The 144,179-nt window shown below is 41.8% G+C and overlaps 4 protein-coding genes and 2 long non-coding RNA genes across 22 annotated transcripts in view; 3 read left to right on the top strand and 3 right to left on the bottom strand.

Annotated features, from left to right (window-relative positions):
• Positions 1-572: 572 nt before the first annotated feature.
• EFHC2 (EF-hand domain containing 2) lies at positions 573-59,673 on the bottom strand. Its single transcript, XM_064646922.1, has 15 exons — positions 59,586-59,673; positions 49,911-50,096; positions 45,474-45,624; positions 37,587-37,810; positions 34,322-34,576; positions 32,667-32,777; positions 32,201-32,339; positions 25,016-25,181; positions 23,864-24,006; positions 19,657-19,853; positions 15,428-15,561; positions 10,885-11,082; positions 10,230-10,322; positions 3,275-3,380; positions 573-891 (listed from the first exon to the last, which is right to left on the bottom strand). Exons 1-15 carry the CDS (start codon positions 59,625-59,627, stop codon positions 796-798), a joined length of 2,241 nt encoding a protein of 746 aa, XP_064502992.1. The 5' UTR covers positions 59,628-59,673; the 3' UTR covers positions 573-795.
• LOC135409719 (collagen alpha-1(I) chain-like) lies at positions 58,931-68,180 on the top strand. The gene is made up of 5 exons (XM_064645617.1): positions 58,931-58,947; positions 59,079-59,154; positions 59,427-59,862; positions 61,482-61,574; positions 68,034-68,180. The coding sequence occupies exons 1-5, from the start codon at positions 58,931-58,933 to the stop codon at positions 68,072-68,074; spliced, it is 663 nt and encodes a 220-aa protein (XP_064501687.1). The 3' UTR covers positions 68,075-68,180.
• Positions 68,181-87,256: 19,076 nt separating this feature from the next.
• Positions 87,257-100,000, bottom strand: FUNDC1 (FUN14 domain containing 1). Its single transcript, XM_064646923.1, has 5 exons — positions 99,910-100,000; positions 97,714-97,870; positions 95,837-95,912; positions 89,485-89,613; positions 87,257-87,896 (listed from the first exon to the last, which is right to left on the bottom strand). Exons 1-5 carry the CDS (start codon positions 99,938-99,940, stop codon positions 87,819-87,821), a joined length of 471 nt encoding a protein of 156 aa, XP_064502993.1. The 5' UTR covers positions 99,941-100,000; the 3' UTR covers positions 87,257-87,818.
• An 11,977-nt stretch (positions 100,001-111,977) lies between these two features.
• On the bottom strand, positions 111,978-135,217 carry LOC135410322 (uncharacterized). 2 transcript variants are annotated; one of them, XR_010428624.1, is made up of 3 exons: positions 129,337-135,211; positions 113,850-122,949; positions 111,978-113,739 (listed from the first exon to the last, which is right to left on the bottom strand). It is a non-coding gene; the product is annotated as an uncharacterized LOC135410322 (long non-coding RNA). The 2 variants fall into 2 exon arrangements; XR_010428625.1 differs by lacking the exon at positions 111,978-113,739 and having other exon boundaries at positions 118,638-122,949; positions 129,337-135,217.
• LOC135410323 (uncharacterized) lies at positions 122,767-125,650 on the top strand. Its single transcript, XR_010428626.1, has 3 exons — positions 122,767-122,862; positions 123,522-123,847; positions 125,204-125,650. It is a non-coding gene; the product is annotated as an uncharacterized LOC135410323 (long non-coding RNA).
• A 410-nt stretch (positions 135,218-135,627) lies between the features above and the next one.
• The window catches only part of KDM6A (lysine demethylase 6A), a 154,344-nt gene continuing 145,792 nt past the window's right edge, over positions 135,628-144,179 (top strand). For 8 of the 16 annotated variants that reach the window (XM_064646926.1, XM_064646927.1, XM_064646924.1 and 5 more), the window contains exons 1-2: positions 135,628-136,284; positions 136,508-136,571. In XM_064646926.1, the coding sequence (XP_064502996.1) occupies positions 136,127-136,284; positions 136,508-136,571 (222 nt within the window). In that variant the 5' untranslated portion in view covers positions 135,628-136,126. The remainder of the gene's footprint in view (positions 136,285-136,507; positions 136,572-144,179) is intronic. The other 8 variants (XM_064646928.1, XM_064646939.1, XM_064646932.1 and 5 more) reach the window with 2 other exon arrangements.

The raw sequence follows: 144,179 nt of genomic DNA on the forward strand, positions 1-144,179 counted from the left end.
ACAAAAATGCTAACAGGAACCAATGTAGTCATGGAGCAAAAAGAAAGGCATCAATTAGTTTTCAAAGGGCAAGTACAGTTCTGCTGCAAGAAGCTGCACCCTAAAAGTGTACTGGAACACCTTCTCTTCGTACATGTCCCACCCAAGTAAGTTTGGGGGGCTACTAACCTGAGTCACATTGAAAACAAAAAGCAAGAACTGGCAGCTTCCTTGTCGTGCCTACAAAACATTTGCTTCCACTTTGGAAGGCTATAATTATCCCTGATACCAGAGCAACTTTATACTGTGCGAAAACCTTGCTGGCATTTCCTCCACAAAATAACAAAGTTTGACACAAACAGCACTCGAGCATCACCACGGGGATACAGCAAAAACACAGATATGAGCTGAAGGGCAAGGGAGGAAATTTGAATGCAATTGCATTATTGTGCTAATGCAGTTCGACCTAACATTTGAAGAGGTCATCCAACAGCATTTGTTTGCAGAACAAAGCAGGGTCAGTCAGATTGTGCACTATTTGACTCAAAGATTTCTCAATACTTGCAAATTCTCCATATAACTAGACACGAAGATCAGAGGATATAGTTTTAATTATGCTTGTATAAGTATGACAGAGTACTGCTGATTTAAAAGAGGTTCCAAAAACACACAAGTATGCATCAATGTTGGAACAAGAAATTAAATGTAATAAAACCTATATATTTTCTTGTTTTACAAGAAATGTTTTCAGTATCTGTCTACAAAATCTTTGGAGCTGAAGCACTAATCTAAAAGCAGCGCCTTGCACAGATGAGATTATTCTTCCTTGCCAAACAGATCATCCAGAAGAGGTAAGTATTTGACCACTTTCACAGGAGGGCATGTTGGTATTTGGCTCCAGTCACTTTGCTTCTGAAATAAATAATGCAGAGAATATCTTACTATATCATAATGAAAACAAGAATAATTAAAAGTTGGTCAACATAAGATTGAATGAGCTGCTTCAATTCCACAGACAAATCTGTGAAAAATTGTGTCTTCATATAGAACACCCTCTTATAAGATTACTACATGCAAATATTTATCAATCTTGCAGAATATTTTATTAAAAATATTTTCTGTTGTTAGCCCTTTTGCAGACATTTTCAAATTAAATAATGCTACATTTTCTTTATTAAGATGCTTATACTTGAAATTCTAAAGTCATCCATGTCTCAACACCAAAAATCATACAAAATAACAAGACAAAGAAGAAAAAAAGTCAGCTAAACAATCACAACTTTGCTGCAGAAATCTAGCTGTCAAATACAGGTACTGTAGCCCCAAAATACTGCTATTAATTCACAGGAAGTCATGTACAGAATGACAACCGAATTCTAAAGTTGAACAAGATTTAAATTCCTTCCTTTCTCTGATTTTTTCCATTTTGCATTTACCTCTTTGTTAAAATATTCTTGTACTGTACCAAAGACAGCCTAGGCATTGCAGCTAACTAACAAAATAACAAAATCAATAACACTCAGTAAACTACACTGGCATCCATCAAAAACAGTGTGGGATGTCAGTATGACAGTGACAGCAAAGCTTTGGAGCTGATGGGAATTGATTATCTCAGCACGATGATGACCCATTATAACTTCTATTGATGCTCTTCCTTCCGTTTTGATTTCAGCTGTAAACTTCCTGCACCATAACTCCATGTACCACTCTCAATTGGGATCTCAGGCATCAGCCACAACCCTAAAGTGCATCCACTGGCTGCCCTCCAGGAAAAGACAACACTTCTTGCATACCCAAGCAAACCCTCACCTTGTACTCTGATCAGAACATGTTTCACCACCAATGTCCACTTCAACTCCCTGCTTGTTTCACAAGCACCTTTCCCTCCCCACCTTCAGTGTGAAGGCTGCCTCCTGGTTCCACCACCACTTGCACCCCAACTTCATCATATAGGAGCCACCTCCTTCTCTCACCTACCAGAGATGCTCAGTGGCTATGAAAGCCACTCTGTGAGGGGATAAAAATGGTCAAAAACATTCAACAGAAAGAATATCTGTGCCTTCTCTTCTTTCACCCTTGCTTTTGGGTAAAGAGCTTAGCACCACCTTGAAGGCAAAAATCCTCTGGGCTCTGAGTTTCTTTCTGAGTCTGTGGTGCTGAGGCCCACAAGAGTCCTTACCCTGACATAATTCACTGAGAGCAGTCACTGTTTAAATACTGAGTTATAACCTAAGCACAGAATTCTTCTGTAAAAACAAAGAATACCCCCTGAACAAAAACTAATGCACATGTTGAACCACAGGACTGCTGCATAAAACATGTGGAAGGGCTTTTATTTTATCTGTACAAGATGGAAAAATTCTTCTCAACGACAAAGTGAAAAATAAACCACCATGGAAAGCAGAGCAAACCCCCAGAGAACTGGGTCCTCAGACATCACTGACAGTTTGAGATGCTACAGAAGAAAGAGCTGGTAAGTCAGGTAAGAGTGAGAAGTCAGGTTAGTAGCTTGAGGAATACTGGTTTAAAATATGTCACAATTGAACTTGAATTCAAAAGAATGCTATGTTTCTAAATGGTCTGAATACAATCAAACATGTCCTGTACAACACATTGCTAGGCCAGAACAGCAAAATGATGTGTTGGCAGAAGGGCTTACAACAAAACTCTTACAAAGTTTTTTTTTAAATTCAGCATAATTGCCTTATGGACAATCTATTTTAAAATGTTCCACTCAGCACAAGATGGCAAGATCAGATTAATCTCTGCAGTTTGTTGATACCACATCTTTATTTACCCTAAGTAGCAGGCTGGTGCACATATACAAAGTGGATCCATCAGTACTTCTCTCAGTGTACAACTACCAGTGCTGTGGTGTGTTGTGTACAATTTTCTATGAAGTTATACAAAATTCATAGTTAATTGCTTCAGTGTCAGTGGAGCTTAAAGTATTTCAGCAAGAAAACAGATCATTTGACATGTGACAATGATATTTGTGGGGGAAACAGCATTCATGCCCATTGTCCATGGACAAATGTTTCTCATTCTCTTCTTGTTTTCTTCTGTAAAGATGTTCCAGAGATGTGATAGCTATTAGGCATCTCCTCAGACTTGTTTGACTGCTCTGTTTCATCCTAAACCTCTCAGAAAAAGTTAATTACTTGAAGAAAACAGGCATAAATACACAGATATGAAAAAATATTGTAGTGTCCACTGGATAAAACACTCTTGTTAAAGCTGGAAAAATTATATCAGTGTGCTGTACTATTCCCTTGATCAGATACACTGGTTTTACCTTGATACGACCCTTTACTGTCGGGACAGGACGGATTTGATTCTCTCTCCAGTTCAGCCCATGCACAAACATGTGATAGTTCACCTGCTTATGGTCATCTTCATACCTAAGCAGAATATCCATAAGAGACTCAAGGTTAAACGGAATTTTTAACAAAGTTATATAATGTTATCTACAGCACAGGAACACATTACCTTTTGGATAATAATTTTTTTAACTCCTTTATTTCCAAACACTGGCAGGAGTGAAAACACATTACAAGCTGTCAGGAACTTCTATATTACACATTCTTTTCCATATTCTTACACCTTATTATTGTCTCTTATAGTAGAATTCAACTTCTTTATTTTTATTTCATTTCAACCAATTTCACTTTAATGTTGAAGCATTGCCCAACCATTTCCAACATTGGGATCTCACAACTTGTGACAAACAGGGTTGGGATGATCAGTGTATGAATCTTTCGTGCAGAAAAGAAACAGGATGATAGGAAAGACGTGTTGGAACACAATTGACCTGCTTTATTATGACTTCTACAATCATTTCCTGAAAATAAGCAATCCTTCAGAAATGCTGCTTGCATATGCCTTGGATTAAGTTTACAATTGACAAACACACAGCTCTCTAACCTACCAAACAATAGCCAGATTTTAAAATCACAAGCCTTGTCATTTGGAAGTTGGTTTATGGCACCATTCTTTATTTCCATGGAATAAATACATCTTTGTGTCTGTTATGACTGTCCCCTAAATGCATGAAGATATATATGCTGGGGACAGATTTGTAAGCCACATCATCCTTCTGCCATTGATTTGGATGAAGCAGCTTCAGAAATAGAAGTCCTCAATTCAGCAAAACACTGAGGTGATTCAGACACTCTTCTTTCAGCAGCACCAGTCAAATGTTGAAAGATACCTTCAAGCTGAAGCTTAAATCATTCTTGAAATGAACAGCTCAACTGCTCTGCTATAAATACAGCACTGGCAGCTTCTGTGAATGACACCTGTCTCACCTAACACCACCTGCCTGTGAAAGGGACACAGTTTGGGCACAAAAGCACACCCTGGAAGTGTGTGTGCTTCACTGAGGTCCATGGGGAGACATAAACACCTAGCAAGGCTCAATACCTCTTATTTTTGTGCAAAACATCAGGTTAAACAACTCTGCCCTGAGACAAATACTATTGCACGGGAGCAAGATCATCTCCAGGAAACGAGTCTTTTAGGAAATCATTTTCCCTTGCTCTTAAAGAAATAGCAGTGCACAAAACATGGGCTTCAAATCCCTTCAAATAACTGCAGAGGGTTCTGACAAAAATTAAGCATGAAGGCACTTTAAGGGAGAATTTATAGCACAAACTTGGAAAACCATACCGGAGGAGAAATAGATCCGGTGACAAAAATAAACTGCAATAAACTGCAGCTCATCCTCTCCCTCTCCTCCCCCCACACCTTTCATTTAATAGTCAGCAGGAGAGATAATAATAAAATATACTTAGAGCCATAAACTGAGATGCTAGTGATAAACTGGAATGTTAAGTACAGTGAGTTATGCTGAACATGAAAGCAAAGTCAGAAAAGAATGCTACTGCTACCAGCACTAAATGGAGCCTGAAACACTGCCATGAGAAACCCTCCAACGACAGCTTGCTTCTTTATCATAGTTCACATGCAAGTTAACACTTCCATAAAGCTTTATTTTTGGGGAATATATCCAATATTTGAGAAAATTATCATTCCCACTTCCGGGATGTGCTTGTTAGTTGCAGGGGGTTTTTTTTGAAGGTGACAATAGAGAAAAGAAAGGAGTTTTGCATTAGAAGTAATAAGACAATCAAAAAGTTTATATGTCTTGGAAAAAAGAAAAACAATGGCACATAGGTTGGAATTTCAGAACTATCACAACAAATTATTTTTCCTTTTACTATGATGTAGTTATCACAATATTTGCTCATTGTGAAAAGTCAAAAGATTAATTCTCCTGTCAGGGTTCAGAGCTGTATAAGCAGGATTTTTAAACAAAGAACAAGGCATGTAACCACTTGATTTTTATGTCAAGGCAATGAAGTTGAGGAAAGCATTGCTTCTGCTTTTAACAAACATTAACAAGGCGAAAAGTCCTTTGATGTCCCAGCACTGAGATGACAACATGGGCATGAAATTAACTATATATCAAAGATTTTAACATGGGCGGAGGAAATGGGATTCCTAAACCCCATATTTAAATAGCTACAGAAAGCAGCTTAAAATATTACTCTAGATAATCCAGAAAGAAAAAAAAAATCCACTCTTTAGATCTCCTTACTGCTGTGACTTATTGTATCAATCTACTAAAAGCACACATCAGTGATTTGGCACAGAGCATCCAGATGGACTGAGGAGATGTTATCAATTTGTGCATTATTAGGACAGAGATGTCATACATTTCAGTGGCTGGAGTTAATAAGACTGAGACTGACAGTGCTCTTCAAGAAAGGAAATTAGATTTGTCTTATCAAGAAGATGCAACAAAGATAGCTTGAAACCATGCTCCTCTTCAGTTTTGCCCTATGATTCATCAATGCATGTGACTTTAGGATATGAAAGTCACTCCCCCATCCCTATCATAGTTTGCAGGGCTTTTTATTTTTCTTTGACGTTACGAATATAATGTCATATTTCTGCTTCTAAAAACACATTTGTAATTAAATAATCCAGATATGTGAAAAATCTGGTTAAATCACATTATGACCATTCCTGTGGATGTTTTGGCAAGTAAAGGTTACTTCCTAATATTTTTTTTTCTTTCCCATCAAGAAATCTGCAACCCAAACATTTATGTGAAAATTTAAATGTACCTGCAGAGTTTTTTTAATTCCTTTGTTTTGCATAAGGTGTATTGAGAAGTTAATCTGATAATAACAGAGCAGAAGCATCATGCTACTTTAACCTTGGAGAAAATGTTAGGATTCCTCAGCCTGTTTGATAGTCTCTGTGCAACACAGGTGTACAGAGACTAAATTGTCACAGGTCTACACCTAAAGTGTCATAAACTGCTCATATGGAAAATTTAAACCAGCAAGCACAACAAGTCCAGGCAGCCTATCAGCATGAATTAATTCATGGCTACCATCTTGTGTATACATTTATTCATGTCTGGAACAACCACAAATTGAACCATCAATTCCTCAAAATACTGAATAATAGAAATAATTTGTTTTTAAGAGATCCAAATACAAATGCTAGAGAGTCTTTTCATCACAAATGGCATAGGGAGTGTCAGGCATTGAAGGTAACAAGCACAAGACAGAGTGCAGGAAAAAGATTTTGGGACCATTTCCACTCTTGCTCCTGCTACTGGGACACTTGATGTAGCAGGAAAAGGGGGTTTCCTTCCTGAGAGAAAAAAGTCAGCCCTAAAAAAACATTACAGGTAGGCAACTAGGTAAAAAATTATTAACCAACTACAATCCAGGGAAAAACTGAGCAGGCAGGAGTGGCCTGGCCTGACTTATTAGTGACTTGAGAACTGGGATGACCATGTAGGAAGCCCATTGCTGTCAGGCACTGCTATTTGAGGCACCAGAGATTCACCTTTTCAAAACCACAAGACCCCTTCAGAGCCAAACAGACTCACCTTGGTAGTGTAGACAGGTGAAAAATTACAGAGCTGCTTTTAAAAAAAATTAAAATACATATTTATAAAAAAAAAGGGGGCGTATAATTAACATGTAAATTAATGCAGAATAATCAACATGTAATACTTGTAAACTTGTCATCCACTCTTTCTTCTCTCCATTTGTTCTTTTCTGCTCTGACAGCTGTTTATATATCCTCTGGCATAGAACTGCCTCTTTTTAAGTCCTTGTTAGCATACATTTAGCATTGCAGTCAATAAAAATAACAGAAAAAAAACCCCACCTAAATTCATTACCTAAGCACTTTGGCAAAATTTATTTATTAAACAAACTATAATTGTTCATTATGCCTGCATAAATTTAAAGAAATGCTTATAATGACTACTGTAGTTTTCTGGCAGAAACAATTGTGTACCATCTGCGTCTCTTAATACATTGTGATTAAAAGTTCTGTATTGTTTTGTGACGAAAACAAAGTGAGGAAATGCTGATGACAAAAGGAAATACTTTTTAATGTGCCAGTTCAGGTAAACTGGAAAAATGGATACATTGTTGGGTACCTAAATCCTACAATTTCACCATCCCACAATTAAAAGTATAAATTAACACTAGACAGACAATATGAAAATGTCTCATGAAACCCCAGTCTTTGTGATAATTCTCCCTGCACTATGTGGCAACTGAGTGGTCTTTGGGTACAATAAACAAAGTCTTGGGTCATTTGGAGGTGACCACAAAATTAGACAGCAATTTCTAGTCCCATCCCACGCCTTTAATAAGTGACACATCATTGCAGTATAATTTACAAATGTAAATAATAAATACTTTATTGCCTTTCAAAATGGAAAAATAGAGTCATTACGTCCTGCAGAAAGTCTTTGCCACCTAATCTCAGATAGTAAAGCTGAATAAACACACAGCTGCAGTCTTCAGCTATTATCTGATCACATTGTCCAGCATCACTTTATGGCTGAATAGGGTCCAGCTAGTGCATTAGCTATATATACTGATTCTGTGGGAACCCAACAACTTTCATTGTACCACTTTCTTCCTTCACAGATACAAATACACAGGGTAGGACCACAACTACCCCTTACTTCAGACACAAAATTACATGTTTCCTCATTAAACAAAAAGAAACAGGGAAAGAATACTGTTGACAAACTTCACCCACACTGAATGGCACACTCCCCAGGAGTAAGACTGTTCTTTATGAACAATAAATCCACCTGTTTCATGATTCTTCAGTGTTGAAGAAAACCACATGAAGCAGGAGGAAAGCAAGAGCAAAGTCTAAATCTCATTGAGCCAATAAAACTCTTTGATTTCCAGATTACTGGAAATTAACTCCTATTGAATAGACTTCAAAAAAATCTTTCCCTGATAAAGCAATAAACTTCCTGAGCTATGCCAAGTGCACATATTATTAAGTATGTGACAATGTTCCTTATCACCTGCAGTGCTGTGACACTGTGTAAATTGCTACCTTGGAGGCAGCTGATGGTGTAACTTAGAACTGGCATTACACAAGGCTCAACATCAGAGGAAGCACTTCTCACACTGATTTCCAAGGCCCAGCTTCACACTATTCACCTTTCTCACACAGAAATCTGTAAGACAGGCTGGCCACAGCCCCTTTAGAAGCCAAGGAAAATGGATGGTAACTTAGAAATCCAGCTCTTATACCAACTGAGGAGATAACTCTCTCCTTCTCCATCACCTACAGAAAGAACCTACGGCAGCTGAAACCTCCTCCAATTGTCAGGGCTATCTGGCTAAAGCTGGGTGAAATCCAGCCCTTCATCTCCTCCTTCTAAGCTTATCTCTAATTTTTATTATAGTGTACTGGGCTTTTCCTTGTTACTGACTACACTCAGACTCTTCAGGAGAGAAATGGTTCAGGGCACAAAAGCTTTCCCTAGTACAAATTCACAAATAATAAACATGTCCCTGGAGCCCAAGATGTGTCAGGCTTGCCTGTTTCTCATCAGAACTGAGTTAGTACACAAATAAAAACTTTCGGTCCCTTGTGCATCTATTCAACTTCAGCCCTTGAGAAGTGGAAACTATAAGAACCCCTTGTCTAATACAAGATTGTCCTCCAACAATTGTGTTGGGCAGCTTGGTGGGAGTTCTAAAAAATAAGTTTTAGATTACTGTTGAAATTCAGACATGTTTCTGATGACTAATGCTTATAACTCACTATCAGAACTGATGAACAGCAAACAAATTGCCCAAGTTGTGTTATCTGGCTATTGCAAGACACTATTCCAAACATTTTTGGTATAGAAATGGAGGCTTTGTGGAAAATATCCCCTTAGGCTTCTTAAAGTAGACTTGTTGGTTTTGATTTCAAGGGAAATTCTTGCTTGCAGTACAAAGAAGCTTTATTAAAATGGATTCCACACTTCTACCTGACAAGGGTCTTTACATTATTTGATAAACCCAGATACTTAGTTTGCAACTTCTCCTGAAATCAAGAAGCATATCTACCTGAAAGCATCTAAACATGACAAAAGACAAGATCTGCTCCTGTTTTTAACGTAGTATGGAAGGCACAGACAAAACATTTAAGGGTTTCCTACAAGGGAAAGAAGAAACCAACGAGTATGCATTTACACCTACTACCAGAAAACCTGGCCATGAAAACCAAACTCAACAAGACATCAGTGTTCCAAGCACCACAGCTTATTTTGAACTCTAGTCTTCAATACAAGTGTACTGAATACTAGTTCTTTTCACTTCTATTCCCATTAACAGAACTAGCCAAGCAGTTTGTCTTAAAACAGTTAAATATGGTGGGAAAAAGCACCAAAACCATGCCAACACTCCTTTTCCTTTTCAAAAATTACAATAAAATGGGTTTCAGGTGAGGCTAATAGGAGCAACAAATCAATTTTATTGACTACTGATGCTGTCTACTTGATTCAAGGACATTTCATTGGATTCATCTTGATGTGTTTCTTAAAACTCACATAATGTGCTTTCATAAGATTACCGTTTTTACCTTACACACATGAAAAACTAAAGCAAAAAAAGTGAATCTCATTGAAAATGGTATCAGTACCTGATTGCTAAAAGACTAATTCCATAGAATTGTGCCAAACCTCAGATGATTTACCACGCCAGACAAAATGAGGAGAAGTTGCTAAGATGGATGCACCTCGATTATAAATATTCTATAAACAGTAAAGTCTGCATGTGTACCGGGACAAAATCTTCATCATGAAGTGATTCATATTAAATAAATGACAAATTCTTGAGATTTTTGTGGGCAGTAGATATTTAGCATTGATTTGCACCCATGCATGCAGCTCACACTATCTGCCCTTAACTTACCCAGTCAGTAAAGCTTCTAGAACTTCATCAGACAGTGGCAACCTAAAGGACTTGCAAATAGTCCTGCATGTCTCATAGGGCAGCACTCCACATCTGCACATCAAAAAGAGAGGGGTAGAAGTATACATTAGGTATTTTCCAGGTTTGCTTCAAGTGAATGTTTCTGTGAATAGGAAAACACATAAGGAATATGGGGATAGAGGTAAAGAAAGCAAGGTTTTATGAAATTTCACTATTACAAAGTAATGAAACTTGAAGGTCTTTCTCTCCCATACTGAGGGAGAGATGATTCCTTAATGATTCCTGTGATTCTTTACAAAACAAAAAGGGCAAATGAGGGGCATAAAGAATCCAAATCCTTTCTTTTATCCCTAAAATCACTATTTTTCCTCTTTGATTTAAACTTCTGTGTTTTGCCTGTGATGTCACAGAATGTTCAGTGCACCACCTACAATAAAGAGTCCACACACAAAATGAAAAAGAGGCAAAACGTCTGTCCATTTCTTGTCTACTCTCAAGTGTTGAGAGAGGCTTAACATTACTCATAATATTCTTTAGCCACAACATATCATTTGCTCAGCAACAAACAGCAGGTTAGTCGGTTCACAAGCAGAGCTTCCAAAATAACAGCTTAGGATAAATAAAGGAAACTTACTTTTCACGGTCGTAGTACACAAACACTGCAGACAGTTGATCAAAATTTTCGAAGCTATTTTTCTTCAGTTTTTCATGAGCCCCTGCAAGGAGGAAGGTGAGGTCTGTTTGACAGTCATCTCTCACACCGTAGTGACGTCCAAGAGTCATAATTTCGTGTTCTGAGAAGGCTCCGTCAGTGACGCTGACTATCCAATTTCTGCTCACAAAAACAACAGCCTATGTTAGTTTTAAATAAATGAGTTAAAACCAATCACTAAATCTGTGGGAGGAAGAATGTCCATATTTCCTCAGCAGCTGGCTATAATGCAAAAATACATACTAATCATGACTGAAGAGTTTTACAAGAGATGCCATCCTGGTATGGAATATTAGCAGAGCGAATTTTGTCATTGCATTTATACAACAAGACAGTGAAATAACAAGGTACTGCTCTGTTTTGTTCCTAATTGTATTTTGCATTCTGCAGCACATGGTTAATTCTCTGCAAACACAAAGCACGCACAACAACAGCAGCATAAAGCACAGAGAGAGAAATAACAATGGCAGAGGAAGTTCACAAAGCATTGTGAAAGCTGGGCCTGATGGGCAGCTTTCAGGGAAAAGCAGAAACTGGTCACAGAGAGAGGAAGAAAATTACATTCAAATTGTAATCACAAACCCTCTTGAAAAGAATGTAAGACTGAAGGCAGCAGCAAGACCAGTTTAAGCTTGGACAGTGAAAGCAGAGAATCCTACCCCATGCAGGGATGAGCCTGAGATGTGCTCTCCCGAGACTGCATGTGCTGCTCAGATGAATCAGCCCAGTCCAAGGCAGAAGAAATGTTCCTGAGATCCATCTGATAGGCCAGAGCTGGCACTCAGTCCCCTCAGCTGTACAAGTTCTCTTGTCAAACCTGGCTTAGTGTAACTACATTGGCTCTATGATCCCAAACATTTGCCCCTGGTCCGCTCACGTTCAACAAGATTGTTTTATCAGCAAGCATCAACGTAGGCCTATGTGTCTCAATTAAAATTAGATTAACTACATATAATATTTCTGGATAAACTGCATTATGAATAAACTTCAACATAATTGCTGATGCAACTAGTGCTGTAACTTGTGGTACCCTTGAGGATACTGAATCACTGTGATTACACACTGATCCTTGAAAACAATCGAAGAAATTAGTAGTGATTCACAAAGTTCTGACACAAGACTCAAACTGCTGGCTGGAGAATATTTAAATTGTTGAATAAATCTGGTGATGGGTCTCTTCACATCCACATGCGACCTGAAAGCACAGAAACTTAGGACCCTTCCAAATTTGCAAAATTTTAACAAGGAACATAATTTTTCACTTGCATCCTCTCAGAGGCTCGTGTAGTCCTGTTCAAATGAAGGTATCCCTCTATATAATATGATTGCAGTTACACAGCTATTAAAAAAAGAATGCTAAACACTGTAGAGTGTCTACTTTGATTCAACTGCTGCTTTTTTCATATTAAATAAATCAGAACAATCCTTTACTTGCAGTGGCAGGAAATAAATACAAGAAAAAGACAAGTTGTTGACAGAAGCAAACCCCACTTGAGATCATGCAAACTTAATGACCAAAACTTAGTCCATCTACTGATACTATCATTATCTTGTCAGTATTGTTATGCCACTTACTGAATATTATTATTTATACTGCAGCAGCATTCAGAGATCCAGTCAAAACTGGAGTCTCTTTCTTGCATCCTGCAGTAATACTACTGCAAACACAAAGAGGAGGACAATGCTGCCTGATAAGCCTGGCACTCCCAATCCGTGGGCTGGCAGAGCTGGAAGTATGGAGATAACATCAGCCACCAGAATATTTCCACATACTGGATTTCCATACATGGCACAGATTTTTTCCAGTGTCTTTTATTTTCTCAATCCAGTCAGTGACAATCAAATCACCAGAACCCACAGATAAAATTATTGTCTCATTTGGGAACTAGGGAATATTTTAGTGATTGCCAGGGACTAATGAGTGGGACTCAAAACTTACAAACAGAATTAAACTCTAAACATCCAAACTCTTCCTGACAAAAAGAAACAAGCTGCAATAATTTTTCCCACAGCTTTGCTATCTTTTGTTTTACTTTTTTTTTTTTTGTTCTAGAAGAATAAGACAGATTGCAATCTGAATTTATTACAGGAAGAACAAATAATAGTTAACTGCTTAAGGGAGCTGCTTCTCAAGCTGAATTGAAGACAGGCATCCTTGTTAGACCCACATGGCTCTTTGTCTACAAAAGCAAACAGTCTTGCCAGTAGCTTATGGGAAAAAATAGACTGGAGAGGGCTGTGTGATGCACAAGCATCTAAGTTTTAGTTATTCTTTGTTCTCCTTTTAACAAAGCTTTCAATAGTTTTAATGATAGTTTAAGGGGTAGCTTCAGTGTACATCATATATTTATTTTCTGGATGAAGTACCATAGATTTGGATTCACAAAGCAGTTGAAGTAAATTGTGTAATTATAATTCTGCTTCGCTACATCATAATTCTAGGTGTATTTTTAAATGCAGCTCATAAAAAATTACATAGGTAGAAAGGAAGAAATCTGAACAGCCAAATTCAGAGCACAGTGAAGCTTTAGCTGTATTTAAGATAAGAGGATTATCATTGAAGCTGTCACAAAGATAACTGCCTGTACTAAAAATAATCATTTGTAGCTATTTACAATCATCAAATGCCATGGCAGATTAAAAATAAACAGTGATGTACACAATAAAAGAAATGAAAGAAAAATACATACTCTATTCACAGAAAAATATCTTTGACTTTTCATAGATGCAAAGAAGTGCTCTTGTCTTTGTCATCTTTGTCATTAAAAATACTTCTTTCATTCTAAAATAAGATACATGTTTCCTGTTAGACCCCCTGTCTTCTCTCTGCAGGAGGGATGTAGGCCATTAGTGGGTGTTCAGACTGGCCCAGGTGAGTATTGAGGCCAAGAAAACCTTTGTCACGTGGGTTCTCCAGCTCTATTGCTATGGAGAGGGCTACTGCATTTTTTGTTGCTGAAGCAAAGTCCCTCAATACCACATAATTAGACACATCTCTCTCCATGCCACAGAATTCCACCACCCTAAATTAAACAGCTGGGCTGTTCACAGCTGCACAGAGTACGGCCATGATTAAATTTACACCCAACTGACCCTCTTCTTGGTAAAACAAAAATCTTTCCCTGATATTTAAAAGCAGAGTCCTCCCTTCCAAAAGTGTGCTTTCCTCATGCAAATGTTCCAAACCTTTGACCTGCTCTTCATGCATGGACAAAGTTTTGCAGATGATTATTTCATAACTTAAATTAAAGCCATAATTATTTGATTTTAAATAGCTACTGTTTACATAAATTAAAACCTTTCTCCAAGTGCCAAAAACTTTCTCCAGATAGAGATCACCTTTCAATTTTCTCCCCTTCTTACTCTAGTAATAACATTTTCCCTCTTAGTGCAATTAACAATTCAGACTCTTGCTTCTGTTGAGTAAAATATCTGAGTTCAGAAATATTTTGACCAGAAGCTGCCAATAACTGTGGCCTTAGTTTAAATCTTACCTGTTAAACACTTATTTTTCATTTCTAAATAGCAGTTTGTTTTAATTTCTCACTACTTTCACTTTGAGTTGCTGGAAGAATCTTCAGCTGATCTATTGTTTTTCTAAGATAATTCTGAAGCAGTTTCTGCCTTAACATTCCTATGGGGATGACATTCCAAGCAATACACATCTACTTGTATGCTTTAGTTATTATGACACTTCCTAAATACACAGTATATTACTTCTGTGAAAACCAAATTCTTTTAAGTAAAATTTTCTCCTCTGTTCCACATAATTAACTTTACCCAAAACAGTTCATATGCTCAAGTATTCTGGCTGTGGGATAAGCTGAAATCAGCTTGTATCCGAGCATGATTTCCTTTTTCAAGTATCTATATATTTGCCCATTGCCATATCTGGATCACTGCCAGAATTCAGATTCCCGCTCCCTCTATCTATGCTGAAATCACTATCCAAGTATTAATTATTGCTCTCACTACTGCTTTCCAGTCTTTTTTAAACATGCTTACCACTGCCTCCTGTAATTTCAATACACCCTGGTTCTATCAAGACTTTTTTCTTCATCAGTGATTCAAAACTCAAATAACATCATTTTTGGGAGGCAACACAGACATTCCTCCTTTAATTTCAAAACTACTAATTAATTTGTTTGACTCTTAGAATGGACTTTTCTTTATATTTCAGTGTATATATTACTGCTGACTTGTGCCCTCTTCACAACACCTCGTGCCAGCTCCATAAAAAGTAGACAGATTTCAGTTGTGCTTTTCAGCTTACTCAAAACTATCACATTTCTCTTTTTTTTTTTTTATTTTTCATTTTCTTTTTCACAATCTCCAAGTAAATGCAAAACAAATCCGTGCCATTTGTCAGCTAAAAAACGGAAAGCATGAAAAACCAGCCATGCTCTAGACATTTTGGGGGAATGTGCCTTCACTAAGTATTAGAACCTGAAATCCACTGTCTTACCTGAAAGTGCCATAGTCAATGACATTGGTCTGCTCAGGGTCAGTAGTAGCAAACGTCTTTCTGATTTCTTTGGAACGAGATTCCGTCTTGTCCTTCAGTCTCATGAGGAGGACACCAACATCAGCCACAGGGAACTTAGGAGAGGAAAGCAAGACAGAGATTATAAACACCTGAAGGATGGGATGGCATCCAGAGGGACCTGGCCAAGCTCGAGAAGTGGGCCATGGGAATCTCAGGAGGTTTAACAAGACCAAGTGCAAGGTGCTGCACCTGGGTTGGGGCAATTCCTGGTATCAATCCAGGCTGGGAGATGAGCAGATGGAGAACAGTGCTGGGGACAAAAAGAAAGATGGAGCCTAGAAAAAAGATGGAGAGGGACTTTTTACAAGAGCATGTAGTGACAGGATAAGGGGGAATGGCTTCAAACTGAAAGAGAACAGATTTAGATTAGATATTAGGAAAAAATTCTTTACTGTGAGGGCAGTCAGGCCCTGGCACAGGTTGCCCAGAGAGGTTATGGCTGCCCCATCCCTGGAAGTGTTTCAGGCCAGGTTGGATGGAGGTCTGAGCAACCTGGTCTAGTGGAAGGTGCCCCCACCCATGGCAAGGGTGTTGGAATGAGATGATCTTTAAGGTCCCTTCCAACCCAAGCCATTCTATGACAAGCATTCTGCAACCAACCAGGCATGTTGTCAAGATGTAGGGCAATACTGAACTGCTGAGTATTATTAGCTTCTTCCTTTTCTCACTTCAAATGCATAAATCAGCACTGAGTTAAGTTTGGAGGGAAGCTTGCTACGGAAAAAAAAATTGCTTCCTACCAAGAACGTAAACAATCAAACAAAAATCATCAGATCATGCACTCTCAGAAAGTTTATCCCAGCTACATAAAAGGACATCCACTTTTGCTTCAAACATTGCATTGTTAAAGCAGAAGTCGAAACATTTAAAGTACAGTTCTAATAACTTGGTCCTCATTTTATGTTAGTGCACCTCACTGGATTCTCAAATAATAAATCTCATTATTAAAAGATTAATTAATCTTTTCACCATTGGCTCCAACGAAATTTTCCAACAGCTAGTCTCATTCATATGGGACCACATTGTCTTAAATACTCATAATTAGCAGATTGGAAATTTCTTAGGAACCAATTTTTCCTGTTGTGTATAAGAATGCTTGAATGCTTATTTCTTCCTAAATAGGCCATTAAAATAAATTTGAACTCAGATTAAACAGAACTGGAGCACTATGGCTTTCAAGCTATATTCAGATTGTTGCATTAGTGCTCTAACAAGGGTTTATTTGCTAAACTCATTTCTAACATAAAACCTATAAGTATTTAGTCATTAAATTGGGGTTGAGTTCAAGTATGATTATCTGAGATGTCCTTATATCTGTCATGCTCTACTTACCTTAAAGGCAGAATGAATTGTCTGAGAATAGTTTTCTCCCATTTATTCCAGAAAGCAATGTTGTTTTAACTAGCAATTATTTGAAATTTGGTATGAGTCACACTAAGGGCCAGGACACAGGAATTGTGCCTCGCTCCCAATTATGCTGAAGTGTGTCTACAGCTTTGTGTCAGTCCAAAGCAATCTAGAAAAGAGTATTTAAAGTCCCTATGACACTGCCAGAGCAGTACAAATTGATCCAAGGTTAATCAATACATCAGTGGTTGCAGGTTTTTCTCAGGTTTAGAGAAGACAATTTCTGCCTATGCCAAAACTCAAGGTGCAGCCTTGGCAGGCGCTGTGCAAGGCAGCGGTGTGGAACAGCTGGACCAGTTTTAGAGACAGCAACATTTCCAGTCCCCTCCTAAACAAAGCAAGGAACAGGCACTGAGAAAAGACTGAGCAGAAGGACTCAGTGAGCAGAGTATTTAAACCATTCTGTCTTCTCCACATTATCAAAACAGCTGGTTTTACATCTTTTTTTCTAAACCACATATTCCAAACACCTACATAGATACTGAGTATCTGAGTAGCATGGCAATAACTTTACCCACTTTCCCTCTTCTCATGTAGTTGCTGACACATCAGCATGTAGGCACACTCCAGTTTTGTTTGATTGTCTTGCCCAAGTCAGAGGTCATCATGCTGGATTCAATGGAAGTAAAATCCAGTTCCATGTTTGTGCTGCAGTAGGCAGCAAAGCTAGAACAATGAGACAGTTTCAGAGATGTTGAATTCCCTGCCAAGGAGGCACAGTGATTCCTTAATTCAAACAGTCCTTCAAAGACCTGGATAATACCAGTAGGACTGTGCACAACACACATGGTCTGTTTTGCAAGCAAATCGGCACTTTCCAAATAAATATTTTGTCCCTCAAATCGGGAAAGAAGTGCTGAAAAGTTTTGAGTTAGACCTTTAAAGTTACTTCCAGTACAGGTAGTAGTCAAAATGATACGACTCGGTGATTTTTCTCTACTTATAACTTAAAAACAATACAACAAGTACAATTTTGAAACAGAAAATTGAAACTTTCAGAATATGGTGTCAAACAAATTTTCCATATCCACCTGCACTATGATTACCAATCAAAATTTCATCTAAATTACCATTTGCCTATGGAACTGTGGTCAAAATGGCAATTTCTAGAAGAAAAACATTCTGTATGGATTTCTTTCACCAGTTTTCAAAATCATACTGATGTGTCCTGCTGAAAGAAAACCCCTGTCTGTTCAGAAGGAAAGTTATTTATTTTCAAATTTTAGAAACAACTGAAAAATAGTGATCTTTAAATTGTTCCCCCTTCTTTAAACTATCTTCCAGCTCTGTTCTTCTCTTATAACTGCTGAAGTTGCTGTGATTTGAGCATGTGACCCCTTGATGAACTGAGGCAAACAAGGTGTGTCCTTACTTCTGGAGCTCTAGTCAAAGGATGTGAATGAAGAAGCTGTCATTGGGAGAATCAACCTTTTTTTTCCTACCAGTTGCTTTAAAATCTTAATTGTGAAAAGAATGTTTCAAAATTCACTTTAATGAAGTATTTCCAATGTTGCCTCTTCCTATTTTTCAGGTTTTATTTTGTTAATGTCCAATCATTCAGTTTGGAAAACTAAGACCTTATCTGTTGGATCCAAGATACTCAACACAAACAAAGGTTCCAAGGAACATTTACTAATCTAATGATGTGCTGTGTTTTGGAGGTTATCTTTGGTTTTGATTCTACTAGAAGGAGAAACTGTCCAGCAGTAAGGACACATAATGTATAGAGCTTTCTATTTTACTGCTTAAAGCATTTAGCAGCCTTAGTATTTTACATCCACAAGCACTTTGCAGATATTCCTCGTTATTCCAGGGAAGGCAGGTGGTGCTAATCCCCATTAATTTACAAAGAAATTGCACCATTCTCATAAAGTATACATCAGCAGAAGCACCCCAGCTCTCAATTTATTGTTGCTCTCTCCTCTGAAGGCAACACCAAACTCAGTACATGCTGTAAGTCTGAATTCCTGTGATAAGAATTTCTAATATTACAAGGGAAATGCTTCAGCAGAAAAATAATATGAACCCAAAAAATCAAATCAAGAAATAAAACAGCCTCATCAGTAAGACTAAACTGGATGTGCTCACATCTTGAGTACTGTGTACTGCTCCAGTCTCCACATCTCAGAGTTACTTTGCAAGCACAGACTAAAAAGGGTGAGAATCTTCAAGTGGACAGGATCAGGCTGAGTGGGAAGGATGTCCTAGATTTACAAAATTATGAAGGTGGTGCATAAGGTGAATAGGGTTCTTCACCACACTCCAGAACTGGCATTGAAACTAGTGGGAGGTTGTTTTAAAACAGATAAAAAAATACTTCTTTTATCAGATATTTCTTTTTCATAGCAGGCAGTGAACTGTTCAACTTGCTACCACAGCAAGTTGTGGAAGCTACACAGTATCTGTGGGTTCAACCAGGGTTACATCAACTCAGGGACAAGAGGTCCATGAACACTCTCAAGAAGGAATAGGCAGGGATATACCTTCTAACAACCCCTCATAGAGCATGAGTGGATTCTGAGAAAGGAAGGGGAATGGACAGTAAAGAGTGGCCAGACTTGCATGCACTCCTTGGCTGGCATCTCCTAAAACCATTGCTAGGCAGAGAGCACTGGGCTGTGAATTTTGGGTGAGGAAACTGGGTACAAGTAATTCAGAAAATGTATAGCTAAACCACAGTCCTTGTGGACTAAAACCAGGACTAAAACTAAAATGTATAGCTAAACCAGAGCCTGCTTCACCTCATTTGCATTCTTCTCCATGTAGCTGAACGTGTACTCATCAGCATCCACCAAAAGAAAGTTGTGGCCATGGAAACAAACTCTGGCTCCAACAAAGAGATCATGAGCCTTGTAGTATTCAGATAGCTCACTCTTAAAGAGTTCCTGCCCAGGCTTCTTAATGCGACCTCTGTCCAAGAACCTCCCACCAGGTATCCCTGTGGGAAGAGAATTTAAAATAATTAATTGTGGATTTACTTACAAAAAACAAACAAACAAAAAACACACAAGAAAAGTACCAAAGCACCAACCAAAAGACACCCCAAAACAGATGATTTGTATTTAAACACCAGTTTTTGTTCTTCAGTTTCTTGTCTCATAACACTCTCTCTCTTCCCCTCCCTCTCCCTGCTAAAAGGACTGTCTCTGCCAGTGTCCACAGCAACAGTTACATTGTGCATATTCTGTGACATGTCTCATTTGAATGCCTGCCAAACACCTTCCCTGTTTTTGTTTTCTTTAAAATGGGACAGAAATGTGCCTCTCCAAATCTTTCCCACAACCCTGTTGACAGCCTTGGAACTGACCCTTGAGAAACACAAGATGCAAAAAGTGAGATGCAGGAAATTATCCCTAAAGTGTTAAAACCAAGAAAAGGAAAAAACACCCACAACTTCAGAGAGCACTGTCCGAAGACTGTGGATTTCAACTTTTTTTTAAGGGCTTTTGAATTTTTTAAAAACATAGGAGTGACATGTCTTTGTCTTCCACACACTGTTCTGCCAATGCAATTTAATTGTGATCTGCTCTTTCCTTTGTGAGGTGGGTATGTCACATGATTTCTTTAAACACTATGATGATTTTATTTGTGTCACTAGAAACCGCATGTGGCACTCAAGAGTAGGTAAGATACTAAAAGCAACATTTCACTTTCCAGTATTATCTTCTGGTGCACCACAAGATTGCTCTGCATGTACCAAGATTTCTAGAAAACATTCTGTCACACATTTGGTTTCACTGGGATATGTGCCCTACAACAACTCTGAGGTTTGTTTCCTGTTGATATTTGAGCTTCCAAGCCAACAGCCAAAAGCACACTTCAGTAACATTTAATGACACCTTACTATCAAGTAGTCCAATAAAAGGCTGATGAACAGTGTAATAAAGTGCCTTTTATAGGCACAAATGAATGTGAAACCCAAACTACTTTTCAAACCAGAGTTTGGAGCAAATGTCTGTCTTAATTGCTTTATTAGCACCACAAAAGCAAAAGAGAAAAAAATACACTATGGTAGTGGTCAGATCTAGCTTGAACCAAAAAACAATTCTAATCACTAAAGCGACTCTAATCTTAACACATTCCTTTTCATCCAGCGATTATAACAAACACAAAATTTTAGGTTATATAATCCTGGCAATTGTTTTTAATATTTAACATTTCTCTGTAAGACTGGAACTTCACTCTCACCTTTCTATTTCCTTGCAATTGTGCACTTTAATTGGAAACTTATCTTAATACTTCTGTCCCATAATTGTTTTCTAAATGTTATAGGTTAGTACACTACAAGTGGTATAAAGAAAAATGACTGAAAATATCTCATTAAGTTAGAGATTTTGCACTGAAACCTGATAAGGAGTTCTGATGGAAATCTATAAGAGCCAGGCTCAAAGCACAAAATAAACACCACAACGAAAGACTCTCTTCCATTAAGATCAGATCAGAGTTTGCAGGTGTTTGTACAGCTGTTGGCTGGGTCTTACACTGAGCAAAAAAAGGGGATGTGATCCTCTGCATGGGGAGCCAGAGTTCTCATGCTTTGACCCCCATCTCAAGAAGCGCTTCAAGATGTCCAGCCCTGTGGATTTCGTAGAGTTTCACAGTGTTACTAATAGTGTGAAGTACTTCTCTGCAACCTTCAGGTTGCTGAACTTGGATAACTAAGAGCAACTTATTACTTCCATTTTAGGATTGAGATCTGAAGCATTATTTGCCAATTTGTACCAGTTTGTGTAAATAAAAAGGCAAAACCTCTGAACCTGTGCACAGAAGGGATGGTCAGGTTATTTTCCATGCCTTACTCCTTTTCCTTAGTCACTCTTATCTCACTTCTGCAAACCCTTGTCATTCTTAACATTGAAGAAACTCATTCACTTTTCTTTCAGACATGACTAAAATGAAGGAGGGATAGTGAGAGAAGAGAAAGGAAGAAGAAAGAAAAGAAAAAAGGTGAGAACAAAGAAACTTCTGCAGTCCCAGGCCTCTTTCCAACTGCTGCTGTACCTTCTCTACCCCATCCCTACTCCTTGTCCTGTCTCTTCAATGCAGCATTGCACAATATTTAAATATATAATATATAAATAAGTGTATGTGTATTTAGCTGCAACAAAAGAAGTTGCATAAATTACAGGCCACTTGATGGCAGGAAACAAGTAAAATAATGATGACAGGACACTGCTGCCATAAGGAGTGCTAAATCTTGATGTTGTAGTGAAGCAGGAAACACTGGAAATGCTCAATGAAGCCCCAGGCAGGTTCTCTACACATTTTCAAAACACTTCTTAGAGAACTGCTTGTAATTTAGTTGGAGGTGATGCTCCTATGTATGCATTCATAATATAGTTGGATACAAGCAGAGATGCAATCAGAGGTTTTTTGGATTGAAAAGACCCAGACATTCCCAAAAATCCCACTCTTATGAGAGTACTCAAAATTACTTAGTAGGGCCACTGGCACAGGAAATGTTCTCTAGGAATACAAAAGGCTCTAGATATTCATCACACCTTCATTTTTTATGGATGTGATGTTCATAGCTCTGAAAAGTATTAACATCAGAAGTCATTTTCAGCAAAGGCTGAAGTGTAGGGTCTCAGGAATACTCAGTCCTTAACTGCAAGCAGGATAAGGGGACCTCAGAAAGTCAACTGCTGGCACCAGAGCCTGAAGCAAAGGGGAGGGGACAGTCCTCCCTGGGCCAGTCCTTGCTGTGACAGTGAGAACAGGGCAGTACTGAGCACAGAGATGTGGTCACCGTTGCAGCAGTGCCTGAAGTACCACACAGGTGCTCCGTGCCAAGAAGCTGATATAGGGCAATTCAGGCAGTTCCACAAGAGTGTAACATGGTAACTGAGGAAACCTTCTATCACTCTTTTTCCCTTGTCTTTGAGAGAATGTGATTTTCTGATTTTTTTTTCTCTCTGTGGGTTTATCAGAGGACAACAGTAACTTTTAACAGTCACTCCTCTGATACCACATGTTAAGAAATGCCAAGAGCCCTTCTGGATGTTAACTGCTCTGAAACTGCTGCTGCACAAGTTTTGTGGGCTCCTCAGGAACACGCCAATCTCTCCAACATGGTCATGCTTAGCCAAAGCTTCCCTCTCTCTCTGAGTTACAGAATGACTTCCATGTGCTGTGTCCTTCCATCTGTGCACAAGACACTTCAAGGAAATAAAAAGATGCTTGAAAATCACAAAACCTTTCATATTCTCAGTTGGAGGCAGCCTACAACAGACCACAGTGGTCTAAAGAATTAAACCATGACAACATTTGGCAACCATGCTCCAGCAACAGAATCAAGCAACTGAGAAGTAACAAAGCATTTGTCACTTAAACACTGGCAGTCTGGCTCTTGGGATTCAGTTCAGTATTGTACACACACACACATACAGACTAGCACAGGGCAATCCTCACTCTTTACATGCTCAACGCTCCATGATTAACGATAAAGTATATTAAAAAGTATCACAGCTGTTTGGCTTTCATGAGCTTCTTCTATACAATGGATGCTGTAGAAGTTTCATAACATGATTTTGCAAAACAAAGGATTTAGTCTTTCATTCTTGATGTCTTATATTTCCTGTCCCTATTTATCATCCGTTACAATACAATTCCTGTATGTTATCCACAACAAAAGCAAGTGTTTAAAGGCCAGATTTTCAAATTAAAAAGTAATAAAAGTTCTAATGCATTAAACTTGCAGTTCCCAAGGGCTACTGTGAAGTACTGTCATGCAATGAACAGTGTAGTTCTGAGTGAGGAAGAACATGAATTACTATGACATACAGCCATGCAAGATAATGCAGTAGACCTGCTGATGTAATTCCCATTGCTTTTGAAAATCCACATCCCTGCTTCTGCTAGTGCTGAGTCTGGCCACAGTGTTTACTGGAAGCTCTAACCAAATGAGCAGGGAAGCTGGGACTGATTGGAGGCACTACTACATCTTACCTGTGTTTCGCTCTGTATATTCAAAAACTGAGATGGTGTCGTCACTCAGGAAGTAGGAAATAACGAATTTCCGATCCTTGTCAATAGGATCTTCTGTGATGAATTTTGCACCGAAGCGCAGCGTGTTACTTTCCATGCCGTATCTGAAACAGGCAAAGGAAGAGCTAAGAAGTCAAAAACAGAGCATGTGAAAAGTTTTCACCCCCAAGAGATGCCTTCTCCCGAGTTTTGTAACATACATTAATTGTGTTATTCCTGGACCTAGAAGGGAAATGGCATAAGATTCACTACTTCGTCAAAAACCATTTTCAGCTTAAATTAACAGAACCAGCTGGAGTCAGCCAGATAGAAAGGAATAGTTTTCAGGGGAAAATTATTTCTCTGCCACAAGTCTGGAATGAATTTGCATTCAAGTTCAGTTGCAAATCAAGCTCCAAGTTTCTTTCCAGAAAATTTAGAAAACATTTAGAACGCTTTTAGGTATGTATATTTTCAAATCAAATTCTGAATAGCACGTCATACCAGGATTATCTCCACAAATTCAGGTCCACCAGACGATCTTACCGGTTGGATATTTGTTAAGTGACTGGGTTTTAAATAATTCGCAGTACCTGTATAAATATATTCCCAAGCCTTTTCTAACAGCTTTCCTCTTTTACAGGGGTTATACAGGTGAATCTTTAGCACAAGACTTTGCTCTTTTTGTTAGGCTTCAACAAGGGCTGCCTGACAAACCATTTCATAATGAAAAGTAAAGGGTTACAGCATTAAAAGTGTTACCGTAAATTCAGCAGCCAAAAAAAGTATCAGAAACTCAATCACAAAACCAAATCTGTGTTGGACTGCTGGATCACACAAAATTCCTGATTAATACCTGGACTAAGACCTCCATCAAACCCCCTCTGAAGACAGCAGAGTAAAGAAGGTAGGGGATAAGAAGGTCAGAATATTTGCCTTCTCCAAAGAGAAATTTTGCAGAGTTTGCAGCAAATTGAAGTACCACATCGCTAACCCAGTCCTCATGCACTTGTCCCTTAAAAGCCTGATGAGTTGCATATTTTGCTGAAAAAAAATTACATCCCTACATAGCATTTATCTCCTTTACAAAAATACACAATTTAAAAAGTTGAAATTATTTTTCACACAAAATACCTGTCTTTAAGCAGGAATTTCCTGTAATCTTTTAGGGGAGCCTGGGGAAGCAGCTTCTTACAGGAGTTCAGAGAATCCTCTTCGGAACCAAATCCATTATAAGGGGGAACAGGTTTTTCTGGTTCTGGAGGTGGTGGAGTCTTAAACTGAACTGGGGTGAAATCCACTACAACAAAGACAGCAAGACTTATTTATTCCTGATGTGATGAAGCCATTCTACTAAGCATTTAAACTTCCAATCTAAATACTTATTAGCCTATTTGTGTAACAGAGCACTGATCAAAGTCAAACCAGGATCCCTCCTACTGTTACAGGGTAGAAAAAGACTCCATTGAGCTGACAGCAAAATTACTGTTTCTTCAAGGGTTTCAGGATTTCATCTATAATCTTAAAATGTTTGAAAAATATCATTAAGATACACAGACAAAAAGAAAGACAAATATAGTTTCAAAATGGGATAAAATAGTAAATTAAAAATTCTAAATTAATTCTTCAGTTTTATCCTTTGAGACAACATGATTAAGTAAATAATTGGCTTATGAGTTTCCTGCCCTGTGCTTTCAGCCAGAGGAAAATAAATACATGAATAAATGAAATTTTATTCATTATTTAAAGCATACATATATAAGAAGTCTTTGGTACATTGAAGCCAATAGCTTCAGTGCACATCTCATTATATCCAGAGTTTTGGAAGCTTTGTTTTTCCTCATTTTCCCAGTCTCAAATCTTTCCCTGCAGTGATCAATGACAATCCCAGATACACAGCAGGAGCTCTCCTGACTCAGCAGAGGTGTGTCTGGTCAGGAACCTGCACTCAATTCCCATAAAAGTTGCTCCTAAAAGCACTGCTTTCTTGACCCTCCTTATTCCTCTGTTGGTGAAAATCTTGTTGTACCATTTGGCCCCTTGTTGCACCCTGGCACTGCCCTTCCAAGGCAGGACAGCTCCCAGCTTCCAGTGCGGTTCACATAAAACTGAACAGCAACACAGTCTGCTGCTTAAATGAGGTTAATGAAAAATGGAAAAAAAGTAACTTGTATATGGGAAAAAGTAAATGGGCAGACCTGAGGAAAATGAAGACCTCAGCCATGGGAACACAGGGTCAGTCATGTTGGGAGGTCTCTAGTGTGGTCACCTGCTCAGCACAGGGTCAGCCCCAGGTCAGACCAGGCTGCCCAGGGCTGTGTCCAGTTGGGGCTCAAAACCTCCCAGGGCAGAGCCTGCACAGCCTGCCCCAGTGAATAAAGTTTTTCCTGATATCCAGCTCTGACACTCTTGTTTCCACTTACTCCTGTTGTCTGGTGCCTCCTGCCATGTACCCCTGAGAAGGGCCAGGCTGCTTGGTCTCAGCACCTCCACAGGGGCGGGCACAAGTGGCCACTCAGGGCCCTTCCTGGGCAACTCCCCAAGTGTTGCTCAGCCCTGACTGTCCTGGGGCCTGCCTTGAACTTACCCTGGCTGATCTCTGTCTTTCCTGGCATGGCAGACCCAAAATGGGACACAGTACCTTGATTAGGTCTCACGAGCATGGAGCAGACAGGAATAAGCACTTTCCTCGATTTCTGGGCAGCCCAGGTTCCAGCTGGCCCTCTTTGCTGTGGCCTCAAGCCCAGCCTGCTGCCCCCCACAACCATCAGAGCCCTTTCTGCACCAGCACAGGTGCAATAAGAGGGTCAGAGCCAACTGGCACGGAACTGTCCACGTGGAACAGCATCAGCTCACACCGGGGTGGGCTGGAGAGAGAGAGCTGGTTGGGCTAGTAAGTAAAAGACAAACACATGAGACAAACTGGAAGAAGATGGATCACAAACCACAGCCCAGGAGGCAAAGAGTGATTTAAGTGACCAGTGCATAATAGCAGATCCCATGAAATAAAGGCTTTTTTTCTTTAAAACTTAACTTTTCTATCCAGAACAGAGGAGAGATGAATAACCTAAACTTGTAACATGGGTTTTAGTGTAAATAGAGGAGGATGACAAAATCACTGTCACTTGGAACACTGGTTTGTGATTAAAATGTTTTAAACATTGCTATATTAGAAGATCAAAGCACAACACTTAAGATCTGACTTGCAGCAGTGTGAGTTGAAAAATAAAGCAAGTGTTCAGATGTCGGAGTTTTTCTTTAACTTGAAAATACGAGATCTCCATTGGCCTTTGGCTCTTAGAAGAACATGGTCTGACTCATAAGGTTGATACTTTCACCTAAATCAGTCAAAAAGGGGTTCTGCAGAATCACGCTAGGATTTTTCTCCATAAAAACACAAGCCCACGTGCAAAAAAAAGTCCATTCCATCGCCGGGAAAAGCGGCACCGGGAAGGGCGGCGGCTCCCGCGCTCCCGCAGCACCATCAAGTGGCAGCGCGGCAGGACGGCGGCGTGACGAGCGCCTTTGATGCCGCTGATCAACGCGAGCGTTAATTTTTTAATTACGCAACAAGTAGCAGCGTATTTTACCAGACACGAGCCCCTTCTCTTTCCTCGGTTGCCGCAGGTCCTGCCAGAAGTGCTCGGAGCACCCTGGACGCAGAGGACAAGAAGCTCCTGTGTTTCCGTGCCCGTCACAGTGTCTGCACATTCACACTCGTGCATAAGGCATTCATTAAGGAACGCTAAAGCATTTCCCTTTTTATGTACTTTAGCACATGTGGATGAAAATTAGATTTATAAACTAGAAAGAAACTACAAATTAGGAGGAATAGTGTGTTGCCCCCCGAGGGTATGTTAAATCCCTCGCAACGAAAGCGTGCAGGACACGAAGTCCAAAGAGAAGTTCAGCCCTTTGGTTCCCATCCTGTCCCTTTACATGAAGTAAAATGACTTGGCTTCATTCATAGAATCATTACTTTGGAAAAGACCTCTGAGATCATCAAGTCCAACTGTTAAGGTCCACCACAAAACCATGTCCCTAAGTGCCACATGTTTTTTGAACACTTCAGAGATGGTGACTCCATCACTTCCCTGGGCACTGTTCCAGTGCTTGACAAACCTTTCAGTCAAGAAGTTTTTCCTAATGTCCAGTGTAAACTCCCTTGGTGTAACTCGAGGTCGTTTCATCTTGTCCTGTTGCTTGTTACCTGGGAGAAGAGACCAATCCCCATCTGTCTAGATTCACTAAGGAGAACAGTGCAAATATCCAGCCTTGTGCCACCTATATTTTCCAGGATTTTAGAGGATTATGTATTCAGATTCTCTCCTGTGAGTGAAGAAATTCAGAAAGAAAGTGCCATGGAGAAATACAGTTCACAAAACCAGACAAAACCTCATTTCTGCAACTTGTGAACAGCCACCTACCTGAGCTCAAAACTCATTTCATCTTTGCTCTGCCACACAGGATTAGGGCAGAATGAGACAGGCGCTTACACACAAAATGCATTCCTCTCAAAGGCAATCACTGCTGCTTAAGAAAATTACCTATGTCCAATCTGGAAAAGGAATCAATGCTCTCTTCTTCCAGGTTGCAACATTTTCAGTGTGAATTTACAGTGGGGAGAGAGAGAGTAAATTGAAAGTCCAGAATTACAAATTTCTACTTCCAGGAAGAACAGCACAGGTATTTTTCCCATGGACAGTTTCACTCTTTCTTACTGCAGTACACAGGGGTTTATTTCACCTCATATATCAAACATGTACCACATACTTGTAGCTTTCTCACGACATCAAAACCTGAGTGAGATTTGAACAAGCACTGGGAGCTGCAAGAAACAAAACAACTTCAGCCACATCTTTAGCATATAAAAAATTTGCAGATAGCAAAGCCTTCTTAGTTAGAAAAACTAAATTCCTCAAGAAGAATTTGTTGCTGAAGAGGCAGCATTAAACCAGCTCAAATGAGCTTGTCAGTTTTCAGTTTCAATATACACTGTAAGATTTTGGTATACATTGCAAGATTACCTTCTGCCCTCATCAAAGAACTGGAGGAAAACCCTCATGTGCTAGATAAGACCATATTTCAAGGAAGAGTCAAGTGCTACATACTTTGGATTACAGTGATAACCATACTGAATATCAGTATACAGCAAGCAGGCAAGAAATTCTCCTTTCAGAGAAGAGTAGACACCTCTGAGCCAAGAAGAGGAGAGAGAAATCCCACTAGACTTGGACAATATAAGAGGTGGTGATAACATGGATTGATGGCATTGCTACCATGCTGTTCATTATACATAGGAGGACGTGTATAATAAACAGTTGAAACCTGTTTTTATTGAAAGTCTGTTTCACAACTGAGGTAAGAAGTAAAATAAGAAGGCAATAAAACCATCTTCACAACTTTTATGTGCAGGATTAAAGAAAATTTACTGCTCACAGAACTCCATGCAGCTGAAACATGACAGTGTTTATCCTGATTCAAAGTAAATCTCCATTTACAGAGTCTTACTTCACGACTATTACAGTTACCTGAGGGAAAAAAGGCATCCAAAGGCACACAAGAAAATTAAGAAGCTGCTGCTCAGTCTCCACCACATGTAGTGGAGGGGTTGGACAGCAGAGACACTGACCTCTGACGAGTCTAGTGAAAACTGGCAGCAGGCTTTAATGCCCCCGCTGAGGGGAAAGAAGGAGTCAGCTGTTATCCAGCAGCAGCTGCCGGGCCAACAGCACACATGGACTGTCCAGCCCATCACCCCACACACTGCTCTGCCCAGGCAGCGGGTCAGAGAGGAGCCTGAGAAATGAGGGGGTGGGAGGGCGAGGAGAGCTGGGACAGGAGAGGGATTGCAAGGGTGCCGTGGAAAGGCAGAACACAAAGGCTTGGGAGGTGCCAGCACAGCAAAGAAAAATCAGTAGGAAACCAGATTTTACTGGTTTTGTTCCTTCAGGAGTAATCTGTTATTTAAGAAAGAACACTTTATACTCAACTCTGTGCTAAGATACTGTATTAAGTGAGAAGGACAAGTATCAACTTCCTCCCACTGCACATCAGTCTCTTTCCCATTTCAGCAGGGTGACCACAACACCTACATGGCTATAGAATATTTTTCTCCTCCTCTGAGGCTGCACTAGCAAGTCTGGACAGGTAATATTGCTCATTAATGCATTTCTCTTGCATTCATAGCACTTCTAAGTTACAGTGATGTCATTAGCTTGCTATTGAAGGGCATTAGCTATGTTTATCCATGGAAAAACTCTGCTTTTCACAAGTATATTAAAACAGACAAGAAATTCTACTTTCAGAGGAAGAGGAGAGACACCTCTGAGCATTACAGCCAAGAACAGATGAGAGAAACGCCACCAGACTTGAACAATATAAGAGGTGGCAGAAACATGGAGGGATGGCATTGTTACCATGATGGGCTCCATACATAAGAGGACATGTATAGCAAACAGTTGAAACCTGTTTTTATTGAAAGTCTGTTTCACAACTGAGGTAAGAAGTTCACACTGGAGATATTATAGGATATCATAATCATGATCTTTAAGAGAAAATCTAAACTACTCTTAATTCTCCTAAAGGGCAAATTCCATGGGCAAGCAACTTACGCTGAAACTGCAGACTCAAAAATAAACGTCGGCCTCTTTAATGGCTTTGGCAGAAGAGTGTGAATTGAAGGGGAGTGAAAACACAATAACAAAACATCTGGATTGATGCCATGAGGTGCTGAGTACTGTGCCTTGATGTAAGAACTAATTTATCCGCTTGCTTACTCAAGTAAATGGTCTCCCTGGACTTGAACTGCAATTAAGTACGTTTCAGGGTTTAATTGGATCGGGGCGGAATGTCGAGCACTTTGTGGGACTGAGCCCACTGAGAGTACCTTGCATGTCCACCAGACACAAACAAAATGAGTTGCTCACCAAGAGTAAAAGGTGAACACTCACTCATTCTCTCTCAAAACCTTCTTCTAAGCTAAAACCTTCCCTGATTCTACTTTTGGTCCATTTTAACATCCAGAGACATCACCAGTAATTACTGAGCCAGCATTAGATGAGGGGAAGGGACTTTGCATTTGTTTAACACTTGGTTGCACTGCATATTTGGTGCAGGATGGTCAGCTGCATTTCAGTTATTGCCTGCCCTGAGAAATAAATCCCCATTCACTGTTCCAGGATATTTTGCTAAGATAGAGGATATTGCTTCTCAGGGAAGAAGCCCCTATTTTGCATCTCTGGAGTTAAGACTCCTATTATTACAGATTCTTATAGATAATACTGTGGTTATTGAACACGGCTTCCTCACACACTGGCTAGTGCAAGAACAGGTTTATTTTGGTACAAACACGCAAAGGTATTATTAAAAAATCCTAATGAGATGTTTTCCCAAATAAAAAATTTAGTATTTGAATGGCAGTGCTATATCATTTAATTCTCCCAGTACAGCAGACAGGCTCTGATCCACACACTCTCTCCAATCACAAGTTAAGGTAAAAGAAATAGCCTGCTCAGATATTTTGTTTCACAATATCAGAGAAAGGCCATAGAATTCTTCCAATCATCTCTGAACAGTTAGATGCTTAGTTACATTTATTGAATGAATAAACTGCCAGAAAATAATGAAGTCATTTTTGCAGGAAGATGTCCATGATGGAACCATTAGCAAGTCTGACTGAGGACATTCAAAAACAGATAAATGAAAACCACTATTCATTTCCAAAATGCTTTTCCATTATGGACATAGTTGCTAAATGTTTCCAGAATTTAGTGCTGAAACTTCACAGGATACATACCCTAATGGTCCAGAATACACAAAACTGCATTGTAAAAAAAACCAATAATGTGATAGACTAGTACTGTCATGTCAGAAAATCTTATTATGTGAGGATTCTGACATCCATATAAAATGAAACATAGTAAGATGGGTAATAATTGAGCTCATTCTACTTACCCCCTCACTACATGCTCTTTATTATTTTCTGACTGCAAATACAGCTATGGGAATGGGAGGGGGAAGGAGAGAAGAAGAAATGGCAGTCTATCCATATGACTATTTTGTCGTTGTCCTTTTAAGACAGAGGCAGTTAGGAAAAGAACATGTGCACTATGTGTTAGTTTTCAATGGAGTAACATATAAGAAAGCTCTTCTGGATCACCTGCAAAATTACTGCTTTGCTGCAAATGGCCTACAACAGATTGTTATTGCAAAAGGTTTTAATGAGCATGTTTTGTCAGTAATAAAATTTGAAGACAGCTCTGTCAAACTCAGGAGTATAAAAATGCTCATAAGGAAAGGATAATTATCACTGCTTACCAGTTCCGTACTTTTTCCTGTAATATTCTTTAGTGAACTCATCACAATCACAGATTACCATCTTCCTTCCCCAAACATTAATTACTGCCCCTATTTTCAAGTCGCAGTCTTTGTAAAATTCCTGACGCACCGCTCCTGTCTAATAAAAGAGGGAACGTTCATACAGCAGCTCCATAAATCCCAGAATCCCATAACCTTCCTTAAAACCCAGGTCATTTAGTGAGTGTGATTTAACACATAACCTGCAAAGTCCATTTGCAAGTATATTTCACCCCATGTTAAGCTACTTCATTTTTACAAACGGGTGATTTACACACAGTAAACCTGAGTAGGTCTCGTTTCAGCTATTCTCCAGTGGCAGCACAATTCTATAAATAACCCTCTGTTGCAGAGGATAACAATCACAGAAATTACAAAAACTACTATGAAGATATTCAACAGCTGGAGGCATTCAATGATATCTGACCTGCAGAGTGTCCCGAATGTAGTAGCCTTTGTTTCTTTCTGACTTTCCCAACACATTGAGAAGAGTGTAATTGGTGATTGTGCCCGGCTGTAACATCTCAGTGGGAGCATCCTGCAAGAGAAGGGACCAACTCTTCAGAAATTCAGTTAAGAGTGAAGAAAGAGAATTCTGGTACCTTAGAATTAGCAAGTTTGTTACAGACTGGCTGTTATTGTAGTATTTTCCTGGGAGAATTTTTAGTAAATTCTAAGGTAAGATTACACCACCAAACCTAAAAGCCAGTGTGTATGTCAAAAGCCAGTACATATTTCAGAAGCAGCATCCAGAATCTTACTGTGCATCAAAGGGTAAAGTCTCCTTATTTTTTCTTGAAAGCAAACAGAAAGCAAAGGTCAACACACCTGAAGCACCACATCATTGTCAACATCTGGTCTAAAGGCTATTTTTTTGATTGGTAATAATTACAAAAACATGCAAAGAACCATTCAGGGTTGGTCTGAACCACTGCACACACATAGGATCTTCAAGTCAGCTTGATTCTGCTGGCAAAATTGTTAGTATATTTGTTTCTGTTGTGAGTTTCAAAATTACAATAGTAATTTATCCCAGTAATATCAAACTTAATATGTTACAATTTTTTAATTATGAATTAACTGCTGGTTCAGGGGAATCAAAATGAGTTATTTTGTCTTACCACCTTCCCTGACACCCCAACTTTTGACTGATGTCCTCTGCTGCCTTTCTCAAAGTTTCCAGAGGAAGAAGTCAGCCTTTAAAATTGCAACATGCACTTCAATGGTAGAAGGGGTCTGATAACATAGAGCCACTGATAAATCAGCTTATCAGAATACAGGATGCACAAGGGTGAGAAAAGTGTAATATTTTGCTTTTAGGTTTTTACTGTAAAATCTCATGTACATCTCTGGCATCACAACTAGATTATCAGTGCTAGAAGGAAAGGAGGAAAAGATTCCCAGTATTTTACTCCATCAGTTGGCTGATGTTATTCTGTCATCAGGGTCTGTCTGAAGTGACACAGAACCGTATCCAGCTCATTAATTTTATAATCATAACAGGTTAGAGAAGACTCAAACCCTTTGAAGATTTCTCATATAAGCACCTGCTTAATGCCCGACAAAGCTTATTGATGGATTCCTATTGATTTTAACTAGCTTTGCTTAAGGTCCCAAATCTAGAAATTCAATTTTAAGAAATTGCATTACATTTCCTACAAAGTAGTATTCCTATGGAATACTAAAACTGACTTTTCCAAAGGTTGCAAATATAAGTCATGGATCAAATTTGAATTCCCCTTAGTTTCACACGAGCTTATCAATATTAATTATTTTTCTGGACTTCCATTACTGCAGAGCTTTATTAATAGATTTACCTCAATACACTAATATAGGAGAAAGAAAATCATAGGTCATCTCTGTCTTAGTTTAAACATGACAAGCCTTGAGCCATTTTTCCATCACTTACAAAGTTACTACATGAATACATGTGCAAAACCTAAATCATGCAATTAAGATTAATACTCTGCAAACACTTTCTATATATCATTGCAATTCTAGTACAGGATTTTCAAAACAAGGCATTCAATATTTCTTAACTAGTGGAAGAACTTGAATGACGCTGAAATTTTCATTCCTCACCTTTGGAAGCTTATCTCTTTTGAGGAAATATGGAACTACATCCCGGCCTGAGTTTACTGGTAAAACTTCTCTTATATCAATTGTATCATCAGCCAAATAATAACGAAGAACAAGTTCTCGTGGGCCATAATTCAGACATTCTGGGTCATTCCAGGCACAGGTAAAACCTAAAACTTTTCCATCATACTCCAGAAATTGTTTCAAAGTGTCAAAGCGCTCGTAAGGGCGCACTGGATTTGTACTCTCCAGAATCCTCTGAGAAAGGAGAAATTAAGAGAAACATATTTTTAATTATTTGCTCTTAAAAACAGGATCACAACTGCATGGTACTGCCCAACCTTAAAACAGGGGTTTAGGGTTTTCAAATGACACCACACAATTACAGTACATGAAACACTGTTTATGCCATTACCAAAGAAGTATTTTCAGGGTCACTGTGCCCTCTGAAAATATATGAAAACAATTCTAGATTGGTTTTAATCCTTGTTTTTCTTGCAATAAGGTCCTTCAGATCAGAGAACTGTCAAATTATTTATAGTACATTTCAGATTTTCAGCAAATTGCCCATGGTAATCAGATGACTACAACTCCAAATAGCATCACCCTTCCTGATTTACTTCCTTAAAAATTATTTCTCACAGATAATGTGGCATAAAGAATTGATTCTTTCTTTTCCCTTTGGTATTTTTTTGTCTTTCAACTTCAAAACATGGCTTATTAACTTTTGATTCCTGTTCTATAGCTGGTAGGTACTGGGTGTGTATGTTCTCCTCTCAATACACATCCATTGGTCTGAAAGGGAACAGCAAGTCCCCCAAAAAAGTAACATTCCAGCTGATGTGACCTATGACAAGGTGCTACCTACAGTCATGGTTGCTGCAAAACCAGCATCACTGCATTAAACTGGATCCCAGGATGATGAACCAATCCAAGGACTGCATTTATATACTGTTGGTTCACACATATAAATGATGACCTGAACATGGTGTTTTTCCTAAGTCAAAATCCATCCTGTCCAAAAGGCATTAAAAGGGGCAATACAACCCTTCTAATCTAAAAAAAAATCTACAAAATTGCTTCCAAAGAAGAATAGTGACAGACACTGATGGGACACTGTAAGCTGAACTGTTTGAACCATTGAATCATAGAATCACAGAAAGAACTGTTGACTTGGCAATTTATGTCATTGTCTAAATTTCTGTTTATCCACTAATACATCTTCTGGCCTTAAAAATCTGAGAGGGAGAAAGTCCATTCTTTCAGAGCATCAAATCTTAAAATAAGGAGAGCAGAACCAAGTTTTGCCTCCCAATATCCCTGGTGATCTGCAGCACTCTCCATTTCAGCCATATATGCTACAGCTCAGTTATTACCTTTTTATTGTTCTTTTTTGAACCTTGAAGATGCAATGAGCAACCAAACACGGCCACAGAGACAGATAACATCATCATCTATGGGATACCATCTCCAAAAATATGGAAGGAATTTCTTCACAGAAAGGGTTGTCAGGCATTGGAAGGGGCTGCCCAGGGAGGCGGTGGAGTCGCCATCCCTGGAGATGTTCAAGAAACTACTGGAGGTGGTACTTAGTGCTCTGGCCTAGTTGACAAGGTGGTGATTGTTCAAAGGTTGGACTAGCTGATCTTAGAGGTCTTTTCCAACCTAAATGATTCTGTGATTCTGTGCAATATGAATCTAAGTACTTTGCTACTCTTTTCATTGGTGTCATTTTCTACCCCATCGCGTTCCTTACTTTCCTTCGTACATTTGTTTTCTGGCCACCTATCAGGAGTTTGGTGCAAACCAATTTAATTTTACTCAAAGCAGTCCAGGGCAATCAAAAAAAATTTGCCTTCCACAGATTAGGCACAGGAAAGTGAGAGCATAAGGCAGCCAGAATTCGCTAGATAACTTTTCTGTAATTCCTCAACAACTGAGAACATGAAGACATAGATTTTAGTAACTTTTTGTCTTCTGATGCTCTTATTTCTCAAATCTTATTCCCCTCTCCATTCTTTTTAGGCACAAATATCCACAATACTTGACTGGTTTGCTTGTTGCTTAAAAAAAATTAAATCTAAGCAAGTTATGCAGTATCATATATAATGTTGACACAGTCTGACAATACCAAGACAACTCAGCACATGTCAATATTCACAGCTGTTACCTACAATGCCTGAGCAAGAGAAAAGTAACCCATGGCCAGTTTGAGTCACCACAACCAGGAGATGTATTACAAATGCTGCAAAAAGGCTGGCAGCATGAATAAAGATAAACCAATGTGTTGGCCTGAAAAGCCTCAGAGACATGGAAATTGTCCTACACATCTCAGCCATAGTTACCTTATATTTTTGCTGCTGAGACCTGCAGCAGTTTCCTCAATATGAGCATTAAGTTGAATGCAACAGACACAGGAGTATTTGCTGTTTTCAGAGGGCCAGGCTGGATCTGTCACAACAGGCTGTATATCATGGGCCAACTGTCCTAACAGAGTCGGGTCAAGTGCCATCTGCACTCATATTAATCAACAAAAACAGAACTGAAAGAAACTGTCACTATTACCTGCAGAAAACAACACTCCCACTACTATTCACAGGGAAAAAAAGGGACCCCAAATCCTGCAAAGGAGAATCCACAAAGCATGTAGGAGCTGTGAGTGCGATTTTTGGAGCAGGTGTGTATGTGTGTGTATGTGTTCCCATATACTTATAAAAGAGGGAACTACCTTCAAGTAAAACCTCACAAGTCTTAAAACTGCAGGGCTCTGGGTTCTGTATGGCAGAAAAATTTGCCCTAAACATGCAAAGAGCTGTTAAAAACGTGTGGGGTAGAGATGAAAGGTGACATATGAATAGAACAAAGGAGTCTGCAGGAAGCCATGGGGGTGCTTGAACCACAATTCCAATTATGTCTTCCTTTAAACACTTTAAAAGTGTTTATTATCATTAAATTAACTCAAGCAAATCCGTAAGTAGAACATGGAATAGATACACTTTTTTTCTTCTTTTCCTTCCAATACTGAAAGGTTTATTTTATTTTTCCCTATTAATTTTGTTCTGTTTTAAAAGGTGTGTGAACACATCAGGAGAAAACTGGTTATATTTAATTATACAGTACAATGAGCCATATACCAGAATTTTTAAAAGCAAGTTTTGTCTTGGGATTTATTATTTTGAAATAACTACTTCCTATATGTTTTTAAAGAAAGAATTTATATAATGCATATTAATAATATCAAGTTTTCACTGCTACTGCCTCATCTGACCTGTTGTCGCTGTGTGATGTATGGATCATGTGGTCGAGTTCCAGGAGGATTTACTCTCACTCCCATCTTCTTCAGGAAATTTTTGGTATACAGGTCACAATCTACAATCTTAAATATTCTGGAATAAAAGTTTACTTCTATGTTGATATTGAAATGAAGTATAGTATAGAACTGATCTTCATGAGGAGGTGGAAGTGGAATTCGATGCCGTCGAAGAATAGTTCCTGTGAAACAATTAGGATAAATTCATACAGTAAATATTATTTGCTCTAAGGATCCCTCCCCACACTTGTTAATTTTCTATGCTGATAGGGCCTAAACAGATAAAGCCATGAGGGACAAACAAAATTGTCCTTCATTTAGCAAAAGAATTATTAGGTAAGAGGATCCTTTTATTAACAACGATACACTGATTGTCTTCTGGAACCTCAAGTTCCAGTATTTGACTGAAGGTAATACAGAAAATTGCCACCTTCTGAGACAAGCAGGAAACCACTGAAGTAAATTTCCATTTGTTGATGCAAAGTTAACAGGTTTGTAATTTTAAAAGTATTTTTCTTCATTATGAAAAGAAATGTCTTCTTCATGTTTTCAGAAAAGCAAGAGCAGTCTCCAGTACTTGTTAGTCTCGTTAATTTTTCTTTAAAAAAAGAACACATAAAAAATTGTGCATAAAATGTGGTGAGGGTGTCTGGGAGGGACAAGATTTGTCTGTACACTCTGCAGGATGAGGAGAGCCACACAGAGCTAAGGTTAGAGGAAAAACTGCCCTAGCAAGGAAAAAGTGTGACCTATCAAGCATGGAGAACATTCAACTGAGCTTCCCCAAGGAGCACATGGGAAGTGGAGACAACAGGGCTAAGTTGGGCTGATTATTGGTCTGCAGCAAAGAATCCATCTCAAAAATACAAAGCCAGGAACTCACAACCCACAGTCTACCAGGAACACGACGCAACAGAAAAGGAAAGGCGGGGAAGGGGAGAGGAGAGAAAAGAAGGATATTATAATTTCGCTTAAAGTACACACTTGAATTTTCTTGTTCATAGTCTGTAAATGAAAGAACTGTTATTCTGAGAGCATTGAATTTTGTTATATTTAACACATTAAAAGAGAAGGAAACTGCTACTGGCTATTTATCAGCTGAAAACTCTCAAATACATTGAGGAATTGGGTGATGCTTCAAAAGTATTCACTGTTGATGAGTAAGAGACTGGAACATCTCTCATGTGAGCAAAGGTTGAGAGAACTGGGTCTGTTCAGTGTGGAACAGAGATGACTCAAGGGGGGGAACACTTATCAATATTTTTAAATACCTGGTGGGAGGGAAGGCAGAAGATGGAGCCAGGTTCTTCTCCATGGTGCCCATTGACAGGATGAGAGCCAATTAAAAGACACAGAATTCCATCTGAACCCACAAACCCACCTTTTTACAGTGAGGATGATCAAATACCAGAACAGGCTGCCAAAAAAGGTTGCAAAGTCTCCATTCTTGAAACCCAACAGGACATGGCCCTGGGCACCTGGCTCTAGCTGATTCTGCTTGGAGCAGGGGGGTGGACTAAACAATCTTAAGATATCCCTTTCAACTTCGAGAATTTTGTGATAGTACAAGTATTTTACAAATAACTTACGAGTACTTTAGAATCAACTTAGAAGCTCCAGCCTTAGTAGGTTAAACTAATTTGTAAGACATACATTAAAGACAGGTGTGCAGCTGCAGGATTTAGCATGACCAGCTATGATTTATTCCATGTTCACAAAGAACAGCAGCTTGGCACAGCTGGGACTAAATTCTTATTTTTAACACTACAACAGAACAAAGAGGACAACAGTCGAAGTTTTACCATATCAATACCTCAACACACTTCCGTGAAAATACCCTACAGAGAATAAAAAGATGGTCCAGTGTTCAACCTCAGGCTCTTTGTTGTGCTTCTCAACCCAGACACCTCTCTTAACACCACCTTTACAATGTGTCCACCCACTGGCTAAGACCAGACAGGAACCACCAACCTATAATATTAAAATAATTACTTGCCACATAGATTCCCAACAACTTTGAAATTACAAGAATTCTAAAAGGTGCTGTGATTTAAATACAGTAAACGTGAAAAATTACAAAGCTAAAAATAGTTCCAATACCAACCTGCTACTACAATAATAGATTATTAGACACAATTAGCTGAAAGGTCCATCTCATTATCACTCACTACAGAGCTGGATCTCTTTCCAGTGCCCTTTAGACGTGTATCTGGTATGGTTTCCCACTGAGTCCTGTTTAATGCTTTTCCAGCACTGTTGTTTTGTTTTGGAGGTAGATGAGAGTGAAGGGGGGCTTGGGGAGAGAAGGGATAAAGGCAGAGCAGGAGGGAGAAAGGTATCACTGTGTGCCTTGTTTGGTGTTTGAAGGGCATTATTCTTAAGTTAGTCCACGGAAATTTTTTATTGTTCACTTTATTTCCCTGTAGACTAATTTCTATGAAATACCTTTCACTACTACCATTATCAGAGTTGTTTGCTAAATTTTAATTCCTACAATGAAAACAAGTCCTTAATTTTTCAGGGGAATAAAGCAACAAAGCAGATTTCGTTTTTGTTCCCATTAAAATAATTATTTAGGACCCACTCAGCATCCTGATGTTTCACATGTACCAAATCCAACATCCTGGTTACTGACCTTTGACTGTAGAACTATTTTGTCCTCTATCTGCTTGAACATACTATACACCTATTTAAGATGCACCCTCACTAAAATATGTTAGAAAAGGTGGTCATTAGCACATTTTGACATGATGCAAAAGTGCATTGCATTAGCATTAACAAAACTACAAACTTTAGAATATTTTACCTAATTTTGGCCAATCCTTGCCTCACTCCTACAAAAATCAACAGATAATGTGCTAAGTCAGAACATGCAAATCCTTTTGAATGATAACTTTAGTGAAAATGTAACAGTTGACAATTTTCTAATATGAGGGGTTTTCTGAGGGTTTACTCACCTCAGATTTGGTGAATAAGCCTTCAGCTAGTTTTTCATATCACTTTTCAGGGTAAAATACACAAGCCCATTTTATTCTGAGGGATAAGAATTTCTTTCCAAATGGAAAATGTCTTGCAAAGATAATATCTGTAGCAATCCTTTGCTTTCATTAGGTATCACTGTGCCTGACACACACACGTACAGGATACATTTTATATTGTTGAATTTGAAATTTAATAATGTTTTCCTTTACTGTGCTCTTGGAAAGGGAGCTGCTGATGGCATTGAGCTCCCACACCATAATTTGTAGCATATCTTCTTGTCTCTTGGGGCTTCTGATTATTTGGCAACCACAGCAGCTGCTTAAGGAGACCTCCCTAGTAGTGAAGGCCTTCTGACAACGAAGCTGGGCAGCAAATTATTTGGTCTCTGCTGTTCCCCTGCCCTGCAGAAGAAATTAAGTGGTATCCAGAGCTTCCTCTCTCTCTCTGCACAACTCAAGAGTGCATTAGAGGGAGGAGTAGAATGACTAACATCTGGAGTTTGTACAGAAAGGAGGAAAAGCCACCACTACTATCCCTGCAACACAAAGAGTTCACCCCAATAAACAAGGAGACTTCTTACATTCCCTTATTCATCTGTCTCAGAACACAGCAAGGTCCTGATTTGGCCACCATCAAGTATGGCAAAATCACAATTATTTCAAGGCCTGGGGGGAGGCTTAAACTCTAAGATAATTGGTTATATTGGAGGAGCTGACTGTAACTTTGTTTTCCTGCTTGCACTTTTCCTCTCCATCCAGCCGGCCTTGGGAACCCGGCCAGCAGGCAGCTCCACTCTCCTCCTCAGCTGGCTGACCTTGGGGAAACCAGCCAGCTGCTCCTCTCTGCTCTGGCTTGCAGGGTCTGGAGTGCACTGGAAGCTACAGTCAACCCCATGGGAGCATAAATGACCTTTTGATAAGACAGTATCAGCCAGCCACAGTCCCGTTAACCGGGAATGAGATGTACAAAACACTTGCACTGCCATATCCAGCCTGGCTCTCTATGGGAGAATTTCTCTTTATATTGAAAGAATAATTATCATTCTGGCTGTGGAAGAAGCATTTGGAGTTTGTTATATGGTTGAGTTTACTGTCCTTCTCTTCACTCTGTACTCCCTTATCTTTACTTGGGTTTTGTGCACTGTGTTTGCCCTGGTGGTTTTTTCCTTTGATTCTGGTTTCTCAAGTTCAAGTCAGCCTCTGCATTCCTTCCTCTGTTTGTATAGATTTCTCCTAATGTTTCTAAAATTTTCCAGTTTCCAAAATTAAACTAAGTTTAAATTTCAGTTATTTAGTAGCAACCTTATATGTCCAAATTCATGTCCAAGTACAGCAGCCAATTTCACAAAGCAGTTTTTAAAGACACTGAAACACAATTCTCACAGATCATTTATTTTGTCACACTGAGATTTTGATCAATGGTAAAAGCACGTCTTTGGGCACTTTCTTTCTCTGAAGCAAATTTGTTTTAGTTTTGTGAATTCATAATTGAATTTAGAAATTCTTCTAACTTTTTTTGACAGCTATTCCTTCACCAGATCTTCCTGCAGTGTGTAAGCCTCTCCAAGTTTCTTTCTGCACAGCCACAACCAGAACAAGAGTACAGTGGGAAATTACTGCATTTCTCCACCTCCACCATGCCCAGGGACACCCACTCAGACCATCAAACTCTCATTTGTGTGGTTACAAGCACAGGTAATCCCCTGGCCTCAAGGCATTAACCAGCCAGCTAAGATCTACCTTTGATCTACCCCAGCCCTCCCTATCTGCTCTCCAAAAAGGCTCCTGAGAACAGCCATTTCAGCTGTCTTTAACATCTTTTCTGCCAGGGCAAACATCCAAGTTAAGGTCACCACCACCTTCTGCCTTCAACAGTTCAATGGCACTTTATCCATCACTGTTTTTTGCTGTTCCTCCTTTACACAACCTCTTTCCTTCCACAGCAACTCTCCAACTGTTCATGTAGACTGAGCCTATCCTGCTCCTGATGTCCCCACACTTCTTTTTTCACCTACATCCCCACACCTGTGCTCTTTTGTTCAGTGCTGTTTGCCTTTCAATAACCCAAGTTCTCCTACAGATGAACTCTCTACAAATCCCTGGAATTTTAATTAACTCCAAAGTTGTATTTCAGCAGATGTGCATTATGGTTAAGATCCTGAACTTCAGCTCAGTTCAGTTCCTCATCCTGTTACAACCTTTTCTGTATGATCATGGGTAAGATTTTCATTCCTTTGTGCTTCAGTTTACCAGCTTCACAATGCAGGCAGTTACATCTCTTGTTCTTGGGCTTACAGAGTCCCAGTCAGGATAAGAAATTTGAATAATATAAGAGAGAGAGAGAGAGAGAGAAATAGAGAAATAGAGACATAGATAATTATAATAAAAGAGGAAATAGGACAATTTTTGATCAAAAATGCAATAAGATTAACAGTTAGTGATTTGGGAATTTTTTTTAAAGAAACACTGCTTTTGCATATATTCAACAACAAATATTTATTGCCTTTAATATAACAACTTTGTCATTAGTCTTCAGTTATGGAGCATGAAGTCAATGCCCTAGTGCATGTGAGTGGAGAATTCTCTGATAAGCATCACCATCACCTTTTTCACTCTACATCATATTAATCTTTAGATTAATAAGAATATTTATGTAGATGATTATGATAAAGTATAGGCCCCAGATCTATTAATCACCTGTGAATCCTAAACACACCCCAAACAGTCTTTGGGCCTTTCAATCTACAGTATCTTTTCCTTTCTAAACACAGTCAATACACAGAGCTTCCTTACCAGCTCAGGCACCAGCAATAAATAAATTAAGTGTACTTTGGAGATCCTGAAGCATTTCTTTTTAATCCATCAGTTAAATATGTTGTGTATGTATATTCATCCCACATAAAGTACTCTGACAAAGTCGTAGAGGCCTTCAAAACATCCTTGCATGGAAGACTGAGAGAATTCTTGTTCCTCTCTAATACCATTCAGTTAATTTTAGATCCAGTACCAAAGGTGACTCCAACAACAACTAACACAAGATACAACCAAGGGAAGAGGGGGAAATTGTAGCCTCCCTGTCACCACAGGAACAGGACTAGACTTCCAGGAACATCAGGGCTGAAGAGGCAGCCTGCACAACCCACACCACAAAGACAATGAAAATTTACTCATTCAAAGGAATCACCTTTGGATTTGCTTTATCCTGCTCTAATGAATCTGGCTTCCACCTTCCCTTTCAAAGGTGTCACCTCTGCCTCTCAAGTTAACTCTGCTTCCTTTGTCAACGGACATTCATTCCAAACCACAAAATCCAGAAACAGCCGCTCCCACTCCTGTGACGCACAAGTCAAGGAAAACCCAAATCCAGTGATGTCTCCCACCTCATGCATTCAGGTGCAGGGAAGGGATAAGTAACTGTAACTTCCCAAGGAAAGAGCTCCAACATGCTTTTCCTCACGTCTTGGAAAAGTACTTGCCCAGGAAGGAGTAAGACAAGGTTCCTCTCAATTCAAAATCAGTCCCTGTTGACAAGCCTACAAGAATTCTGGTAAGAACTACTCAACACAGGGAAAGCAGGACCTGAAGCATTGGCTTAAGAAGAGATTCACAGGCAATTTTATCCCAGGTCTAACAGTGATGATGCATGTAACACCTTTAAATATCACAGAATCACAGAATATGCTGAGTTGGAGGGGACCCATCAGGATCATCGAGTCCAACTCCTGGCCCTGCACAGCACACCCCAAGAATCACACCATGTGCCTCAGAGTGTTGTCCAAAAGCTTCTTGAACTCTGTCAGGTTTGGTGCTGTGACCACTTCCCTGGGGAGCCTGTTCCAGTGCTCAACTACCCTCTGAGTGAAGAACCTTTTCCTGATATCCAACCTAAACCTCCCCTGACTCAGCTTCAGGCCATTCTCTCGGGTCCTGTCACTGGTGACGAGACTGATCTTGCTCTGCAGATAGATAAATTGGTAGCATCTGCTGATCTGGGAAAAGAATGGGGTAGTGAAATGGTTAACTTATTTTTGAAAATTGCTGTGCTAAGATCCACCAGAACGTACAAAATATCTTTGGGGACTGGGAGGCGCAGTCATCCCAAGACATCCTGCTTCTTTGGATAATATCCCTTGAAAACTTTTCATTTTGGCAGTGACCCATAAACACCAAGAAGCAGCAGCTGTGTTCCCCTTCTGCAACAGGATGTTGACCGCTAGGTCACATTTTTTTTACGCAAACCAAGTCCATTAATAACCCAGTAAATCAGCTCAGGAAAAACCCTCCTCCAAAAGCCCTCAGGCTGGTCCAAGTGCAGTGATGTGACACACTGAGGCAAGGCAGCTTCTTAGCTTAGAGGCATCCAGGAAAAATTACTGTGCCAAGGACACTTTAATCACAAAAGAACTGAGAGTCAGAGGCACAAAAGATGCTCTTCTTCAACAATGGCAGAGACACTGTTGTAGCTAATGAACAATTACAGAGCTGCTGCTACAGAACTCACTGTCAGTGCCAAGATGGGAGGAGCCAGGCTCGGGAATGGAGACCTAGAACACAAATTGCTTCCGCAGAAGTGACACAACACTGACAAAGACCTACCATCCTATGATTTCAAACAACTGTATTAGAGAAAAAATTGTATGTTTGAGTATGGGAGGGGATTCAGCCTTACAAAGCCTGCCTGATGAGAAACTAAGACAATAAAATCCTCACATCATGATCTGTAACAAGAAAAGACAATTATAGCTGTGCACTTACATCCCATTTCAGCTATGAGAACTCACATTATGTATCCTTTGGAATGGCCCAAGACTGTACTGAAGAAAAATATAAAGGAAAAAAAAAAACTGCTATTAAAAATAGATACCTTGATCTATGCCACTATTTAGCACATGGGGTTCAGTCACTTGAATCGTATCATCTTCAGGGTAGAAGTATATTTTACAGTGTCTGATTCTGTAAAGCTCTTGATTTTTGTCAGGCACTTCTTCTTCAAAATAGGCATGAAAACACAACACCTATTAAAAAAAATAAATATAAAGCAGCAAAATCTCCAACACTTTTGCAAAATACATCAAGTAAACTTGTATAGATTATAAGCAACTAAAATGTTTACATTTCAGAAGGTAGATTTATTTCTCTGAAATGTAAGAACAGAAATCCACATTAAATCACATAAATTTAAAATTCTTTGCTTGGCATTTTTATTATCACAACATCTAAGCAGAGATGGAACTCTAAAGTAAAGAAATAAATCAAATATAAAACTAGCAGCAGGCTGCTTGGAAAAAATCTCTCCAACAAAGCATTTTTGATAACACAATGAGCTACCCAAGTACTGAAGCAAATTTTGAGACTGCTATTGTATGAATTACTGAAAAATAAAGTGCATCATGACAGCAATGGCTTTACCATTGAGGTAAGTGGAAAGAGTTCTTTTTAAGCAGATCCTGAAAGCTTTCAAATGAATGGCATTGAAGATGATCAGAGAGAAATGACATTTTTCAGGAGCTATTTACAGCTGTGCAATATTGACATTTCAAAACTTACCTGGTTCTGCAATTCAGTGAGTGGGGAAATCTCAGAGAGCACAGCAACTGCTCTTCATGGACTCTTGCAATAGCAATAATGCCAAAAATCCCACCTTCACAGGGGAGGTGCTCAGTGGTTTATACAGTGGCCTTTATTGTCTGAAAGTCTCGGCTCAAACTTGGCAAACCATGACACAACTTTTGCATTTCTTGGTATCATTTATGGTCTTTAATCAACAAGACCAATTCTGAGGGAACATGCAAGACACATCTACTGGGTAGTGCATTATCTACCAGGATGCTTGCTGTGCTAAGTATGTGCAGAAAGGCATTCCTTAAAACAGGTTTCCATCCTGCCCCCTCCAACACATTTGGGTCAAATCAGTGCTAATTTATACCTCATTTTTCATACTGGTTATATTTAATAAATTCAATTACCTTTACTCTTGATTTATCAGACAAACTGAAGCATTGAAAAAAAGACAACTTAGCTGTTCCCTATGTTTCAACAAACATCTATCAGACCTTTACTTGAAATGTCTGAAATCCAGTAAGGTGGTTGAGCTCCCTACACGACAGAACACACTGGTTAATAATCTGCACTCATTTAGTACGTACCTTTGGGAATCTCAACGTACTTCCACAAATACTGGTGACAGACATTTTAAAACACCTAACAGACAAAAGCAACCTCCTTTCCCACATCTGCAGAGAGAGAGAGCCAGCAGCTTGCCCAGGAGCACAAGAACACCACCCTGTGTCCTACTCAGAACTCTCAACAGGCCACATTCCCTTCTCTTAGGCAGATTAGGTGCAAGATTAGAAAATTGTTTCAAAGGCTCAGATCCCACTGACTTTCATCGTTCATCGAACAGTATGACAGACACATTTTTGGCATCAGCTCTCCTGCACTATGACCTTCCACCATTAGAGAAATAAAATTCAAATTACAATCAAATGACATAACTGTTATCTGTTAAACCTGATGGCATTATATCTTCGCACAGAAGAATCTATACACCATCAGTTGTGGCTTGTTTAATTAGCACAACATGAAAGCTTCTGAACAACCTACAGACTAAATAGTTGAAAATAAATAAAAAATTCATTCTGTCCACATTTTTCAACTGTGGATTTCACTGTTTTATGTATCAAACACAGAAACATCTGACATACGACAAAGCCAACACAAACTCTATCAACCTATAATATCTCCTCTTCCTTCCATTTGTCTAAACATTGGTGTAGAGTGCCATTTTAAGTGACCAAGTTACCCTTCCTGGCCCCCAGGTACTATTCTGGAATGACTAGGAGCTCTGTATAAATCTCTTGAATACTCCAGGGGACTTAAGAGGTACTATGGTGGAATTGTACTGACCATCCTGGCGTTCAGCTGACAAGGATCAGAACTTGATTCCTTACCCAGCTGCTGTTAAGCCATGCAAACATTGGAAACATGGAAAATTATGTACCCTCTTCTCCCTGTTCTGCCAATCCCACTAGAACATAGACTTTCAAACAAACACACTGTTCAAAAGCCCCCTTTCATTACTAACTGTTCTTAATTTTGTCAGTGATCTTTCCTGAGAATGGTTGTCTCAAGAGACACCAGCCAGGCACAATGGGCTGTCTGCACAGAATTCCAAGCACAATCACACCCTTACTACACTGGATTTATTTCTTTCTCTGAGCATTCATCTATGTCCTGGTTTATTCCAGCTGAGGAGTTTGTGCAGGTTTGCATTTAAATTTTATTCTCTTCATACCCTTATCAACATGCTACTGTATGACTGAAATATATGCAGCAACCAACTGCAATTTTGTAGATCAAAGCAGATGATTCAGGGAGGGTGGGGAGGGGAAGGAACAGAAAAGAAGATGACTTACTTTTCATTTTGAAGCAAAGTTAGTGTTAAAAATACTCAAAATGCAACACTTCCTAACTCATGTCTCATCTGCAGTACATTGTTGTGTGCAAAGTTCCCATCCCATGCTTTAAGAAACTGAATGTTACCTCTTGAAAATCAACAGTAACAAATATTGAATAAATTCTGTGGCACTTTGTAATGTTGGCATAAGGCTTTTCTGGCAACTGTGGTAGCCAAATTACAAACATCATTTCAAGCCCAGGAGGCCTTGTGTGTGTATTTAATTGTAGAAGAAATTAAATTTACACCTGCTTCCTATTAGGCATGTGGAATTGCAAAAACTATTTCTCAGCCTACTTAATAATGAAGTTTTGTGTCTCTCCTTCCTCCAGTTACTCTGGTACTGCTGAAAGTTAGAAGCCAAAGAAAAATGGTAAGAAAACAGATTACATTTCGAAAGATAAACACCTGCTCAACCCATTTCTCACTCAGTCCATTCTGCTGAGCTACGAACTGCAGCACCAGAGGACAGAGCTGCATTAATGGGGCAGCTAAATTAGTTGGGTAGTCAGTACCCTTTAACGGTCTGCAATTAATGCAAACACATGAGCCCTCCAGAGGCCAATTCCAAACTTGCAAACTCCTGATCTGTACTGCCCTGTGGAGGCACAAACTGATTGGATAAGGAATGTCAAAAGGCCAGCGAGCTCCCCTCACCAGCCAAGGCCAAGGGCCTGATGCTCAGTGGCAGGTCCCTCTGCCCCCTACCTAACCTTTTTATTCCATAAACCTGGATCCAAGGCCTGCTAACTTACACATGGCCCTGAGAACCCAATACACTCCTTCTTGTTTCAAGAAGGGTGAAGTTAAGGCAAGTGCAGGAATAGCTGAAACCTTCACACCTCAACACATTGGACCAGTTCATACCTGAGCATGTTGCTGAAACCCCTGTGAGCAATACAGGGATTTCAGAGGCAATGCCAACCAAAGGCATGTGTAGCTGCTCAGGCCTTACACCTTCTTATTGTAGTTCTGGTCTGCCAAAGATTAATGTGTAATTGTACTGCAATTACCTGCATGGCTTCTCTTTTAAAGCAAAAATTACAAGGCTAGCCATTCTTTCCAAAACTTAAAGGCAGTAATCATTTAGTAATGCAACATTTCTGTGATCTGCTGAATGATTTCTTTTTTCTGGATCATTTTCCTTCTCTGATAGTAGGCTTTTTGCTTTAAGAAATAAAATATCACTAAGTAGAACTCAATGTAAATTTAAAGACGGAAAGTACCAAGTATGCTACAGAATTCCTGTCATCACAGATTACAGTTATTTGATAAGTCTCTAACTTTAAAGGTGTCACTATATTCTTGCAAAATAAAATGCAAAAATACTCATTTTAAATTGCTGGGTCTATAATGGCCATAATCTATTACACATGAACAGCTCACACAAAAGTTAACAGGACTTTGAGCATGCAAATACAATGGCATAAGTGAATCTCGAGCACATTGCATTTCACTGAGTTTAAGGGTTCCCAAGTGCCCATGCACCTCTTCTCCTGGACTGGAGTCTACCTTACATTCACTCTTACCAGGTTGCCAAATAACTCCTTTACTGTCACCATTCTCACTAAAAAGAAATATGATGACCACTCCCTTAGTTTTGTTACATCCTGTATAAGATACACCCCAATAGAGAAATATTTTTATATGTTGCTGGATATATGTTTACATTAATTGTCCAATATGTGAATATAATGAAAAAATACCTGCTACCCTTCTCATTGTGTATCTAGGAGCTTTTTTTGCACACACAAAATAATCTTCTGCAATATCTGAATTTCACTTTATACTCTGTCATATTGTAGCTATTCATAAAAAAAAACACAGATATGGATTTCTACATACCTGCTTGTCAAATGCTATCCAAGCTGGAGGATTACTTCCCATCCCGTCAGGAAATTCAGTGTATTTAGGTTTCAGCCTCTGATCAAGTAATGGTTGACCTCCTATTCCAGGTTTTTCTTCAAACAGCATGGGAACATTATTGCAGTAACCCCAGCGCTGTGACTTGTGGAAATTTTCTCCCCCTATCTGTCAAAAGTTTGGAAGAAAGAGAGAAAAATTTGCCTGTGTGTTTGTCTTTAAATCCATGACAGTTAACTGTCTAGGCAAGGAGGATTAATCACGCGAAAGTTTCTCTATAATTATTTTTAACACAGAACCTAAAAACTTGTAACAACTGGAATGCTGCAAGTGAAGTGACATTTTTCAGTGGTCAATTTGCCAGTCTTACAGACAAAAATGGAATAATATTCCAGTAATTTACCCAGGCTGAGAGACTGGACGATACTGTTTCCCACACACATTCCTTCCCTGGGACAAGGATTGAGGTGTGTGGTAGAAAGAAGCAAGTCACTCCCAAGAACTGTTGTAAAAGGTAGAGGGGAAGAGCCTTTTCTTCAGCTCACCAGAGGGCAAATGGAAACAGTTCAGCAGCACTCAGAGAACAGCCTGCTCTCGTTACTCACGTCAAAGATCTTATTTGCACTTGTGTCCCCGAGTGCAAAATAAATTCCTCTGCAGTAGTGCATACACTTGAATTTTGGGAGGTTGGACCTGAATCAAACGACAGAATATATATTCCATCTGGGCTTATTTCAAAACAAGGTCTCTGTAGTGATTTCTCTATATTATTACTAATTTTTCAGGCAATTAAGGATGGAGTGCTTAAAAATACAGGAACAACCAGCTGCAAAGAAACCCATCCTGCCCACTCGAATTTCTTGGCTGGGGCTGGAGCCAGTCTTCAAATAACACAGAAATGCCTCTGGGCTCACATGAATATCACTCCTGTCTGTGAGAACGTCCTTCCTAAAGAGCTGCCTGCTTTGCTGGCCAGTTCCCTCCAACAGAGGCAGCTGTGCTGTGCTTGGGCAGCAATTCCCTAACGACCCCAAGTATCAGTCTCATAGGACAGGACAGGGAAATAGGAAAAGCCAACAGAAAGCTCCACTTCCTTCCACGAGCAGCAATCCTGCCTTGTTAGCTCCTCTCACTCTGCTATTCTTCCCTTCCTTGCCCTCTTGAATCCTCAAAATACTTTATCTGGGAAGGCAGAGAGGAGACATTGGGTAACTGCACCCCGGCACACCTATTAAGGGGAAACAGAGGGGACCACAGCTGTGCCCTCCCTCAGCCTGGGACTGGGTGAACATGAGAGAAGATGAGGCTAAAGGGGAAAGAACTCATGTCATGAGTGAGCACAGCAAAGGCCCTGGTAGAGGAAAAGGCTGGACAGCAACATTTTTCACAGCAGCACCAGAGCAGGTGTGTTGGTAAAGTAGCAGAGGGACAAAACTGCCCCCCCACTACACTTGGCATCACTGATTATCACAGGTTTATATGCAAACCACTGCTCCCCAGAAAGGGGTAGACAGCTCCAAGTTACTATCATAAATCAAAAAATGGTACAAATAATCATTTTGCATTGTGGCAACACTCAATTCTCCAAGATAACGTAACACACGCTCAGCACAGCAGTTCTGGGAACGAGTGCAAGCAGTGAAGCAGCAAAACATGAAAGTACCTGAGTAGTTATTTCATTCTGCCAATATGAAAGAGAGTCAGGAATCTGAAAGGCAGTGAACCAGCCTCATGGCACACAACATTCAATGCTGGTCCACACAAACTACTGCACACTGGAGGTCACAATCTGAACTGTTCCCCTGCCTCAAGGTGCTCCAAACCCAATGACACAGGATGGAGAGATGCTGACACAAACTGCTCAATCACTGCTTTAGCTTAACCTTTGCTTAAAATACTTCTGCAAGGACAGTGGTATGAAAAAGAATACTTGCTATTTTTACAAATTAGTATTTTTAATACCATAATAATCAATGGCCATACTTTGCTTAGGTTAAAAGAAGCTGAGCTAGCCTTTGAAATAGTCACTGCAAAATGAGATAAGGTTCACATTCTGAGGACAGAAACAATCAGTGGTATGGAAGCACGTCCCCAGAAAAGATGCTTAAAAGGTAAGCAATGTTTTGAACAAAGGTGAATAAAAGGGCACATGACAAGTATCATAGTTTAAAGAATAATACAAAGGGAAAAAACAAGTACTCCTGCACCATATAACTCAAGAACAAGGGTTCTGAATAAAAGAGAAAAATGAACAAAAGGAAATGCTTGTGTACTGACTAGCAGCCCATGGTTCCCCTCAACACAGATCATTGCTCAAGCCAGGAATTTAACCAGACTGAAAAAAGAATTGCCCATTTGCAGGAATAATGCCAAAAATAAAATATTTCACATTGGCACAGTTTTTTGCGCTCTGATATATAAAATGTCATGTCTCAGTGTGCAGTGTCAGCACTGACACTCAGACATCATTCATGTGGTCATTCCACCCTTCCTCAAGATGTGAGTACAGGTGCTCTCCTGGTACCTGAATCTGGAACAGATAGGCACTGACAGGGGCTGGCACCTGCTTTGTCACACATCCACACCTGGGATGGTTTCCTCCCTCTCCTTTGGGTGCTTCTCAACTGCTCTTGCTTCTTCTATCTCTCTTTTCAACAATTTTGTTCCTCAGTAAGCTGATGAAGAGTTGGGGAGAAGTCAGAAAGGAAGGGAGATTCCTGCTTTTATCATTCAAATGTAGAATAACTATAGCCAAGCTGAGTTTTTAAAGGGAAGTTTCTAGGCAAGAACACCTGATTTATACTGAAGGTGCTATAGAACAGATTCACTCTCTGGCACAGCAAGTATTTAATCATTTTCCCCCTCTTACCAAAGCATGAGTTAGGGAGAAAGGCACAGTTAGAAAAGCACGGTGAGGGTGAGTTTTCCTCAGCAAAGGGAAGCTTTTCATGTCCTCAAAGCTTCTTCTAGAAGCATTTGCTGTTCACGTGTGTCTGGGTTTCAGCGAGCTACAGTATGGTAAAGCATTCATCAAAGTTATCCAGGTTTGGTCCTGCTGCTGCTTTCCAGAATTTAGGGCTAAAATCACAACATCCTTCACAATTAGATATGAAAAACCATGGCCAAACAGCTTCAGTCCTGTTAAGAATCTTTTGTGGCTTTTTTGTGGCTTTTTAGGGTTTGACGGAAAGATTATTTTAGAATCCTAATCAAAGAATTACTTATAATCCCCTGCTCCAGAAAAACACCCAAATCCATAGGCAAAACAATCTCTTCTAAAAGTCTGTACAGTTATGTCTTTAAAAAAATCCCAAAACAACAAAAATAGAAAGTTTAAGAAAGAGAGTAATTATAATTGAAGATCACAAAAGAGAAAAATGACATTTGGGAAACTTCAGCTAATGAACTCAGACCACATCCAGCCTAAAATAGTGACAGAACATGATGTTACCTCCACAGTAATATTAAATTACTTCTAAAAGAAATCTTTTAGAGAGCAGGGAAAGAGCTTGACTATGTCTACTGTGCTAATGCAGCTAAACTGAGCAGGCTGTAGATCTGCTGAACAAAGCTGGACATTTTCTGTGCAGTGAGCCTGAAAAATATTGAGGATACATTCAATAGTGACTAATGCAAAGGTCAGGGTTCTCTAACTGCAGTTACTGGCTTTGCAAACTCAGCCACTGCAGTCCTTGGGGAACACTGCCTTGTGCTCGCTCCATCCTGCTCTGCAAACTCATCAGGGAGCTGCACATTTCAGCTGAACCAAATACACCTGGAAATGTCTGGAGTGATGGGGGAGCCCTCAGTGGCACACCCTGTCCCAAGAGCCACATGTCTTCAACCCAGTCCCATGAGGAGTTATGGCAGAAGTCACTGGTAGCAGCCCAGTTCTCTACCCCATATCTATTTTTAATTCCCACTGTGGATGCCCTGCCCAAATCCTGTATCAGGATGAACTGTGGCACTTCTGAATTGTTCTAGACTGCTGATACAGTCTCCTGGTTGCTTCAGCTAAGCAATGGAAATAAATGCAAATGCTGACTGTGCTGGTCAAATTCAGATTTTAAACTCTTCTATCATCCCTGCCTTGTTGCAGAGCCCTCAGGACGTTCAGAGGTTAAGTGGCACTGTCAAAGAAGGAACACCTTAAGACCCAGCAACTCTGGTGCCCCTCTAACACATTGCAGAACAAGGGGCATCAACACTAACAGCTGGATGAGCACAGGAAAGACATGGATCTGTTGGAGGAGGTCCAGAAGAAAGCCACAAAAATGATCAGAGGCATGGAGCACCTCTCCTATAAGGACAGGCTGAGACAGTTGGGGTTGTTCAACCTGGAGAACAGAAGGCTCTAGAGAGACCTTATTTTGGCCTTTCAGTACTTAAAGGGGGATCCTAAGAAAGATGGGGACAGACTTTTTAGCAGGACCTGCTGCAACAGGACAAGGGGTTATAGTTTTAAAATAAAAGAGGGCTAATTTAGGTCAGATATGAGAAAGAAACTTTTTACAATGAGGGTGGGGAAACACTGGAACAGGTTGCCCAGAAAGGTGGTGGATTCCCCATTCCTGGAAACATTCAAGCTCAGACTGGACAAGACTGAGCAACCTGATCTTGTTGAAGATCACCCTGCTCATGGGAGGGGGTTGGACTGGATGATCTTCAAAAGTCTCTTCCAACACAAACCAATCTGTGATTCTATGGGCTTGCTCTTACTGCCTGAACTGGTACAGCCTAAGAGAAGACAACAGATGAATAAAGTAAAGGATCCAAAATGAAGCCATGAGGAGCAGCTACAGGAAGATTTGGGTCTGGGAGGTGTGAACAGATAGAGACCTGGGGGAGCAGGGCTGAGGGGCAGGAAGTAGTGGAAGGAGTTCAGGAAAAGACAAAGGGACAGCAGGCAGGATTACTTATAAAGAAGCTGGCAAATGTTCTGTCAAGAAAAAGAAATGTCCCTTTTTGGTGCCAGTGGTAACAGAGCAGCACAAAATAAACCAGGAAACAGAGAGACAGCAACAGTAGCACAGTTGAGGACAATTCCAAGCTCCTGCAATAAACAAGGAAGAAGCGGAATCTCTGCTGCGTCACTGAAGTTTGCAACAGAAATACCCAAAACTGGTATTTTCAAGGATGTATTTTCCCCTGAGATCTACAAACTTATTGGCTTATTCTCTAAGAAATGCCATGCAGAATTGTTGCCCGAAATTCTCTCTCTGAGAGGGATTTCAGACCTCAGGCAAGAAAATACCCTGGTCCAATCTGCCCCATGTGAATATGTGGTCCTGTCCACTGGCTGCAGACATAAGGCAAGGACATCAGTCTGGAATCAGAAGGAGCAGCTGCCTTTGAGAATGGGAGGCAGACCAGGAACACTAACAAAGTTAGTAGTTGTGTTGTAACCAGTGTCATCCCTAACATGGTCCAGGCTCCAAACGCACAAACTTTTTCTCACAGTAACAGAGGAAACCTATTATATGCTGCATTTCCACTGAATGCAGAATTAAACACAATTACCAAAATCTATCCTGACAAACAGGCAACACACATAGACCTTGTATGCACAAAGCTGAAAACGTCATCATTGCACAATTTCAATACCAGTTGGGCTCTGCAGGCAGAAGTCACAGTACCAAGGTCTCCCCAAGACTTTTAAACATTGGCTTCAAAACCAGGTACAAAAGAAAATAACTGAGGAATTTCCCTTTTCAAGGGGATGCAACAGGTAGAAATTCCCAAACGAGTAACCCACATGCTTGTGAAAATAAAGAAATTAATAAACTCTTGAATGCAACAGGGTGGTAAATGTTGTGTAAGTACCACACCCTGCCACTACCAGGCCAACAAGGGCATTTGTCTAAGGCATTTGTCAGGACAGAGGAGCACTAGACAGGGGCACTCCCAACACTGACTCTGACCTCCCCAGCCTCAGCAAAGGGGAAAGGAACAGGAGTTTTAAAAGAGCTGAAGGGTGTTTATTTGATGGATGGACTTAAGTGTACACAAAATACTGTAATTTTGATTTTAAAGATATTTGAAAAAATAGAGGTGCTTCCTTTGCCTCTCTTTGCAGACATTAAATATTTTATGCTCCTGACACCTTCTCCAGTTGCACCAGCTGTGATGCCCGAGCAGCAAGATTTTGTCCCAGCTATGTGGGAATGCAGGGACAGCATCGCTCTCTGGGATGCTGCTGAATTGGGCAGCTGTCACTTGCAGCTGAGGGAGGGGAAAATGGGAAACACCGGGCAGAAGATGCTGCCTTTCACTGTGCCAGCACCACAGGCAGCTGAGAGCTGCCCAGCCTCACTGCCCTCACTCCTGATTGGAGAGGAAGCCTCTCTGCTCCTGAGTGGAGAAGGAGTCAGCATTCCTGGTAAAGCAAGCTAGAAGTAACAATGATCATAGTGGAGGGTAATACAAAGGCCAGAGGCTCTTAGATCCAGAGAACTAAGTGCTGTGAAAGGATTTCTCACTCCCCATTTGTCACTGTCATCCTGATGCCTCGGAGTCAGACTGTGGCCCTCACCGCCTTAAAGCTCCACAGATAAGGCAGGTGGAAGCATTAGGTGCAGGGACAAGAGGGTTGTACAAGTAACTTGAATTCCACCAGTGATGGGTGGAATTAATACCCAGAATTATAACCCAAGGGCTGACAGGAACAGCAATCCCCTGTCCTCTATGAATCCTTCTTCAAGGAATGCTCTGCCACTGTTTTTTCTGCCCAATAAGAGACAGTGATGGTGATGCTCAAGAGTCCTAACAGGTGAAAACACTTTCTTCCTTTTCAATTTATCTATAGCAGTGACACTTTTCTCCCCTTTATATGCTGTTCTCAGCATCTCATTTGTGGAGCTATATAAAGTAAAATTAAATCTAATAGCCAACAACAACTAAGTGGAGATCAAGAGATGCTTTTCAATAAATTATTAACTCCACTATCTCAAGGACTGATGAAAAGAGCAATCTGGAGCCCTAACAAGGGTATAACCATGGTTTTACAATGCTGTCTTGTGGCAATTGTGACAGCTTTCACACCTTCAGTTCTCATAACATAGTCACTGTATGCACTTCAACATGGGGTGTCCAACATTCTCTATAAGTAACTCTTCCCAAGCAAGTAAAGTTAAATTAAATCAATTAAGTTAAATTGAAATTTGGAGACCAATAAGGTCATGGATAACACTGAGCTGCTTCCACCCAGCAGGCACCAGTGGCACACACCTATTTCAGTGTTCCTGACAGGTGTACTCAGCAACCACCTCGAGTGCTTTACACACAACCAACCCTTTACAATACAAATTCCAATTCAACAAGAGAGACTTGAGTATTCACCACCAGGTCTGGGTTTTTTTGTTGTTTCTAAAACAACAGCACCCAGTCTGCTTTTTTCAGGGGGAAGGAGTTTCCTGAAAAATCCCCACTGGGCTCCTCTTGCAAGAGGTCCTGTGTTTGCACACACCTGTGCAGTGCTGACACACCGAGTGAGGCTGGGAGTCCACAAATTCCTAAGGAATTTCATGCCTCATATTGAAGGGGTACTGATGTTTGTGGTACCACTGGCGTTAAAACCTGTCTTGACAAATCATTTGCAAATTGTTCCTGAACTACATTATCACCTTCCATATACTCCCTCATAGGGTGGTCAGACTCAGGAGCTGGCAAAACACCCCAGCATTCAGGATACAGAAATGAGGGCTCTATCATAGAGTCATGTAATGGTCTGGGTTGGAAGAGACCTTAAAGATCTCCCAGTTCCATGGGGAGGGACACCTTCCACTAGACCAGGTTGCTCAGAGCCACATCCAACTCGGCCTTGAACAATTCCAGGGATGAGGCATCCACAAGTTATCTGGGCAACCTTAGCCACAACATGTTCACAGTGTGAAAACAACAGATTTCCTTCCAGATATTTTAGCATTATTACGAAAGTCTGCAGTTTAGTTTGCCTCCTGAAAGCACCAACTACAGTGCTGTGCATGAATCCTCCCTTTACTCCCTGCACTGCTTCACAGTACAGATTGTGTTCAGCAAATTTCTAGCTATTCTCAATGAACAAGTTTGAAGTAGTGATGGCAGCCTTCTCTTTTGTTTGCTAGGCTAAAAATACCCTCTTATCTATTCAGCCTGCCATTGGTATTAATAGCATTGGCAACTCTGAAACACCGTGTTTGCATCCATGGCATTCCCCTGCTCTGCAAAGACTTTGGTTTATGCAGAGGATACCTGTCTCTCCCTGGTTTGCTCTGTTAGAAATGCAAAAAGTGCTCAAACTGCCCCACAGCAGCTGCCAGATCACAGAATGGCACAATCAATTAGGTTGGAGAAGACCTCTGAGGTCAAGAAGTCCAACCTTTGACCAATCACCACCTTGTCAATCAGACCATGGCACTGAGTGACACGTCCAGTCCTTCCTTAAACACCTCCAGGAACGGTGACGCCACCACTTCCCCGGGCAGCCCATTCCAATGTTTAATCACCTGTTCTATGAAGAAATTCTTCCTAATGTCCAACCTAAGCCTTCCCTGGCCTAGCTTAAGACTGTGTCCTCTCGTCCTGTTGCTGGCTGACTAGGAGAAGAGGCCGAGTCCACCTGGCTACAACCTCCTTTCACTGAGTAGTGGAGAGTGATAAGGTCACCCTTGAGCATCCTCTTCTCCAGGTTAAACACCCCCAGCTCCCTCAGCTACTCCTCATAGGACACAGCATTTTGTTTGCTATGATGAAAACACCATCTTATCTATTCAGCCTGCCATTGGCACTAACAGTGTTGGCAGTTCTGAAACACCACATCAGCATCCCTGGCATCACCACACTCTGCAAAGACTTTTTCCTTTGTAGAGGAAGTATGTGTCTCTCTGTTTTGCTCTGTTAGAGATCCAACAAGAGATCCAAGTGCCCCACAGCAGCTGCCAGATCATAGAATCTATTAGGTTGGAAAAGACCCCTGAGATCATCAAGTCCAACCCATGACTGTTCACCACCAACTCAACTAGACCATGTCACTGAGTGCCAGGTACAGTCTTCCCTTGAACACTCCAGGGACGGTGACTCCACCACCTCCATGGGCAGCCCCTTCCAATATCTAATCACCTTTTCTGTGAGGAAATTCTTCTTGATGTCCAATCTAAATTTTCCCTGGCCCAGCTTAAGACTACGTCCTCCTGTCCTGTCGCTGGCTGACTGGGAGAAGAGGCTCCACCTGGCTACAACCTCCTTTCAGGTAGTTGTAGAGAGTGATAAGGTCATCCCTGAGCCTCCTCTTCTCCAGGCTGAACACCCTCAGCTCCCTCAGCCGCTCCTCAACCAGCCCATGTCACTGAGTGCCACATCCAGCCTTCCCTTAAACACCTCCAAGGACGGCAACTCCACCACCTCCCTGGGCAGTCACTTCCACCGTCTAATCACCCTTTCTGTGAAGAGATTCTTCCTGATGCCCAACCTAAACCCCTCCGGCGCTGCTGAACACCGAGACCCTTCCGTGCTGCTGCACAGCACCCGCGCCGAGCCCGGCGGCGCTCAGCGCACCCACCGGCACCTGCCGGGCCGGGACACGGGCAAAGGCCTCGCCATGGCCGGGCCGCCTCCGGCAGCGCCCCTGTGCCGTGTCCGGGCGGGGAGGCGGGGAAGGGGCCTGCCCGGGCCGTCACTCACGTTGCGGCGGAAGGAGAAGCCGGGCAGCAGCGGCAGCGCCATGGCCGCCCCGACCCGCGAGGGCGCCGTTGCCTGGATACGGCCCGTGACGTCATGAGGGGTGTGACGTCACGGGGCGGGGAGCGGAGCGCGGGGGTCGTCCAGGTCCGATCCAGCAGGGTTGGAGGGATGGAGGGATGGAGCGGGGCAGTGCCCGGCCGTCCTCCTCCTCAGGAACCGCGGCAGTGCGGGGGGAGCGGCAGGGATGGGCCCAGAACGGGAGGGGGGCAGAGTCAGGGTTAGCGACCATTCGGGGCGAAGGAGAACTAAATACATTCTATAATATATAAAATATATTTTTATATATAATATAAAAATATATAAAATATATACACATATATAAAATATATATTATAGATCTATCGTATCTAAAATATATGTAATATACAATATACAATATATAATATATATAATATATATTGTATGTTACATATATTTTATATTACATATATTAATATATTACATATATTACATATAAAATATATATATTATATATTATATATTGTATATTATATATAATATTATAGTTCTATATTATATATTAAATATATTAATATATAATATCTAATATTAATTGATTAGATAGTGAATACATATTATTAAATCTATATTATATATTATATATGATACGTTTTTCATATATATACATATATGTATATGCATGTATATATATACATATATATGCATATATATGCATATATACAAATGTATGAAATATGTATTACATATTATGTATTATATATTATAACGAATATAAAATATATATTTCATATATGCATATATTATATATTATATATTTTATATATACATATAGAATATATAAATTATATATCTATAATATTTAAAATGTATATTATGCATAGCGTATATGATATATTATCTTTATATATAAATATTTTATAATTTATTATCTATGTTACACAATAATATATAATATATATTGCTATTTTTATGTTATATACAATAATATATACTATTTATATATTATACATGTTATCATAAAAGATATATATAATACATTATATATAATGTATTATTTATTATACATTGTTATATGTAGCATATTTTTTCATATATATTGGTTTTTATACATTATTATTTACTGAATGCTAAATACATACTAAATCCAACACTAATGCATGCTAAATCCATTTATTTAATTTTTCACAATTCATGGCCATTTTCATCAGGAATCTCTGAAAATTTGGATAAAAGGGGGCTCTGTGGTGACCTTATTGCTCTCTACAACTGCCTGAAATGAGGTGGGGGTCAGGTGGGGGCTGGTCTCTTCTCCCAGGTAATCAGCGACAGCACAAGAGGAAATGGCCTAAAACTGTGCCAAGGGAAGTTTAGATTGGACATCAGGAGGAATTTCTTCACTGGAAGGGTTGTCAAACATTGGAAGGGGCTGCCCAGGGAGGTGGTGGATTCACCATCCCTGGGGATGTTCGGGGAATCCCTGGATGTGGCACTTAGTGCTGTGGTTTAGTTGACGAGGTGGTGATGGGTCAAAGGTTGGACTGGATGATCTCAGAGGTCTTTTCCGACCTAAGTGATTCTGCGATTTTGTGAAAATGTGCCTCAGTCCCAAAACCTTGTCTTGTCCCATCGCTCTCTCCCACCTGGTAAAGTGCAGTGACCTGGCTGGACGTGGTCCCCCCCCAGTACCTCTGGAGCTGGGGTCACGGATGGGGCAAATCCCACCTCATTTGCCGTTTTCTGCACCAATTAATTTTTGATGTTTTTCGTTTTGTGACTGTTATACAGCACATTTTGCTCTGAGGCCCTGGTGGGCTTGGGGGAGGGGGGTGTGGGATGCTTTTACAGCTTTTCCTTTGGTTTTTTTTGCATTTTTAGTCCACCGGGACGGTGAAACTGGGTCAGTGGGTTTCCACCTTCTGGTTTCCCAGTGCTGCGTTGAGCATCTGCATTTGCATTTAGTGCAGAAAGGTAAACATTTAAAATGTATTTTAATTGAAAATAAGAGGAACCGTCATTTTAATCACATTCATTTCGTGAAGTGGGTGGTATTATGCTCAAATTTAAATTTCAAACAGAAAATACACTGAGAGTTTCTCACGGATGGCTTGTGGGGGGAAGGTTTGTTTCTTTCTTTAATGGAAGTAACATTTTCCTTGGTAATAAGGGAGGGTGCATTCCAGATCATTTCCAAAGCCAGTTCCAGAGAACAGCAACCTATAACCCTATGTTATGTTCCTCCATTTTACATAAAGCTGTTCATTAATATTTTTTTTTTTTTTAGTTAGAACTGCTTTTTACAGAAAAATGAGTTTATGGATAAAGCAGCTTAAACCCAAATATTCCAGTTCTGATCTACTGTCTCAGAGGAGCTGTACTTCAGTTGCCTAATGTCCTTATTCTCATAGATGGAGTGGATCTCCCATGCCATATTTCATACTCTTTGATGCATCAGACCATGAAATTCCCATAACATATCATCCCTCCTCCCTGAAACAGAGGCTCATGGAACAGCATGGGTGATGTGTTCAGTCTGAATGAGCCTGGGAGGAACTCCCTGTACAGTTCCCAGTTCCCTGAATTGGTATTTAGCCAAAAATATTCTGATTTCAAAACCTGTGATTTCAGGGGAAATTCTTTGGATTTTTTTGTTTGATTGGTTTTTGATTTTATTTTTTTTTTTTTTGGCCAGAAATTTGAAATGGGGAAGGGAGAGAGGGAGGGAGGAAGGAAGGAAAGGAAGAAGGAAGGAAGGAATGAAGGAAGGAAGGATCTATCTCTCTGAGATGAATGAACTAGCCTTGCTGCAGCTTCATGCAGAATCCCCACAGGCCTCTTAGAACTAATGGCACAGCTTCTCATTTGGGTCAGTAACTAACCATCATGAAAACACAGTAGTGAGGAGTTGGTGTCCCTTTTCACTTCATTTATCCTCCAGAATTGGTATGTTAAGTTTTTGTGGCTCGTTGCATAGCGGGGTGGTTGAAATGTCTTAATACCCTCGTGATATCAAAAATAAAGTGGTGCTCCAAGGTAGTGCGGGCAGAGGCTCTGTGTGAAAAACATGCAAAGCGAAGAGCATCGCTCCTGGAGGAAGGTCAGTGAAGTGCAGAGCACCAGCAAAGAGTCCAGTGCATTTCCAGCAGAAATCCTGTGAACTGTCCCTAACTTTCAGGTCAAACCTTTCTGCACAGTATTACCTCTGCCTCACCCAGTAAAGGAGCCACAGGGAGCTGTGGAGAAGGGGAGCATCTCCCTTGTGCACCAAAGCACTGCTACAATTCACTGTTTTCTACCAGTCTTCAATCATATTTTTTGCTTTCAAAAGCAGAGGAGGGGGGAAAAAGGAGTATAATCTACTTTAGAACAGAATTGCTTCTTTCTACATTACCTTCTCTTTGGGGTTTCTCTCACATGTTTATCTTTTTTGTTCCTTGCTGTATTCGCTCAATAGTACAGACCGAGTGAAAACAAATTAATTTTAATGCCTTTTCTGGGAAAAATAAAAGTACTCCAGGAAAACCAATTTTGATAAAAGCTTTTTATTAAATGGAGATTGTTAATGACAACAACAGCAAGCAGCTGGCAGCAGTAAATTAACTGTGTCTTCTGACTACTCTGCAGATGATAGTGGTGGATGTACATAGGACTGCGTTAGTTGTGCAGTTCAAAGGAGGGAGAAAGCAGGGGGGGAAACTAAAGCTGGGAAAAATATGGAAAACACTGTTTTTTTGATAAAAAGACAGAGATTCTAGTCTCTTTGTATTGGGATTGAGTTTTACTAGCAAACTTGAAATGAGTAGGGGGTTCAAATTGTAAATGAGCAACGCAAAACTTTCCAAAGAGGCTTAATTTTTTTAAAAATACTGTTTTTTACTCTGACCAAATTCTGTCGGCTCCAGGCTTGTTAGTCCATTAGTGTGAGTGGAAGACCAGATCTTCCGCTTCCAACTTGTGTCTGTTTAGAATAGGAAAATTTAGAAAGATGAGGAGACCAGGAAAGTTTGACTAAAATCAGCATAATTTAGTGTCACTTGTCTGTGAAGACATGTCTCTGTTTCTATCATACCTGTGACTTCATCCTTTTCCTGGAACTGATTTTACAGACCGTGTTAAGGCTGGGCTGTACAAAGTCAGAACAGTCCTTAAAAATATTGATTCCTTATGTTTTCCCATGTCTTTTATTACCTCATTCATTTTGATTTCGCCGGTCAATGAACACACAACCTGCGAAGATACTTAATCAGCGGCCAGAAAACAATGCTGAGACCACAGTATTTGGCTGCAGCTATGGAGTGCTCCAGAAAACTCATATGGGGGAAACTGGGCACTTCTGCAGCTGTAGATCTGTACTGTGTGTAGATCTGCCGTGTACCACACAGTGCTTGGTGCAGTATTCCTGCAGCCCCCACTGCCCCAGGAAGGCAAAATGTGAATTTCTATGGCTCATGGCCCGTCACATTTTTCTCCTGGTGATGCCATGGGGGACAGGAGAACAGAAAAGTAGTTAAATCCAGTCAGGTCTCACTGGAGGGTTTCCTTAGCTGGAATGACCTTTCCATGGCCAATTACTCCGATTCATCCTGTCCTAATGAGGCATGTTTGCACATCAGTCACCTTGCTCAGACCTGCCATGGCCCTTGAGGAGGCGAGGGATGAGGGTGGGAGCTGTAGTACCCCTGTTGGTGCACCCTCCCTGGCACAGCCTGGGTGCTGGGGGCCGTGCAGAAGGCTGAGTTTCCTCCCCTTCTGTCCCCATCCCATCACACCATCACAAACTCATCTGGAAACTTGACGGGAGACGTTTGCTGTCTCACAGAACGAGCCTGGTGGGCTTGTTTCACTTTGCTGTGCCTGTTTAAAGCGTTTTGAAGTTCCTACTCATCTGATACCCAGCTCTTATTTACATAAGGTGTGAGCTTCTCAGGGATATTTGCAGTCAGCCTGACTTCCCCGTCATTGAAATCAGGAAGAATATGAGGGGCCACTTTCCTAAGTGCCCCACACTTTGGAAAGTACACGGAAAAAGAAATATTCTGGGCCTGGTAGATACCTCTGAGTTGCCTCCCTCTGCATATATTCAGTGAGATCTGCAGTACAGAGTAGCTGCTCTGTTCCTCTTCACCCTCTTTATGTGGGCTGATTTGAGATGCAGGCACGCTGGTAAAATGAACCTGACAGAAGAGCCTCTAATTTAATTCAGAAGCAGAATGCAGATTTTTTTTTTCTTTTTTTTTTTTTGCAATTAAACTGTAGACACACGTTTAATACAGCATGCAGTGGTTGCTGGGAAGAGTGGGGAAAACTCATGGTGTGTAACACAGCTCACACACCAACGGGAGGAAAGTACGAGCGTGGCGCTCGCAGCAGCGTAACCACGTCAAAGTGCAGCTGAGGCCTCGAGCTCGGTCGTCATCTGCGCCTTCCTCCCTCCCTCCCTCCAGATAACACCTATTCCAGGGTGAAGACAAATCCCTTGGGAACACAAAGCCCCTGTGGCAGGGAGGCACAGTGACTCTCTCACAGCCTGACAGGGCAGCCACCTCTGGACAGCCCCATGAAAGTCAGGACAGTGCTGCTGTCGTTTCAGCCGCAGTATCTGGGCCCCTGATGACAATGTCAGGCACTGCAGGATGGGGAGTTGCACTTCTTTACTCCTGACCTTTTTGGGAGGTCAATGAGAGTGAATCCATCCATGTCATGAACATTTCCTGACTTTCCCCTCACACTGCCTTTCTGACAAAACTGAAGGGTTTGGTTCAACAGAAATGTCAATACACCTTCCCTCCCTTCCTGCAGCGGTGTCATTTGCCAGTAGCCTGTCTCTCCATGCCCATTGTCAAAGGTCTCTCATCCAGCCAACGAGGCACCTCAAGACACTAAAAAACCCCAGCTCTGGCTCTGTTCAGCCAGCCTTACCAGTCTTCTTCCTTGTGCCTAGGAAAATTCTGTCGGCGTTTCTCCAAGTCTTGTAAGTTGCCTTGAGGATACGCCATGAGGCTGCATGACTGATCAATTCCTCCCTCTTTTCCCATCCTCCATTTTCAAGCTTAATCTTTTCGGCTGATGGATAACACAACAACAAAAAAAAACCTAACAATTTTTAAAATTCCTGTGGCAATAAATAGATAGAGAGATTACAGTCAATTACCAGAAACTGCTATTGATCAAGGCTGGTTTAGAAGTATACTTGCTTTCCACGATCAAGCTTACAATATAATTTCCCCTGCGTTCAGCATCTATTTCAATTAAAATGAGAGGGGAGAAAATACCACTTACTTTAAATAAAAAGCTTTCAAGCTATTCTTGCAGGCTGCTTTGAGGATCTAGGACAGATCAAAGCTGCTTTGAGAATTTCATCCATTCTGCTTCAATATATGATAGCCCATTGTCCATAGGAAAATATTAAGGCACTATTAGATATCAAAGCAGCAAGTGCATTTTGGGTTTTCTAAGCAGTGGTCTCAAAACTGGTGATGCCTGCCAGAATAATAACAGAACAGTAATCCCCTTCCAGCACAGAGAACACTGCAATTGCAGGCACCACATCAGAAATTGTTTCTTAATCAAGCTCTGTCTTAATGGTAGTTAGGTCATCTGTGTGGATCAAAAGTCTTGGTCAAAACCAGCTTCTCAAAACTGACTGAAATCAGTCAATTATGAATAAGTTAGGAATTGAGGTTTACCCCAAACCTAATCCCTTTGCTGATTAGGACTTTATTCAAACTTCCAGCCTAAAGGCATTCATGGGAAACAGATCCTTTTGATCCTTGTTTTGGCACTGTCCTTTGAATAACGTGTCTTTTTTGCTGTTCGAAGCCTCCTCCTTACGTAACTGCAGATAGCAATCACATCTCCTTTCAGCTTTGGGCCAAGTTTAGTGAGCCAGACTTTTTGGCACACTGCTTATGTGATAGTTCATCTTTCTTCTGAACTCCCAGCTCTGCTTTTCTCTCTGCCTGCTCCAGCCCGAGCGTGTCTTCCTTGAATAAAGGTATCTATGCACAATAACCTAAAAGAACTCTCTCTCACCGAGGTGCTGCACTGTTCCTGTCACTCTCATCTCTGCTGTTGCTCTGCTGTGTCTTCTCAATATTTCTTTCTCGTGTCTTTCTGCTTTCCTGGGTTTGTGCTTCCTCCTGCCCCCCACTTGTACCGCTTTAGTTCTGCTTCTTTTCTCCACTGATGCTTTTCTCATCGAAGGCCAAAATAAGTGAGAAAAGTGTCGGGTCCTCCTCTCCAAACCTGTTGATTGAACGTGCTGAAGAATAAGTGATCTGTGGGGAATAGGATTTATCGGGCTGTTAACTGGAATGGAGTCATCTGGTTCAGCCTGTTGAGTTTCTGAGCACAATTTCTCTCTGCAAGGCTCCACTGCTGCTCTCCCTCTCTTTAAATGTACTTTGAAGGGCTTTTGTATCAGTGTATGAGGAGTATGGGTAAGACCTAATTTAGGGGATGGGAGAAGCAGACTTCACCATCTATCAGAGGTTTTTTCATGCCCTTAAAATGTATTTTTCAAGGCAACTGCTCCTGATGCTTCATGGCTATATTGCCTTCCATCCTTTGGAATTAGAGATGCTGTCCTGATGGGGTTTTGTCTCTCTTTGGAGGCAACCTGTGTTAGCAAAGAAAGAAATGTCTTCACCTGAAGTTCATTTTGAACTTGTGATTAAAATCAATCCTTTTTATGAAGGAAGTACCTATTTTTCTATGTTTCTACCTTAAAGATGGGGCAAACTCCAGATCTTGTCAATTAAAGGATAAAGAAGGTTTAAGTGAGAGATGAAACCCTTCTGCCATGCCAGGGCACAACATTAGCTGGTCACTAGCACATTCCACTCCATATTTGGTTTTGTGTGCTAAATGCTGTAGCAAGGTTAGTTGACAAATAAATAAATGAGTTGAGGTCAAATACTTAAGGGAATAGTTAAGGGAACTGATACAAAAACTACCGTGACAGTTGAGACTGTAACAACCTCGACAGCGTCCCTTTAAGTTACGTTTAATAAATACCAGGCAGCTGAAGTGTTCTGTGGTTGTGCATATATTTGTAACAAACCGTTGCACAAATATTTGGCTCCTAACGATGAACTAAATGGTATGACATTTGCCAGGGAAAATTAATTACTTTAACGTGTGTTGTATAAAATATGAGATAATCATGTAACCTATGTGTGTGCTGTAGAGTGTTGCTGAGTGACTAAGTTATTACCAAAGGAAATTTATGAGAAATAAACAAGAAATAGTCAGAGATGCTGTAAATGTCATGTTACGCTCAAGGGCCTTTTGCGGCTGAATAATTTTTATGTGGATGAGGAGGACGGGATCATGTTGTGAAAAATCAAGTTAGAATGAGTTAATCTTTGTATTTGCACATAATTTTATTGGTATTTAATGTAGCTATGATGTTTCTGTTTCAAATTGTAGGGACAGTTCATAGAGAAGATGACAAGATCAAATCAGACTGAGCTGAGTGATCCAGCGTGGTCTCGGCATCAAATTTTAAGCTGCCTGTGTTCAAGAAGAAAAGCTGCCTATTAAAGAAATGAGAAATAAAGTGGTCCTGATAGTCAAGTCATGGCTGCTGGTTTGGGCAAAATCGTATTGCCTAATTTATGTGACTTTTTGGAAAGGTGAAGTCATCCCCCTTGGAGGTCTTGCCTTCTCTGTGCAACTCTCATGTCTCACAGGCAGGGAAGGCTCAGCAACTGCCAGAGCTCTGCCCTTCCCCTCCCACCAGGATGCTCTGCAGAGTCTGCATGAGGCTGTGTACAGGAGGAAGGAATGGAAAGCAGTGAACTGGAGAAATATGAACTGGCGAGGGAAAAGCAGATACACACATTTCTTCTCAGACAAAGAGTGTAGAGCGTGATAAACCCGGTCTCTAAATAGCAGCAGGAAATAATGCGGTAAAAAAATCGCGTCCATTACATTCTTCTTCTTTCCCCTAACTAAGAGACTCAGACAGATGATGGTCTTTCTTGAGCAGATAGCAGAATAATTTAAATAAAAACAGGGTTGATTGGTTTGGGGGGGTCTTTAATTACTGTCATAGTTCTAAAGAACATGATAAACTAGGGCACAGCCCGCTCAGCAAGTGTCACTGGCATTTTGTCATACAGCACTACAGAAAGCAACTTCCCAGGTGGTGATCCTGGAATCCTGGAGTTCCTACCACGGGAGAGAAACAGCTGGGGAGTGTGAAGGTGGAGAACAATGTTGGTAAGAGATTTACAGGATTTGTAAGCCTCAGACAATGAAGGAAGAACAACATCAATCTGAAGGCAGCAGACTTTAATGAACACGGAGGATATTGGCAGGTAAATTCCCCTGGCAATCAAATCCATGGGAGAAAAGAGCTCCAGAAAGAGTTGATGGTTCATAAAATTTTTAAAAAAAACCAACCAACCAACCAAACAAACAAACAAAAAAAACCAAAAACCAAAAACAAAAACAAAAGACAGTAGCCACAGAATTACAAAATCTCCCAGTATGTAGAGAGGATAGAAAATGCATAGGAGATATTTGTGAAATCACAAGCTCTTCAATGAGTTCAAGTGCAAGAAGGGAGTGTACAGAACATAGAAACTAGGTCAAATATCTAAAAATGAACATTAGAAAAACCCTCAGCATGAGTGTACAGAGACAAAATCAGAAAGTCTAAAGCACAAAATAAAATACTTCTATTCTTTGCTTATACTAATAAGGCATTTTAAGGACATTTTTCATTGTAACAAAAAGGGAAAGCGAGGGAAGAATTACTCTATGGGTAGGAAAATTGGTAGGTGATGCTGAGAAGCTGAGAAAGCTTAGTACCTTTTTTAAAGAAGACAAGAAGAGGACAAACACAAAGATTCTGTTAAAAGTAGGGGCAGGGAATTGTGGATCCGGGGAGTTAGAAGCAGTCACCATCCCTGTGATTCGTAAGAAAAGACTAAAGCAACCAATCAGGTGCTTTATATTTCCGTGAAGTTTAAAAATTAGATGAGGCTCGATATGATTTGTCTTTTTGCAAATCCACCAGATTTCCTTCTATGACAAGGAAACAGGTGGTGCAGGTACAAGAGAAACCATATGGGCCACACAGCAGTGTGTGTGTGTGTGTGTGTGTGTGCTGGGGGTCAAGAAGGGACTGGGCAGACCTATCCCAAATACACTTGGAGGGAGTTTTCAAACAGGCAAAATGTGAGATCCCCTCTGATTTCCACTGCCAGTGCTGATGCAGGTGCCTACCCTGAAGACTGTGGGGTCTGTACTAGCTGTAAAATACAGGGAACACCTCAGCTGAAGGGAGCTGGGAGGGAGAGGTGAGTGGTAGGTGTGCTTTTGCAGCTGGGACCAGTTGTGGCCCTTTTAAAAGAGGATGTGCAGTGAGAAGAGAAGGATGTAGGGAGCAGGATGTGGGCTGGTGGGGCTGTTTGCTGAGTAGCTCTGAGCATCCCATGCTTCTTGAGCCAAACTGCAGGAAAAGGTGTAGCCAAGAAGATCCCAAAAGCCTCTCAGATAAGAGGGAGACAACCTTCACAGTACTGATGGTGTGGTCACATCTTGATGTGGTTCTGCATCCCAGATATTTGGGCCAATGCCTTAAGGAGAGCAGTAAATGGGGGGAAATTCTTTATCTAGATTTGTTGGCCATAGTAGATAAGACATGACAAAAAGTAATCGAGTTACACCAGAGAAATTCTCTAGCAGTGAGGATGGTGAGGAAGAGCATCACACTCCTGAGCATCCTCATCTCCCAGTGCATGTAACAACAGGTTATACAGATTTCTGCCAAGTACAGCTCAGGTGCAGCTGACGCACCCCAGGGTCAGCAGGATGTTGTAAATGAGTGTGTGCACTGTTTTGTTTCAGCACTGTTTTTCACCCAGGATATTATGGTGTGTCTCTGCAGTAATGGCCTGGCAGGGACCCCACTGGAAAGGGAGAGGATGGGTGGCCTTTCACTCACAACAATCTGGCTCATCGTTTGCTCCAAGGTGCACACTCAGACTTGTCCCTGTTGTCTCCTTTCCTCCTGCACAGCTGGCAACTGTATTCCCACCTAGAAATGGCTGAGGAGATCACAAGGACCCATCCAGCAGGTGGGATATTTTGCCTCTGGAGGAAGCCAGGACCAGACACCTCAGAGAGAAACACAGAAGGTGTGTGAGTGGGTAACCAGTGAATAAGCTGCTCATTGGTGGAGGAAGAATGGCAAATAAGAGAATCCAGCTTCTATATGAAGAAATTTAAGCCATAATCTGAAGCACAGCTACCCAAGCCCTGAGGCTGCTCATGTTTAAACCCTTCTATCCTAACTGCTGGTAGTCTCATCAGCTGTGCAGTGGATGACATTTTCTTTAATTCTGCAAGACTGTCAAGGTAGTGAAGCTTCATCTCCTCATTCCGTGGAACAGCCTTCCTCTCCTCTCATCCCCTGCCTTTCTGTGTCACTGGTGGGTTTTGCTGTCTTACTATGAAAAAGTCAGGAGAGGTGCCTGGTCTACCTGGTCTTGGCTTCTTTAGCTTGTATAGTTCTGTTTGTTCCCTGTGTAAATCAAACAGCTTCCTCAGTCTTCATTTGTTTGGGTTTTTTCCCAACTTCCCTAACAATTTTCATTAATCAAACCTTACATTTCTGTGTCTTGATAAAGGGCTAACATTAGCCTCTGTTTTACTGGAGAAAACCAGGTTATTCTGAAGGATGGTGGAGAACAGTAATCTATTGTGAGATCCTTGAAATATCTCCTAGGAGAGAGCCAGAGCTCACTCTTGTCTGAAGAGAGATCTGAGTAAGCTCCTTAAGCTAAATCAGCTCCTCTGAGGAGGTCTCTGCAGAGCATTAGGCTGACCAGGACCAGATCCAGTATTCCAGGGGAATCCCTAAACCTCAATGGCACTAAATGTCATAATATTGAGTCTATTTTCCATCCCATTCTGAAGCCTGTTTGTGATTTGACCACTGTTTACACTGAGCTTCCAGGTGAATGTCCCAGTCTTCCCCTGACTTTGCTGTCTGTGACTTAGGACCAAGCACTGTGCAGAGGGCTTCAGGTCAGTCCATCCCCTGGACATGATTTTGCACCAGCTCAGCCTTATTGTCCCACTGCCCACATGCTCAGACTGGACAGAACTTCTGGGAATTCTTTTCTCTCCGTTGGCTCAGCCTAACCTGGATAACTTGGTGTCACCTTCAAATGTTGCTCCCCCACCTCTTTTCTAGATCACAAAGAGATACTGCAACTGCCACTCTTTGTGTTACACAATTCATTGGCATATTAATATTAATACAGGATCTAAAAAAAAACTATTGAAAAAACATTCCCGTTACAAAGACAGGAGATGCCAGGATTAAGGGTTCTCATGTAGTTGTGATCTAAATCCCTCTGTACAGCACTGTAGGTTTTAGTCATGGGTACATAGACTATTATTTAGAGGATCCCTTCTAGCTTAGGAGGCAGTGTAGGTTCCAGACTAGATGGATCATTTTTCTGACCAAGGGTGCATCCTCTGGGTAAAGGGACTGTCACTCCCTGGGCACAGAGGAATCACAGCCCCATTTCTGATCTGTGCTGGCTGGACAGACAATATAAAAGGGACTTTGAGGTGCAGAAGAAGATTCTCTCCTAAATTTTCTTTTTTCTGTTTTATGAAAAAGAAGGGAGAGAAGATGTTACTTTATTTCAATACAACAGGAAAACGATCGCTTAGTTAATAATGGATTTATTTATATCCATGGGATAGGAATTTCACTGACTCCTGTTCGAATAAAATAGAAAGTGGCAATGGCTTCTTGAGATTTACCTGTCCCACTTAAGACAGCTGATGAAAAGAGAAGGCTTTAGAGGGATCTAGCACCCACCTTCCCACACCTACAGGGAGCTCACTGAGGTAAAGGAGATGGGCTCCTCAGGGGTGCATGGCAAGGTGAAGAGGGAAAACAGGCATAGATTGAAACAAGAGGTTAACACCAGACATAAAGGGAACTTGTTCCCCACCAGAAGAAGCCTGAAGTGGAGCAGGTTGCCCAGAGAGGTTGTGCAGGCTCCATCTCAGAGGTTTCCAAATCCTGTCTTTCTCAAGCTGTGAGCAACAAGGGTTGATCTCAGAGCTCATCTTTATTTGAGGCCCCCAAGGTCCCTTTCATTCCAAGTTATCCTGTGTTCCAGGGTTGCTCTAACACTCGTTGTTGGCAGCACCTGATCTCCTACAGGTGGGATCAGTTTGACTGGAGCTCTGCCCCTCAACACCCCTCTCTGCAGCTCTTTCTTCCCGCAGAGAAGACTAATTATGCTCTGGCCAAGGGAAGCTGGTGTTGTGTCACCTGTTGCAAGGTTGCCTGTAGGTTCCAGGTGAGCAGTAACTCACCCAGAACAAGGTATGGGAGAAGCTGTGGAAGGGGGAAAACGTATGCCAGGCTAAATTTGAGCTTTGTAACTTCAACACTGTCATTTCCTCCTTTGGTATGACACACAAATGTGCTTCTTTTGTATTATGTGCCACATTGTGGAGGTGGTTCCCTGATATCAGTGAAGCTGCACTACTGAGTGTATAGTGGAACTGGTTTTGCAAAAATAACCGAACTGACTATTGAAAAAAAATGCCTTTGATTAGGGATATTACTCATTTACTTCACAGGTACAATGACACCATTTAGGAATACAAAACATTAATCTAAAATGGACTGTGTTATCACACCTTGTTTTCCTCGACCAGATGACCAAACAACCAAAAATCCATTCCTAAGAAATCGTGCATTTATGAGGTATTTTGCTTCACACAGAAAACATTCATTGCTCGGGTGATTGCTCATCTCACACATTTCCCCTGTGCTGTGAGTCTCCTAACAAGAAGTATGAAAATGGAGCAAAAGTGGCCTGGGCTGGTTTGCGCTGCCCAGCTGCGGTGATGGGTTGACATCTGTACACAGATCACATAGGAGATCCCAGCCACAATCCCCTTTTACCTCCTGTCCTCCCCCACCAGTATTCCTTCCCCCAGCACCCTCTCAGAACTGGAAAAAGGAGAAAATGGTTTCTCTGTAATTTCTGTAATCAGGAAAGTAAGCAACCCAGCTTTTTTCTTCCCTGTGGAGAGATCAACAAGCCTAAATTCATTTCTGCATTTTGCAAACAGCTGGGAAAGGCTGAGCCTTAAGCTGTGTCCATACCACTTCTTTTCTGGATTCCACACCCAGAAGTTTGGCAGATTCAATGAATTTTGCTTTGGGAAAGCACTGACGTGGTTAGAAACGTTATTACATGTTAAACATGCAGCTGTGTTAAAGAAATTAATTTAATTATAAATAAGAGCCAAAATTCAGTATAATCAGATTAATACCATGAACTATAACAATATCCATTGGAACAGAATGATGCAATGTCAACTGCATTTGCAGATTGTGCTAATCTGGAGAGGGAAAAAAATGTACCTGACAAGACTGTCAGAGTGTTACTGGGAGGTTTTTCTGTCGTGCAATTTTTTTAAGAACAAGATCTATTTACTTGTCAATCAGAAATTAAACCAGTGAGACTCAATTAATGCATGACACTGTTCCCTTTGAGCACAAACATGACTCAGAAGCAGATCACAAAGAAGACAAGCTCTTCCTTAGTTTAGCAACGTGACCTGCTTAGTTCTCAAAGGGACTCATCATACTGAAATTAGGCAGTTAAAAAAAAAAATTCTAAATAAATTCAGGAACTAACAGATCCTGGGATCCCTCTGCTAATTTATATAGCTTTGAAATCACTTTTTTTTTTCTTTTTTGCTCAAGTTTCTCTCTTAGGTGAGAATGCAAAGGTGAGAGGAAGTTGTATAGTCACAACTTTGCAGTCTGCACATCAAGTGACAAGTCACACACAGCGTGATGTCAGCCCAGTGCCAAGAGAAAGGGGCTGTGCTTTGTCCTGTGATGTGTCTGACCACAGTTTTCCATGGTTTAGGTGCTTGGTCAGCCGTGGTGAGGATTGCTATGGTGGCACTGGTTCATTTGAAGCACAAAGGTTTGTGCAGGGCCAAGCTGCCAGCAAGAGCTGAGCACAGAAAGCGTCTGCCTTTCCTATCATATCTAATGGAGCTGCTGGGAAAGGGAAAAGACATCATTCTGCGTGGAGTGTGGTCATTCTGGCCACAACTCCCCTCTCAGCTGAGAGACTCCTCAGGGTGAAACGTCTGCTGTGCTTTGCTGCAGGCAATTGACAGGAGGTTTGAGTAACTGTGATGATATTTGGAAAAATAATCCAGTCCAGCTTTTAAAAACATTTCAGAGTAAGCAGTTTCACATACCTGAGAAGAAGATAAGTTGGGAATTGTTTGTCTGTTTTCAAAGATGAGCTATACTGAGATTGGAGTGAGACTCTCTGCTGTAGAGACGAGCTGGATCTCAGGGCTATGATTTGATTGTTTATACAGAGACATCCTGCCCCGAGTGAAACACTCTCCAGTGTCCAAATCATCCATATAGAGCTGGTAGAGATGACACAAACCCCCATATGGATGGCTCACATATCCTGAGGTGTCCAAAGGCTGCTGGACCCGTCGGTTCAGGCACCTGAGTCCTGCCCCTTCTGTTGCCCCACTCGAGATGAGGTGGCACCCAGAGCTACAACATCTTGGGCAAACAATTCTTTGCATGCAGGGATGGCAGTTGTGCTAAAGAGGTCCATCAGGTGAACTTCTGGATGCTTAAGAGGGCAAAATGCCTGAAGGACTTCACTGTGCCTCTGTGAATCCCTCAGCAGCACCAGGCTGCCTGAAAAGCCTCTCACTGCACCAGATTAGTGCATCCCAAAGTCACAGGAATTCTCAGCTGGAAGGGACACCCTCCCAATCCTTACTGCCTCATGCAGTGATGCAGGGCTGAGCACTTCTGAACCATCAGTGCTGGATGGTTCCAAAATGTTCTCCTTGAAAAGTTGAACAGAACATCTCTGGGTTATGTCTTCCAGTGCTGCGTGGTTCCCATCATTAGGAAGTTTTCTCTATTCCCCAACCTAAATCTTCTTTACTTCAGTTTAAGCTGATTTCTTCTTGTCATTCTTTTGATGGACATGATGAACAGTTGATGATAATCCTCTTTATAACAACCTCGTACCTGCTGGAAGACTGGGAGACAGATTTTCTGAGAACCTGATTTTGGCCTTAAAATAACTCTTCCAAATTATTTTACTTTTGTGCCACTTGGCCACAAAATAGGCAGTTTTGATAAAAGAAAGAGATGGGAGTGATCATTTGATAACCATCTCTATCCCTCTGCAAACACAGGCTTTAGTTCTCTGAGAGGAGACCTGACAGACATTAAATTGATACTCTTATTTAACAGTGTCATGTGCAATCTGTAAATTCGTTTAGTGAGATAAAGGTTTGCAATTTCGCTCCAGCAAAAATGTTTGGAGACTTTAACTGACTGGTGCCTCTGATCCCCCATGGAACTTGCAGTGGCCTAAGTCCCCAGCTGCTGAGCCAAGGAAAGGTACCTTAGGTAATCTGGGTGGTTACACAATAGAATTCCTACTTCTTACAAAGCTGGAGATCAGGAAAAGCAGTGCAGATAATCAACAAAACCAAAATACAGTGATTTTAGAAATCACTCAGGAGCATTTTCTCATCCGTGTAGGACCAATGAGGCCACTTCAGCTGCACGTGTGGCTCTGGGTGTGAACCTCGTTGTCCAACCTCTCATCTCTTCAGAAAGAAACTTCTTGCACAAAACTCAATTTGCTTTCTCTGAAAAATGGAAAGGAACAGGAACCCTCTCTGAAATCCACAATCAGTTGGCATTGCTGCTGCTCACCCACGAAAAGTGCTGGCAGCCTTTGAAAAGCAATGCAAAACCTGTGGGTGCCTCACACCACCATTGCAGTTTAGGTCATGGGGCTGGGGAGATCAAGTCCATCACCTGAAGGGGATTGGTGTGAGGAAGAAGCAAAGAGCAAACAGGACTGTGTGTCTCCCAATGCTGAGTAGGCTGGAAGAAAACTGAAACCCAAAATTGAGAATAATACATATTGCACAGGAATGGTTTCGCTTTTAGCAATACTCGTGCTCAGATTTCATGCAGCAAACACCAGTTTTGCATGTTACGTGGCTCCTTGGTGGTGTCACATGTTAGCAAGAGGAACAAAAATAATGGGTGACAGAGGTGGGCACTGCCTTGTTACTACCCCCAGGTCAACAGGAGTTGGAGCAATGCCCATCCATTATGTGACCTGAGGAGCACAGCACAGTTGTGTGTGTAGGCTTGCTTATCTTTCCCAAAATACCCACCCCAGCAGTGCAGTGCTGTGCCCCCCGTCTCTGTAGCCTCCCCCAAGGAGCTGGGCTGCCTGTGTATGTAGGACCCAAGGCCCAGCTCTGACACAGCACAGCTCTGTAACCTTGAGTCAGGCTGCTGAGAAAGCCCTAAGAAAGTCAGCACACAGATAAGAGAGGTACAATTACAGTCAGAGGTAGGGATGCTCAGACAGGCTTGTTGTAGAGATCAAGAACTCAAGTGGGAAAACACCTGCAGGGAAACATATTGAATCCTTTAAAACAACAACAACAACAACAACAACAACAAGGTGAGGCTGTTCGAGAGCTGGTCAGAAAATAGGGGAGTGTCAGGTCATGTCCTTGGTATTACCTCCCACTGCACAGGAATAACCAGCTTTTTTGGGATGCCTGTCATCCCTTGAGGTAAAGGTGCTTTGAGGCCCTGATGTCCCTGCCAGCCTCAGGGGTTCTGTTCCACACAGGGAGAGATGCTGCTGCAAAATACCAGGGGTATGGCTGTGTCCCGTCCGTGTTCCACAGCGTGGAAAAGCAGGAATTGACACCTTGAGGTGAAGCAAGGCCTCAGGTGGGTCATGCTTGCTGGACCAGTGCACAAACCCCAGGAGGGTGGTGTGTGCCTGGACACAGACACGTGCTCACACACAGCCACGCACTGGGTCACTCCCAGATTTTCTGGCCCTCAGTGGGATAATTCCAGCTGGACTCAGATGTGCCTTTTTTTCTTTTTTTCCCAAGTGCTGAAAATCAGCCAAAGATGAGTTTGGACGTCCAAAACAGCACAGCAGCTGCCAAGCAGAGCAGAGGCCGTGTTGGAAGATGAGCTGGTGTCCATGGGAAGCTGAGGAGGAGGGGGGTTTCTCCTCAGATGGGAGCTGCCCAAGGTCCCAGCTCTGGGTGGCCACATCTCCAGGCATCCTGTCAGGGTTGGCCTTGGCAGCTCTCTTGCCTCTGCAGTGCAGCTGCAAGGTGGTCCTGTCAAGTCTCCCAGCCTTGGGAACCACACAAGAACTGCAGGATCTATGAGGGTCTGCCGGCCACCCTGCAGGGATGATCATGTCCCACTGACTCTGTTCAGAATTTGGGCCTGCACAAGTCCTGGGGAAGAAGCCCCCCATGGCAGGTGCTGTGTAAGTGTACTGGGCAGGGTGGCTGCTGTGGATAGAGAGGACCTGAAGGATGCCTTTGTGTCCCTGAACGCTCCTCTCAGTTCCCCAGTGGTGACTATTCCCACACAGGCTGGTGCTCCCACAGCTCTTGCTTCACTGGTTTTCTCCAGCCAGCCCAGTCAGAGCTGTGCTGCTGGTGCTGGGCACTGTGGAAGCACTCTGGAAAGCATCTTTTCTATCCTTCAGCTGGTGTCTTCTGGCAGATGATTCCTCCTGCCAGCTGGAGCTGGACTGGTTTACTCAACCTCCCTCTGCAGAGGCTGCTCCCCTCGAGAGGTACAGATTTTTCCATTCCATTTCCTTATCTCCTTTTTTCCTCTCAAGCAGAGGTCCCCATAGAAATGAAACACCCTCTGCAGCTTGTGCCCTCCCTCCTGCCTGGTCTCACTCCTTCAGCCCCTCTTCATCTCCAGCTGCTCCAGTGCCTCCAGCTGCTCCAGGCTGGGGGTGGGATAAGTCTGGGCTGCCAGGCCATACCCTGTCCCCCCTGCCATGGGCATCCCCCACAGCCCCATTCCCTGGGGATGGATGGGGGTAATGGGACCTTACATAGTTCACATATTTACAGAGCTTTGCAAAAGGTTAACAGTTGCCTCCTCTATAATGTATATTAATGTAGGGAAAAATAACATCTGAAATTGTAAAAATGTCAGAAACCCTTTGGAAAACTAATTCATGAGTGTAACAGTGCCAAAACCTCTTCTCCTATCAACAAGAAAGGATTTGCAATGAGAAATTCTATTAATAGAGGTTATTTGTAGAAATCTTTTGTGCAGCAGAATCCAAATTGCTTGTATTATATATACTTCTCTTGTGGCACATACGTTAGAATAATGTATTTTTAATAGTATGTTCATGTTGACACTTATAAATCCACAAAGCCATGACTCACCAGTGTCTAGTTTCTCCTGAAGTCAAGTGCAGTCAAGCTTACAAATCTGTAAATGCCAAAACTTTGTTAAACACTCACCAGTTCTCAGTAATTCCCTTTCCAGTAAGTTATCACAATTATCCCACAAAAGCTTTCACGCATCTCCCTCTCTCTTTACAACCTTAGGATGTGATTTATTACTCCAGTCTGGGTGCTCTGAGAACTTTTAATAGTACTAATTGCCTTATTACCCACTGCCGTGCAAGAGTAAAACCTTTTGACATTTTCCTTCCTTCCCTCGGGAAAACAAATCCCAGTTCCCGGGATATTGCCTTCTGCTGCCTCTGTGATTACTGGGGCAAGGAATTCCTTTAGGCCCTTTGCCTTATCAGCCTCATCTGTCACCAACTTTCCATTCCCATCTCTCTCGGTGCTCCCTCATCACTTTGCATCTTCTGTTATTCTGTGTTATTTTTTTTCATCTTCCTTTTCACTTGTGGTGTCAATCTTCATCACATATTCTATTCCTTATTTTCTATCAATGTACTTTTTCACATCAGGCTCTGTGATACTTACCTTGCCCCAGTTTGCTATTTTTAAATTAGTGTGGGAGTGCCTATTGGAAAAAAAAAAAGCAATAAATGCATTTTTCTGGCTGTTCCATATTTAAGAATTTGCTGCAACAGCTCCAAGCAAACCACACGCATACACAAATTCCTGTATGTCACCTGCCAGAGGATCTTATTTCTGAAAGCAAACCTAATACCACAAAAAAAAAATTGGCAGATCTCTAACCTTTCCTATGCTGACACAATAAATATTTTTTTTAAGATATTTTATTATTTTTTTTTTAGTGAAAACCGAGAATTAATCACAGTATCACAAACACTCAGCATTTTTTTTCCTGCTCAGTGTGAACAGTATGAAGAGATCAGGCATAGAAAGCATTTATGTCATATGTTCAGATGTGAGGGAACACAAGGCTAAACCCAGAAGGACGGAGGGGCTGAGTGGGATAACATCTGACTTTCACAGTCCTGTTGATGTGATGTCTGGAGGGGACCACTGGAGTCTTCTGCTCACAGGAGGAGGGTTGGTCACCAACCAGGTTGGGACAAGTCAGCTGTGGGTTTGTTCAGCCAAATCCTGTAAAATCCCTGAGGGGGGAGAATCCACACCTGCCCTGGGTGACCTGTCCCATTGCTGCACCACCCTCCTGGTGGAAAACCTTTCCCTAATGTCCAGTGTGACCCTCCCAAACCACAACTTGTGGCTGCTGCCACTTGTTTAGGAGGGAATGGCTCCATCATCCCTGTGATTCCCCCTCAGATAGCTGTAGGCTGCCTTAGATTGACCCTCAGCCTCCTCTTCCCCAGGCTGGAAAAATCTCAGCTCCCCCCGTAGCTCCGATGCTTTAGACTCCTCATCAGCTTAGGTGTTTTTCCCTGGAACCTTTCTTATTTCTCCACATCCCCCTGCAACTGGAGGATGCAGGACTGCCCTAAAGCAATCATGGTATTCCATATGTGGCCCCATGGGGGCCAAATACAGACAGGCAGGTCACAAATTTCCGTAATTGCTGACCATGCTCCTCCTAAGGCACGTCAGCCTGTGGTTTCCATCATGGGCAGCAAGAGTTCACTGAAATTTAGTTTGAGGTCCGCTATAGTCTCCATACCCTCCCCAGCAGAGCTGCTGCTCCTGCAGTGGCTGCCTATGGGGTTCAAAAGACTGAGAGAATTGGGATTGAGTCTGGAAAAGAGAAGGCTCTGGGGAGACCTGATTGTGGCCTTCCAGCACATGAAGAGAGCCTACAGGAAAGATGGAGAGGGACTTTTTGCAAGAGCATGGAGTGACAGAACAAGGGGGAATGGCTTCAAACTGAAAGACAGCAGGTTTAGCTCAGATACACAGAATAAATTCTTCACTGAGAGTGGTAAGGCACTGGAACAGGTTGCCTAGAGAGGCTGTGGGGGCCTGCCCCATCCCTGGAAGTGTTTCGGGCCAGGTTGCATGGGGCTTGAGAAACCTGGTCTAGTGGAAGGTGTCCTACCCATGGCAGGAGGTTGGAACTGGATAATCTTTAAGGTCCCTTCCAACCTAAGCCATTCTGTTATTCCATTACTTTCCTCCTTGCTGGACTCTGTGAGATTGCTCTTTGTGCAATGCTCAACTTCCCAGCTTTGCCTTTGACTGAAGCTCCACAGTTTACCCTGCCAAACGCCTCTCCTAATTTGGTGTCATCCACAATCTGCCAAGGGGCTGTATTCTGGCCCATCACACATGTCTTTGAGGAAGATACTGAAGGATATTTGTGTGGCAGCAGTCCCTGATGTACTGTGCCTGCCACCACTTCCAGCTGGACACCAAGGCAGTGATCACTGCCCTCGGGGCCTGGCAGCGCCCGCCTAAGACCTCCCTCTCTGTAGAGCCAGACATTTCATCAGGGAACAGCCTGGCTAAGCATGACTTGCTCCTGGTAAATCACCTTGTCATCCTTCATGCCCACGGCAGTTCAACACACTTCACGGAATTCATCTCACCCAACCCTCAGCACCTGCGGGTGAGCAACTCCTGGACGAGGCTGCCTTTAAAAACAACGGGGAAAAACGTGTTCTTCTAGGTCAGATCCACCTGAGCCACTGGAAATGTCTGTGAGGGTGATAAGACAAAGGAACAGGCTGCCCAGAGAAGTTGTGGATACCCCATCCCTGGAAGCACTCAAGGCCAGGTTGGATGGGACTCTGAGCAACCTGGTCTAGTGGAAGGTGCCCTTGCCCACAGCCAGGGGTTGGAACTGGGCGACCTTTAAGTTCCCTTCCAACACCAGCCATTCCATGATTCTGTGATTCTATGGTTTATAGCGAGGTAAATTTGCCACAGAACATCAACATGAGCAGGCTATGAGGTACCCAGCTCAACATCTGTGTTCAGACAAATTCCACTTCTTGTGCCTTACTCTTAACTCCCACACAGTGAGCAGTCTCTGGTTTTATGATTCTGTGCAGATGACCTGAGGGTCTCAAAGCCAATCTAGAGACTCCTTGAACAACATGAAAAGAGGAAAAATGTGTCTACCCCTTCGAGTGTTCTTTCTACCTTCGCTTTCATAGACAAAGCTGAAGCACGTGCACGGCTTTACTTGCACAATCCGCCTCAAAACAAAGCTCCTACGGAAGCCAGCATGCAAGTTAGCTTTTGAGTTTGGAAACTAAATATCATATTTAATGCCATATAAATAGAAAACCATATAATTAATGTCGTAGAAAGGCAATTCTCAATGTTTTTTAACTTTAACCATCACACTCTGTTATAAGAGCATTAAGAATATAGGCTGTCTGATTGCTGATAATTTACATTCCTCCTCTTTATTGTCCCAAGTGGATTTTGAAACAATATTTGAAAACACTTGATTTTCAAACATTCCTTTCATGCATCTGTAGGGTTTTTTTATATTTACAGATTTATTCAGATGTATTTTGGCTTAGATTTCTGTCTCAGCAACATCCAGGCTATCAAGGCATTTCAATTGTCTCATCAGAGAGGATTTGAAATCTGTAAATAAAAATCTGCAGTTTGGCTGCAGTATGAGATGAGGGTCTGTTAAACACATGAGAAAACAGGATAACCTTTACTTCACTATTAATACTTGAAGAAAGTAAGACATTTAATTACAAATCATACCATATATATTGGTTCTTAATTCTCCAAGCCCCATGAGTGTGTATGGCAAGTGTATGTAGACAGCCTCTTGTTGCAATCAAAGTTCAAATTATCCATATTAAATGGGAATCATATGGTTCAATACTCAATTCCCTTTGTGGATTAACATTTTCTGTTAAGTAATTTTTTTTTTAAATATGCAGTCCACATATGCAGAAATGGGGGTTTTTTACAGCTTAGGCCTGTGAGGAATTATTTTGTGGGGGTTTGATGGTGAATCCAAAAACCCCTTGAATCAAGGACTGGATGTATAACAATATATTCCAGTTCTCAGGTAAGCATCCTACCAAACAAACAGCAAAATATCCTGGCTGTAACCTGCCTTTCTTGCTTCCTGTTACAGCACTTCCACCTCGAGCAGCATATTCTAACTATTCAGCAGTGAGTTCAGGTAAACTTTGAGGAGATGAGACTCAAGTTCTTGTCCAGGCTCCCATGAACACTGAGACACATCCATGCAACAAAATGTGCCAGCAGGAGAGACCAAGAACATCTCATGCCAAAAATACCTTATGGTTTGAAAGGCAGGATACTGGTCTAGGAAGCAGGAAAAGTTTCCCAGGAAGACACAATTGAATGTGGTCTCCAGTTTCCCTGAGCTCTCTAACCCAGAAGAATTAGCTGGCAGGAAGTCCCAAAGCTGAGCTGACTTGTTGGATTTATTCCCCAGTTTCATCCCATTTTGGAGCACTGCATTTCCTCTTTTTCACAGCTCATCGTGTGCTGTGCTGCTCTGTTCCAGGGAGCTGGGACAAAAGGAGGCAGGCAAACCTAAAGCAGGGAGGTAGGAACACGGAGTGCACTGAGGAAGCAGGGACATGAGCAGAGGGTGAGGGAGGCAGAGGAGCTCTGGGTGTGGAATCCACGAACTGGGCAAATTTGTACCACTGCATTGGTTTACCCAAGCTATAAATTGGAGGCAGCTTGGGGCCAGCAAGATTTCCTAGTTAAAGCCTGGCACCAGTTGTGCTGGAGTTACCTGTGCTGTGTCCAGCCCATATTACAGCTCTGCTCCATGTCCCTCAGCACTCCAAGATTTAGAAGTCTCTGAGGTTCAATGTGGGACTAAACACAACCAAGTTTTCAGCCTGTGCTGCATCAGCATTGGATGTTTTGTGCACATTTACCCCACAATTATCTTAATTAAAATTGACTTGCAGTCTTACAGGTCCTGATGAATGTCAGCTGTCTCGCTTCCCATACTGCCCCAAAATAACAAAGGCCAGCTCTTCTATGTGTCCCAGTACTGGGACATCACCACACTGCACCAGATCTGCTTCCCAATCTGACAAGGGAAAAAATAGCTCTCTAAGCTCATCATTCCTGTCTAATTACTGAAATCTAATACAAAAGATAAGGGAGGCTGGCACCTCCTCCCCATGGCAGATCTGACTCTCCTTCTCCCTCACCACTGTCCTGCCCCATGCAGAGCCCTGAGTGACCAAAACTCACTTTTTTTTTTTTTTTTAATGCTCAATTTCCCAAAATGTCACATCATTCTAGTTGTGCTGAGTTTAGGTGAACATTATCGTTTTCTGCTATCATCTACAGACCCTACAACAGACACCTCCATGCTATAAAAGGTTGATTTTTAAAGCAATTCTTTGCGATTTCCAGTAGTTTTCAAAAGGTTAGGGGGATGTATTACTGATGCTTCTTCACATTACTGTATGCTCTGTAATTTATGAAATCTGCACAGGCAGAATTATTCAATTACAGTCCTGACTCCTGCATTTTTCTCTGTTTGTATCCCCCCTTCTTAAAGCCCTCATGACAAATGCACTTGAATCTGGGAGGCAGCTCTAATTTTAACTTCAAAATTTTAATTTTTCAATCTGGCTGCTAAAGCAGAAACAGCCTTCAAAGTTTTAGCAAAATTCTGGCCTCTTAAAATTCAGTAATAACATCACACTGGTTTTGATCCACCAGACATCTCACTTTAAATTAAAACTCACTGCCCAATGCTGCTTTAACTAAAACAAAATAATTACAGAAGATGGATTATCCCATTAAGATAATTGAAAAAAATAGATGGTTTGTTATCAACCTCTCCCAAAACTCACTATTTAATAAGCTTTCAGGAGCTGTTCACTACAGAGGGATATATGCCATGCTTTCCTCAATTATTTAGCACAGCACTGGACTTTTCAAAGTGACTTGCTCCCAACTATTTGAGGGGGAAAAAATTACACAATCCTGTGGAAGGCAAAGGTAGGATCATCAGCACACTGGAATAATTTTATCATGAACTTCACCAAGCACTATTAGCTATGGCCAGAGAAATCCAAAGTAGTTTTCCTTCCATCTTTAGGTATAACAGATTCCTGCAATGTTGCCCCACCTCTCCCTGGGGGGAGCCTGGCCCTTGGTCTCAGTAACACACAGTGGAGAGAAGTTCCACAGACCCAGTGGATATTATGGAAAGCTCTTTCCCTATGCTAGGTCCACATTTTCCACCTTTCAGTCAAGTCCTTCAGCTATACAATAAAAACCATAGGAATGATGGCTCAGCCTTTCATTGATTTACTGACATATTTCTAACACTTTCCTTCTTAATCATCTCCTTTCTAAAATTGATATTGGTGGGGTTTGGTTGGGTTTTTTTCCCCACAAAATATGTTCTTCAAAGAAGTTTTATTCAATGTTTTTTAGAATCATGGAATGGTTTAAGTTGGAAGGGGCCTTAAAGGTCATCTGGTTCCAACCTTGTGCCACGGGCAGGGACACCTTCCACTAGATCAGGTTGCTCAGAGCCCCATCCAACATGGCCTTGAACACTTCCAGGGATGGGGCATTCACAGTTTCCCCGGGTAACCTGTGCCAGGGCCTCACCACCCTTTGCCCTTCTCTGAAACTTGTTAGTCTGCATTAGTTTTTGTCCCAGAGGGCAACAGTAACTTTGAAATCATTCCAGAGAAGACTTCACCAGAAACCAGGTACTCCTTTATGCTCCATTCCATTCCAGTAACCCTGCCAACATCCATTTGTCCACTGTACCTTCACAGAACATGCCCTCGTGTCCAGCAGTGGGTGACACTCTGGCTGAGCTGACACACACGAAATCCCAGCTATTCGCAAGAAAAACTGCGTTTATTTGTCTTGGTGCTTTCCCCTCCATCCTCTCCTCACCCTGCCAGCTCCACCTGAAGCTCCTGGCAGCGTCTCCTCTGCCTCACCAGCCTCAGGAACTGCATCAGCAAGTGCTGCTGTGCCAGCAGCCGTCCTGCTTCTCCAGTCACGAGTGCAGGATGTAAAGCCAATCCCAATATAAACCACCACTGCTCACCTTTTCAATAACACCATTTCTCCAACCCTTTTTTGGGTCCTTTGGAGGGTTTTATATGTACAATGTTATGTCAGTTATTCCAAAGGCTTAAAAAAAAAATAAATTCTCAAATAAATCTAATTAAAAAAATAAAATAAAACCCTCAAATGTGTTTCAATCAGTTCTTGATTCATTGCCCTGAGAGTCTCAGATAATGGCATCAGTATAGCAGAACCACCTTCCTCTGCAAAGATCAGTCTTGCATATATACTACTCTATATTTCTGGTTTTAATTCTACCTTTAAAGATGAAGTAGCTTGGTCACAAGAGCAGCCTTTTTAGCAAGCACATCGAGATGCTCCTCTGGAATCCTGTGGAATCACAGAGAAGATAAAAATGCACATTTACAGGTTCATACCACTGAGGTGGTCACTTCACTTCCAAAGCCCTCCAGGATGACCAAGTTCATTCCAGTCAGGGTGAGTGACTCCTGTCAATTGGGTTCAGTAACTATTTGGTCATGACAAATATCCACGAGCTTCATCAGCAGAAAAAAGCTGACTTGTTTCCCATTATCCCTTGGGCTGCACACTAAGGCAAAGACTTTCACATTTTAACATTTTCATCTTTCTTAGTTTTTCTCTGAATCCCAGATAACCCAGCAGGCACATTCCTCCTCGGGCTTCCCATTTCCAATAAACTGCAACAACTGGGTTGACACAGCTTTAGATATTTATCTTGATACAAAATATTCAGGATGCTAATGTGTTATTTATGGTCGTTTATCTACCTTGGTTTTGGGGGTTGGTTTGGGGGGTGTGTGTTAGGATATATTTTCAAAAGCCTTAAACAGGATTAATTAAAGCCTTAAACCTCAGAGATGTGCATGACACGCTTCGTATCTTACTCACCTTGGTCACAAGCACACATAGATGAGGTGGACATGCAACACAGGCCTCTGAAGCCCAGAGATGCACAAATCTAACTATTTAGTAGGTTATTATGTCAAACATCCCATGTCCTGTGCATCCCAAGTTCCCACCCATCCATCCACCCGGTGCTAATGAATCACTGTTGTTCAGACACATGAACAGGAACCCAACAGAACCTGTGTAGGAGAGACTCCAGTTCACATTAACCTGCTGGTACAGCACAAACCAGAGAAATCAGGGCAGAGCAAACTCCTCCTTGGTAGAAATTCTGAAAGGTTCACGAGTTTGAAATGCAGAAAAATTAGAATAACTTAGTAACAAATTACTAAATCCACCTTAGAAACCTGTCTCTGCAAACACTGGCACCAGGTGCCTGCAGGATATAAACTGAGAGACTTTACTCTCTGTGTACACAAAGGCCAGAGTCAAAGTTAATTTTCACCTTTAATAAGCTCATGATTCTTTGTTATTTAATACTCTGTAAAAAGGTATTACAGATTGATAATTATTGCAGTGACTTCTAAAGAAGACGGGCAGCCATGAGGCTGAAACTACAACATCATATACAGTATGTAGTCATTGATACTACCTACTACAGCATGAAGAAAAATACTCTTTAAATAAACAATATTCAACCGAAAACATAGAAATGGAGCTTTCATTCTTACAGTATGGCTACACAGCTATATTCCAAGAGTAACATTTTAAAAAATGCTAGATCTTGAAAGGCCATAGATAAAAAGAGTCATGATGAAGATGAACCAGTTTTGCCCAGAAACTGCTATAATGAGCACACTGCAGAGTTTTTCAGCAAATCCTAGTTTTGCCAAGCTTCAAGAGGCAAAAGCCTGAAATGTGAAAGCTTCCAAGTTGTCTAGCTAGTCCACTTGTCTTGCTCTGCAGGCCCAGTGACCCACACTGCTCTCACACAGCGTGTCACCACAACTGTTCTCTGCCGGCACGGATCCCATCGGGAAGAGACGGTTCAGGTCCTTACGACGCCAGGCCCAACAAAAAGCCTCCAACAAACCCACTGGACACGACGATGTTCTGTTTGATAAACTCTGTGGACTGAGAAGAAAAGTAATATTTGTAAAGGACAGAGTTAGTCGTGGCTGACTGCAGGATTTAACACTTATCACAACTGCCTGGAAACAGGAACACTAAAGTTATGGAGGGGGGGAAGCGACCTGTTTAAAACCATATAAAACAAGGTGGCACCTGCTGGCACCAGTGGAGTGCAAACTGACTCTCAGCTGTTTTTAACAACATATTTAAAATGGAGTGAGCCTTTAAAAAGTCAAAATACAGAGGAACTGTTGTATCAATTTCATGCCAATACCACTCCTGCTTTGATAAAAACGAGACAGATGTTCTCCAATCTCCCTTGGCAAAAAAGCATGAGAACTGCCATGACTTCCATTGCAATCACATGAAAAATGTTCAAAAAAAATACTGATTTTTGGAAGGCTAGATCATTGGAAAAGAAATACACTTCACTCCATTATGAGCCAATTTCCTAACAACTTAATCCTAGAAAAAAATTCACTTATGTATGATGACATTGGTGTACAATATTTCATGAAGTAACAGCAGAGAGTATAACACATTGTATCAAACACGTCATTTCATACATCCTCCACTTCAAACTGGCTACTAATACACAGTTAGAAGAAAGTAATATAATGTGAGAGGAAAAAAAAAAAACACAAAGGAAACCCAAAACCCCCATCCTGTCCCACCCACTTCTGCAGGGCATTGGAGAAGGACATATTAAGCTATTCAGAGTACAGAAGAAGCCAGAAAACCATCTCTCTTGAACTTTCAGTTCATATTCACACTAAAACTTAAGGTAATTTTTATCAACCCATGTGCAACTCCTTACAGGTTAAACCTGAGATGTCAAAACTCATGAATTACAGAGCTGCTGTTTCATTTTCTGCAGCACGTTCCCAGTCAGGATTCAGCTGTGGAGAAAGAAACTTATATTGCATGTATGGAATGTGAAAGTAGGTAAAAGCAGGCTTTCTTAAAAAAAACAAACAAAACACCACAAAATCGATCAAGTGAAAGTCTTCACATGACAGGATGAAACAACCCCATTGACACGGATCAGTATCAGAGCTCCCTCTTCTCAACACAGTATACATCTGACAGATCCTGCAGACAGATATTCTTCAAACTGGATAAAAATGAGCTAAAATCACAACTCTAGTTACAAAGTAGTTATAGCTTTCCTCCAGGAAGCTCATTCTTGGCCAGCCAGGTAATTTCATTATCAGCAGTGTAAGAAGATTTGGGTTTTTTTTCTTTGTAGCCACCATGTTTTAACCACACCTGAACTTTTTACCATGTTGTGACCTTGCTGGCTTTGTCACTCCCCAAGAGCCTGCACAGGCCAAATGGCAAAGCCAGTGGCAGCCCCCAAGCCACAGGAGCTGCAGAAACGCAGAGACTTCGTGTGTCATCTTTAAGAGTGACCAAACCAGAAAGCTAAATGAATAAAAGAGAGCACAATCTGGTAACTTTTAATAAAATGTACAGCCAGGCTATTTCTGATGCCTTCCAGTTTTGCACCTGCACCTTCAGCTCATCATCACCTGCAGGGGAAGGTAAGAAAAACTGGCTGGTAAGAAACACTTCATGACCTTAGACTTACCTCTTCAATTAGGGTGTTGATTTCAGGAGCTGCCTTATTTGCACGCTTTTTTAACTGTTTTTTTGCTTTGTTTACATCTTTTTCAACTCTCTTCCAGTCAACTTGTACATATCCACTATGACTAGCAATCTAGGAAAATAAAGGGCAGTTAGTACAGTTGAAGTTCACAATTCATAATGCAAAATACAGCATTTAGTGCCTACAAAGTTGTTTTTCTTTCTTTTTAATTACACATACAGGAAAAGAAATACATTGTTCCAATTTCAGCAGATTCTCTGCTTCAAACACTAATACCTTCCCCAGTAACAGCAGTTCAAATTAGAACAGGCAATGGCAAAGTTCAGTAGACTCTTGTTAATTTTACCAGTTCTCTGTTCTTTAGTTATAAAAGCTTTACACTGTTTTCCCTTCAGCCTTTACTGTAACTTCCAAGAAAAGTGGGTTTATAGGACAACAATGAAAAAACTGTTTCGTTTCAGCTTCCTTCAGAATCGTGGAATTCTGATTTGTGACAGAGAATCTGGGGCTAATCAAAATCATCACTAGAAACACCAAAATCTATTATTTTATCCTATGTGATTTAAACTGTCCCACAAAAAATAATTGACACAAGAGAATTTTCATGCTTTCTACAAAACACAGCCACTGAGTAGAAAAATAACATGGCCTGAGTATAGCTCAAGTTCTGTCACACCAGCAAAATGGATAAGTTTGGGGAGACTGGTTCATACCAATTTACAAATTCCCAATATTTTTATCATGTTTAATCATCATCCCAACCCTTCTTCTTATTTCTCTCACTAAGATTTGAACCTGGAAAAAAATAAGATGTTATGTTACTTGGCCAACAATGACAGTCCCATCAATTTCCATAAGACAATTCACAAAAGAAAGACATATTTAAATGTTCAAAGGATTGTAGCTTAAAAAAAAAATAAGGCAATTGCTACATGCTCTAGAGAACAGTTAAATAGCTCATTAATAGCAAAAAAAAAAAAAAAAAAAAGAGAGAAAAAATCAAAACTAAGGATTACTGCTCATTTTAACTGTTAGGACAAACAGATATAAGCCACTAAATTTACACATAAATGCTTGTTATCCAAAAAACTCTTTGTAAAGAGTGAGATTTCTCAGGTCCTTCTTGAGGTCACGTTTGGGAAACTCACCTCACTTACCTAACAGTGTCCTATGCAAACTGTACAACTGGTAAATAAAAGTCACAGATCGTGAACTCTTGTGGAGCAGATATTTAAATACACAATTTACTAGGTTTAGCCTAAAAAGAAATGTTTCACATCACTTACAGGCATTGAAGCTTGACTTTCACATAGTTCTTTCTACCAAATAACTGAGACCATCTAGTTTGTATTACAACAGCCACAGCAATTGAGCAACGTATTTCACCCCAAATTAAGGATTTTATGATCCAGAAAAAGAAATAAAACTAAACAAGTGTTAGACAGGTTTTGCCTGAATTCAAAACAAAGCTCCTGAAAGACCACCTATGTAAGAAAGTCAACTTCAGTTTTCATCTCTCTGTAAGCTTTAGAAAAAACAATTCATTGGACAAATGCAAAATGAACTTACTATATTTTAAACTCTCTTTTACTTCACACCTCAGAATGTAACAAATTAATTGACTTTGCCTGTCTATTGTAAAACCATTTATTCACATGGGCACCAGTGTGGGGCTGGGACAGCTCATTAAGGACTGGACAGCATGAAAACATGAAACCAGATTGAAAGCTGTGCTAGTGGCACATCCAGTCACTGGGTGACATATCAAGGAGAAAATAAAAAGCTGCAGATTGGGGCAATTGTTATTTTATGAATTTAACATCACCACAAGAATTTCAAAAAGGCCCAGGCATTGAATTGGTGCCTTCTCACTCATACAACTGAAAATTAAATGTGGACTGATCTGCCCAGTCCAACACAATGCAAGAAATGCTAATGTGTTTGCTGGCTTGTAAAATGCAAATGGACTTTAAAAGAGACATTACATTAAGACCAGTTTAATTAGCTGAGTTATCCAGACAGCACAAAGATGAGGCAGAAGTTTTTAATTAAGTTCTGTTTGTAACTACTGCAGAGCAAATTTACATTTGCATCAAAACTCCATTTTACACAACAAAAACTGGACTATTTTTCCCCCTGAACTGAGGAGCAGGGATCCCAAATTCTACTTTTGAGTGTTTATACACATCTATAAAATAAGCAACAGAGGACAGTGTTTTGAATATAAACTTAATAACTGAGAAGAAAAAAACCCTGTACTTAAGCAGTAACAGTCAGAGCCTGTGTCATATCTACTTTGGCTGCAACCCCACTAATTACATAATTTCATATGTAAGGGCAGAAATAATCCCACTGAACTCCAATGCTGGAGAGACAGACTGCAATTTTCAGGCTCTAATACATCATAAAATAATATTTGCTTACAACAGTAAATTTACTTAAATGCAAATTCTTAAAACTTTACTAGTATTTTTAAACCCAGGCCCTACAGTAACAAACTAAAATAATAATATTCCATTATTAGTTCCATACTTAGATATATATTAAAGAGTCATATAGAGCTATACATATTAATTGCATATATTCTTAGAGAGACATATGGGGGTGTAGATTTTTGGGTTTACAGAAATATCTCTCTATATGATAATGGAATAATATATATTACACACACATATATCTCACAGCTCATTAGTAAAATTTATTTTTGTTCAAGACCTCCCAGAATTGTTGAAAAAAACAACAGAATTTTTTCAAAAAGTCATTCAAAGAAATACATCAATGCAGGAACACTGAAAATATGTGCATCTTTCTCAACACTAATCAAGGCAAAACGGGAATCTCCAAGGGCAAGACCTTATTTTGGGGGTGATACCACAGAAGCACACAGGTACTTTGTTACTGGGACACATCATTAAGAGTAATGACCAAAAAATGTTTAGGAGCAAAACATTCATATGGCAAGATGAGAGAAAAGAGTTTTAATTTCCTCAAGGCAAAATCTCTCCCACTAAAGCAGCCTCAGCAAGGCCAGAAGGCTCAGGTGGCCTCCCTGGGCAGTGCCCAGAAGCCATGGAGACCCTGAGGGATTTTCTGCTGTTTGAGAAGGTAACAACCCTCTCATACTGTCCAGTGGGATATTCAACACAAAACTGAGCAAAACTCTTCCTTACTAAGCCCCCAGGCCCAGAAGCAGGTAGTTCTCTCCCCACTTCACCAAGGTGACACACTGGGTTGGAACCAGATGGTCTTTAAGGTCTGTTCCAACCCGAACCATTCTGTGGTTCCATGGCCATGGAACAGCATCAACGAATCCCTGTACAAGACAGAGCCGAGGATATCTCAGAGTTTATTTTGTTTCTTGTGTTGTTTTCAAAGATTTACTTCTCCTAAGTCAGAAAATAATTTAAAGAAGAATTGAGCAGAATTCATCAATGGCATATTAATGGACTGAGGCAAAATATATTAGTGAAATAACTGAATAAAAACATAATTTTATTATTAAATAATGGTCAACACACAATTGAAGGACCTGTAATTGGTATCTTGGCTGATGAGCAAAAAGCAGTTAAACTGTTATTCAGGATACAGGGTTTTAAAAATAGAGAGCTATTAGGTGATCATTAAGAACAATTGTTTTTAACTAATTCATTACAACAGAACCACATGAGTTGGTACTTCCCCTACTCTTCAGAATTTCACTAGACTGTGCTGCATAAACTGGGAGTTACACAAGGAAAATCCTTCCCTTGTTATAAGAAATTCATTATATTTTCCTTAATATAGTACATGGATATTGGTCTTATACCACCATATTTAAAGAACTACAAGTATTTCAATAAAAAGGACAATTAATTGATCAAATTAAGCTGTTGAAATATCCACCAAAGATGTGCTAACAGATCATAATTCTCAAAAGCTATGCCAATTTCTTAGTGTCCTTTTTATTTTCTCCCTCAGACTTTTCATTTAATCTGTATTAAATTCTAGATAACCTACAAAAATCTGAAAAATCTTTTTTGCTTCTTGTACAAACTGACACTCAAAAATGTATTGCTTTCAGTTTCCTACTAGATTTCTTCAGATGAAGTCATCACATACTGAAGAAAAAAATTATTTTTTTTTTTTATTTTAAGCCTTGAATGTTTCACTGAATGGGCTTTAGCCAAGAATCCTGCCTTCTGTAGTTATTATTCTTGTGTTAGCATGTAATTACAATGTCAATATTGCAATCAGCAGTTGAAATGAGATCTGCAACTTCAGAGAAGTTTGCAGATAAAAAAGGAACTTTCTAGTAATGTGCTGAAATGCTCCTCTGCCCACTCAGGGGAAGCACCAAACCTGTATTCATAGAATCACAATGTGTGATCTTTAAGTGAAAAAATTAAAAACTACAGAAATGTAATTACACCACAGAATTTATGACTCAGCTTTAAAATGCAAAATGTTTTGAATTAAAGGAGAGACCAAGGCATTTCCTTCATTTCCTTCCAACAGAATCTGATCTCACTTAAGATATAGGCAATTCAATCAAAATATGCAACTCATATTTCCTCTTGGATAATATTCCTTCTCGGATAAATGAGATCAACCAAGAAATCAGACACTCAAAGACACGGCAAACCTACTGCACGTACAGGAAAGCTCCCCAGACTTCACAGCTCAACAAGCAAAAATCCTGCACAAGGAAAGTGTTTGAAGCAATTTCTATTCTCCTTTGTCTACAAGGGTGTTTTAACTTTCCAGCTTCCTGTAGTCAGAAGTACTAAGGGAGGCATCTGCAGCAAGGTCTGGGTGCCAGACCTCTGCTCCTGCAGCTCTTCATATTTAGAAAAACAGTCATCATTAAAAGAATTACGACCAACAGCATACAAAGCATGCGAAGAGAGGTTCAGATCTTCGAGTCAACAATATGAGAAGGCTGGTGAGTGCTTCAGGAACCACTGCAGATTTAATTCTTCCCTCGTGATTTGGAAACACACATTATGGACTAAAGCAGCCCATAATAACTGATTCACTTGCAGGCACAACACGTTTTGCCAAAAAACTTACATCTGGGTGATTATAAACCATTTCAGATTCAACACCCTTGTAAACTTCATCCCTATATTTAGGTACAATAACCAGTGATTCTCAGGAGATTGAAAAAGGCCATCAGTGCACTCCGGCAAAGTGGAACAAATGCCAATGCTACAAAGTTTCAAATCAAAACTATTTCTCTTTGACCTTTTACTGTTGATGCTTGCTTTCGAGTAATTCAAACAAAACACACCTTATATTTGTTGAAAACGACTCAAACCAAACAGTCTGAGAGCGCACACCCTCTGCAGTTCATTTAGATGTTTAGCATGGGGTTTAAAACAAAAAAAAAAACCACAAAACCAACCCCCAAACCAGCAGAGAACATGATCATGAAGGAAGTGTGCGTACTTCACACAAGTGACATTTTGATGTGTCACACAGCAGCAATCAGAGGTTCTACCCCACCCTTCCTGATCAATGCCTGACTGCACGAGCCATTACAATCAAACGAAGAAATAAAAGTGGGATATGCCTTTCAGAAACCCTTCAGGGTGATGTTGGAAAGAATAAATATTTATATCTTTAACATTCCATCCCAAAAAATAGTATATTATTGAGCCTAAGTAGGCACCAATCTACTTCTTCTAGTACAATTTGAGGAAAAAGGAGAAGCTCACAGGTATTAAGACATGAAAAATGCCAGTAAAAAACCTGGTGTCATACAGAAGGATGTGTGAAATCCTCCTTCACTTTAAGTTGTGTCACCTAATTTAAAGCTTCTTTTTTTTTGGAAATATATCCTCCCCTAACCACAATATCTGATGTAAAATGCAAATGGTCATGCCAGATAACATCATTAAAACTTTTAAAGCTGAAAGCCAGCAGAGAGATGAATGCAAGGAGGCTGCCAGGAATCAGCCAGGCTTCAGAGGCCCAACAGATAAAACATGGCATGGGGAGAAAAGAGAAGAACATGGCTCACACTGGGAACAGAGCAGGCCTTCCACAAGCAACTGCCAGAGCAGCCTACTTCTTCTAAAGCTCTGAAGAAATTCTCAAACCTATTTAAATAAACGCAGATTAAATTCTACAAACTATTTTACAGGACAGAGTAGATTCTGATTTTACCACTGATTCTCAGAAATGTCTCATTTCTACACAATATTCCAGCTGAAATGTAAAGTTTTGACTGATAAGACCGAAAAGATGAAGCAGATAAGAAGCCTTCCTAATTAAATGTTACCCAACAGCTGTGTTTTTCCTATTGTTTAGTAAATAACATTTGCCAACTTATAAAGCATGAAATGCTACATACTTGAAGCAGAAGAAAGCCACCACCTACTGCAGTTGCTGCAAGCTTTCCGACTTTCTGGAACAAAAATCCCGCACACCTTAGGGGAACAAAACAAAAAACACCCAGTCCAGTGAAGTTGTCTGATGAACAATGCCACACTCCACAATTCCTGACTACAACTGTTACTATTCCTTCATTTAACAAAGTATTTCACATTTTTAAATTTAAAATTCAGACTATTTAATACAAGCAATGTTTAACTAACGAGGTCTAAAGCAAGTCAACGTGAGTAATGGTTGCTAGTTCATGGCTGGCTGATGGCCCCCTTAAAATAAGCTTGAGATTTCCAGATCTTGCTGCTATTAATTGTAGCATATTAATAAAGTACAATGTAATAATATTACAGTGCCACTATGACTGTTCCCAGATGGAAAGTAAATATATCATACCATCATTTGTATTAACTAAAATATCTTGGTAAAAAGAAGTAACATCCCTACCACAAGAGTTAAAGTCAGCGAGTCCCCTCTACTGGGACACGGCCTTAGTCTATTTTTAATGGATCAAGGCAACCAGAAAATTAGTTATCTCATTCTCAGTCTCCAAACCCTCCCACATCAAACAGAGACTGATATCACAGAACAGTGATGGGGCAGGAAGGGGCCTCTGCAGGCCACATGGGCCAGCCACCTTCCCAAAACTGGGCCAGCTGCAGAGTCCAATCCAACCTCCAAGCCCAACCAGGCTGCCCAGGGCAAGCCTGGAATGTTCCCAAGGCTCATGATTCCACAACTTCCCCGGGCAACTCTGCTGGTGTCTGAACACTGGCCCACACACAGAGGGGATTTCCCCCCACCCCTGCAAATGAATAGTGAATTCATATTTATAAACATCACTACACACACACAGAGATCTACAGATATTGAAATGTACACTTCCCAGATCATTCAATAAGCCAGTTTTTTTGGATGCCAGATGAACCATTCCCTAGAAGCTTCCAAGTTTACATGTACACATCTAACTTTTAAAAATAATTTTAAGGCTACAGAAGCAAATAACAAAGTCAGGCTGAAAGCTAAACCTCCACAGCTCGAAGCTGGACTGAGTCTGAATACAACAATTTCATTTTTAGTCTATTTAATCTTCCAACTCTTGCAAAATCCCACTTTAAAAGCCACTGTGCTACCACAATGGTGCTTTTCACTGAAATTGCCTTTTTTAGAGTACTGGAATAGACAATTACCATTCAAATACCTCTGACAAATAACAAATACCTTGACATAGCTGCTCAGGCTGTGGCCACATTTTCCAGTTTAAGTTCTCATCTTTACTGTCTAGCTTTCCCCATTAATTATTTTAGTGTAACTAAATGCTGTGGTGTCTCTCTTAACATCAGAGCAGACTGTGAATTTGAGCAGAATGACTACAGCTGAATTTAGAGGAAAAAACTGTCTCCACGAAATGGGGCTCTTAATTAAAAATATATTCTGCCAGCTTTTATTTTTCCTTCATTTCTTTTACCTGTAAAATATGTCTTAGTCATGATGTAGGTTTTCTAAATCTTGACTAGCAAGGAAATGAGCTTTTCCATACAAATAAAAGCTATATGCAGTAATTTTCCATTTATTCCTTGTACTTTTAGAGCTCTGACATTTTCCCAAATCCTTTCCACAGTAACTAGTATGAGTAGCCTTGGATAACTGGTCTTTTACCAATATTAAAAACCACTTCAGAATGATGAGTCAGAGCAATGAGTTAAGGAATTGTTCACTCATGAATAACCTTGATCAATGCTAAAGGAAATCCCGGTAGAGAGGATACATTTATCTGCTTGGAATACCCTTGGGAAGGGATCTTCTAAAGGCCTAGGACAGTTATGGAAGGGGAAGCTGCCTCACCAGCCAGTCACGCCGCCCATCACAATCTGTGTGGCTACGGAGTATTTTTCCACAATTGGTCCCGAATTCCGGCCAAACACCCGGTTCCACCAGTGGTGACGCCGCGCGTACTCCGTTAGATCCAGCACCTCGTAGGAATCATCGTCGCTGTCGTGGTCTTAAAAAGGAAAAAAAAGAAAAAGAAAGAAAATGGTTATTTTCTCAGTTTTGCAGTAAGTTAACAATCTCTGTAAAAACCCCAGAACTGGCTAATCCAATGGTTTAAATTGCAGTGCACGGGCTACCTATGGTCCAGCAGCTCGTAGAACGAGGGATTTTGGGATGATATGCCATAATCTTCAACGCAAGGAGGAGGCTATAGGGAAAGTGTAACCTATAAAATCCATGACTGGCACTGAGAAGTTGAGCAGGAACCTGTTCAAGTGCAGGAACCAAGAGGCATCAGATGGAACTACCAGCTGGCTCGTTCAACACAAAAAAAAGGCAGTATTCCTCTCCTCTCCCTCCCCCCCCACCTGGCCTGGCTAACCTCTGGAACAGCTCGCTGCAGGATGCTCTACATACCCAAAGCTGATGTGGGCTCCAAATTACAGCAGAGCAAATGTAAAGAGGGAAAAGAAACCAAACTAAAACAGAACAAAAATCCACCGAGGGCTGTCAGACACAAAGACAACAACCGCGGCTAATGAGCTGGGCTGAAAATCATTCCAAACATCCTGAGGAGGCATCAGTACCTGCTCACCCTGTTCAGGCTGTCTGAGCTCACCTCGTGGCTGATCCCTTTCAGGCACAGGGTGCTGGGCTTTCATCTGACCTCCTGCAACTCTGCTTTTATGATCATAATCAATGTGAAACATTTCTGATCTAGGAGAAAGCACACAGCCCTCCTCTGGACAGATCCAAACTTGGAAAGATTGAGGACTCCCAGCCCAATGCTCTCCTCAGAGGGACAAACATCCCCCTATGCCAATAAGCCCAAGAACAGACACTTCTGTTCCTTTTACACAAGAGGTAAAACAGGTGACACTGGGACTTAAGTTCCAGGTTTGCAGGACAAGTCTGTCAATGTTTTCAAAACAGGCATCCCACAACTTCAGATTAAGTGATCCTAAACGCCACGTATACTCAAACATCAGAGGGAATAGATGGGTTTAGATTTTTAAAGAAAAATATTTTGAACCATGTCATGTTCTGTGGACATACATATATGGAGTCCTTTGGTTAAATATATTTAAGGTGAAATGTAAGCTCAGCAATAAAGGTGGGACATTCCTGAGAGGAAGAGCAGCTAAATAACTACCCAAAATTATTAAGTAAGACCGCAGATATAAGTATTTTATTAAGAATTTTGGCACTTTTTTTAAACTGGTACTAGAAATACGGATTAAAAGTTCAAAGAGTGCAAGAAATACATATAAAGGTTTGCATTATTTCCCTGTATTAACACCTAAGTGTTCTTGGGTACTGAGAAATAAACAGCTAGATCCACAGTGCTAAAAAGTTGTTATTGAATGGCCTTTCTTTGAGGTATAGAGAACAATCCGTTTAACTTCTTTAAATGGAGATGAACATCAAAACGCTGTCACAGAAGGTTAGTTATACTAATTCTGTAAATTAATATTATTCAAATCAAAACTCACACACGTTGTGTGGAAAATAACGCCGCCAGAGCATTTTGTGCTGATCAAAAATCCCCCCTGCATGCGGCACGATGTTATGGACATTCTCCAAGCTCATCAAACTGTGCCAGTGCCAGAAGGCGCCGCACGACGAGGCCACGGCGATGCCCTGGAAGCCCCGCGCGGTGCGGGATGCTGCGGCCGTGGGGGCTCCCGGCTCCCGCCCCGCATCCCCCCGGCCCCGGGAGGGCTCGGCCGCTGCCTGAGGCCCACTGCGTCCCCCTCGAACCCGCCTGGAAGGGGGCTGAGTGGTTAAATCCCAGGAAGGGGCTTTATCCCGCGGGATGCCGGGGGTACAGCGGGGCCGGTGCGCCACGGCCGTGAAGGGACACACACACACACACGGATGGGGGAGGCGCAGAGCCCGGGCCATCTCTCTCCCGCCCCCGGGACGCAGCGCAAGGCAGCGGGGAGCGGGCTGCCCGCCACCCCCGAGAGGGAGGAAGGAAGGAAGGAAGGAAGGGCGCCCGGCGCGCCGCCTCCTCGCGTGTCCCGCCGGGCCGGGGCCAGCACTGACCTGAGGCGGAGCGGGGCCGCCGCGCCGCCATGTTGGGCCGGTGCTGAGGCGGCGCCCCAGCGGCCGCTCCGCGCCCCGCCCGCCGCGGGGCCGCCCCCTCGCGGCCGTACCGCGCATGCGCCGCCTGCAACCCCCCTCCGCGGCCGGGGGTCTCCCTTTGGGGAGAGCGGAGGGGAGCGGGATGGGAAGGGAAGGGATGGATGTCGTGGAATGTGCCGAGTTGGGAGGGACGCACAAGGATCGTTCAGTCCGACTGCTGGCCCTGCACAGGACCGTCCCCAAAGGTCACACCATGTGCCTCAGAGTGTTGTCCAAATGCTCCTTCAGCTCTGTGACTGCTTCCTTGGGGAGCCTGTTCCTGTGCCCAGCCACCGTCTGGGTGAAGAACCTTTTCCTTATATCCAACATGAGCCTCCCCTGACACAACTTCAGGCCATTCCCTCGGGTCCTGTCACTGGTCACCACAGAGCAAAGATCAGCACCTTTCCCTCCTCTTTCCCTCCCGAGGAGGTTGTTACTGCAGGGAGGTCTCCCCTCAGACTCCTCCAGCTGAACACACCAAGTCCCCTCAGCTGCTCCTCACACGGCTTCCCCTCAAGGCCCTTCACCATCTTCGTTGCCCTCCTTTGGACACACTCTAATAGCTTAGTATCTTTATTTCATACTGTGGTGCCCATAACTGCACACGATATTCAAGCCTGAGCCCCCAGACCCCTGCGAATAACTCGGGGTGTGAGTGAGGAGCAGAACAGTGGCTGCAGCTGTGCCTGGACTGCGACCCTGTCACCTCGTGCCCCATAAAAATTAATAACCAGAAAAGAAAACAAGCTGCAAAGGCCCCTCGAAGAACAAAGGTTAAAGCCAACATGAGCTGTGGAATATTCGACAAAAAAGAAATTTAGGCTCGCCTGACCCCCGTGTACTCCCTCCTTCAATGCACGTCGGCGGGGTTTCAGTAGGCTAAAACCCACATAATTGTGTTTTATTGCTTTTATTTATTTTTTATTGTGTGCAGCCATAACGTGGAGGTGCCTGACACAGTAAGTGCAGCTTCAGCAGCGTTGTGGCAATCTTGTGAACATCAAGAAAGCGTCCATGAACGTCATTTATAAATAATAAAATTGGAAACAGATTATTTAAAAGTGTTTGCAGCCTCTCACTTGGACTCTTACTCTGCCAATACACAAGACAGGCAATTATAATGGAAAAAAATCTGCTTTTCCCCATGTCATAAAGCTGTTTTCATAGAGTAAGCATTTAAGATTTTAATTAAACTCCTTAATTACACCAGCCTTAACAGACATGCCAAAAAAGGGGAAACATATCTTCTTTAAAGATAAAGGTACTTCTTTAGCATATTAAATTTGAAGTTGGTGTACAAAGTGGTCGTTTGCTTGTTAAATGATTTTTATTACAAACATTTGCTGTGATAAGCAGGTGACAGCACACCAGACAGAACTAGGTAATATATTGCATTCTTTAAGGTCTTCAATAAATACGTCTCTGTACGGAACACAAATGTGTCTCTTACGATTTGTTTTGACAAACACCGAATATCTACAGAGTTTTTGTGTTTAAGCATAAAATCAACGGGTTTGGCATTCACTTCCCAATCAGCAACAAAAAGCTTGTTGACTTTTATTGCTAAATGAATTACAATCTTTGTTCTCACACCAGCAGTTTGTCAAAAAAAAAAAAAAAAAAGACAAAAAAGAAGAGTTTTGGGGAAAAGGCTGCTTTCCTGGTTTTCTTCACAATGCCAAGAGCGGACAAAAGGCAACCCAGCTAACTCATCCGTGGTATCTCTGGAAAAGGTTCCCACTCTTGAGGTTTTTGGGTATTTTGGGTCAGTCATTTTACTCCTGTTTCCCACTCTGGCTGAGTGCATCCCCGTGGAGCTCCTGCAACCTTTCACTTTCCTCTCTGGTTTGGTAGGCAAGGGAGCGAATAGAGGGAGAGGATTTTCAGGATGGTCATTACAGCCACTGTGTTTTGTATCATCTCAGCCAGTGCTTTGAAATGTCTTACTGGAGATTGTCTGTGCCTGACAGACACTTTTAAGTCTGGGCAAGATTTCTGAGTCAGATGCCAATAAGGTAAGGGAGCTGACTGGAAAGTTTTGCTTGGGTCGTGTGTGCCTGCTGGCTGAGATATTTTTGAACCTTCTGTTGTTCAAATTCTTAATATTTGGTTTCCCTATTTTTAATTATGATCAGTTAAAAATAGCAGCACTTCTCAGATGATTTTCCCCATGTCTGTACAAACAATTATATTAATTTTCTGTTGGAATAGAGAAATTTGTGTGATTAATACTTTTAAAAGATTAACATTACAAACTGGATTGTATTCTACATGCAACTTCTGTTTGACCAGTTTTGCACCCCTCTTGCCAAGACACGGCAGTGTGACGAGCTGCAAGGAAGGAGTTTGGGAAAGAGCCAGGGAAAGACCTTTTGGCAGGTTGTGGGGCCTCTGGTATCTCTCTTCTGGGATCAGGATGCACTCACTTCCTAACACAAGACATTTCCCAATGGATTCCAATTGTTTAGGATACAGTAGGTCTCTGGCAGCCGTGGTGCTCAGCTCAGCTTGCTCCTGAGGTCTGCAGGCACTGCCTGGGAGATTGGCTTGATGCCCTCATGGAAAATGTCATCAGGATTGTTCTTGCTTCCTGCAAACTCCACAACCTGTGCAGAGACAGCAGACCTCATGGCTCCAGAGATCCAGAATACCTTGGAGAGCTTTTGACCAGATATGATGCATAAAATTCCCCAAACCCACTCAAATTTCGTGCACATCGGTGCCATTTTCAAGCTATTCATGGGAACAGTTTTTCCAAGGAAAGGTAGGCAATTTAGACTCAGGCCACATTTTGCCTTCACTCTTAAAGGCCCTTTTAGAAACAAAAGGTTTCATAGTAGCATCAGAAGGATTGTACAGGAAAATTGCTCTCTTTGCTCTATGAGCCCTGATTCTGACCCTGCATCCACCATTGGTCCTCGTACCTGTGACAAGCAGGTTCAATACCTCGGCTTGCAAGAGAACATACACGGCCTACACTTACATTACAAATACTAAAAAGCAACAATAAGGAACCCCTAAACCCCCAAAAAGCCGAGGAAAGCCCCCCAACCTTCAAAGGCCTGCGTGACTCTAATCCTAACAGCTCCTTTGTGCTGCTGACCAGATTCCCAAACTGGGACACACGCGCTTGAATTTTTAACCATCTTGCATGATTAATTATAAAAACTAAAGGCAACAAACGCTGCTGGCCACCTCCATCGGGCCTTCATGTGAGTGAATCTGATATTCTAAGCAGGTTTAACCTAGTAAATGCAGTCTGAATGACCTGGCAATGAAGATATTGGGAGGAGTGGAAGATTCCTTTTGAAAAGCTGGATTTGACATGCTGTTATTCAAAGCTCAGTTGGCCAGCAAATGGCAGAGAAATGTCTTCTCAGATACAGGAAGAGATTTGGGTTCTCAGTCCATCAAGATCCTGGACAAGGGCTGTTGTGGGTGGGCAGCAGGCTCTGACTTTTGGAGGTTACAGGGTTTTGCAACAGCCACCAGATTTTTTTGGAGCGGGAATGAAAGCTTGCACTGGGACTTATCCTGGCTCTTTCTTGCTTGCCTGGCAGAGAGGGGCCATAACCTGAACTGGGATGCAGTAGCAAGTTCCAGGACTTCCTCACGAGCAGCAGCAGAGGGGCAGGTACTGATCACTTCTCTCCAGTGACAAGTAACAGGATCCGAGGGAATGGTATGAAACTGTGTCAGAGGAGGTTTAGGCTGCATATCAGGAAAAGGTTCTTCACCCACAGAATGGTTGGGCACTGGAACAGGCTCCTCAGGGAATTTGTCAGGTCTCCAAGCCTGACAGAGTTCAAGAAGTGTTTGGACAACGCTCTAAGGCACATGGTGTGACTCTTGGGGATGATCCTGTGCGGGGCCAGGAGTTGGACTTCAATGATCCTTGTAGGTCCCTTCCAGCTCAGCATTATTTTGGGATTCTGTGATGTTCAAATTATGATCCTCCTCCCTGTAGTTAACAAATACACATCCTTGTGTCTCATACCATCTCCATGTGAGACTTTGTGTGGCTTGCTTGTATTGGTTGTCTTCAACCTTCCTTTACCACTTTCCTGTGTAAAATGTTAGTTATGAGACTTAACAAAATTTAATTGTGAGAATTTTTTTCTTGTTTGTGAACATCATTAAATTCTGCTTTTCAATTCTGTAGTACTCTAACTCGATAACAGCTTCTTTCATCCTGGAACTACAGAATAATTTTGGTCGGAAAAGACCTTTAAGATCATCGAGTCCAACCATAAATCTCACTTCATTTATCCTGGTGAAATTTCAGTGGGAAATTCCCGCCACAATCCATGTGTGAGGAGAGGAGAAGAGGACAGGGAAAGAGTTGTCTGTTGTCTACATTGACTAACAAGAGTTTAAATTTTCTCTTGTTGAAGGATTAAACTGATACAAAAAGGAAAACTAAGTTTAGGTGTTTAAACAGATAGAAAGCAGAGATATCACCACAGCATTTTACTAGTCAACAGAACCAATGGTTAGTGTGAGGTCAGGCTGTGGCAGGATACATTCCCATGACCCCAGCCTGGAAGAGTAAGGAAATAAAAATTAAAAGTTAAGGGGGAGATTGATCTTTCCTGCTCATTTTATTTGCAGCATGGTTAATAATGCAAGCTGATTATCCATTAATCTTCTGATCTCACCCCTGATGAGTTACCAAAGTTGGACTGCAGCACAGAGCTCTGGCCGTGACCTCCCGCTGTGGTACAAATCCCACCCGTGCCTTGGGATGGTCTGTGTGCCGTGTGTGTGGAAAACTATGGGATCACAGCGAGAGGGGAGCCAGGCTTGCAGCAGAGCTGAGCTCAGCATTGCTTTAGGATCTCTCCAGGAGGCAGCCAATGCTGTGGGAGCTGACTGCAGGAGGAGATGATTCCAGTGGCTCGTGAAGGTTCTTTGTTAAAATGCTTAATAAAAACTGGAGTGTTCAACTAAATTTAAGACTTTGTGTGATTACCCAGGCAAATAAAGGGTGGTGGTGAGAACTCAGTCTTAGAAAAGCAGAAAGTCTTGCAAGGCCCTGGAAGGTTGTCTGCAATGTGATACAGATCTCAACGAGATGTACCTCTTGTCATATTCACATTAAAAACTTTTCTCATGTACACACAAAGTGACTTTTTAATGAGAGGGTTATGCAAAGTTTGTGTTCTGCAACGTTTGTGTTCTTAATTTGTTCTTTTCTTGTAAATAAAAAATAAAAATTTTTACTGTCTATTCAAAATATAAAATTTCAGAAAGAGGCCCGGACTGCAATACTGTATTATTTTAGAGAAATTCTTTAAACAGCTCTTAGCTGTGATCAAGGATATAATGATATATTTTATTTTTAAGTTGTCCTTCAGAAACAAATACCTGATTCTCTTGTTAAATCTTGTAGGTATTCTGGAGTTCCTTGCTACTGTCACAAACCAAAGGAGAGAACGAGAACAGAGACTGACAGTCTGGCTCTCTGGCTTGCAAAGCAAATGTAAGACATTACTTTTCAGAGACGATGAATCAATCATACACACAAATTCCACAATTAACAGATATTCCTGTTAGGTTTCTGCAGCCTAAGTGTACATAAACAATTAAGAGCAAAATAACGCTCCTTTGCATGGCTTTTTACAAAGCTAATGCTAACAGGGTAATAACTGGGCAGGGCAGATTTAGAAAAAATCCACACTGAAAAAGCTGAGGACCCTCCAGAAATGCCATCTGAGAGGCGAAGAGCCCAAAGAATCTCAGACTTTTCTGTTCATGAAACCCCGCACCAAGAAAAGGTTAAAAATCCTGAACTGAAGGGAAATTTGGTAAAAAACAAAAATTTTTTTCATTTTCTTGCAAGAAACAAAACCCAGTACAGAACTGTGATGAGTAAACACTAGACAGGATACAAAGACAAAAGATAACTCATGTGAGTCATCACTGCTGGCAAGGAAAACCTTCGATCAGACGCTGCTGTGCCAGTCACAGGTAGCATTCACTGAAACACCTGGATGCTCTCAGCTCACCTCAAGCTTATGGAGAGCCCTCCTACAGCTTCTTCTTCCCTGATGCCTGGTTTTGGCTGGAATAAAATTAAATACATTTCCTCCAGAAAACTGAAAACTTGCCAACACAGTCAAACATGAGACTCCCAGAGTACAGGGCTGCTTCCAACTGCCCCGTTCCCCATGACTGGATCCCCTTCCTAGATGCAGATCTCAAACTAGCATTTCTCTGGCCAAAGGAGTGGCTTGCTGTAGCAACCCTGAGATCAGGAGAACTAGATTTGTTTTCCAAGGGTAATTTTTTCTGCAAAAATTCGGGCCCCCTGGCAACTGGGGAGACAGACTGATGAGCTTGAGAGGTGTTCCTTATTGTACACATGCAGAGTAACTGTAATTTGTCACTAAGACTTTCCCTAACTTCACAAAGGCAGTGTGAAATAAAATTTAAATAATTTCTTTATAAAAGAGATTAAGTCTTGAGAGATTGCCCAAAGGATCAGACTCTCATTTAGTTACCTTTCAAAGCTCAATAATAACAAAATAACCATATCACAGCATTGTTTCCAGTAGAACTGTTAATTTCTTCCAGCTTTTAAATAATCAAATCTTGATTTCTGATAGAATACTAATGCAGTTAGACAAAAATTGAAAGCAGCCATTGCCTCTGATAAACCTGTTCAAAGACAGACAATATCCACATTTCCCCCCTGGTTTTTGATAATATTTGTTTCTATGGGTGTATTTTACCCACCCTGGCTCATCACCACCAACCATCTTCAGCACTTGTGGTCTCTCCAAGGGCTTGATGATAATTTTTGCAGAGTGAGAGCCACACCCCACACTAAAGAAGACCAAGCACTGCCCTGCAGAGCTTTCAGTACATGGCAGGACAGAGGCAGTGCCATCTGCTGAAGCTGCCTGGGACATAATTCTGAGATAAACATCTGTAGCAGCAGCAATCCTGAGTCTGATTGAACTGGAAAATGGCATGGGTAAGGATTAGAGGAGGAAACCTAGTTTCCCTTCCTATCATGAACACACTGACAATGAGTAAGACATTCTGGTTCTATCTGAGGAGTTTTTGCTATCCTGTATTTCCTGGCAGTGATAACATGTGCCCAGTCCTGCGGGCTGCAGCAACAGTGAGAGCAAGGTACAGGGGCTCCAGGCCAGCCATCGGTGTTTGAGTGCTCTTCTCACTGAGCTTCATCCAGAGTTCCTCGGAGGAGAAGTGTGGGAGACTTGCTTGATCCACTGCCCAACTGGAATCTAAACTGGCATGTGGAGTTCTCCAGTCTGTCCTTGTAGTCGGACGAGGGCAAGGAAAGCCAACAGACCTATGTGCAGGAAGGGTCACTTCTGGGAGGAACCTGCCTATGTTCAGTTTTTAAATTCAGTTCCATACAGAGGGATCCCTCCGGGTATTTGTCAGATGGAACATTAGGAACTGCAGCAATAGGACAAGGGGTAATGGGTTCAAACTGAAAGAGGGGAAATTCAGGTTAGATATGCAGAAGAAGTTCTTTACTGTGAGGGTGGTGAGGCCCTAGCACAGGCTGCCTGGAGAATTTGTGCATACCCCATGCCTGGAAGTGTTCAAGGCCAGGTTGGACGGGGGGGCTCTAAGCAACCTGGTCTAGTGGAAGGTGTCCCTGTCCGTGGTAAGGGGTTGGAACTGGATGATCTTTAAGGTCCCTTCCAACCCAAACCATTCTATGATTCTATGATTCTATGATTCAAAATCCCCATTTTGAACGTGGAGTTTATTTACTCCCTTTTTATTGTACACCAAGGTTTGGCTGAAGTTTTCCAGGGAGTTGTGTGGAGTCCTTACTGGTATTTCCAGTGCAGTCCAGGTATTATTCAGTGCTCAGCTCATATGTGAGCTGCACAGACACAGGTCACACAGGAGAACTGACCTGTGTGTCACCTGGCAGAGGAGGAAGTTGTGGGGAAAAAGTTGTTGGGCACAGCCTCCACCATCTGCATAAAAAGATGCTGTAAACTGAGAGACACGTATCGTGATCCAAGGGAGGAGTCCTTCCAAGCTCCAGAAAAACCTGACTAGTACCTAAAAGGTGCTCAAAACTGGGGAGAAAATTGAAGCTATGAAGAGGTGTAGGCCTTGTGTGTGTGCGTGCATGGACATTTCTGTATATGAGGTAAGATCAACAGTGACTTACAGTTCGAAACCTTTCTGTGTCCATTTACCTCGACTTTGCCATTTCTCAAGACATGGATGTTTTCAGGACTGTCCCAGGCGTGGATGTTTGTGTTGCCAGGGTGTTTTCTGTGTCAGCACTGATCTCCAGAGGCCTGGATAGATGTGCTTTGTCAGCGTTCACCAAAGACCTATACCAAGCTGGCTGGAGCCACAGAAAGGGGACAGGGATATAAGAGTCTCAGAATAGTTCACACCCATGTAGTCACCACACAGCAGCATCCTCCAGAGGGAACTGCAGCAGGGATGCACATCAGCATAGGCTTTTGTTCCACGGGGGCCTCACCCTGGAGTTACCAGGAGGGTGGTGAAACCAGGTGGGATGTTCTGATAATGATCCCTAGTGCAGATGTGCTTTATCTCTTTCTTGCTTACTCAGGACAGTCATATCACCCAAATTAAAAAGCAAACCAGAGAGGGGATAGTAAAGCTGGGCATCAGCAGCTCAGTATTTGCAAAATACAACTTCACAGCATATTGTCTATAAACTTTGCTTTACAGTGTTTGTTTTCTCTTTTTGCTTATTTGTATTTTGCATATTTTATGTGCATTTTATATCCCATAGGCAGTTCCTAAATTCAATTCAGCTTTTTTTTTTTTCCTTCTAATTGATCAGGAACGGTAAGTAATCTTTAGAAAATCTGTTTGTTCTATTTGTTCCTGTCTTCTTCCTAAATGTTTGATGAGTGGGTGATTTGTTTGTGCTGTCGTTACAAAAACCATATGTTGATGTGGTCTTATGGGGGAGTGTTTTTATTATTTTAAGAGTTCAGCTAAGGATGTTTCCAAAGGAGTCATAATTGCTCTTCTAAGTACAAAGGCTGAACAATGACTGGCTTACAAATAATGCCAAAAATCTGTTCAGCTCAGTCTAATTATTTCAAAGACTAAAATCTGTTTCTCAGAAATGTCTTCTTTCCACAGTCTGAACCTTTTAACATACTAAAAAAGTTGTATTTCTGGAAGTTCTCTATGGATCATAGTCCCTGGAGCAAGGGAAAGTGTCCAATTTTTGGTGTATAAGTCACAGAATCACAGAATATGCTGAGCTGGAAGGGACCCACAAGGATCATCGAGTCCAACCCTTAAGTTGTCCTTTTCATGGCTGTGATCAAAACTAAAAGGAATTTTCTGCCGGGAAACTGGCACATCTACTGATACCAGCTGGTCAGTGTTCCTGGAAGCACCTCATGAGGCTGTTTGGTGTCACAGGTGAGCAAGACAAGGCTTTGACATGGGTGATATCAATATCCTCCAAAAATATGAAAGTCCTGCTGACATCTGGGGGACTACAGGATGTACAAGGAATGTACTGGTGCTAAAAATGGTCCGTAAACTGGCTGGTCTGTGAGGTGCTGAATCCTACCCTGGCAAAAGGAGAATCCCTGAAAGTGCCTCAGCGCCCAGGAAAAGCTGCTAAAGAGGGAACTACGTGGTAGAGACTCAACTATGTATTTTATATATAAAATATTAGGTAGGGACTATTAGTCAGTGCTGCAGGAGTAAAGAAAACGAGGCGAGGAAAATAGCTGTGCCGCAGGCCAAGACCTTGAAAAGGACAGACTTTTCCATACGATTTTCAGAAAAACAATTTCAAAGCTCCCTGCTGCAGAGCCTCCTACACAGCCCTCGCAGAGAGCCTTTCAGAGGAGAACTTTAAACAAAGGAGTGCAATCGCGTGGCAACGTTTTGAGAGCAGCAAACAAACGCCACACGTTTATAGGTGCAAGGCAGCCAAAATCAGGTACTGATGAAGCTGCTTTCTTGTGGGTTGCAATAAAAAATTAATGGGAGGGCAAAGTATAAAATACTGATTTTGCAGTGAGAGACAACGTGCCTTGCTAAGCATCATAATAGTGCATTTTAAAAACATATGTGTGTGTATATAATGTAAATGTTACATAAACCATGCATGTATTGCATAAATGCCATTAGACTAAATATTATCTGAAATGAATGTGCATGCATTTCTGGTTTTTGTCTGTCTCTGTATATAAAACATATATAATGTAAAATCTATATTATTAGTGAAATGAACTGTTTATTTTTTTCCATAATCCAGCAAGATCACAGAAGAAGTTGGTCCAGTGGTCAAAGCCTCAGCCTGGGATTTGGGTTCAGGTGTTATTGTGTCTCAGACTTCCTCCCTCCATTGTGTTAGGTGGGACCTCTAAGCCTTACCTGCAGTGTGTCTCACAGAGAATTTAAGAGGATAAATAATTTAAAGAATTAAAAACTCGAATCCATAATGTTAAGGGCTAGCTGGATACCTCAGATGAACACAATGGCACGGGGTTTAGAACTAGATGATCTTTAAGGTCCCTTCCAGCCCAAATCATTCTATAGTTTTTATGAAAATAATAATGGGTAATTTTTTTCTGAGGGATTCCTTTATGGAAATTCCTGCTCCATGTTTTCTGGCCTGCAGAAGTATCTTTTGCTGATCATTGACTTCTAGGATATCATGATCAGGAGATCATGGGATCTGAAATGTGGTGTGAACAAAGAGCTCTGTCACGGTTGTTGACTGAGGAATGGGAAGTTGCATTCCCAGCTTTCCTTTGGTTTTGGTCCAGGTTCACGATGGTAGAATGCAAATAGACTTTAAATCATGAGCAAGGCCGGGTTTGGGTGTTCTCACACCACCTCCGCAGGGCACTGCAGACACCTAATGGGAAACCTCTGTCTCCAGAGGACACTCACAGGTCTCTGTGCTCCCAGGGAGATGAAGTTGGGAACCTGGGACCCAGCCTCTCCACGGTATCTACTCTGTACAGTGCCTGAACCCCTGGAGCAGCCGCCTGCTCCTGACCCTTTGCTGGAGCTTCCTGGCCCTTCCTCATCCCAGCTCTGCCACTGGGTCATTGAAGGGACCACAGCCAAAAGCCATTCTGCCCTAAAACCAGGTGTGGTGCAGGGAAACATATCAGGAAAAGACACAGCCCCATTCCTGTGACTTAGATCTGCAGAATCTGTGATTTTACCAGGCCCCTCAGCCAGTGGTGTGAGCAGAGGAGCAAGGGCTGGCCAACACTGCCTCTAAACGTGGGCTGCAGCCAACAAACACGTCCACAGCCTGGACTCTTCCAACATATTTTCGCTGGTTCTCAATTCAAAACCATCCCATATTATTCTTCTGCTTCGGAAATTATGCTGAAAAGAATTCCCTTTCCTAGACTTTCAGTTAATAATGGAGTCCCTCAAACTTATGGTGAATTTACGGGAACAAATGCCATTGTTCCCTACCCTATGGAGGCTGTAGGTTACAAATACAGGGACAGGCAGAGCTGGGGCTTCAGGGGAAGCCTGAGAAGCAGTTTTTTATCTTTTTTTTTTTTTTTTTTTTTTTAACCAAACATGTCTTACAGTCCTTCCTTGCTTAGTTTGGTATGGTAGACTTGCATTCCTGGCTCCAGCTGCTGACTATAACGGTGTTGTTCATATTTGTTAAACAAACCAAAGAGCAGAAACCTCTCCCTTAGTTGGCTATGCCATAGCACAAAGACAAGCAACTTTAAAAAGAAACCAAAACAAACCCTAGTATTAAGCTCTTTGCAGGATATTTTCTTATGGAATGTTCCCTGTGTTCCTTTGGGGCCGTAGTAGCCAGAACAGCCAACTGAGGATACTGCTGAGCATTGTTAATCTAAAGTAGAGGATCGCTCCTTTGGGAAAATGGAGTATATTCATGAAGGAAAATACTATTATCTATTTGCTGTAGACTGTGTTCCTCCCAGTAGGAAAGCAGGTATTGGAACAGTTTGGTATAACACTATCCCTGTGCCCGTTACTGGGGGAAGCTGGTGGGACAGATGGGGTGATGGGCTCCCCAAAGCTGAACTGCAGCCAAACCCTAGGGCAAATTTCTGGTTTAGCTCCTAGACAGAAACCCACCCACCAGTTTTCTTTGGGAAGAACAAGAATTCAAATATTGGTTTGGCCTGAAAATTGTTCTGGCTACCCCGAAGGCAAAGGGGAGGTGATTCTACAAAGCCACAAGAAGCAAGTATTTTAATTCACAAATCATTTCCCTGATTTAAAATGCTAATTTTTATCTAACATTTTCCTCACTCCAAAACCACATTGGGTTTCAGTTACGTTTCCTTTGAAACCAGAAAGCAATCGTGCTGAAAGGCATTAAAAAGAACTAAAAATACACTTTTTTTACTCCCTCGTTGCGCCTTTCTCTGCCTCCTCAAATGTCAGAGGAGCAAAACTGGATGATACCATTTCATGGATTTGGGGGCAGGAGCGAATGGTGCAAGGAGCCATCAGGGAATCAGTATATCTAACACAGAAGGGGTATTTCAGAAGTTCTTAGCTAGAGCTGGTTGTGGCCGTGGTGGAAGAGCTGGCAGGTGCTCCTGTGTTTAACTGAGCTCACTGAACTCGTGGCATTTAGAGCCCTCTTTCTGTGCCTGCTCTGTGCAGTTACATTCCACGCTCCAGGTGGATTAAAACCCCTCAAATGCACAGGGTGACAAAGGGAAACCTGTGGTCAGTGGCGGAGAGAAGGCAGCAGCTGCTCAGGGTTCCCTGGGCAGGGACCTGCCAGGACACCAAGCGATGGTTTCACAGCCCTGTTTGTCGAGAGGGATAACTCGGAGGTGATCCATATCCGAGATGCTGCCATTAGCAAGAAGATAACATCCCTCTGTCCCTGTAGTCTCTGTTTTGAAGGAAAGGGAGAGAAAAAGCAAGTCCCTCTTTGTCTCGGGAGCAGAAGGAATGCCGTTATCCTGCACGGAGGCTGGAGTGTGCAGGGCACTCGAGAGCTCTGTGCTGTTCTGACACCCGATGTTCTCACAGCTTGCACTGCTGCTTCCACGTGTGCAAAGCAGGTAGGAGATATTGCCACACTGTCCTGTCAGCCCATGCTTTGCAAAACTGTGTGTGGCTCCAGACTGCACAGAACAGAGGGGATACGGGCCTGCTCCTGGCAGGGTCCATTCACTGCCCTTTAATGGCTTTTTATTAGTTTGTAGTGAAATGTGAGGAATTGATCACAGCTCAATTACGCTCATAAATACATTGCTGCATTTTAACGTGTGCGTGCAAGTTTGTCTGTTTTTAATTACCTGGCAAATGTGAAATTAGGATACTAAGATCAAAGAATTCAAATTTGTCCCTCAGTGAGAAACGTCGCTGCCTCGCCACACAAAGCCAGGCTGGGAATGAACATAAAGAAGAAGGGAACAGGGCACTTCCCCTCCTGGCAAGGAGGAGGACTGGCAAATGCAAGAGTCCAGACAATCTGAGGAAAAACAGATCCTCCTTGTTTTTCACTCCCACATTTCCTTTCCTCAGCTTGAAATTCACTGTGCTTTTTTCCATCAAGTCCTCACCTTGGCCACTCCATCATACTTTTGAGGTGGGGCAGGTGATCCTGTGGTTCTTCCTAACCTCCTAGGGAGTCTGCTTTGGGTTCAGGCAGCTCTCTGTCCTCTCAGCTGGTTCAGATTTATCCCAGGGTTCTCTTTCTTCTTTTTTTAATCTGTATTGGTAGTACTGGATATCCCAGTTTACTTTTGGCCTTGCCTACTGGGAATGTCAAGTGAGGATAAAATTAAACTGTGGGTAGACAAAACATAAGGAGGTTTCTACAGTGAAATATGATACATATTAAAATCAACTCATTCATTAGCACTCACATTGTGAATTTATTAAAGGCTCTTAGTCAACAGACAGAGTTCCTAGTTCAATGTCTAGTGCTGCAAACAGCTGCTTTCTGCTTACAAAATAAATGGCATCTTCCACTGAAAAAAAAAGAAAAAAAATATATAGGGATTTTTATTTCTTTCCAACAAAGTCTACAAAAAAGTCCTTTGGCACCTTACACATACAGCAGCCACAGCCTGCTCCAAGTCATTGTGTTCACTAAAGGGCCTCCTTGTACAAACACTGTTCAACACATAAAATCCTCCTTCTCACTTCTGCATATTAATTTATGCTGACATCAGAAGAATTTGGATAACATTTCTTAAAATCCCTTTAAATTCTAAGCTCACACTGAGATTCCTGGGCAGTGCTGAGGTCTGTGCCTAGAACTCAGCTGTGATCAAAGTTGCTCACGCAACAACAATATTGAAACAAGGAATGGGAGCTTTCCAATGGAATGGACCCTACATCCAGCCCCTCTGATCAGGCCAAAACACCTTCTGGCCTGGGATCAGTGGACCTTTACAACTACTCAACCATAAAGAGAAACAGGAGGAATTCTTGAAGGAAGTAGCAAAATTAGAAAGACAAAATGTTTCTGCTCTTCAGGTGAACAAAATTAAACCAGGCAGCAAAGCAGAGTAGAGGAGCAGGAAAGGGGATGTAAGGGGAGCGTGATGTGATCCAGGCAGGCAGGTGCATCCAAGGGCTTCAGCTGGGCACCTCGGAACGCTGCGTGCTGGAAGGTGACTCGTCCATTATGCAAACTGGGACCACGTAAATCAGGAGAGAGGCAAGGACCTGTAAACACCTGCTCTGAGCTGGAAGATTTCTGCAGCTTCTTATTGGTTATTACAAAAGATACACAGCTGTTTTTCTAAATATAGAAAAACGGACAGTAGAAATTACTACAAAGCACTCTGGATTACTTGAGTTAAACAAGGGCAAGCAATGCTTCACTTTTCAGTGCAAATGCTATTTACAGCATCGTTCCCTGCACTAATTTTCGCAGTTACACAACATGTTACTGTTCCACAGAGTCGACAGGACTTTGGAAGTGTAAATGAGGGAAGGTCTCAGTCACAGCGACAAATTAAACGACCACAGGCAATTACTGTGAAATCAGAAAAAGTATATTTATACCACACATAAAATTGAGCTTCTTTATGATGATACTCAAAGAAAGTAAGTGCAAATAGATCCTTTAGAAGACAGGGGTAATAATTACTGATTACACTGTGGTTAGGCTGTTTATGTCTAAAGTATCAAGTGCAATTCTACAAGGTCTTAAGCCATGTTTTAATAGCAGCCATTGATTGATCTTGCTCCTGAAAAACATTCTGGTTTCTAAGTTACCAAACATCACATTTTATTCTGTTAACTTCCATTTATTTTTATTTGGGAAAGAAGCATATTTTGCAGCACAGTGGGCATTATATCAATTTCTTTCATAGTGATCCCAGAGTAACCTCTACACTAATGACATCTGAATTAAGAACAACAGAGCAAAAGATTTTTCACTCACAACCTCCCAGCAGACAAATAGATCAATAATCCAGAATTATTTGGCTCTTTCGTAATTCCCCATATAAAATAACTACTTTATGCTTGATGTAAGAGTAAGATGACTAATCCTGGCTGTTGTGGAAAGCAGCTGTTTGCTAAACCCATCTTCAACTCACTGCAAATGAAAATGTCATCTGTAAAGGTCTCTCATTTTTTTTAGGATAATTTATCACAGTGATTAGGCACCTCCTGAAGCAAGACGTTATCGACTCCTGGTTTGGAAGAGTTAATTCACTGTGCTGCAAACTGATGTAAAATGGAGGAATTGCAGGGAAAGAAAGTTTTAGCTTTCATATGAAAAATGAGCAGAATGAAGCTGAGAGAGACATCAAAAGGAGCTTTTTATAGAAAGCACTCTGTAAAGCTGAATCACAGAATCACGGAATCAATGAGGTTGGAAAAGACCTCTGAGATCATTGAGTCCACCCTGTGACCCAACCCCACCTTGTCAACCAGACCGTGGCATGGAGTGACACATCCAGTCTTTCCTTGAACACCTCCAGGGACAGTGACATCTCCCTGGGCAGCCCCTTCCATTGTCTAATCACCCTTTCTGTGAAGAAATTCTTCCTGATGTCCAACCTAAACCTCCCCTGGCCCAGCTTAAGACTGTGTCCTCTTGTCCTGTCACAGGCTGACTGGGACAAGAGGTCAAACCCACCTGGCTACAACCTCCTTTTAGGGAGTTGTAGAGAGCAGTAAGGTCACCCCTGAGCCTCCTTTTCTCCAGGCTAAACACCCCCAACTCCTTCAGCTGCTCCTCACAGGACTTGTGCTCCAGATTCTTCACCAGCTCCATTGCCCTTCTCTGGACTCACTCCAGCCCCTCAATGTCCCCCTGAACTGAGGGGCCCAGAACCAGACACAGGACTGAAGGTGTGGCCTCACCAGTGCCGAGTACAGGCGGACAATCACTGCCCTGGTCCTGCTGGCCACACTGTTTCTGATCCAGGCCAGGATGCCATTGGCCTTCTTGACCACCTGGGCACACTCCTGGCTCATGTTCAGCTCCAGTCTCCCTGTTCACTCCCAGCACCCTGGTCAGCAGGAACACTGACCCACAACTGGGCTGATGTGATACTTGGGCCCTTCTTACAACACCTCCAGCTGAGCTGCCCACCCCTGCAGCACCCAAACCACACCAAATGTTACTCATGAGCCCTGTTATTTCCTTTCCTTCCAGTAAATCTTCAACACACATCTTTATACAAAGGCAGGCTATATCCCAGAGACCCTGAGGTAACAGAGAGAATGCAGTTCTGGTTGGGACAATGCCTAATTAAAAGTGCTGCCACTTCTTCCCGTAGGTAAAGGGATAATCTTGGCCTCCAGACATTTTTTTCCTGGCAGATATGGATTTCCAGAGACTGAAAATCTTGTAGTCGATCTCTCCATATGTACAGTCTTTAAAGAGAACTGAAATAGATGGCAGAACTGAAAAATAAGACTGACACAGTAAATCACAATGATTTATGAGCATTTAGGGATATGGGAAAATTTACTTGTTCCCATTTATTTAAAAATAAATACATTACTTATTTATAGTCTTCATTCTCATGCAGCACAGAGTACTTTGGTGATGTCTCGCCAAACTGAAGTCATTGGATTTTACCAATTATAGGGTCAAATTCTTGTATCCCTTGCATGCCTGTATATGCAGTTTCAGATGGATGCAGTACAGATTTTAGATACTAAAAACCTATTCTATTAGTCATCCTAATACATCCAACCAATACAGAATTAATCACTGATTTTTCCATGTCTTTTCCTATCTAGTTTAAATGTTCAAAGGAATGATTTATGCTGCCATGTAGACATCAGTAACTAAATGTTTGCTAATAATTAGCCTGAATCTTGTATTTTTAAATTTCATCTATTTTCTTTCATTTTACTTAATGAGTTGCACTTTAGTTCCCTACCAGATGCTGTAGGGCTCCCTCAGTTTATCTACTTCAATTGTACTTCAATCCTGAATATTTAAGCCCATTTTAGAACTATACCCAAGCACGTGGCAAATTTGGGAATGGGATAACCAGGAAGCACAATAAACACTGTCAATATTCCCTTTTTTTTCCTGATAATTTTAGTCTCTGAAACTGTAAACACATAATGTCAAACCTTGGGATCCAAACCTTAGGGAGCTTAGTAACTCCACTCACTCCTCAAGAGATTGCTAATTAAGATAATCAGTAACAATTTCATGTTTGGGGTTTTTTTTCACATCTTGCTGTTTAAATCATAACTTTTAATCTCCCTGCCAGTTTTCTGTTCTTTTGTAACTTCCCTAGTTATTTTTCTGCTAACAAGATGAAACTGAAATCAGTATTTCAAATGTGATCACAGAAGTTGGCCAGGAGTACCACAATTTGTTGTTTTCAGCCTGCTTTTGCACTATTCCATTCCTCTCTGGTGTTTGCATGTCAGAATTTATGTTAATTGACAATAATCAGCTTCCTTCCTTTTTTTCCTAAATGACTTATCAGTTTCCTTCTTTTGAAATAATTACAAAACTATGGTTGGGAGTACAAAATTTTGTGCAAAGCTATTTATCAATTAAACAAATGAGTCTGAACTACAAAAGTCCACAGAAAGTCTGCAGGAAGACTGTTGGACATAAAAAAACCAGTAAAAAAACATTTAAACTACCAAAAAAACCCCCCCAAACCTTGGACAGAAATATAATTTGGGATTATGGACGTCTACTGTAACGACAAAACACCACAGAGTGTGTTAATACAAAAGGAAGAAAACAGTAAAGACGTTATTAAAATTCTTGAGATAAAGAATCTTCAGGGACATCAGAATCCTGAGTATGGCCTTCTCCCTGCAAAGTCTGTTTTATGTCACTTAGCTGAGAATGAAAAATGAATTTACTCTGTTTTAATTAAATAATCTACAGGCATTTGGAACCATTATTAATTCATGTTTGGCTGAAAGTAGCAGCAAAATTTTGAAACATATGAGAACAAATTAAGGTTATAAAGTTCAATATTTGCATGATTACTTTGATTTATGGGAATAAAACCAGCATTTTTCCCCCCTTGTCACAACACTAGGAAGCTACTTACCTATTGCATAGTTCATTAATTGTTTTTTCCTTATTTGGTGTCTGATTTTGCAAAAATGGATGTGGCACAAAACATAACAAGACACATGAACAGAAATGCCAGAATATTTAACTAGATGTAGCAGCAAAAGAACAAAAAGAAATCATATTTCATAGAGGATCCTATGAATGTTTATTTGCCGGCTTGACAACAACCAAAAAAATGGATAAAATGTTAAAAGAACCTGCATCATTGACTAATAATAAAAATTCTTGGGGGTTTTAAATTACTTTCATGTCCTGCACTTTGTGATGTACTAATGTTAGGCCTGTTGATGATCCTCAGCCCTGCTTCAAACCCTCTGTGCTGCAATGGTCATTCAAACAGCATCCAGTCACGTAACAACTACTTTTAGTTCATTCTGGTTTTCCCATATCCTGCTCAACCTTTTATTCCTTAAACGTGACCTGCTTTAGCCTTTTCCAGCTGCATTTATACTGGGAAGATGTAAAAATGTGTCTTTGCATCTTCTCCACAAGACTTGTCCTGTTTGGTTTGGCTTTCAGGGAATGAAATACTTTGCAGTGTTGTATTTTGTGTTCTCATCATATCGAGTTGAAATCTCATGGATGCTGATTCACATCTTGGAACCTGCGCTGTGTGAACAGCTGGCATGGTTTGCCCTGGTAATTCCCCTGTCCTCTGACAGCTGATTCCTGATCCCTGAAAGTTCCCTGAAAGTTGGTGGAAAATCCTTCACTGATTTCAGTACAACCAGAATTTGTCTCTGACCAAAACACAATTAATATGGGGAAAACTTAAAGACAAATGCACAGAACACCCCGTCAGTTTTGACATAGCCCTCTGATGCACAGATAGGTCACTAATAAAGTATTTAACCTCTCCATACACCTACTTGGAAAAAACCAACAGAACCACCTGAATTTGGAAAGTTCCCCCTGCTGAACTGTGACGCAGCAGTGCAAGCACGATTTATCATGTTATTAGCAATGTAGAGGAACAGGATTATTTCCCAATAACTGGTGTTTTTACATCGCCTTACATGTCATGTCACAAATGCGCAGTCCCCAAATATTTTTGTTTACAAGCTGCCACATGGAGAAGCCAACTGGCATGTTGTTTAGATACTGATTTCTGACACGTGCTTTGTATACAGAAAACCCTGATTTATGAAATGTGAGATAGAAACTTGTCAGGTTTTTTTTCAACATACACAAAAATAACTGACAGCACATAAATCACGACAACATCCACAATACATTCCGAAAAGCTTGGACTGCTCAGTTTTAAAATCTGCTGCCATTTTGCAAAATAATATTTTTTAGTTGATTTTGGATTAAATTTCTTATAATTTATGCAAAACATTAATATGCTGGGTGCTTTATGGGCAAAAAAAGGCTGATAATCCAAGTCTGATGCAGTAAGATTGTGAGTGAAATATGACAGTGAGGAGACAGAGAGGAAGGCTAAAAGCTCCAGCCCTTCAATCCATAACTCAGAAACCATATGTGCATCTTGTCAACTCGGATGAAGTATTTTAAAACGTATTAAATGTGGGCTAATACAGTGGCTAAAGTTTGTGCAACTTGTCCTCAATTGACCCGGGTGGAGCTATGCTAATTTACAGTAGAAATGGCAGAGAATTTTTTAGAAAGACAAAACTACTGTTATTCTGTACGAAATAACTGTAAACCCTTTAAATAGGGTATTTTCTCAAGTTAAAAATTTCCAAGAATAAGTATAAAAACTTTTTTTTTCTCCTTTGTTTTGTTCTTCTTTTACTCTTTCCTCCTTTTACCCTCACCCTTTTCTTTCCCCCTCTTCTGATTTGCCTCAGAAAAAAAAGAATGCATAAGGACAAATAAGGAGGATAAAGATAAATATGGTAAGAGTTTATAATTTTTTAGTTTAACTGAAGTTAAATGAAAATGATAAAACACAGAAGTTCCCACAATAATGTTGTCTTTCCACTAAAAATGGCAACAGAATAAAAGGTTGATGCAGATGAGGTAAGGTCTAACAATCTAAAGAGGGTGTCTTATACATTTTGTTTTGCAATTTCTAAAAGTGACTTGGAACACAGGAAACTCAGAGCAAAATTCATCAACTTGATCTAATGGCTTTGTCTGTCTGAAAAGAGAAAACATCTCCTGCATCAGGGGGAGCACAGAAAAAAAGCCTCTGGAAGAAGCAGCTTGACAGAGCTCTGAGAGTGGCATTAACCATCAATGAAAGGTAAGTGCCAGTGAGACTTGGGGGAGTAATTAGACAGGGACAGAGTTAAGAAGAATTTGAAAGCTGAGATTGCCCATGTTGCAAATACCTTTCTTTAAGTGCTGAATAATCTTTAAAGTTGCCAGTCTTCCTCCATGACCTGGCCTTGCTTATTCCTGTAAAATCACAGCTTTTGTTGCCATCATTGCCAACAAAAGCAATAAGCAGGGTAACAAATTTACTGTTTGTTAATTACACAGTAAAATGCATGAAAAAGCACATATTTTCTTTAAAAGAAATCACAGCTATAACTTAAATTTTATGTGTAAATCAGGATGGGGCACAAATTATGCCAGATGAAACATGATGCAGCCTCAGATTGACACCATCCAACAGCACAAGTAGACAAGACCTGGGCTTTAGTCCTCTGAGCCCTTTGGGTATGATCATCACCATCATTACACATAATGCTCTGACATTTTCCTACAGAAACGAGATCGATTTGTAATGGATAAATAAATGGACAGAGAAAACTGAAGCAGAATTGGAAGATTTTTTTGGTTTGTTTTTTTTTTTTTTTTTTTTTTTCTGGGCACAGCACCACAGTGCTGACAACTTCCCTGGCGTTTAAAGATTATTCCAAGTAAAGCATTTGGTGTATGATCCCTTGTGCCCCAGGAGCCTGTTCTGTAAAGAGTGTGACCCTGAGCACTCCTCTCCTTTTCTCCAGGCATTACATCCTTCTGCATGGAGTTCCTAACACTTCCTGCACGTCTGTGACCATCCTGCCCTTTGCAGGTACCTGCTCTTCACTGATGGTTTCTGGCAAGAATTTCTTTTCCTGTGTTTTTGTTGCAAGAGAATAACTCACGTTCTGAAGCCAACTACTCTGCCTGCACAAATGCTAAGTAGCTTCTCTAGCATCCAGTAGGATATTTCACTGCAGTAAATGCATTATTTTCCAAATAAATTACTCTGGAAATTAACAGTTCTCTCCCTGAATGATATAACTGTTGCTGACAGATTATCTGACAGCCTAGATGTCAAAATATTTTTTGCAGTGTGTGCTTGCAAAATCTTCCAAATGTTAAAAGTGACTGTCAGGATTTTGAGCTTGGATGAAGTTCACTTAATTTCAGAAAACAAATGGATTTTTATATATTATATTTAGTTGCTTTGTTATTGAAATACAAATTGAAGTAAAGTGAGGGCAAAAACCCACATGAGAAACACAGACATTTTTCTAAACCAAAACACTTTCCATTAAAAAGAGAGGTTACCTATGGATAGGACTGAACAGTGGACTGAAGACAGGTCAAGTGGCAATGAAGAGCCTGTTGTGGGGGATGACACAATTTCTCCCTCTGCTTAGAAAAATGGCAGGACGTGCTTTGCATCAATTTTACAGCGTGACAAGGAAGAATCCTGGAAAAACACACTTGTGGAGCACACACATCTCCCCTATAAAGAGATAGAAATCCAAAGGCTGAGCAGAGAACTGTGCAGTGATTTCCATTACAAGGCTGTGGAGGACGGCCAAGGAAGGACAAAAAGAACAACAGCCATCTGAGAGTGTGTAAATCGGTTCAGCTGAAAAGTTATTTTTACAATATTGTTATTGATGTGAAAAAATAAACAATGGAACCTTCAGGCATCAGTCTGGGATACAGGCTGGCTGGTTACCTCTATTCCCACACGTTTCTCATATGTACAGGAATGGAAGTCTGCCCCAATAACCTGCTGGAGGACTATTCTATCCAGACTTTCTTTAAATGGAAAAAGAGTTGTTGTTGTTTTGTTCAAGGATTGTGCCCCAGACTATAACACACAAAATCATATGAAAACAAAAGGTGGTGCTGACAGAAAGACTTTGAGAAACTTCTCGTACAGTACCTGCCCTGCTTCTCCCTGCATTAACTGTTGCAGGTAATTCCTATTTTTTTCCTCAGGAGTTTGAGACAATGCCATGCCAGCAGTACCCAAGCTTGCTCCTATGGCAAAAGCTGACTCTGTGCTGGGATGACTGCCTTGAAGTTTGTCTGCACACGTGCCACAGATTTGGGATCCAAATTTTGAACCCACGTTGTGTCGCGTGATGAGGACGATCAGGAAAGGCAACGCTCCGAGCGCACTGCTGTTGTGAGAACTATTCATGCAGGTGATTGTTATTCCCTGGCTGGATCACAGGATACAGGGTGGCTGGGAGGGGGCCAAATGAAGTGCTCTGGTAGGTCTCAGCCTCCTCCTGAGGAAAGAGTAATAGATTTTCCTGAAAAGAAGTCATGAGGAAATACGACAGGAAGCCTTTAATGATCTGCTTAAGAGATAAGACAAAACATTGCTGGGTATCTCTTTATGATTAAATATCTTTTGTAATTGTTGGACTCTGTCCTAATTAGCTTTGATACATCAGAGGGCTGCTTTGTGAGCTGTTTGGTTAAGACATGTTGTTCTGTTCTGCTTCCTTTCAGATGTTCTACAGATAACATTATTAGGCTTACCTTTTTGTTCATTCACTACACTATTTCTGTGCTAGTAGGACATCACACATATGCTCTTAATTTGATTCAATCTCTGAATAAACTGTCCAACTTTAAAAAAGAGATTTATCTCATTCTATTTCAGCACTTGTGCATCCTCTGATTCCCTGAAAGTTTTAACTGGTTCATTAAAGCATGTGTGTATCTGAATTCACATCTCCCTTTCTTGTAACACTGTTGAAGTACCCAGTATTTTACTATAAGTTGTCCAGCTAATTCTACTAATACACAAATAAATAAATAAACTATTTAACTAATTCTATTCTACTCTTTTCAGGCTCTGAATCTTCACTAGGAAGTACACAATACGGATTCTATTTTCATCTTGAACCTCTCGGTTCTTTGCAATTAACACCAAGATCCCAAATGCTGCCTCCTGTACATTTCACAGCAAGAAGTTATTTATAGAACCCGATGGTTTAGATTAAGCAAAACTCTGCTGAAACTGGAGGATGCAGTTACACCAAATTCTGAGGACAAAAGTGAGAAGCAGTTGCACTTCTTGGAGGAATTAGAACCTGTCACACATTGTAGCTCACATGGCAAAGCAGATGATGGATGCAAATGGAGTTTCCTGGGACCTGAACACTGACGTGGCCCAAGGTAATGAGCTGTGTATTCTTTAGAGGAGGTGTGTCTTTGAGCAGAAAAAGATGGTATAAAATTGAAAACAGCCAGAAAAGTGATGGAGCGTTTTTCTAGAAAACATTTGGAACTCTGAACAGAAACTCTCCTGATTTCCTCCTGTATTTCAAACCAGCTCAGTTGTTTCTGCACAGGAATATGGCTCTGTGGGCTTGGTGAAGAAATATGTTTGCCTGCGAAGAAACACGCTCAATAAATTTAATTTACTAAAGAAACCTATCTGCAAGACCATGTAACTGTTTACATCAAAAGAAGTAACAATGTGTTAGAAAATAATCAGAAATTTCCACAAAGCAGAACTTCATTTATCTCTGAAATAAAAAGTTAACCAATTTCCACACATTGCAACAAATAAGCCTGTACACTTCCATTTCCTCAATATATGCTTGGTTTCATTAAATTTTACTGAGCTAAATCTTATGTGTTCCTCATCAATATAAATTTGGCCAATCTGCAGAATCTGAAATGCTCTCCCTGATGTAATTTTACTAGTTACACTGAAGTCATTAGCTGGTATTATTCTTCCATTTTAAATACCCACAGGTGTGATTCTAATTTCGAGTACACCAGTTAAGCTTCTAATACAAACAATTACATGTTCATGGGGAAAAACTTTCTGAATATTAATGCACAGCAGGAATCTCACAGCACACGTATTAAGGCTGCAAAGCCAGGAGATCGTTGTTAAAAGTTTAATTTCTAACCTTTAACCTTCATGGTCTTTACTGTTTATTCATCATTACTTTAAACACTTTCCTGAATTGACATCTATGATTCCTATGATTCCATAATGGAAACATTTCAAAGCTGTGCTTGAGAGGGAGTGGTTAGCTCAGGAAGACAATCTTAATACTTCTAAACTTAAGAATTAATATATTCTGAGGATTATTTTCCTATATAACCTACCAATTTTATCATTTCGTAAATGCTGTTTCCTTTTTAGCCTTCCCAGTTGTACAGAACTTGCTCCTTTTAGACCAGTAGGAAAGAAATGTGTACACTTCTGTGTGTACATAAGTAAGCCAGCAAGTATTATCTGGAAAAATGAGTTATTCCTCCTTGTGTGTGGATCAGGGTTTTGATTCCCAGCAACAGCTGCTCCATCAGTGCAGGAACAGCACAAAAAGAGAGATCGTGATAAAGACCAGCAGCAATTTGTCCAACTCTTCCAACTTAAATCTCGCTAATGGGCAACCAAATTAACAATTACTCAGAGGTAGTAAGGAGTTAGTAGCAGGTCATTTCTATGGCTCATGAGCTTTTGTAGGTACCAGGTTTTTGTAATTTTTAACTTGCTTTTTATTACTCTGATAGCAATCCGCAATCAACCTCACAAGATTCAATCGTCTTACTGTATTGGGCAGCAGTGCACCAGCTCCTCAGGCACCGCTAGGAATGGGATGGGCATCCTTAAAAAAGAATCTCAGGATTCCTCACAGCAGCTGTCAGCAATGGTGCAAGATTTACTAACTAGACAAGTTTTAACAGAATTCCATACAATACTCAATAATACAATCACCGTACCACCCGTTTTGGCATTTCATATTAAAATGATGTTGCCCTTAAATATTTTTCAGTGTGCCCTACATTATGGCATGGGAATAATGACCACAAAAGTTGTCAGGAGCTTTCAACTCCCCTCTGGAAGTTCGTGCGGTTTTATTTGTTGTGGGGGTTTTTGTTTGTTTGTGGGTTTTTTTGGTGATGTTTTGTTTTGTTTGGGGTTTTTTTTCTGTTTGTTTTTGGGTTTTTTGTTCATTTTTTTTGGTGGTGGGGAGGGAGGGGAGCTGGTTTCTTTGTTTTTAGCTGAGGTCATCTCAACGACTTTGCCTCAGTTTCCAGCACGGCGTTGTAACAGTTAAATCAGTGTTGCTGAGGGATGGCAGAGGGTTGGTAACAGTGGCTGGGAAGGGATTGTCAGAGGCAGGGTTTGCTTTCCCCAAATTCATGTCATGTGACCCCATTCTGAGGCACCGTCATTTTGGTTACCCAGCTGTGTAATTTTTGACAAAGTGCTGACACAGTCATTTGTTTGGGTAAGACTGGGGAGAAAACCCAAATCCCACGTGATCGTTTCTGCTTTTTGCCAGACACGTTGTCATTTTAACAGAACATTCATGTTCTACACAACCAGAGGAAAACTATGACAGCCATGGAAGGAAGAGCTGGAGTAAGGGACTGATCAAGAACTGGCTACAGAAAAGGCCTCTCCAGCCAGTGGCCAAACCCACCTCGTGCCTTGGCTCTCTTCTCTCCTCACCACCTTGTTCACAGAATCACAGGATGGGTCAGCCTGGAATGGACCACAGTGGGTCATCTGGTCCCACCTCCCTGCTCAAGTGGGGCCATCCCAGAGCACGCGGCACAGGATTGTGTCCAGATGGCTCCAGAATATCCCCAGTGAGAGACATCTCAGAGCCTCTCTGGGCAATCTGTTCAGTGCTCGGTCACTGCACAGGGAAGTTCTTCCTCATGTTCAGGTGGAACTTCTGGGCATCAGTTTCTTCCCATTGCCTCTTGTTCTACTGCTGACACACCAGCTCCTGACGGATTCTCCCTTTCTTTTATGCTGCCAACCCACCCAGTCATGGTAGGGTTTAAAACCAAACCCCTCCACCTGGGAGACAGAAACTGTAATCCTCCTGCTTCTGTGTCCCATGCTTTCTTTGCAGACCACTGACAGATAGCACTTGCATTGCAAAATTAATAACCCTAAATAGATTTGAAAAAATTCAGTTGGTTCATAAGAGAGGCTTAACAGTGGCTGTGAAAGAGTTGTTCTTAACTAAGGATACACATTGCATTTAGTTATGTTTTCAGAGAGACCTTGCAGGATGTCTCCAGATGTAACAGAAACCAGGAACAACCCTGAATTTGCAAGAAAACCTGTGTCTTGTCTGATTTCCTGAATAAAGTTCCAATAAACATTCAAACTTTGCAAGATTATCTGAACTGATCCATTAAAAATGGGACTTTATCTGTACTGAGCAGAAAGTCTCTTCAGAAGGTATTCCAGAACCTGCAGGTGTGGCTTCTTAGCATGGTGGGATTATTCATTAGAAATATGCCTGCACTGAAGGGACATGTAATGAAAACAAAACAAACCAATTAATAAAAAAAAGAACCAATTACATGATTGACAATAGTATTTAAATTTTAAAATAACACATTTGTCCTCCATTTTGTACAGTAAACAACTGTAACCTGAGCAGGACCAGTGTAAATTTCTTAAAATTATGCCCCAGTCATTTTTGTGTAACTACCCTTGGGAAGAAGAAATGTATTCAAGTTCTTTCAAAACTTTTGGTGTTTTGAAAATAGAGCCAATTGCATCGTTACTTGTGTGGTCTCTAGACCTCCAGTCACTTGGATTCCTATGTGTAAGCCTGTGAATTCAACAGGGGATGTGGATTTTTTTTGACTGAGAGGAAGGAATATTAGAGGGACTTTCTTCTCATTGATACTAAGAAGCCACTGGACAAGCATTTTGTCATATAAAGATTTAAATCCACAACTTAGTGAAATTTTATGTACTGGCAGAAGAAGCACCAATTAAGCGAATCAAGGCTTTGGAAAACATTGCCCATTCTTAGTGAAGCTTCCCGTTGCTGCTCCTTCTCCCAAGAGCATTTTGTCCCACTGAGACCAATGGCAATTTCCTTCCTCTCACTGGGCTTTCAGTTTGGGATTATATATCCATGGAGAGAAACACTGCGTTTTAACTTTCCTCACAAGAGTAAACCACCACAGGGCTTGTTACAGCCAAAAAACCAAACCAAAACACTCCTAGAGAAGAGCTCACAAACTGATTTCAGTAGTACTGAGTCTATTTATATAAATACACAACTACAAACATTCAAACATGAACTGAACTACACCTTGAGAAATTTTAAGATGGGAAATTCTCTCAACCATTCCTAAGGATTTCCTGTTTCACAGGTTCCCAAGTGAAGCACAGCTGATGGGTGGAGGAAGCCAGGGGAAAATACATACTTATAGGCAGGGATAGCTTTTGGTTTTATGTCAAGCTGACGGTGGAAACCGCTTGTCTTCCTCACACCATCCTGGTGTGCTCCACTCTGTGATCCAACTCTTACTGACAGTGGAGCACAAACCACTAGAGAAGTTCTAAACATAACCTACCTCTTGATAATAGCCATTTTATATTACAAATGTGAAAATTTCAGTTTGGCGTGTTATCTTCCAGTTACATACGATGAACACATTTACATGCTTTGGGTACAAGCCTGTCCTGTATTCATTGTGTCCTAAGCATCAAATTAACAGGGTGCCACCTGTTCATTTTGGGAACACTCAAAAATGTAAGAATGTAAGGGTGCACATGTCTTTTTGCATGTCCTACAGAAACAGTCCTCGGACTCAAGCATCACGTTTTATTCTATTTGAAATGCCCCCTGACTCACCCATAGCTCTGAGGGAACCCTGAGCTGTGTTAAGAGGACGATGGAGAACTGTCTTTGTTCTTCTTGAGCCACTGCCTTAACTATGACAAACCCAAACCCCAACTCTGTCCCAAAGCCACTTGTGCTATTTGCACCTTTAAAGTCTCATCTCCGCACAACTACAAGATTTAACACCTACCCTTACTCGTGCAAAGTACCCGATTTTCAAAGTGGCTGCCCAGGCAGATGTTGTACAAAATGGACAGGAGGGAGAGACTACAACCAAAAGACATTTTCAGCTTGGTTACTGAAGGTTTTATCCTTTCAGACACCCACAAGAACATTAACAAAAAGCAACATACACAATGGATGAGGCTTTTAAAATAAATAATTCTCAGATACTTTCTTGAAAAGATTTTTCTATGACACTGCTAAATTAAATCCAGTAAGAGCACGTGACACCCTCTGCTCCATGAGAAAAACAAAAATATCAGATAATAATGTATTTTGGATAATATTGCATTCTGTCCCAGGATTTACAGAAGTTAACAAGATATCCACTCACCTAGTTCACTCAGCATCACAAATGGCTCTTTTCAAATGCTTACACAGAAATCCTTTGCTCAGAGCTGGTTTACAAATCCAATTTACTTGTTTTTACCTACAAGCCAGAAAACCAGTTGGCTACAAAAGTATCAGCCCAGCAACTTACCTTAAGTCAGCACATACAAGACCACTAAAGAAACACAAAGCTGGGGCTTTTTTTCCCCTCCCTGACAGCATTGGCCAAGTTCTATAGTTACAATTGTCAATCTGAAGGGAAGTTAATATAAACACAGCATTTTATCTTCAGCTTCTCAACAGACACATTAAATTCCTGCATAGTGACGAATGCAAGAAATCCCACTTTCTCTGCAGTTCTGGAAGAGCAGAGATCCTTGTTTGTGATCCTCTTCTCTCAAACAGGCGAGTTCTTCGGAAGGTGGCAAGTGACAAGTTGACACATTTGGTTCCTAGAGGGAGGGCAGACACTTACCTACTTACCTTCCAAGACTATTCCTACAAATGAAAGCAGTCCACATCTGGAATACACATGAATGGACACCATCAGAGCTGCCAGGGGCAGGAGGTACAGGCAGGACTGTAAATAAAATTAAAAATCTACCAACAGAAGTAGCGTAAAGGAACCACTTCCTGGACAAGTATAATTTTTTTGTATTATTTATTTCTCCAGCTCTGCAGAGACTGTCAGTGTTACAGATCCACAGAGCACAAAAAACATGATACAGTGGTAGTTTTTCTAAAAGTCTCTTCTTCTGTTGGTCACACTTCAGCAAACAGGTCAGTGGGCTCATGCTGACATGCAGAGAACGTCTCTCACACAGCAAATCTACAGAAGATCCAAACCCCCTGATTTCTGAATTTCATGAGCGGCTCAAAATACAATCAGAGTCATGCATACGAATTCATGGTTTCCCATGTTGCTGCACAGTGATGGACATTGGCGTTTACCTGGGAACTGTGGGCACTTCTTATGACCACGAACCACCACTGAAATTCCAGATGAATTTCAGCATTAAGCCTTTCAGAGACAATCCAGGTTTTAAAAGTCATGTTTACCAAGGGGAATAGAGTGCAACACACAAAAATGACTGCAAGATTTAAGCAAGACAGAGCAATACTAATTAAGGTCTATAACTAAAGCACTTAGTAATAACTAGTTTTTTAATGCTTTATGAAAGAAAAATATCCTTTTTTTCTTTATAGTAACACATTTCCTATATCAGCTCACTTTTACTCCCCTTACTACCCAAAGTTAGTAAGGTATTTCTGAGATTGAAGAGCAATTTTTTCATCAATGTAAGGATAAACAGTATCAGAATGACTTTTTTTCCCAATATTTTCTATTTTCAGTAACTCTTCTACAAACGCACTGATTTTCCTTACTGCCAGCAAGAACATTTGTCTTTTTGTGCATTTTGGGGAAAAAAAAATAAATCAAACCAAAACAAACCCCTTGAGTTTTACATCAGTTTCCTCCACTTTCTTGACCACGATACACTGTCAAAATATAACACAGATCACACACACACTCATCAGAACTTTAATGAGGGAAGTACAAAGAAAATGTAATTTGCAGATCATTTTATTGGGAACTCCTGGACAACACAGGAGCTACTGCTAAAATACAAAAATGAAGTACTGGGGGCTTTTTTGTTCCCAATTTCAAGAACAAAACAGTTTAACAATTCAAGATTTTCTGCTTTTACCTTGGAGTAAATGAAGAAAAGAACAGTAAGGAAAACAGATGCAGAAACAAACCATGTGTTAATAAAAGTGGGAGGTTAAATGAAGGGGATGGTTTCTCCCTGACTGATCTCGTCAGGTTGTATTACTTTAAGCTGCTTTCCTTTATATGCCCATACTCACATATTTTGGGCAACTTGACTAAAATTTGGCAAGATGGCAAAAATGCAGGCATTAGATTTATCTTTTGTAAGACACAAAATGGTACCCTGTGAGTTCTCTTGGTTTGCCTGCTTTTTCTTTGCTGTTTTTCAGTTGTGTCCCACACATCCAAGGTTGTTGTCCTGTCACATTGCTCCTGAGCTACTGCAAAAGGATTTGCCTTAGAGTCTGAGGTCCTCTGAGCCATTCTGAGCATGATGTTGACTGCACACCTCAAAATCCTTTCTGAACAGCAGCGTCAGCAGAGATCACAGGTGCCTCCTGAGCTGCTTCAGACTCTTGTGTGAAGGGGATGACTGCTGCCCTCACCTCCTCAGCAGCTCATGGCTTGTAGCTGCCAAGAACTTCAAAAAGCAGGAATGAAAGCCCAGTTGGAACTGATATGCCCAACTTCAAGCCCCTTAGTTTTTCTAAGGGCTGAAATGATGAATCTTGCTGTAGGTGACTAGCTAGTAAGTCTTGGACTATAGAATGCCATAAGATTGCAATTGTATCCAGTAGGGACTCATCTACTTCAAATTTGCTACCTGACTTTGAAGTGACACCAAATATGTTAATAAATAATCAATAGTTTCTCTAAATCCTTATTCTTGGAAACAAGCATCTGAGAATGGACCAGATGGGGAGGTCAGACAGTAAGAGAATCGCAGTCATCCTCTCAAGGCAGAAAACCTTCACGAAGCAAATTTGGCTTTTCAGTACACTTGGTATGACCACAGAAATGTTGCACTGAACCTCTGCCCTTTTGTAAAGCAAAAGCTACAGAGACACACAAAATAAAGCCAATTTGTCCAGGAAAAAATGTGGTTTTGAGAAAGCAGGTTGGTGGTACCTGCCTTGTTGACAATGGCAAACTACACATTTGATTTTTGGAGTTGATGGCAGTGAAATGTAATACTAATGTAAGAGCACAAAGAAAAAGCAGACCTGAAAGCAGGTCATCCTTTCCCTGTTCCGTGCTACACAAAGTTCTTTTCCTGGGATTGTGTCCCTATATATGTGCTCAGGCTCGTCCTATTTGTCAGTGAACCCAAATGCTTGAGATATTACAACTACCTTGGACATCATTAAGATGAGAGCTTGAATCCCACTGTTGGAGCAGAGTCTTCCTTCCAAATCAGCTTCTTCTGGCAGTGACTTCAGGAGCTGTTTTCAGCTCAGCAAGGCATCAGGTGATGTGTATTTATTTACAAGGAGAAATCAAACACAAAACTTCTGCTGTTTCTAACATTACTTTCAAAAAGCGGCACATTAACTTGGCATCTCAATTTCAAGCTGCAGAGATTCCCAGAGTGCCAAACCCCTTCCTGGAACACTGAGGTCTCTCTGGCATGAACCAGCAGTGCTCAGTCTCTTAACAGATTGGGCAGGTCTTTCAGCACGGCAATGTACAGGAGTACACAAAGAAACTGCATGGAAAATTAATGGGAGAGGAAACACACAGGAAAGGGGGATCCAAAGAGTGGTGTTCAGTCACAGACTGATCAGTCCACAGCTTCCACACAGAAGGTAACAAAGTGGTTCTGGAGACTAACAGGTAACTTCCACATTTAAACTAAGCTAAAACCTAATGAGTCAGCTAATACTTCATAGAATCATAGAATGGTTTGGGTTGGAAGGGACCTTAAAGATCATCCAGTTCCAACCCCATATGCCATAGACAGGGATACCTTCCACTACACCAGGTTGCTCAGAGCTCCATCCAACCTGGCCTTGAACACTTCCAGGGATGGGGAATCCACAGCTTCTTTAGGCAATTTGTGCCAGTGCCTCACCACCCTCACAGTAAAGAATTTCTTTCTATTATCTAATCTAAACCTACTTTCAGTTTGAAGCCATTCCCCCTTGTCCTGTCACTCCAGGCTCTAGTAAATATTCTCTCTCCATCTTTTCTATAAAGGCTCCCTTCAGATACTGGAAGGCCACAATTAGGTCACTCTTTTCCAAGCTGAACAATCCCAATTCTCTCAGCCTTTCCTCATAGGAGAGGTGCTCCATCCCTACAGTTATTCAGTGGCTCTTAGTTGATACAGAACAACAGGGCAGTTTCCTTCCTTCTCCTGAATTTAAAGACACATTCCCTCTGAATTCAGCTTCCAGGGCATATCTCAGCACTGGAGGCATCACATTTGTCTGAAACAGTCTCTCTGCTTTCATACAAGTAATCATGTATCATTGTCAGCCCCAAAATTGTCACCTGCCTGTTTGTAAGCACCCTCAGTGTGCATGCTCAAGCTTTTCTTGTTATTATTAAAGACTCTGAGCCTTGAAGAGCTGAAGCAATATCCAGGCCTTTGTAGCACCTCTCAACTCATCCAAGCAGTAGATCAAATAAAGAAAAAATGGCATCTGGAAATTCAATTCCAGGAGGATGTGGGAGGTTAAGAGTAGTATTGACAGTACTAGAGAAGTCACTCAGGTGTTGTGACTTCAGGTGCATGTGAGTTTCTCATTATATTTCCAACTGAACTAAGATTCTTTTTTGCTTCTACAGTCCCTTGATTTGCTCTGTAGTTTAGCAGATGCCTTCCTTCTACCCAGAAATGGTTCTGTCTTCTCTAATTTCTGGTGATTTATACTTGGGACACTGCAAAGTGGAAACTCAACACCTCAGAAACAATCTGTGTTGAAATACCTTATTTTTGGCATGTTCCCAGCCAGTGAAGTCCTTGGTGCCAAGCTCGGTACCTGAGGAAACACTGCTGAGAAAACACAGGACAGAGAATCCATGGACAATACAGAAGAAGGCAGATGTTTGATCACAGCTGTTTTCACTATTAGTAGACTGTGGCCCATTTCCAGAACCAAAAATAACTTGGGTTTTATCTGCACTCCAAACTCTTATACAAATACTCCGACAAACTGGCTGCTTGTTTATGAAGACATGCAACCTCAGCAAACTCAGGTGCTCTTCTGTTCTCCCTGCACTTCCAAGAGAAAGCAGAGCTATACGACAATAGTTTGGTTTTAAGGGGAGCCAGGACATCCTAATTTGAGTCTTTGTTTGCATTATTCAAGACTTTGTCTTGCCCAGATCTCCACTCCCGTCAGTGTCCCTGCACCATCGGGACCAGAAAAAAATGTGAGGATCCACCTGGAAAACATCACTGGTGCATAAGTGTTACCTTAGCACCTACAGAGGCAGAAGTGTGCTTCAACATAATGAGCACATGATCTGAGGGTAGCAATTAAAGGAGACTCAGCGAGCAACAGTACTGTGACTGAACATCCCTTGCATAGTTTGGCCATTGACCTTGCTCACATAATTCCCAAAGGCACTCGATGGCTTCACCTTTGCTTTAGAGCACCTAGCAATCATAGAAGAGGAAATTCCAATGGGAAAAGCCTGCCCAGACACGGGGCTTCAGCCTGACACTGGAGAAGCAACGCAGACTTGTTACGGAACAACGTTCTGATCCATTTCCAGCACAAGGGGGATGAGCTGTGCCTCCACAGTAGACTCACCTTCTCGTACGTACCACAGGAGAGCCGCAATAAAACAATTTACAAACACCTCACTTAAAAAAACAACACCATAAAGCCTCCTGGCTGCGTGGCACTGTAAGGAGAAAACTGATTCCTCGGCTTCCCAGGTGAGCTGGGAAGGGTCGAGGACCCAAGGAACCCGAGGATGGTGGTGATGCACTGGCACAGGTTGCCCAGAGAAGCTGTGGATGCCACATCCCTGGAATTGTTCAGGACCAGGTTGAACAGACCTCCGAGCACTCTGGTCTGGTGGAAAGGGACCCATGGCAGGGGGTTGGAACTGGATGATCTTTAAGATGCCTTCCAACCCAGGCCATTCCATGATGCCCAGACAACGCTCCAGCCACAGGGCGGCCTGGGGGTCAGCTGTATGAAGAAGGAGAAGAAAGCAGCAAAGCCAAGCCCCTTCCCCTCCGGCGCGCCAAGAAATCCAGACATTTACTCACGCGCGAGGCGTCCCCAGAAGCCCGAATTCCCAGGCTTTCCTCTTCCCTTCCCTCCCTCGCGCCTTTCCCGCCGCTCCAAGCCCGGGCCGGGCCCTTCCCCGCCCTCACGCCCCGGGGCCGCCGAGGCATCGCGAGACCCCTCGCGCCGCGAGTCTCGCGCGAGGCGCGCGCGGCGCCACGTGACGGCCGCGGGCGGAGGCGCGCGCACGCGTCGGGTGCCGCTCCACCTGTCACGGGCTCGGGAGGGGCGGGACGGGCCGAACCAAGAGGGGAGGGAGGGGGGGGGGAAGAAGGAAGCCCCCCCGCCCCGGCGTTAACGGGCTGCCCGACTGCCGTCGCCTCGGAGCCACCCCGGCCAGCACCGTCCGCGCTCCCCGAAGCCATTATTTGCTGCTTGTGCCAAGTGCGCCGCGCCCAAGGCAGGGCGGGGCAGAGCGCGAGGCGCGGTTGGCCCCCGCCCCGCCGGTGGGGCATGGCCCCTTCCTTAAGCGGCGTCCACTCCCCCAGCCCGGAGCCCCCGTTACGCAACTCCACCCGAGTCCCTCCTCCTCCCACCTCACCGCCCGCCACTCCCGACACCTCCCCCCAAGCCCCCGCCGCCCGCTTTTAAAGGCGCACCCCAACCTGCTCGCGTCCGCTAATCGCAAAGCTCGTGTGACCGACGGCGCGTCCGACCTATCATAGACCGTGGATCCGCGAAACTCCGCCCCCTCCCTCAGCCGCCGGCCAATGGGGTGAGGCCGGCGGGGGGGCGGGCGGCGCGCGCCAACCGCCCCGGAGAGCGCAGCGGCGGCGGAGCGCTGTGACTGACGTAAGTCAACAAAGGTCACGTGGAGCGCGGCGGCGGCGCGGATTGGCCCGGGGGAGCGGCGCGCGCGGGGGGGGGGCGGGGAGGGGCCGAGGGGGGGCTCGCGGCGGCGGCGCGCGCGGGGTCCGCGGGGTGACACAATTGCAACAACTTTGGGCAGCGGCGCCGCCGAAGTTTGTTCGGGCGGCAAAACACGCCCCGGGCCGCGGGGCGGGCGGGCAGGGTGGTCCCCTCTCTCCCGTGCTCCTCGACACCCCAAGTTCCCCCCCTGCCCGCCGCCGAGGGGCTGAGCGGCGATGTAAACACCGCTCCGCCGCCATCCGCAGCCGCCGCCTCCTCCTCCTCCTCCCCCGACTCTCCAGCGCTGGGGCTCCCTCCCCCCTCCCCTCCCTCCCTCCCTCCCTCCCTCCTCCTCCGAGCAGCGGGGCTTCCCCCCGCCTCCCTCCCTCCCTCTCCCCTCCCCTCCCTCCCTCCCTCCCTCCCCCTCCCTGCCGGCTGTTGTTGTTGTAATAAAAGTTGTGGTGTGTGTGTGTGTCGGGCACCCCGCCCCGCCCGGCGCTGGGGGGTGTTGGGGGCGCGCAGGGAGGGGGGGGTGCGATCCGCGAGTTAATTACGCTGCGTTTCCATGAAATCGTGCGGAGTGTCGCTCGCCGCCGCCGCCTCTGCTGCTCCTTTCGGGGATGAGGAAAAGAAAATGGCGGCGGGGAAAGCGAGCGGCCAGAGCGAGGAGGACTTCGCCAGCTTGACAGCCCAGGAGAGAGAAGCCCTCTCCGGCCTCGACAGGTACCCGCTCCCCACTCCGCCCCGGCCGCCTCCGTGTCCCGGCTCGGCCCGCGCCCCCTCCCCGTGTGTCCCCCCCGCTCCCCTGCCCGCGGCTCCCCGTGTTGCCGCTCCCGGGCCCCGCGCTCTGCCCTCGCCCGCCCGCCGCGCCGACTCTCCGCTAACGCCGGTGCCTCTCTCTCTCTCTCTCTCTCCCCTCCCTCCCGCCCCGCTCCCCTCCTCGCAGCCGGCTCTTCGGATTTCTGAGGCTTCATGAAGATGGCGCCAGAACGAAGGCCTTGCTGTTAAAGGTAAGCGCGAGGGTGGATGTGGAGCGGGGATGGCGCGGGGAGGGGGGGGTGGCGGTGGTGGAGGGGGGGGGAAAGCGGGGGATGGGGGAGCGCGGCGGCCCCGCCGCCCCTTCCCCCGGGACCCCCGGGCCCGCACGGTGAGTGTGTGCGGGGGGTGTGCGGGGGGCACCGACACCTCCCGCGGGGTCCCCCGCGCGTCGCTGCCGCCTTTGCCCCCTTTCCCCACCCCCACCCCCCCCAGCCCGAGCGGGACGAGGGGGGAGCGCGGCCATGCGGGTGTTCCCCGTCCAGCCCCGGGACGGAGAAAGTGGCGGAGCCCCGAGGCCCGGAGCGGACGGGCCGGGGGAGGGGGGCGCGGGGGCGGAGGGGGGGGAGGTGGAGGACGAGGAGGAGGAGGCGGTGGCAGCGGGGGGAGAGGAGGGAGGCAGGGCGCGCTCGGCGCTGCTGACGTTGCCGCTGCCCGGACCCTCCCTCGTGATTTTCGCCCCGGGAGCGGGGCCGGGGCCGGAGCCCGCAGGGCAGCGCGGGGTCCGGGCCGGGGCGGGCGCGGCGCTGAGCGGCCCCCGGAGCCCGTCGGAGTGACTTGTTTACTCGCCGGGCCCCGCTGCCTTCGCCCGGCCCCGGCCCAGCCCCGCGTGCCGCCCGGCGGCCCGGCCTGACAGCGAGCGGGGCGTCCCGCCCGTCCCGGTGTGTCCTGCGAGAGGTGTTTGCCTCCGCGGAAAGTTGTTGGCCCTGTCATTTAGTTAAGTAATGGCTGCTCCTGTCGGCCCCAAGATGGCCGGACAGGGAGGAGAAAGGGAAGGGGGGGGAGGTAAACACGAAACAAACACCGGGGGAGCGAGTGTGGGGGGAGCGCGGAGCCCCCGGGGAGGGCCGAGGGAAACTCTCCTGCGCATCCCAAGTTCTTTCTGGGCGCTTTTCCTGCTGCTCCGCGACGCCGGTGCCCTCCTTATCAACCTGTAGCACGTTCTGCTGCCCATCCGTGAGCTGCTGACAAAGGCTGTGCGGGCCGAGTGTCTGCCAGCTGTGCTCAAAACACCAAACGCCAGGGAAACCTTTGGGTAACAGGATAAGCGGGGCTGTTTTTAAAATGCCACCCGGCTGAAGCGGAGGGGACGGCGCTTCTCTGGTTCCTGCTTCCTGGCTTGTTCCTGTCAGTAGCCTGGCGTTTGACACTGCTCATCCCATTGTTGTGCCCGGGCTGTGTCGTGGATGATTATTTTTTTTTTCGTGTTGCTGGTTTTGTTTCATCTGAAGATCTCACTCCGAACCGTGTTGAATTGGATACCCCGGGCCCTTCCTTGTGTTTAGGTGTTTATTTCTAGCAGGATTGGAAAAGCTCAATGTCAGGACGTGGAGGGGGAGGGGGGAAGGATGGAAGGAAAAGCAAGTACACTTTTTCTTTGTGCTTGTATTTTAAAAAAAATCTCGCGGTTTCCTTTCGATTTTCGGAGTTATTTATAAGAGCACTGTTTCCCATAAATCAAAAAGGTAGGGGAGTGACATGTCAGACCAGTTAAATAATGTACGTTAACTGTTGGTAGACCAGAATTCGTGTCTGCTCTGTGAATGCTGCTGTGGCTGTCGGAAATATTAGACAGAATTCCGTATGGGATAGAGCTTAAGGATGCCAGATAGCAAATAAAAGCATCATATGTAATTAGATCATCTGTCACATAGCGTTCCTGGGTTTAAGTTTTATTTTGTGTACTGTAAAATCAAGTAATGCAGGCAGCAATTCAGCGTATTAGTTGAGTTTTGGAGTCCTTTCTTACATATAATGCATTAATGCTTTTTTTTATGTCAGGCAGTTGTAGTTTAGTATGTACAGTCTGTTGAAGTTGTGGGGCATTTTCATAGTTTTGAAATATATTTCTAGAAATACCACTGTATGTTTTGTGCTGTATTAATGTGTGAATGCATGCAGCAAATACTGAAAAAAACCCCAAGCAACCAAATATTTTGCTGTTTCACCTCAGTTTTCAGACAGCGTTTTGGACATTTATGAATTGCACAGGAACTCACAAAGCTTGTTCTTCATAAAACTTGTCTCTGAGAAAGGTGGATTGTTAAGGAAGTAGAAGGATTAAACCGTTACTGTTTGGTGCAGAGATGTTCGAGAGGGATTTCGTGGCTTGAATCAGTTTCGGTTTTGTTTGTTCTTTTTACTTCCAGGGACTGTGCATGTGTTTCTGCTGCTGTTATTGATAAGTAAGAAGTTGTTATTTTTAAGGTGTTTTCTCCTTAATTCCTTTTCTCTGTGCGTGAGGCTTCGTGCAATTTATGCTGTACGGGAAGGTTTAGGGTAATTAATCTAGCAGACCACTTTAATTCCGTGCAGCAGTTATTTTTATTGTACAAAGTGTGGCCGTATGTACGTGCAGTTAATTAATAGGTTTTACAGCGATAGCAACAAAATCTTTCCTTTTGTGCATGGAGCAACAACAGCTAACAAAGACCCTAGACTCCATAATTATGAAATCCTGACTGACTGATTTAAAAATCTACAGCACATTACAATGTAAGATTTATGTGCAAGTGTAGCAGGTAAGGAAAACCATTGAGTCGTGTTTCCAGAGGAATCCTTCACAAAGGCAAAAATTTACCTTCAGTGTGAGAGCAGCACACTCGCCACAGAACCTTTTCAAAAGGCTTCCAGGCTGGAGCAGTGACTCCTCTGTGAGGCCTGGAGTGTTCCCTGGTTACCTGTGGTTAAGGTGACGTGGGCAGGGTGCCTGTCTGGGGAGACTGGAAAGAGGTCCTGGGTTGTGAGTGTTTGGGGAACAACTCTGTTACCTGCCTGGATGCTTGTGCAGCAGGAGGAGTCTCGTGGGCTTCCATTTGGTGCCTCGAGGAGGAACTCCTCGTTTTTGGTGGGGTTCACTGAGGCGTGTGTTGGCTCAAGACACTTGGGGGAGATTCAGGAGGCCTTTGCAATGGGAACTCTGATTTAATGAAGCCACACCCTGACAGAATTTAATAAGGAGAAAACTGGGATCTGTGTCAGAGATGGACAAAGATTCATGTCCAGAGCTTTAACGTGGTTGTTGGTTTTATGCATGCTCCAGGTCTGGGCTGCAGCCCCCCTTTTCTGGTAGTTTTGCTTTGTAGGATGTATGGCTGTAGTGTGGTGAACTAAGTTGAGTCCTGCTGCTGGGTGCAGCAAGTCAGAAGAGCATATAAGACATCAGATCTATACAGTTTTATGAATTATTGAAGGTATAGACTAAAGGTCAGGAATATTGTATTGTTGCTCCATGTATTGGATATGTGATAAGCCAGAAGAAATCAAACTTTCCTGTAATGGTGTACACACTGTCAGTGTGTGTGACAGAGGAATGGAGTTTTCTGCTGCCAAAAATTTTGTGTTTATTTTGCAGAAAGGGAGCTTGAAAATCATAGTTTGCAGCTAGTGTGGTTTTGGGGGAGTGGAGGCGGAAGTTGAGAGAGAGATCACCTTTCAAACTGGCTGAAATGCTGGAAATCCAATGTAGCCAGTCTTGTGTATGAGAAAGTGCTCACTATTATGCTTCTGTAGTTGACAAGAACATTAACGTGAAGGAGGAAAAAACCCCCAAACAAAAGCCCCGCTGCTATCCTGATGTCTGTTTCTCCCAGGAAGACATTCTGGCAGGAGGTGAAGCTCAAAGATTATTTGGGGGGGGGAGGGTGAGGACATCCATTGTATTGGAAGTGAATTGCAAAGCATTTCCTTTTTCTTTCTTTCTTTCTTCTTTTTGTTTTCCTTTTTTTTTTTTTTTTTGATGATACTTCCAGTATTTAGCCCAAGTTGACTTTATTGCAGTGACAAATTGTTGTTTCATAAGCTGTAATTGGCATGTATACAGATGTAGGTTGATGTAGCTGGTCTGATGTATTGGGTATAAGATGCTTGTTAATTCCTATTCATTGAGTTTAATCAGTTTGTCATATCCTGTGGACAAAATCTGAAGCATGTTTCCATTTAGAAGTATTGATGTTGAAGTCGATTTAAAGAGAGATGGAGTAGTTCCGCACAATATGCCACGTTTTAGTCTGGGTTACCTCTCATGGTTTTGCAGCCCTTTTGTTTTCCAGCTGATTTTAAAAATGGTATTTCCTTTGTGTAAAGGCCACATGTGCTGACAAAATTAACAACGTGCTTATCTGTGCTTCTATTAAGCTTACAAAGTAAGTGCACAGTGACAGTATTCTTTAATTTTTCTTGTAATTCTCAGTGTTGCTTGTTTAAAAATAGTTTTGGACAGTGTGAATTAGTATATGTTGACTTCGTCCCTTCAGTGTTGACATTAATGTTAATTTTCTACTGATCTATAATTAAGTATCCTCAGTTTTATTTATAACAGTCTGCTTGAAAAATAATTACGCAGAAAAACATTTTAGCAGGTTAGTCTCGGTGTAGTGAAGTTATTTTTCTTAATGACTTTGGAAACATTTTGGCTTAATTTCTTTTCATCAAAACAAAGAAATATTGCTTGAAAAAAAATTATAGTGTTTACCTTTATATAATGGCAGTGCTGGGAATTGAGAAGCTGGGAATTGGTACCAAGAGACATTTGTAAAGCATTCCAGGAAGTGGGCAGCCTCTCCAATTTCTGTAAATTTATATCTGAGCTGCTCCTTTATGTGTTTTTAATACATTATGCATTTCTAATTATTTGTTTATTATCTACAGTACTGCCTACCCTGTGGAACAAGTTGAAGTTGGTTAAAATTTTGTAAATTGTGTTATGGGTGGAACTGGTTTTCTGGCCTTTTTTGAAGGTGTCACTTTTTTTAAGTGAGTTTATTGGATAATCATAACTAGCCATAGGTTTTTTTTTTTTAAGATCAGCATTTATTTGTGTGCAGTTTGGGCTTTGTGTTAATAGGATCGGGCTTTTTAGGATCCAGTTAAGCTGTAGTGGGTTGACATGTTCTATAGTTCATGGTTGTACCTTGTTTATACTTAGAAATTACAGTTGCAGTGTATGTAATATTTATATATCCTGGTACTTAAAGGCTTGATTATGTCTTTGTATTATTTGTAGTTCATCTGGTATTTAAAAAAACCCTTTTTTCTTTAAATGGACATTACACAGTACCTTGCACATTTTGATACTTTCAAAACTAGATTTGAGGCATATTTCTTTAAAATAGTGGGGGTTTATTGCTCAAAACACACATTCTTGAACATTTTGGCTGTTTCTTAAGTTTAAAGTGCAGTATTGGTACTACTTCCACAAGGGAAGGAAAGAGGTGAAGTCAGAAATGTTAGACTTGTCATTATAATACATTAATGAAGAAACAAGGACGTATCTCATCTCCACAAATAACGTGCTTTTGTTGAGGTGTAATTAGGGTTGCAGGACACTTGGCATATTGGTGTTTGCACTTCAGCAAGCTTTATGTTTTCTATTAGGAGACTGTTAGTAGGGAATATAATAGAAGATTTTTCTTTGCTATAGTGGTTTTTCATATTTCCTATGGAACACATGTGACATGTTGTAGCTTTTGAGTACCAATCTACTGAGTCTGGAGGCTGAAGTGGTCCATTTCTCTAAGTGGTACATGTGCATCACCTTAAGGTAATTCATGCCCTACTGACTTAATAATCGAGCAGCCAAGGCAGGATGGAGAAGAGAGAGAAATATTGCTGTATTTTAGCAGCTAAGGAATAGAGGTTCTGATAAATTATTTAATTATTGAAAGTGTGAAGAAAAACTGTGGCAAAAACAGGACACAGCTGTTTTCCTTCCATTCCATTCTGGTGGTTTAACCATTGATCCTTTTGTGCATCATGGTACTCATGGCCTGTGGCTTTCAGACTTCTGTACAGGTAATCTCAGGTGTGGTATGTGAAGAAGAGGTAGAGAATCTATAGCTTTTCTCTATCCATGGTATTCAGGTGAGCTTTCAGCATGGCTCTCTGCCTCTTGCCAGCCTGCATAGCTGTTTGTTCACTGTAGTGGGTTGAGTGGACTTGATAATTATAGAGGTAAAACTATCTGCAAATGTTGATACCATCTGAAGTAAGTGTTGAAAGCATCTTCTAAAAGCTATGCCATATGTTTGTTATACCATTTTAGAAAAGAGTAGATGTTTCATGCTTGGAGAACTCGGTGCGTGTAAGAACCATTTGTTTTCATTACATGATACAAAATTTAAGAGAGTCATGGAAAATGTTTATGGCTATAAAGTGATTTTTATACTGATTAACATTTGTCATAAGACTTTCCAGTGCCAGAATTATATGCCATGGCCCACTGTTGTTCTTCATCCCACTGAGAATTAGGCAAACTTATGTTCTGTGGAGAAGTTAAGTGTTGGTTTCCAGCCTTACAGATTCATCAGTTAAACTTCAGCTTTTTCTCTGACTGCTGAACAAAAACTGTTCTTCTTGGTCCTCAACTGATACAACTTTTGGGTGACAGGAGGGATTTTGCAGTATTTTCAGCAGATTGAAAGGGAAGGAAATGCTTTTGTTAGTAGTTAGAGAATACTAAAAGATTTGTGTAAAAACTAGTTGCTGCTCAAAGGGCTTCTGCAGAAATGAATGAAGGAGGTGGGCTGTGAGTGTGAGGTGAATGCAGAGCTCAGCTGGGTTCATTCAGGTTTTAGTGCTGGATCAGATAACTCCAGGAGCTGAGCCCTTGTTCCGCTCACCCTGAACGAGTGTAGGTGTGGATACAACTTCCAGTCCTTTAGTTTCACACCTACCTTGTATTTTACATGTACAACTCATGTAAGTTACTTCTTTGTTTCAGCCTCCCTTCTCGGTGAGGTCCCAGAGCTGTGGTTGTTTGAATTGTAATGTTTGAGTAATGTATTTTCGCAATTAAATATTGAAGTGATGCTTATTAAACTTGAGGAGTCTTTATAAATGAGACCAGTTGACTGTCTTTGTTACAAATGTTAACAGTGTTAATCTTGTTCACTAGCAGAATGCTTGTTTGTAGTTTAAAAAAAAAGACAAAATTGAGCTAAGTGGTCCTGAGTGGAGCCCTGCAAAGGCTGCCAAGGTTTCTGTAGGTGCATCTGAGAGGGTAATCCCGGTACTTTACAGAATGTTTTTGGCATAAGGGAAGAGAGGAACTGTGTTTGACATAGTTTGATCAGAGTTTGTTGGACCAGGGAAGTTTGGTAAAGCAAGAGAAAGTAATTAAATATTTTTTGTTTCCGCTTCATGGAAAGGCACACTGAAGAAATAGCCACAGCAGTGTAATTCCTCTGTGGGAAGGAGCTTTCCAAGCCTGGCCAGTTTAAGTACTGGTCAGCTGAAAGCTTGTTTTCAGGATGACTTCTACTGATACTGTCACGAGTAGTAAGGGCCATTTGATAGTTTGCTTGTGGACCTAATAAAGTTTGTTGCGTGGCACATTTTGAAGATGAGCCTCTGTTTGTCACCGTTTCTCAGTGGATCAGGTATTATTCTTGATGCTGAATAACATTCTTTGTATTTAAAAAATCACAGGAAAGCATTGATTACGTACATAAAATACAATGTTAATGAGCAAAAAGCCCATTAGACGTGTTTGGAAGTAGAAGAATATTTTTTCCTGGGTATTTTGGGGTATGAGATGACACACAGATCACCATCAGAGCTGTATTGACAAAATACCTTCCTTT

The sequence above is a fragment of the Pseudopipra pipra genome, chromosome 2, assembly GCF_036250125.1.
Source record: "Pseudopipra pipra isolate bDixPip1 chromosome 2, bDixPip1.hap1, whole genome shotgun sequence".
In the NCBI taxonomy this organism is placed as follows: Eukaryota; Metazoa; Chordata; class Aves; order Passeriformes; family Pipridae; genus Pseudopipra; species Pseudopipra pipra.

Excerpts from the sequence above, each read along its gene's own strand:
- EFHC2 (XM_064646922.1), bottom strand. The coding sequence starts at position 59,627 with ATGGCGCTGCCGCTGCTGCCCGGCTTCTCCTTCCGCCGCAAC. Across the intron at positions 50,097-59,585 it reads GCTTCTCCTTCCGCCGCAAC|ATAGGGGGAGAAAATTTCCA; the intron begins GTGAGTGACGGC and ends AACTTTTGACAG. Across the intron at positions 892-3,274 it reads CAGTAAAGGGTCGTATCAAG|AAGCAAAGTGACTGGAGCCA; the intron begins GTAAAACCAGTG and ends TATTTATTTCAG.
- FUNDC1 (XM_064646923.1), bottom strand. The coding sequence starts at position 99,940 with ATGGCGGCGCGGCGGCCCCGCTCCGCCTCAG. Across the intron at positions 95,913-97,713 it reads ATGGGCGGCGTGACTGGCTG|GTGTGCGGGATTTTTGTTCC; the intron begins GTGAGGCAGCTT and ends TGTTCCCCTAAG. Across the intron at positions 87,897-89,484 it reads TCAACACCCTAATTGAAGAG|TCCACAGAGTTTATCAAACA; the intron begins GTAAGTCTAAGG and ends TTTTCTTCTCAG.
- LOC135409719 (XM_064645617.1), top strand. Across the intron at positions 59,155-59,426 it reads TGGCTACAACCTCCTTTCAG|CACCCGCGCCGAGCCCGGCG; the intron begins GTAGTTGTAGAG and ends GCTGCTGCACAG. Across the intron at positions 61,575-68,033 it reads TTTGCATTTAGTGCAGAAAG|GGACAGTTCATAGAGAAGAT; the intron begins GTAAACATTTAA and ends TTCAAATTGTAG.